Source organism: Geotrypetes seraphini, chromosome 12 (genome assembly GCF_902459505.1).
Source record: "Geotrypetes seraphini chromosome 12, aGeoSer1.1, whole genome shotgun sequence".
NCBI lineage: Eukaryota > Metazoa > Chordata > Amphibia > Gymnophiona > Dermophiidae > Geotrypetes > Geotrypetes seraphini.
The window spans coordinates 96,661,865-96,806,043 of NC_047095.1; the positions used below are offsets into that span (position 1 = coordinate 96,661,865).

At 44.8% G+C, this 144,179-nt stretch overlaps 1 protein-coding gene across 3 annotated transcripts; it reads left to right on the top strand.

Annotated features, from left to right (window-relative positions):
• Positions 1–26,439: 26,439 nt before the first annotated feature.
• LOC117346335 (zinc finger protein OZF-like) lies at positions 26,440–109,410 on the top strand. 3 transcript variants are annotated; one of them, XM_033915732.1, is made up of 3 exons: positions 26,440–26,744; positions 102,417–102,518; positions 107,537–109,410. In XM_033915732.1, the coding sequence occupies exons 2-3, from the start codon at positions 102,461–102,463 to the stop codon at positions 108,976–108,978; spliced, it is 1,500 nt and encodes a 499-aa protein (XP_033771623.1). In that variant the 5' UTR covers positions 26,440–26,744; positions 102,417–102,460; the 3' UTR covers positions 108,979–109,410. The 3 variants fall into 3 exon arrangements, with proteins under 3 accessions (XP_033771623.1, XP_033771622.1, XP_033771625.1); XM_033915731.1 differs by lacking the exon at positions 26,440–26,744 and adding an exon at positions 92,503–92,774; XM_033915734.1 differs by lacking the exon at positions 26,440–26,744 and adding an exon at positions 92,862–92,931.
• Positions 109,411–144,179: the final 34,769 nt, after the last annotated feature.

Genomic DNA, 144,179 nt, shown 5'->3' on the forward strand with positions numbered 1-144,179 from the left:
AGGTATGTGGAGGGGGGAAGGGGTATGGGATTGCTGCTCTCAGGGCAGTGCCCTCGCCCAGAGCTTCAGCCCTCTCCTGGGCCTCAGCCTCATCCGCCTCCCGGGCCTGCTCCATCTCCTGGGCCTGCTCCATCTCCCGGGCCTCCCCCTCTGCCACCGGAGCCTCCCCCTCCTCAGCCTCCATGGCCACCTCATGGCCGGCTCCTGGACTCTCAGGGGGTGTTGGTGCAGCTGCTGCTTCATCTAGACAGGAAGGAAACAGAATACCATCAGGTAGGTGAAGTAAACTTTTGAACATGGCATTCTTTTACTGCTTTCTTTCCTTGAAATATTAATAAAACTTTAATACATGCACCTCCTAAATGGAACTTTATATACATTTGGGAGACAGGCAATACCCAGTGACGTCTGCAAGCCCTGCTGCTAGCTCTACTTGTGCCGAAGCAGTGCCTATTTGTGAGGAATGAGACATAATCTTAAAGTCTTGACAACAATGAGTTCTACTAGATTTCTACTATTACACCTTGCCCACATTTGGCCATGAAAAAAAGAGGGGTTAAGAGAGAAGGTGGGAAATTGCGGTCCTCGACATCTCCTTGTAGACAAGGTTTTCAGGATATGCACGAGAGATTTGCATACCAAGAAGGCAGTGCAGGCAAATCTCTCTCATGCATATTGTTTATGATGAGGCCAAATCTTTGGACACTAGTGTTATAGCCCGTTACATTAACGGGTGCTAGAATATGTGTGTCTGTGTTTATTTCTTTCTCTCCTTAGCCGCTTTCTGTATTTCTGTCTTTATTTTTCCTCGGCTGTCCACCCATTCTCCCTTCCTTGTGTCCACCACCACCCCTTCACTGCTCCCCTTATCCAGCAGCAGTCCTTCTCCCTTTTTTTATCTCCCTCTGTTCAGCAGCAACTCTTTCCTGTCCCCCTGTCCAGTAGAGGCCACCCTTCCTTTTTCTTGCCCCCGTCTCTTCCCCTGTCCAGCAGCACCCCTTATCTCGCGTCTGCCCTCCAGCCGCCTCAAGCCGACATCCGGGAGACAGTGAGGAGATCCACGTGAATGCGTGCAGTTAAATTCAGAGCTTCGGTGTGGCCTGCTCCCTGCTCGCTTTGCTGTATTGTACTTTTTAGTTGAAAGACGAGGCGGTGGCTCCTCTCATGATCCCCACCTGCGTTGGAAGTCCGACGCAGACGGGGATCATGAGAGGAGCCGCCGCCGCGTCCTTCAACTAAAAAGTACAATATGGCAAGGCGAGCAGGGAGCAGGCCAGACTGAACAACAAACGGTAAACAGAACCCTAAGCGCGTATGCGCACTCCTACCTGCGGGGCCCTACAGCTTATGGAAAACGGGATTATGCGGTGGAAGTGCGCATGCGCGGCTTAGGGTTTTATTATATTAGATGATTTCATGAAAAGTTTATGTCTACTGTGCTCACTGAATGGTTTCCAATATTATTACTCACCAGCTTGAGCGGCAAGTTCATGCCGCACCCCCTGGAGAAAGGCCTGCTCCTCCCGTCTCAGGAGCTGGCCACGTTTGCGGAGGCCCTCCATCTGCATAATGGAGAAGGAGAGGAGGGGGAGAGAAGATGAGTCATATCGCAGTGTGACCTGTCTTATTTATGTCTTGACCTCTATAACACAGAAAAATGGGTGACAAGATTTGCTGGCCTTCAGTGATAATAGGATAGGGAGCACACATGGATGTTAGCAGGCCACAATGCTGCGGCCTGGGCTATAGGAAGCAACATGAATAAATTTAGGTTTGTACATCATTATGGCAATAGTTTAAATAAATGCATTCAGGCTTCTTCTCTTATCCTGGTGTGCCAATAAAATGGGTTGGCTAGGATGAGAAGCAGCAGCATGGTTATGAACTTACAAGCTCAAAGTGCTGAGAGTGTGCTGGGATATATTGCTGTATACGTATGGCAAAGATAAATTACAGGTACATATATGTAATCAGGCAGGCACACTTGAATATTTCAATAAGTTTGTACTATAAATGAGCTGTTTGGAATCACTTACATGTGGCACAAAGATTAAAAGGTGCACTTTATGAATGACCATGATTAAGAACTGGAGGTTGTAAGTTCACATCCCACTCTGCCACCTTGGGGGGCGGGGTAAAAAGAAAGCAATATTCTGTACAGATTTATGTAAAGAAAATATTTTTACTTTATTCTTTGATCACTTGAATCTGAATACTTACATTCCTGGGAAAGGATGCCAGTCTGTTGTACCTCCTGGTCAGCCGCTCCCAGGAGGCACGATACTGGAGGAAAGTCCTCCTTCTGCCCTCCACCTTAAAATAGTGGTGTTCTTTCCTCAGGAACAGGCTGGCTAGGAGTTTTGAGTCTTCTGAGCCAAAATTTGGACTCCTCCAGGCTGCCATTTTTGTAAAATGAATTGCATTGTAAAAATCTGTGATTCTGTGACATCACAACGCTGAAACAGCATGACGTCACTCGATGCCGCTTAGGCGTGCTTATAGATCTGCAATGACGCTGATCGCAAAACGCAAATGACGCCGTTTTTCCTTTGCGGAACAGAGTGAAAATTATAATGGCACACAGATTCTAATGAAAGTTACCGTGTGAGAATTTCCATGCCACTCACTCGTCTTTCAGATTACACATTACTTATTTTAATATGACTTACAAGATACAGAGCAATCCCATCTAATTTTCATCTCAAACAACACATTAGTAATACAACACAAAATTGAAAAGTTCAGTTTCAAATGCAGGTTCCAGTATTGCCTGGTTTTATATGAACCCTAACCCTCTCAGCACGTCTAATTAATTTGTGAAATATGAATATGTGAAAGGTTTTACAACACCCAAATTTCTTCCAATCAGATTTGAATGTTTTGGCGGGAAGTTCTAATGACGCTTAAGATGTCAGACGCTAATTAGATGTGCTCAGTATATAGAGGGCTGTAAAACAGCATATTTTTGTCTCCTTTAGACTCCTGTGCGTTTGTGCTTCTGATGCTTGATTTGTGATATTGTGACTTTGTGCTGTGATCTCACTGTTTCTCCTTTCCCCCATCTTCTCCCTTTTGTTTTGTACTTGTCAGTTGGTGTCTTTGGTCTGGTGTTAGTTTGAGAGATGGCTGACTACTTTGAGTTTGTCATACGTGTGGTTGCCCACGATAGATTGTTGCGCAGAGGAAGGGGTCCGGCCCCAGCCCTGGGGCGTAGCCAGCTTAGAGGCAGAGGAAGGGGTCGGCCCTGGGGCGTGGCCAGGTTAGAGGCAGAGGCTCAGGCTGACGCCGACGACGGGCCCCCAGGGTATATAGGTCCAGGGCCAACTTCCTTGATATGACAGATGAGCGGTGTATTGGTCTCTTTAGATTTAATTGGGAGACCATAGTTCATCTGTGTGCCCAACTGCAGGAGGATTTGGAGCGCACCACTCTTAGGGGACATTCCCTTCCAGTTTATGTACGAGTAACTACAGCCCTGGGCTTTTTGGCTACAGGAACCTTCCAAAGGCCCCTGGGAGCTGGGGCTGGCATCAGTCAACCGTCTGTATCCAGGATCATCAAATAAGTTTTTGGACGTCTTTTTAAGGCATATAGCTATGTATATCCAGTTTCCCATGAGTGAGGCAGAGCGGCTATGCACAATGAGGGGTTTTGCTCAATTGGCACGTTTCCCCTCTGTCCTGGGAGCTATAGACTGCACACACGTAGTACTCAGACCACCTGCTGAGACTGAAAGGCAATTTAGGAACCGGAGTGCATATCATTTCATGAATATGCAGGTGGTCTGTAGTGCTACCATGGAGGTGACGGATGTGTGTGCCAGCTTCCCAGGGTCCTGCCACGACGCTTATATCCTGGCCCACTCCGGCCTAGGTGGCAGGTTCCAGAGGGGAGAAATCCACAGTGGATGGCTGGTTGGTGAGTTAACGTACTACTGCAGATAAAGCTTTGCTACATTAACCGCCTTTCTCTCATTTTACCACAGGGTCATGGCTAACTTTGGAGGATGATGCAGAACAATGGACAACAGATATGTGCCCCTTTTCTAATATTGTTTCTCCTTGCAGGTGATCGGGCCTATCCCCTGAGGACGTGGTTGATGACCCCAATTGTGCATCCCCAACTGCCGGAGGAGGAGCAATATAACCTGGGGCCCTGAACACCACAAGGACCATCGTGGAATGTACGTTTGGGTTGCTCAAGTCTCGCTTTAGATGTCTACACCGCTCAGGAGGGCAAGGTTGCTAGACCTCCTGAGACAGTGACGATGACGAGGACATCCAACCTAGACGCAGGCCTCTACCTGAGCAAGAGGAGCATAGGAGAGGGCAGGTGGTCAGGGACAACCTAATAAGAGCTCATTTCTTGGGATAATGGTGAGTATATTTGTGAACCCCAAAGCTTCTCTCTGTCTCTGTCTCATGTGACTGAATGTGATCATGCCTCTTTCTATAGGCAGCAGTTAAAGCTCAGATGTCCCTGACCACCAAAGCAAGAAGTTATTGGTAGCAGCTCAAGTATTAAAGGTGGAATAATAGGTGAGAATCGACTATAGCTATCTTTGTTTTTGGCCCTATTCACTATGTTGCTCCTGTATATCATTCCATTAGCAGGCTTTATGATGAATTGCCCACATGGCAAATAGCTAACAGCTTTCATACTCTTGTTGCAGGTTGAATGTCCAAGACTTTCATCGTCACCATACAAGGGCATCGTAATGTGCTTCTTGATGGCCTGGTAAGAGCTAGCAGTTTAGGACCTCTTGATTTTTTGTTGTTTTACCAACAACAAATCATAAATCAACACATGCTGGTGTTAGGTTAGCATATGTGTTTTAGTTTAGTTTTAGGTATAAATGACATCTATAGTGGAAGCTCAGAGAAAGCCGATTGGATGACCTATACTGCTAAAATGTTAAACTATGGCTATCAGAAGCCTATATGCTGCTCAGCTTTCCACTTCTTGTAGGAGTTAATGATGGTATTGGTCTCCAAGTTTCTGTGTAGCGTGTAGCATAAGACTATAGCACCCCCCCCCCTTTTCCATGCTGGTACTTCAAGTTCAATTGAAGCTATAGGGTAACTGTAGGTGTTGTGACAGTTTCCCCTCTTTGCAGGTGTTTGGGTCCAGCTGACCTCCTCCTGTGGCTAGCATCTCATCGTGAAGCTGTTCCTGTGATACGGGCGGATCCTGTGACCTATTCCTGATACTTGTGCATAGGTAGGTACGAAACATTTGTGCTCACTTCCACTAACCTTCAACATTCCAAACAGCTCTCATATGGACTCTGTAACAAGGAGGATGGCTTTTATTTCCCTTGCTTCAATGGCAGAAACCTCTTGCCTTTATTCTCTGACCTCCTTACTTTCCTTTCTTCCAGTGCACCGAAGAACATCCTACATCTCTGAATCTATCTTCCTTTTCCTACAACCTGCCTTACCCTACCATGAGGAAACCTTAATATTTCACAGACACTGACATTTTACCCTTTCCTCCTATAGGCTGGCAGTTGATTTGGACCTAGGAGTGGCTTACTCTGTATACCGGTGTAGCTGCGATCCATCTCAGTGAATTGCAGTTGCATGATGTTACACTTGCACACTGCTTTTCTGGACTTTGCAAGGATTGTACATTTGAGTGTCAATGAAATGAATGATATTCTACAATAAAAATCTTAAACCATTTATGGATGTTGTGATTACTTACCAAAGGAATGCCAGGGCCCAGTCAGATACATTGAGTAGTGCACAGGCATTATTGTTTCCTTAGGTACCGCTGTAAATGGATCACTCTTATCACATTGATCTTTGTCTGAGGGCTAGGTTGGAAAGGTAAGAAGTGGGGTAGCAAACAGGTGTGTATGTGGGGGAAACTAGGGGTTGTCATGTCTCCCATTTGCTCACCAGTCCAATGACATGGCCTCAGAGCCTGCAAATAGCATAATTAAGAAGATGGCATTACTAGGGAGGACAGACAAGGTGGTATTGTTTCATCTTGTGGTTTGTAGGGAAATATATTCCTTCTTACACACCTGGGATTCACTACTCTTCCGTTCCACACATAGCCTTCCGCTTACATTGCATATCATCTCACCTCATCTAGCTACAGTTGCATAACATTACCCTCACCTGCTGTATTGTTAGATTATACATCTGAGAAAACCACACAGGAAACATATAAACCTGTATAAATCTATCATGTCACAATCAGCTCAAAGAAAGCATTTCTGGCTCACCAGGTTAATGCGCCTGGTGCAACATCTCAAGCTCACCGGTTCAACTCCCACCCTCACCATACCTCTTTTTCACAGCTTCCTATTAGCTCTCAAAGGAGTATGTATATACTTTGTTGTTTTTCATTAGCATTGTGCATCAGATACATTCATTTGCTCTCAGCTACAAGCCATTGTGGTAGGAATGGATTTCCCGCTTTGCAATATCCGCACAGGGCAACAGATAGAAGAGTTTACTAAAACATCAGAGGGCATGGACAGGTATTGAAGGAAGGTGTACATGCTTTGGAGATGTATCCTAGAGACATTCCGGTTGGTATATTCAGCTTGGCTGGTTGTGGTGTTACGCTGCAGGAGTGTGTGTTGGAGTGGGGGAGGGGGGTTTAAGAACATAAGAAGTTGCCTCCACTGGGTCAGACAAGAGGTCCATCGCGCCCAGCAGTCCGCTCCCGCGGCGGCCCATCAGGTCCATGACCTGTAAGGTGACCGGCGTCTAAGCCCTTTTAATCCCCTTGTCCTTCTCTGTAAGCCCTTTCATAACTTATCTCTACCTCTATCTGTATCCCTCAACCCCCGTGTCCTTCAGGAATTTATCCAATCCTTCCTTGAAGCCCGGTAGGGTACTCTGTGCTATTACAGCCTCTGGAAGCGCATTCCAGGTGTCCACCACCCTTTGAGTGAAAAAGAATTCTAAACCTGTCCCCTTTCAATTTCTCTGAGTGACCCTTGTTCTTGTGGTTCCCAATAGGCTGAAGAATCTGTCCCTTTCTACCTTCTCTATACCTTTCATGATCTTGAAAGTCTCTATCATGTCTCCTCTGAGTCTCCGCTTTTCCAGGGAGAAGAGCCCCAGCCTTTCCAACCTGTCTGCGTAAAAGGTTCTCCATCCCTTTTACCATTTTCGTCGCTCTCCTCTGAACCCTCTCAAGCATTGCCATGTCCTTCTTAAAGTATGGTGACCAAAATTGGATACAGTACTCCAGATGCAGGCACACCTAGCCCAGACCTCTGCCGCCGCCTCCTCACCCTCCAGGCCTCTTCATGGCCGGCTCCTGGACTCTCAGCTGCTTCATCTGGACAGGTAGGAGACCACCATCAGGTAGGTGAAGTACAGTTTTGTCTTGACCAGTGGAGTACCAAGGGGGGCAGGGGGGTGGTCCAGGCCGGGTGCAGTCTTAGGGGGGGGGTGCACAGCCAGACAGGTCTGGAAAATTCCTGGCCTGCGACGTCACTCAGCGGCATCGCCGCCTCCCCCCCCCAGCCCGTGACAGCACTCAAAGTTTGGCCTCCTTCTCCCGGCATCAGCATAACTTCAGATCGGCAAAAGCTTCCCCTGACTCAGCTTCCTGTGTCCGCCCAGGCAGTTCAGTCAGAGGGAAGCTTTTGACTGAGCATCTGTTGCTGATCTGAAGTTCTGCTGATGCTGGGAGAAGGAGGCCGAACTTGAGTGCTGTCGCAGGGCAGGGGGGGTGCCGATGTCGCTGAGTGATGTCGCGGGGGGAGGCCTTGCTGATCTTGTTGCCACAATCGGAAAGGTGAGAAAGGGAGAAAGATGGGCCTGTGGTGGATGGAGAGATTGAGAGAAGGGGCAGATGATGGAAGGAGGGGATAAATGAAAGGAGGACACATGATGGGGGAAAAGGATTGAGTTAGGGAAATACTGGAGGGGTTGAGGAAAAGAGGTGGCGAGCTGTAGTAAAAAAGGAAATTGATGAGAGGGTAGTATGAACGTAATCTAGATGGTTGAATTTAACCTTTGTCTATGTATTTCTGTTTTATCCCCCCTTTTACAAAACTGTGGAGCGTTCTTTAGCACCAGCCGTGGTGGTAGCAGCTCTGATGCACAGAATTCTATGAGCGTCGGAGCTGTTACCACCATGGCTAAAATCCATACTAGGCGACATATTCCATACTAGGCGAAGGTATTTTCTGTTAGGATTGATCTGTACTAGTGTGGCTTGTTTAGTTTTATAATAGGTGTATTGATGTTGTAGTGCTCACGGCATATGTAAGATGCTGCCTTTTCCTAGGTACTCATGTGTGACGTGTGGCTGTTTACTAAATATCATGTTTTTTGTACAGATTTGGGGGGACGCCAAAATATGATGGGCCCCGGGTGGAGAGGGGGAGAGAGAGGATGAGTGACATATCGCTGTGTGACCTAACAGTCTTATTTATGTCTTGACCTCTATATGACAGAAAAATTGGTGACAAGATTTGCTGGCCTTCAGTGATAATAGGATAGGGAGCACATAAGGATGTTGGCAGGCCACAATGCTGCGGCTTTGGCTATAGGAAGCAACATGAATAAATATACCATTATGCCAATAGTTTAAATAAATGTATTCAGATTTCTTCTCTTATCCTGGTGTGGCAATTAAATGGTTTGAGCAGGATAAGAAGAAGCAGCACGGTTATGAACTTACAAGCTCAGGGTGCTGAGGGTGTGCTGCGATACAGATTGCTGTATACATATGCCAAAGAGAAACTACAGGTACATATATGTAATGAGGCATGCACTTTAATATTTAACAGTTTAGTTTTTTCAAAGTGGATTTTAATAAGTATCTATTATATAGGGGCTGTTCGGTATCACTTGCATGTGGCGCGAAGAGTAAAAACAGCACCTTGTGAATGAACATGATGAAGAAATGGAGGTTGTAAGTTCAAATCCATCTGCCATCTTTGAGGGGGCATTTGTCTGTTTTGATTAGATTGTAAGCTCTATTGAGCAGGGATTGTCTCTTAATATATAGCGCTGCATATATCTGGCAGCGCTATAGAAATGATTAGTGGTAGTATATATTGGGATTTGCCTGACAAAGCTTAGAATAAATCTTAGAGATTTGTTGGCATAGAATTTTCTCTTCATGGCCCTCCTAGGTGGAGACATTGCAATTGCTAATCTTTTGGAGAAATCTGTTACCCTATGAAAGGGGTTACACACTACACAGTACAGTTGATTGTTTGCAGCTGACAGATGTTTTAGTTCTCAGAAAGAAATCTTTCCCTGGCCTTCTGTACCAAGGTTATGTAGTTTAGAAAAAGAAGACAGACTCCAGCTGAAGTTGAAAGATCTTAGAGACTTCTTACATTGGCTCCTATTGGATATGGGATGGAATCAAAAGCCAGTTTCTAGGGGAGCTACAGGCACTTGGCCAGTTGCCCTTCTCTTGCGATTGTGGGATCCTCCCACAGGAAGGAATATCTGCATCGTCTGCTCCCTTCAACAATGGGAGCGTGCAGAGCCATTGAGCTACAGGCACTTGGCTGGTTGCCCTTCTCCTTTGATTGCGGGGGAAGGACTATCTGCAGCGAATGTTACGCCGATCTTCAAAATAGGTTTGAGGGGAGATCCGGGAAACTACAGACTGGTGAGTCTGACCTCAGTACCGGGAAAGATGGTAGAGGCGCTGATAAAGGACCACATCAATGATTACTTTGATGGACACGGTCTGATGAGGACCAGCCAGCATGGTTTCAGCAAAGGCAGATCTTGTTTGACAAACTTGCTGCACTTCTTTAAGGGAGTAAACAGGTAGATAGACAAGGGCAACCAAGTCGACATTCTGGATTTTCAGAAGGCATTCGATAACATTCCGCATGAATGACTACTTCGGAAAATTGCAAGCCATGGAATCGAGGATGAAATACTCACGTGGATTAAAAACTGGCTGGAGCATAGGAAATAGAGAGTGGAAGTAAATGGACAATACCCAAACTGGAAGAGTGTCACCAGTGGGATGCTGCAGGACCCATAATCTTCAACATCCTTATAAACGATCTGGACATTGGTACAACGAGTGAGGTGATTAAATTTGCGGACGATACGAAGTTATTCAGAGTAGTGAAGATACAGGGGGATTGCGAAGATCTGCAACGTGACATAATCAAGCTGGAGAAATGGGCATCGACATGGCAAATGAGGTTCAACATGGATAAATGTAAAGTGATGCATGTCGGTAACAAAAATCTCATGCACGAATACAGGATGTCTGGGGCGGTACTTGGAGAGACCTCCAAGGAAAGAGACTTGGGAGTTCTGATCGACAAGTCGATGAAGCCATCTGCGCAATGCACAGTGGCGGTGAAAAGGGCGAACAGAATGCTAGGAATGATAAAGAAGGAGATCGCAAACAGATCGGAGAAGGTTATCATGCCGCTGTTACTGGGCCATGGTGCGCCCTCACCTGGAGTACTGCGTGCATGCCCTCACCTGGAGGGCATGCACTGCCCTCACCTGGAGTACTGGTCGCCGTACATGAAGAAGTACTACTCGAAAGGGTCCAGAGAAGAGTGACTAAAATGGTTAAGGGGATGGAGGAGATGCCGTACAGTGAGAGATTGGAGAAACTGGGCCTCTTCTCCCTCGAAACGTTCAAAATACTGAAGGGATTAGACTTATTAGATAAAGGCAGATTGTTCACCCTCTCCAAGGTAAGGAGAACGAGAGGGCACTATCTAAAGTTGAAAGGGGATATATTCTGTACAAATGTAAATAAGTTCTTCTTCACCCAGAGAGTGGTAGAAAACTGGATCGCCCTTCCGGAGTCTGTTATAGGGGAAAACAACCTCCAGGGATTCAAGACAAAGTTGGAGAAGTTCCTGATAAACTGGAACGTACGCAGGTGAGGCTGGACTCATTTAGAGCACTTGTCTTTGACTTAGGGGCCGCCGCGTGAGTGGACTGCTGGGCACGATAGACCACTGATCTGACCCAGCAGCGGCAATTCTTATGCTCTTATGCCCGAAGGAGCACCTTCGGAGCACGTTTAGAGAGCTTGGATCTTTGAACAGAATTCTGTTTAAGATTTTTAATGAGGAAAAGGAAAGGAGGCATTCAGAAGCAGATTGTGGACTTCCAGCGGAAGCATGAGGCAGTAGGATATAAGGAATTGCTGCTCCGTTAACACCCACCGCGATTAAGCACTTTATTTGCCTTTTCGCCCAGTAACCTACCTGAGTTTCGGTGGCTGCCCTGCAGCCTAGCGCACCAACCTTTGAATCTTGGTTTGGCGGTTTATGGCAGCATGGAGATCTCACAAAGAGCGTGAGACGCTCCAACCGGTGGCAATGAGAAAAATGGCAGAGAGCGTGTCACCGGTGTCACCCGGATCTTCTAGCCCCGCGTGGGTAGCTGAGGTGTCTACAGAAGTCCAAGCAGGATTGGAAGGCACCTTGGGGGGGCGGGGGGGAAATCGTAACAGTTTCTTGACAAACTAGATACGTTGGACCATCGCTTTGTGAATCTCTCTTCCGAACTGAAGGACATGCAGGTGCAATTGACCCATTCCATGGCTTTGGCAAACCTTCTGGCGAAACTGGATGAGTTTGAAACAGGTCACGGATAAATAACCTCCATTTTGTGGGCCTGCCCGAGTATGTGGCGGAGAGAGATTTGGGCGAGTTTTTGGAACGCTGGCTACAGGACTCCAACTTCCGGCAGCAATGGGCCCCACTGTCATCGAGCAAGCACATTGTCTGGGTCAAAAGTGGGAGGCCACTGGCAAGCCTCTAGTGGTCATCTGTAGGCTGTTAAACTACAAACATAATGCCAAGATTCTTCATGTGCTGCTTCAGGGGAAGTTGCACCATGACAACCACTCCATTTTGTGTTTTCAGGACTACTCCACAGAACTCTCCCAGGCTCGTCGGCGATTATCTCCCTGGTGCACCTCTCTTATCCAGCGGTGTATCCCATTCTCGCTTCAGTATCCAGCACAGTTGCGGTTGACGCATCAGGGTCAGTCTCATAACTTCACTTCCCTGGAGTCTGCACAGCTTTTTGTGGTAGATAACATGGCTGAGGGTGCGGCTTGAGGGTGCTGCGTGGGTACTCTGGCCTTGGACTAATTTTGTTTTGATGTTATCCCCTGACCCTAGGTTTTTGTTGCTTGGCCCTCACTCCAGCAGATTGCAGAGTGTGTTCTGGCTCTTCGGGCCATGGGGATTTGCTCTGGTGGGACCTGTTGGATGATAGGCTGACCTGTGGTTATTGGTTGACTTTTGCCTGCTTATGTGGGGTTTGGGTGGTGAGTGTGAATGGGGAATGTTTGTTTGGGTGTTGTAGATTTGGGGGGGGGTTTGCGTGTCTGTGTGCTTGTTGGGGGGGGGCCTTTCCTGTGGACTTCGCATCATTGATTTTGGGACATTGGGCTGCCTCTGGGTTTTCCAGCCCTCTTTCTGGGTCCACAGGGATGGTGGGATTTTAGTTCTTTTGAATTCTTCCCCCCCCCCACTTTGTTGTTGAGAGTTTCCTATGTGCTGCTTGGGTCCTGGTCCACAGGTGAAAAGGGCTTTTCTGGGGGCTTTTGCCTTGTGGGCATTTGGGGGGTTGATGGCTGCTGAAGGGGGGATAGAGGGGGGTATAACTGTTATAGGCGGAGAAGGGTTTTTCTGGAACTTTGTTGGGGGTTTGGGTTTCTTGTGGAGTTGGGGCTTGCATTGAATTTCTCTGCCTTTCCATCTTTGTCGCCGCCTTTCTCTTCTTTTTTGAATCTGTGGGCGATGCTGCGGAGTAATTGACCGCAATTACTCCGCAGCATGGGGCTTCTTGGAAGTAGCAAACATCTATGTGTGCGGTGGGATTGGGTAGGGATATTGGTGGAGGTGGGGTATGGGGGCAGGTGGGCGTGCGCTCAGGGTTCTTTGGCCTAGGAGGCACTTTCTGAGGCACCCTTTGGGACTGTTATTGTAGGTTTACTGTGTGTACCATCATCTTCCAAGGTCTAAGACCTAGGAGTGTTAACTATATTTCCTGGAATGTGGGTATCCCACCCACATTCCCCCATCACTCCCCCATTAAACGGTCTAACATCCTTCGCTTGTTGAATTGGTTACATACGTCCATAGCTTTCTTACAGGAAGATGAGGTTAACCTCGGCAGAGCATGCTAAGTTGTGTACCTGGTGGGTGGGTAGCTATTTGGTGGCACTGGCTCTCAACAAGGGGGGGTCCTCATTTTGATACAGAAGGGGTTTGGTTGGAGATGCATAAGATTATTCCCAATGGTTGCTTTATTATAGCGTCTGTTTCCCTCAACAATAAGCCCCTGTTCTTATGTAATGTCTGTGTGCCCAACAATCCCTCTCTCCAATTTTTTAGGTCTCTTCATAATCAGTTATTACAATTTAGGGATTTACCTCTTATTCTGGGTGGTGACTTTAATGAGGTTCGAGACCCTTTGATGGACCGTTCTGTGTCGCATGGGAGGGAGTCTGCTCGTACCTGTACTGGAGTGCAGTTACCCTTGTCTTCTTTGGAGCTCCTTGATAGTTGGTGCGTGTTACATCCAGTGGAGAATGACTATTCTCATTTGTCTTAGGCTCATGGGACCCTTTCTTGGATCGACTTGGTGTTGATTTCTCGATCTTTGCTTCCTGTGGTGACAGGGGTACGGAGGGGTCCCATAGAGATATCAGACCATGCTTAGGTTAAGTTGTTGGGAATGGGGGCCTGCGTGGTCTGGTAGTGGTTCATGAAGTTTTCCTTGCTAGCTCAACACGGATAGGAAGTTTCATGATTTCTTGTATCGCAAATGGAGGAATTTTCACAATACTAACTGGGAACATAGGGAGGATCCCATTTTGTTTTGGGAGACTGCTAAGGCGGTTCTCTAGGGGAGCAGTGTTGGTTTTTGTGGCTCATCAGAAAAAGGTGCACACTTGGGCGATTTTTCTTTTGGAGTGTCGAGTGTCTGATCTGCGTATACAGTATAGTTGCCAAGCGTCCCTCTCGCTTGGGCTCAATTGTTGGAAGCTCAATCTGAGTTGAATGCGCTGCTTCATTAGGGGGAACTGAAATTGAGGGCTTATTTTAAATTTCAGCTGTATTGCTTTGCAAACATGAGCAGTCGCCTTTTGGCGCGCTTGGCATAAGCGCATCAGGGATATTCGAATATTGCAACACTGCGGGATCCTGGGGGAACTCTTCATCATATGAATGCCTCTATTCTTCGGGTGTTCTGGGATTCTTTTACGGCTTTATATGCTTCTCTGGGGGCCAAAGATTTTGTCGGAGATGTCTATTTGGACAGCTTGGACCTTCCTAGGCTCTCAGGGGAGGATTTGGCTGCTCTGCAGCGCCCGATTTCAGCAGATGAAGTAGAATGGGCAATTTGCAGTAATCCCTTGGGAAAAGAGCCGGGACCTGATGGGTATCATGAGGAATTCTATAAATTATTAGTGAATGAGATCTCCTCATTGTTGGAGGAAGTCTTTAACTTAGGAGAGGCTAAAGGGTTTCTCCCTCGGCACTTGAATCTGTCTACTATTGTTCTGCTTCCGAAACTGGGGAGGGACTTGACATTGCCTGGGTCTTATTGACCCATTTCTCTGTTAAATTATGAGACCAAGCTTTTCGCAAAAATTATGGATAATCGTTTGGCTTGTGTGTTGCCCTCTCTGGTTTCAGAGCAGCAGGTAGGCTTTGTTCGGGCACGTCCGGTCTCCAAGAATATTTGTCGTATTTTGATGGCCTTGGAAAAAGGGCAGGCAGACGGTACCCCCTCCATGTTGATAAGTTTTGATGCTGAAAAAGCTTTTGATCACGTGCGGGTACCTGTTTGTGGTATTGCATGCCTATGGGATGGGGGCCTTTCTTTTTGAGTGCTCTTTCTGCCTTATATTGTGATCTGGGGGCGTGGCTTTTGGTGAACGGGGACCTTGCGGAGCCCTTTGTGATTCAGAGGGGTACCAAACAGGGCTGCCCCCTCTCGCAGCTATTGTTTGTGCTGTCTTTGGACTCCTTGATGATGGAGATACAAGCTAATGTGGATATTGGAGGGATGATAATGGGCGCTGCACACTTTAAGATAGCTGCTTTGCTGATGACCTCTTGGTCTATCTCACTAACCCCCAATACTCTTTGCCATTTTTATTGGAAAGTATCAGAGAATATGGGGACTTCTCAGGGTTCCTGCTGAATTTAGGTAAATCTGAGGCTTTGGTCTCTTCAGCTTCCCTAAGGGCTGCTTGGGGGCCGGATTCCTGGATATCTGCTTGTCAGTGGATGTTTGCCAGCTTTATCGCTTGAATGTGGGTAGTCTGCTTTCGGATACCCGATCTGTCTTGGCCCGTTGGCATGGTCTGTCATTGTCATTGATGGGGGCGGATCTGTCTCTTTCGTATGGTTTTATTCCCCCGCTGGCTATAAGCTCTTCAAATGCTCCCTCTCTGTTTACTTAAAAAGGATGTTCGACTCCTCTATGCTCTGTTATCGAGATTTTGTTGGGGTGGGTGCAGGCAAAAATTGCACTGGGGATATCTTTTAGGGCAGGGGTGTCCAACCTTTTGGCTTCCCTGGGCCAAATTGGCCGAAAAAATTTTTTCTGGGGCCGCACAAACACTAACACTAGCTGATGAGCAAAAAAAAAAGGTTGAGCAGGTCCCAAATTTGCCATCACTAATATAGAAGATGTACGTATCTAATAAACTTTCATTAAAGGGACACTGTGGAGAGGAACCCGAAAAAGCAGTAATACCCTGATTGAGTGATCCCTCCACGTGTACCGCTGACAGTGGGAGCAGCCACAGGCTTCCATATCCCCACTCTGATGAGCAGGGATGCGCGCTCCTGGTTCTCCCATTCACTTCTATTATAGCTACAATGAGCCTCTTCAGAGGTGAGCCTCATAAGAGCGGGGCTGCTGAATCAGCTGTCAGGAGCGCATGTGGAGGATCGTTTAATCAGGGTTAATATTACTGCTTTTTTGGGCCTCCCACTTTGAGCTTAGGCTTCCTCAAAATGAACATCTTCCCTGTTGTAGCTAATAGGGATCCCCAAGCCTTACCAACTGACGGCCACCTCTTCCCCTCCAACTTCCCAAGTTCTGCAGCTGGCAGCAGTATTGCAGAGCTGCTGCCTTCCCTCCTCCCTGCCCCTCCTTTGGCTTTCATGCATGCATGAAAGCATGGGCAGCTTGAGGATATTGCCATTGGCTGCAAAGCTTGGAGATTTTGAGTTGCCAGACTGGAGGAAGATCTCTTCTGTTGGCAGGGCTTGGGAATCCCCACTAGCTCAAGTATTTATAAATTGCACTCAGGCAGGGAAAAACTTTGGTGCCCATCCACTAATTTTGGGCTCGTCCCTCCCCTAAATCAGCTGTTTTAGGGGAGGGACTAAGCCACTGATGCACATATCCCAAAGCTAACATATTCCAGTTAATAAATTCAAAATAAAACCATTTTTTCTACCTTGTTGACTGGATGTTTTGTTATTCCATCATCTTGGTCCCAGTTTTTTTTTCTGTTTTTTCTCTATCTTCAACTAATTCTCTTTCCAGTGTCTGCTGTCCATTTTTTTCTCCTCTTCTCTCGTTCCATTTCCTTCTTAGGCCTGTCTCCAATGTATTGATTTTTCCTTTTCAGCTTTCTTACCTTTTTCTTTTCTTTTTTGCCTCCATCTTCTCTCAGTTCCTAACTCTCCAATTTCTCATCTCACTCCTTTTCCAGCCTCCTATTTCCTGCTGTCTACTCTCCATTACCACATTTCTACCACTGTACTCACTGCTCTCTCACTCATCTTGTCATCTCCCTTTTGACCTCATCCACATGGCTCACCACTTTAAGAATCCCCCTCCATCTCTCCTCTGGTCAGGCTATAATTCCCTGTCCTTTTCTTTCCATCTCCTAGCATCTTCTTATCCCAACTCTCTTCCCTCCTGCCGTCCTATGGGTCCATCTCTGCTCCTTTATCCCCATGGTCCAACATTTTGCTCCCTCTCTTTTCTGTTTTTCTTCTTTCCTAAACTAAACTAAACTAAATCTTGGGTTTATATACCGCGCCATCTCCACATTTGTGGAGCTCGGTACGGTTTACAGGAATTATAAAGAGAAAGGAATTCCAAGGAAGGGTTAGGTGAAGATCGGAGAAGGAAGAGTGTTAGCGGGCTAGGATGTCGGAAGGAGGGAGAGTTAGGTTTTTGAGAAAAGCCAGGTTTTCAGACGCTTGCGGAAGGGTTGGAGAGCACTCAGGTTCCGGAGAGGGGAAGCAAGGCCGTTCCAGAGCTCGATGAATCTGAAGAGGAGGGAAGTCCCCAGTTTTCCAGGGTGGGAAATGTCTTTTAGTGAGGGGAAGGATAATTTTGATTTTTGGATAGGTCTGGTGGTATTAAGATTTGAGGAATTCCAAGAAAGAGGAATTAATGGAGGGAGGATGCCGTGGAGGATCTTGAAAGTTAGGCAGATGCATTTGAAGTGAACTCTGGGAATCATCGGGAGCCAATGGAGCTTGGAAAGGAGCGGTGAGACGTGGTCGAATTTACTTTTTCCTCCTCCCCTTGATGCTGAACAATGAATTGGAGGGGAAAAAAAGAGAGATGCTGCATCTCTCTGCCTTCCATCCACAGGCCTAATATTTCTCCCTCCCTCCCTTCTATCCCCAAATCCAACTTCTCTCCCTTTCTCTTTCCAACTGCCCCCATCCCATTTCTCCCCCTGCCTGCCTGCCTTCCCCAGGTCCACCATTTCTCCCTTTCTCTTCCCAACAGTTCTCCCTTCAAGTATCTCTTTCCCTCTTCCTCCACACCACCCCAGATCCAACTTTTCTCCCTTCAGACTATTACCTACCATCTCTCTGGCCTGATTCTGGCCATCGTCTCTCTGTCATCTGTTTCTGGCCCTATAAGCTCTTTCCCCACATCCAATCTAGCACTTCTTTTAATACTCTCACCCTCTGTACTTAAAAAAAAGATGAGGCTTCCTTGGTCTAGTATGTTTTTCCCCTTCTCTCCCCAAATGCACCATCTCTTTCCCTCTCTCAGACACCCAATTCTCCCTTTCTATTATCTCCCTCACCTTTGCATCTCTTTCCTTCACTCCCTCCATTCTTCCATCTTATGGCTCATGCTCCCCTTCATCTTTCCCTTCATTCTGTCTCCTTCACTACTGCCCCCAGTCCTCTCTGCCTTCTCCTGAAGAGCTACTCCTGCTGGTGTCTGTAACTCCCAGTTCCTCAGCCCGTTGATGTTTTTGGTTTTTTTAATCATTCTTTATTTAAACACAGATAGGAAACAAGAAAAACACAAGGATCCCAATCTCCTGAAAAGTAACAACTAAAAAACAAAGTCCCACCAAGCACAAGAACTGTGTTGAACATTTTTTAAAAGAACAAAACAGAACCCCCCCCTTCCCCACCCCTACCCCCCGAGAGACAGCTCAATGACCCCCCTCCCCGGTACCTTCCCCAACTCCCTATATCCAAGCCACAGCTCAACCACCCAGGAATCCAATCACCACCCCCCTCCCCCCATCACCCCTCAGTTCTAGCACAATTCATTCCCTCCACTGCGAGAAATCGACCCCACACCTCCTCATATTGCTGCCAGCACCGAGTTAGTAAAGCAGAGTCTATAACGCTCACAGACCCAGCCCAATTTCTCTCTCATCATTGGCAGGGTAGGCACCGTTGAGCTCTTCCAATGAAGGGCTATCACCATCCAGGCAGCCGTGAAGGCCAAACGGGCCAACCTGTCCTGTGTGTCCTCCATCCCCCCAGGCTTCCATGCGCCTTCTGCGGCTGATCTGGAAGCATTCCCTCCGACGTTGTGACGTCAGAGGGAACACTTCTGGGTCAGCTGCAAGAGGCACATAGGATCCGCTGCCCGTGATTTTCAGTGAAGGATGCAGGAAGATGGAGGAGGGCACCGGCAAGACAGAAAACACCGCATCACCGAGGCACCTGGCAAGACGGTAAACACGTTCAAGCATTGTTGGGGGTGCTGCCTGGGTGGGGTGGGGTGGAGGACACACAGGACAGGTTGGCACCTTCGAGCGTGAGCGGGGCCGCACAAAATACTTCTTGGGGCCACATGCGGCCTGTGGGCCGCGGGTTGGACACCCCTGTTTTAGGGCTTTGGGGGACGGGGGTCTTGGGGAGCCTGTTATACTTTTGTACAATCAGGCTTGTCTCTTGGGACACGTGAGGGATTGGGTGCTGGACTCTGTTTATTTCACCAATGTTTCCTTGGAGCGGGATTATTTTTTCCTATGAGTCTAATTTCCCTTTTACATGCTAGGGTGGTGGATTTGCCTTGGTCCTTTCGATACAGTATATTGCTTCATCCCCTCTGGTGGGTATGGCACACGGTTCTGCCGTTGTGGCACCAGGATCCCACAGTTAGTGTCCTCTTGGCCCTGGTGGGAAATCGGTCCTTTTCACCTGGAATGGGGCCCTCAATAGGTGGAGGACTGGTGGGGTGAACCAGTTGCAGCATGTTCTGAGCGAAGATGGCACGCTTCTTTCTGCGAATGCTTTGTTACAATGATGGGTGCCACGCCCTTGGGGCTTTCCTTTGCCTGGTGTCAGCTGGGTCATTACGTGGGGTCCCTTCCTCTAGGCTCTTTGTTGGTGACTTTTGGGGATCAGTTCTTCTCTTTTTTGGAGGCGGGGGAGCCCTCGGTGTCTTATTTTTATAAGCAGTTAACTGCTTTGCAGGCACTTCATGATTTTTATTCTATTTTACTGTCATGGCAGAGGGATCTGGGACGTGTGTTCTCATCCACTTTGTTTCTTCGTGCCCTTAAGGGGGTTCCTGGGTTGGTGTACAATGCAGAGCTTCGGGAATGTCACTATTGCACCATGTTAAGAGTCTACGCCTCCCAAAACTAAGGGCTCCTTAGTGCGTGCCCTGTACGCTAAACGCTAATGCCTCCATAGAGCTTGCATAAGTATTTTTTATTTAGCACGTGCTAATCTTAAGCGTGCGCACCTTAGTAAAAGGAGCCATAAGCTTATTACAGTTATGCCAAAAATGCTCTGTTGTGGGGAATTCTTATTTTCATGGGCTTTGGTCCTGTCCTAGCATTCATGACTTCTGGAGTGCTCTAGCCACCTTTTTGGGGAGACTATTGCAGGCGCCACTTTCGGTGGCTGCCTTTCCTATATTATTTTCTCAGCTTTCTGCATGGTCTATGTTTGGTTCTTCTGAGCGGAAGTTCCTGGGTAAATGTTTTATATTGGGAAAGAAATGTATCTTAACCCACTGGATCTTGGGGGAGGCACCCATGGTTTGGTATTGGCGCAACAAATTACATGAATTGATGGGTTCGGAAAAACTCTGCTTTTGTGCAGATTTGGTCTCCCTATTTGCAGGTTTTGCCTCCGAGAGCTCGGAGCCACATTTTAAACAAACTCCCACTGAGCGCACATCCACCTGGGGTGGGTTAGAGAGGGGTTTGGGAGGGGGAAGGGGGTTTCTGTGGTGGGGTGGTTTCTGGGCTTGGGTATAAGTGCCTTATGGTTTCCTTTTTCTTATCTGGGGACGAGTTCCTGTTTGTTTGGGATGGTTGGGGGTGGGCTGGGTGAAAACTTGTTGGCTTCTGGTTTGATCATTTTCTCCTCTGTTGTTTTATGATCTGTACTGATTTGTTATTTTGATTTGGTTGTTTGATGTGTTTGTCATCAATAAAAATTGTTTCAAACTAAGAAGCAGATTGTTTTATTGCAGTCTAAAGGTCCTATGGACAAACGTCTAATTCTAGTATTACCATCGATAGAAGCTGGTCATTTATCACTCCTTGAGTTTTCCCTATCAACAGTGGGGCCGACAGGAGGGTGGGTCAATTCAAGTTGGTGGTAGAATGCGAGTTTCTAAAATCAGGACATAACTGATATATCTCAGGACTCAGACACTACTTAAATAAAATCTTTAAATCCTGTCTCTTAAATACCAATCTATAGGTAACTCAATATTAGAGGGAAGTGATATAACTTTAAAGGCCATTATGCAACGACTACTTCGGAAAATTGCAAGCCATGGAATCAAGGGTGAAATACTCACGTGGATTAAAAACTGGCTGGAGCATAGGAAACAGAGAGTGGGGGTAAATGAACAATACTCGGACTGGAAGAGCGTCACCAGTGGGGTGCCGCAGGGCTCAGTGCTTGGACACATGCTCTTTAACATCTTTATAAATGATCTGGACATAGGTACGACGAGCGAGGTGATTAAATTTGCGGATGATACGAAGTTATTCAGAGTAGTAAAGACGCAGGGGGATTGCGAAGATCTGCAACGTGACATAATCAAGTTCGAGGAATGGGCATCGACATGGCAGATAGGTTCAACGTGGATATGTGTAAAGTGATGCATGTCAGTAACAAAAATCTCATGCATGAATACAGGATGTCTGGGGCGGTACTTGGAGAGACCTCCCAGGAAAGGGACTTGGGAGTTCTGATCGACAAGTGTGACAAACCCAGGTCTATTTCGGGTCTTACCCACAATAAACCCGGATCCGTTCCTGGTTTTGTCCTAGTGAACAGGAATGTGCACAAGCCACCTAGGTGCAGGAGAGCGGATCAGGTGACTGACCAATTAATTAATCAAGCTGACTCTAGCTCTGACGGGGAAATGGAAATAACAGAAACAGGGCAGGATAAGTGTGAAAGTTTCACTCTAGGCAAACCTCATCCTGACACTGTTAAATCCCTCAGGAAATTTGAACAGCCAGTTAAAACCAGGGCTAGAAAGTATCCCGTTTGTGAAAGCAGGAAGCAAGTCAGTGGGTGGAAAACCCTTCCCCCACAGTCTCAGAAGGGGAGTGGTTTTCCACCAGATATAATGAGCCTGCTGAGAACAGAGAGGGGGAAGCAGCCAAGGGAAGCCAGATTCACGAGGCACCCGGGAGAGGAATACCCAGGAGGGTATGAAGCTGGGGAGAGCCAGACTCTCTCAGACTGGCCCATGCTAGAAGCAGAGGATGCAGCTCATATCAGGGAGCCTTGGGAGCAGCCAGAGGAGGAAGCAATGGACACCTAGGCAAGCCAGGCATGCACTGAAACTCAGCCATTGCCTATGGAAATATAGTGAGTTTAAACCTGGATGTTTTCTCATGCTGTTCATTCCTCTGTGCTGCTAGGGGATCCGAAAGTTTAGAAACTTCAGTTTTAAAACTCTCCCTGAAAGCTTAAATACTGAAGTTGTCTTTAAAGCCTTTTCATAGATAACGGGGTTTGTGTGTTTGTATTTCCTGGCTGATTGCCAAGCTGAGCCAGCACGTTGTTTTCTCTCAGCTGTGGTTAATCCCCAAGTGCACTATTGCAGTGCTATTGAAGGCTTGTGATATATCAATGATTTTTGGAATATACAAATGAACTGTTTGGATAAAAGAATATTGATTTAAAAAGACTGTTGCTCTGGTGAAGAGAACTGAGACCCATAAGCTTGCAAGCCCAGAAGCAGGGACTGTTGTTAATTACAGTGTTATTCGAGTTTTGTTTTTGGAACCTTTATGAGTTTGATGTCATGTGCTGTGAATGCATACTGCACTGCAAGGCTGATGCCTGAATGTTTTTGAATTCTGTTACCATCACTGAAATAAAGCTATTTTTGGTTTTTCACATTCTGACTGAAACCTATATTTCTTGCATGCCTGCCTAAAAGTAAGACCTGGAGGATCCCTTAGTAGCAAGGGACACGTGGGACTGGAGTTTTGGTCATTTTCCCGGGGCTGGCAACACCAGCAAGAACCCGGGGTGTGACACAAGTTGATGAAGCCGTCCACACAATGTGTGGCGGCAGCAAAAAGAGCAAACAGAATGCTAGGAATTATAAAGCGCCCTCACCTGGAGTACTGCGTCCAGCACTGGTCGCCGTACATGAAGAAGGACACGGTACTACTCGAAAGAGTCCAGAGAAGAGCGACTAAGATGGTTAAGGGGCTGGAAAAGCTGCCGTACAGCGAAAGATTAGAGAAACTGGGCCTCTTCTCCCTCGAACAGAGGAGATTGAGAGGGGACATGATTGAAACATTCAAGGTATAGACTTCATAGATAAGGACAGGTTGTTCACCCTCTCCAAGATAGGGAGTACGAGAGGGCGCTATCTAAAGTTGAAAGGGGATAGATTCCGTACAAACGTAAGGAAGTTCTTCTTCACCCAGAGAGTGGTAAAAAGCTGGAATGCTCTTCCAGAGGCTGTTATAGTGGAAAACACACTTCAAGGATTCAAGACAAAGTTAGACAAGTTTCTGCTGAACAAGTACGTGCGCTGGTAGGGCTAGTCTCAGTTAGGGTGCTGGTCTTAGACCAGAGGGCCACCGCATGAGCGGACTGCTGGGTATGATGGACCACTGGTCTGACTCAGCAATGGCAATTCTTATGTTCAAGCAATTGTTAAAATGGATGGAAATTTGTAACCTACAGAGCTTTATAAAATTTTCTGAGAATGCATCTGAAAAGCATAATGAGAAGGAGAATAAGTTGAGATTGTTGGAGAAACAAATTGGTAAAATGGATGCCCAGGTTAAGCTAAGTCAGGCTGTGCAAACATCTGCAATTAAAGATAGCCTATTTAGCCATTCTAAACTTGAAATTTTAGAAAATTTCACAAGAGCGCTTAATTTGAGGTTACTGAATTTTCCTGTAATGCATTTTTTGTCACCAAAAGAGTTCCTAAAAATGTATCTTAAGGAGGTTTTGCAGAATGTTATAGAAGACAGGGGATGTTACCAATGCTTATTATGTTCCAGTTTGTGTTAGCGATGTAAGTCCTGAAGGAGAAATTGATAATAATGTATTTCCTTTCCAGATAGTTTGGGTCTTATGAAATTTCTTGAAAATACACAAGAACTTATATCTAAAAGATCAACAATGTTAATTACATTATCTTCTTTGGAGAAAAAAAAATTATTATGAAAGCTTACTTTCTAAAAAAAAATCTGTATTATTTTATGGTCATACTATTTTAATCTTCACTGATGTATCCAGGCAGACACAAATTCGACGAAAAGCCTTCCTAATGCTAAGTCTTGCCAATGGGAGGCACTTTCTTTCTTAAATTTCCTTCAAAATGCCTGGTTACATGGGAAAACAATTCTTATGTTTTTTTGGAACCAAGTCAGCTAGAATTGTTTCTTTTGAATAATCCTGAGAAAAAAATCAGTTTAAACCACTTCTTAAGGTAAAATGGGCTTAATAAGTTTTTCCAGCTAATGTAGCTTAAATATTTTTCTTTATCTTGTTTCTGTACCTCTCCTCTCCCCAAATGTGGGCTAGAACAGGGATGCCCACACTTTTTGGGCTTGCGAGCTACTTTTAAAATGACCAAGTCAAAATGATCTACCAACAATAAAAATACTAAACATATACCCCCTCTTTTACTATGGTGCGCTAGCCGATTTAGCGCGCGCTAAGTGCTAATGCGCCCATTATATTCTATGGACGCATTAGCATTTAGCACGTGCCAAACTGGCTAGCGCGCCTTAGTAAAAGACCCCCCATATTTATTTATTATATATACTGTGTGCACCTCTTCTGTACTCCAGACCTTGTTTCATTCCCCAACCATCTCTCTCTGTCCCTCCAGGAGTCCAACTTTTCTTTCTCTCTCCTTCACCCCTATTGGTAACATGTCTCCCTTTCTCTCCCTCCTCTGTTATGATTGTGTATCTCTCTGTCCTTCCTCAGGGTCTTTTCCCCTCTGTCTGCACCTCCCTCTCTTCTGCCTCCCCTTTGTTTCAGGTTTCTCCTTCTCTCTATCTTCCTTCTGCTCTAACATCAGTGGAGGGACTGCTGCAGAGAGAACGTGCTACAGAGGCCAATGGCAGCCTGTTACGTTTGCTCTGCAGGCTGCTGTAATGAACTTTCAACTGTGATAGGGAAGAACGGAGGATGCTGAGGGGTAAGCATGTCATCTGAGCGCAGAGCGCTCAGCGATCTACCGGCATTGCCTTTGTGATTGACCGCTAGATCACAATCGATGTTTTGGGCACCCCTGGGCTAGAAGGATTTGAATATGTCTTTTTCTCTTTATTGTGACAATTTACTTTTATGCTAATTTCTTGTTTCTAAATATTGTAATGTATTTAAGAAATTAATAAAAATAATTTTTTTAAAAAGAAGCCAGTTTCTAAATTTCAGATGATCATGGGACTCGATACCTGGGATTTATCCAGGGTTGAAAAAATAACAGCACCCATTCTAAAACATGTCTGTGAGAGATGACAGAGAAGGGGTATTTACCTCGTGAGATGAGGATGTCATGAATCTCTCTTTAAATAACCTTCTTGAAAGGCTTTTTCTGCCATTCTCCCAGAATGTCCCACTCCATTTCCAAGAAATAAGCAGCAACATTCTTGAATGTGATTGATGCCCAGAAAGCAGACAAGGATACAGTCAGTCACAGTTTCCTTATCTTGTTACTGTTGTAGACTTTGTTATATGACTTCTGTCAGTAAGATTTGATCTCTGATACATTATAATATGAAGACAGTTCTATTCCTTTAAAATCTCCAGAACTTTGAACAGATTTCCTGCTCCTTAGACAAAACACTGGAAATCTCTCATGTTGCAACGTCAGAGGGAAGGCTTCCAGATGAGGCACGAGACGTGCAAGGTGCAATTAGTACTATTAGGGGGGTGGGGTCTGGGGTGGAGATTGGGTAGAGATGGGCGGGGTCCGGCCCATGACTTAGCCCAGTGTTCTTCAACCGCCAGTCCACGGACCGATGCAGGTCCACAGAATAATTATTTTATTTCTGTCGGTCCATATGTGTAAAAAGGTTGAAAAACTGCTCTAGACCATCTATTAAAGAGACCATGTATGGGTAAAATAACAGGCAGCTTTTCTTCCCTCTTCATATCTCATACACCCCTAGGGCTAAACCCCAATATACTGTAAGAAATTTATCTCCAACAGGTTAGTCTTCTCTCCATGACAGATGATAAAAAAGGGAAGGCTGGAAGATACAAGGCAATAAACATAAATCAAACAAAGAAAATAAGACAATGCCTTTTTATTAGACTAAATACGTTTCTTGAAATCCCCTCTTCTTAAAGATGAGCAGATTGGGCTGATTGATTCCTGAGAGTCTCAGATTAAGCTCCTCCTCTCCCCCTCTGCAGAAAGGGTCTGGCAGGGATTTCCTGTTGCAGGACACAGAAAATTTCAGCGTCTTTTCTAAATCTTTTCTGGTTTTGCAGCTCTGAAGTAGAGAAAGCAACCGAGCATGCTCAAAGCTCTTCAATCGTCCCCCTTGCTGAGTTTATATTAGAATAGCCCATCTTATTAAGGCGAGCTGTAGAGAAAGCAGCCGAGCATGCTCAAAGCTCTTCAATCGTCCCCCTTGCTGAGTTTATATTAGAATAGCCCATCTCATTAAGGCGAGCTGTAGAAATAGCAGATAACAGCAAGTAGCAGATCTTTCTTATACACAGTACCAGTAGTATGGCACCTGCTGTGCTGTCTCTAGAAAACCACCTTAAGAAGGCGTGATGACCTCACAGGAGGGATGAAGGGAAGAGCTCTGGGCATGCGCTGTTTTCTCTGCCTCTAATGGCGGCAAGGCTGCAAAGAACAGAAAAAATTTAGAACAGGAAACAGAGAAATTTGTGTCCTGCAACTGGAAAGCCCTGGAGGCCCAGTTCCCTTTCTGCAGAGGGGGACTTTACCTGAGAAACCTCAGGATCAGCCCTGTCTTACTCTTTTTTCCACGAAGAGGGCAATCTCCAGCCTGAATCCTTCCCAGCAACTGCAAAATTCAGAGGGAAATTGAGGAAAATGTCTGATAAGGTAAGAAATTATTGTTTCTCCTCTTGTACACAGGCTGCCAACACTAAAAGGAAAACGTTTCCCTCTGCAGCTCTCCTAACCTTCCTTTTTTTTCCTCTTTCAAGGGCGTAGTAGCTTGGTGGATATTGGTTTTGGAGGTAGATTGACATATTCTGTCCTTGGGGGGGATCTGGCTCCAGTGATTTATGAGGAATGGACAGTTGCTTATTTTATTTTGCCTGTATGGCCTTATTAATAAACGGTAGGTTCAGGATCAGGGCCTATCACTGATAACACTAATGCACATAAAAGTACTGTGGGATTTCATAACCAGTAGTCACTATACTGCAATTCACTTATAGCAGGTTAAAGTCTCCCAATAACACCCTCTTCCCTTTCATTTCCACTATTCCTCCTAGAGAGTTGGGTGGAAACAGAAATCAAACCTGTCTCTGTTTGTCCCCATAAACTTCAGAAATAGTTATTTAATTATGCTACTGAATTAAAGGCTCTGTTAGAGACCCATTTACAAATAAGCAAAGACACTTTATTAATTTGGAAATATTAATTGGGATGAATACATACTTTGTAAATGGGCCTCTGCCAGAGCCTCTAATATAAATATAAATAATCCAGTTGACGAAGACCCTCAGGCTATGTCAGCTGAAGACTTCTGCTGAAGGTGGTCAAAAATCCTTTTTACCAAGCTTAGCAGGCAGCAGCAACATCCCTAAGCCACAGATGCTGGCACCTCAGTGGCTGAAGGATGCTGCCAGTGACTGATATGCTTGGTAGAAGGGAGTTCTGGCCACCTTTGGAGGAGTTCCTCAGCTAGCAGTGTTTGGGGGTTCCCTCCAGCTACAGAAAGGGTCAGTAAGTACTTTAACACTGAAGAAATAAAACCAGAAATGCATTTCTTTTTCTGTTGAACACAATACAAAGACATCTGCTATATACATTTCCTAAAGCTAACATATTCCTTTTTTTATCTTTGTTGCCTGTCTTCTGCAAATTCTTCTTTAAGGGGTTGCTGTCTATTGGTTCCTCATACCATGGTCCAGCATTTCTCTCTTCTCCCCCTCCCCATTGTACAGCATCCTCCTCCCTTCTATCCTGGATCATTCTTCCTCTCTCCTCCACCCTCATGTGCAACATCTCTCTCTCTCTCACTGTGCACCATCTCTCTTTCTCTCATTCCCTCCCTTGCTGCAAAGGGAGTGGGGAAAAAGAGAGAGATCCAGGGTACATCTCTCCCATCCCCTCTATTACCAAATCCAATATTTCTCCCTCTCATCCCCAGACCATGTGCAGCATCTTTTGCCCCTGCCCACCAGCCCCATGGCCAACATTTCTCCTTCTATCACCCCTCTCCAGCACCATGTCATATCTCTCCCTCCATTTTCCCTACCAACATGTCCAACATTCCTCCTCTTGCATCCCTTTCAATCTGTCCCACTGTTCCCTCTCTACCACCATATCCAACATTTCTCTCTCTCTCATCTTTTTCTTCCCCATGCACCTCTCTCTCACTCTCCCTCCCTACTATGTCCAACAATTCTCTCCCTCCCTATGCCCAACAATTATCCTCCTCTTCTTTCCCCATGTGCACCATCTCTTTCCCTCTCACACACACCCATGCCCAACAATTCTCCCTTTCTATTCCCTCCTCCACCTAGGCATCTTTTTCCCTGCCTACATCCTATGTCCCAAGTTTGTGCCCCCTTCCTCCCTCCCTTCTGTGTCCCAAGTTTGTGCCCCCCTCCTTCCTTCTAGCCTTTGTCCCAAGTTCGTGCCTCTCCTATGTCCTAATGCACTTCCTCCTTTGTCCCAAATTCGTGCCTCTCCTATGTCCTAATGCACTTCCTCCTTTGTCCCAAGTTCATGCCCCCTGTCTCCTTTTCTTGTTGCAATGTATGTGTGCTTGTTCGCTAGCTCCTTCCCTTCTGTGCCTCAAGTTCGTGCCTCCCTTCCGCAGGTGTATACCAGAGCTGTCCAGGTAGGCCTCCTTCTTCCTGCCTTCCAGCTGCACTTGCTTCTTCACAAAGCCGCGGGCAGTGGTTGCTGCATGTGACTAACCTGGAAGCCTTCCCTTTGATATTAGCTCTGACATTGGAAGGAAGGCTTCCAGTCAGTTGTAGGCAGCACACAGGAAATGCTGCTTGTGGCTTTGTAAAGAAGCAAGTGGGGCTGGAAGGCCTTGGAAGCCCATCAAGATGTATCTCCATCCCCACAGACCCAGGGGGGAACCCCGTGAGATCCCTGTGGATTCCATGGAATTCCCCTTCAGCCCTATGCCTGTGCAGCTCTCTACTCTTCCATCTGACTCATAGGCACACAAAATGGTCCACAGCATTTCCTCCTTTCTGCATGGCCTCTTTCAGTCCCTTTGATATTTACTACCAGAGGGTCTACATCTACCTCTACTTCAGAAAGCAGGTGAAAGCCTGGCTCTCTTCTTCCAAGCCTTTAATACGTAGGGTTACTACCGTATTTTCACGCATATAACGTGCGCGTTATACGCGTTTTTACCTACCGCACATACCCCTCGCGCGTTATACGCGTGAGCGCGGTATACAAAAATTTTTTTTTCATAGTTCCCACCCCGCCCGACGCCCGATTCACCCCCCCCAGCAGGACCGCTCGCACCCCCACCCCGAACGACCGCTCGCACGCGCTCCCACCCGCACCCGCATCCACGATCGGAGCAAGAGGGAGCCCAAGCCCTCTTGCCCGGCCGACTCCCCAACTCCCCGACAATATCGGGCCAGGAGGGAGCCCAAACCCTCCTGGCCACGGCGACCCCCTACCCCCACCCCGCACTACATTACGGGCAGGAGGGATCCCAGGCCCTCCTGCCCTCGACGCAAACCCCCCTCCCTCCAACGACCGCCCCCCCCAAGAACCTCCGACCGCCCCCCCCAGCCGACCTGCGACCCCCCTGGCCGACCCCCACAACACCCCCACCCCCCTTCCCCGTACCTTTGGTAGTTGGCCGGACAGACAGGAGCCAAACCCGCCTGTCCGGCAGGCAGCCAACGACGGAATGAGGCCGGATTGGCCCATCCGTCCCAAAGCTCCGCCTACTGGTGGGGCCTAAGGCGCGTGGGCCAATCAGAATAGGCCCTGGAGCCTTAGGTCCCACCTGGGGGCGCGGCCTGAGGCACATGGGCCCAACCCGACCATGTGCCTCAGGCCGCGCCCCCAGGTGGGACCTAAGGCTCCAGGGCCTATTCTGATTGGCCCACGCGCCTTAGGCCCCACCAGTAGGCGGAGCTTTGGGACGGATGGGCCAATCCGGCCTCATTCCGTCGTTGGTTGCCTGCCGGACAGGCGGGTTTGGCTCCCGTCTGTCCGGCCAACTACCAAAGGTACGGGGAAGGGGGGTGGGGGTGTCGTGGGGGTCGGCCAGGGGGTCGCGGGTCGGCTGGGGGGGCGGTCGGAGGTTCTTGGGGGGGGGCGGTCGTTGGAGGGAGGTGGGTTTGCGTCGAGGGCAGGAGGGCCTGGGATCCCTCCTGCCCGTAATGTAGTGCGGGGTGGGGGTAGGGGGTCGCCGTGGCCAGGAGGGTTTGGGCTCCCTTCTGGCCCGATATTGTCGGGGAGTCGGCGGTCCTTCGGGGTGGGGGTGCGAGTGGTCCTGCCGGGGGGGGATGTATCGGACGTCGGGGGGGGGGGGGCACGGAAAGTCAGGGCGGGCGAAAGGAGAGTCGGGACAGCGCACGGAGAGGCGGGGCAGTGCACGGAAAGTCAGGGCGGGTGAACGGAGAGTCGGGACAGCTTACGGAGAGTCGGGGCAGTGCACGGAAAGTCAGGGCGGGTGAACGGAGAGTCGGGACAGCGCACGGAGAGTCGGGGCAGTGCACGGAAAGTCAGGGAGGGTGAACGGAGAGTCGGGACAGCGCACGGAGAGTCGGGGAGGGCGAAAGGAGAGTCGGGGTGGCCAGAGGAGAGTCGGGGCGGGCGAAAGGACAGTCGGGCTGCATGCGCGGTATACCCGTGAGCGCGGTATACAAAAGTTTTTGTACATAAAATCGTGGTTTCTGCGCGCTATACCCATGTGCGCGTTTTACACGGGTGCGCGTTATCTGCGTGGAAATACGGTAACTATACACTTATTCTGCACCTGGATTAGCTTACTACACACACTGTAACTCAGATCAGTTTCAAAGAACTTGCTTTGAGTTTAGCCACCCATGTGTTTATCCCAATGGACTCTGTACCACCCATCTTGTACTATCTATATATCTGTATCTGCTCCTACTTGCTGCCCACGGCTGAGCTAGAAATCTTCCCTCTGACGGGGAAATGAACATAAGAACATAAGCAGTGCCTCTGCTGGGTCAGACCAGAGGTCCATCGTGCCCAGCAGTCCGCTCACGCGACAGCCCAACAGTTCCAGGACCTGTGTAGTAATCCTCTATCTATACCCCTCTATCCCCTTTTCCTTCAGAAAATTATCCAATCCCTTCTTGAACCCCAATACCATACTCTGTTCTATCACGCCCTCTGAATTGTTGGGCATAGGGAGGGAGAGAGAATTACTGGACATGATGGTGGGAGAGGAGTGAGGTATAGATGCATGGTGAAGAGGGAAATAAGAGGGAGAAATGTTGGATGTGGTGATAGAGAAGGAACAGTGGGATGCCTTGAAAGGGATGCAAGAGGGGCTTCAAGAAGGTGGGAAGAATACTAGGATCACACTTTGGGAGGGGGAAAAGAAAGTTTTCCACTACACTATGCTCAGAGGGAAGGTTTCAGGGTCAGTCAGCGTGTAGGAAACGTTGCCTGCCGTTTTGTGAAGAGAAGCAAGATCTGAGTGACATACAAATTCAACTTAAAAACAGTTTTAAAAACAGAACTCATTCTGCCTGTACTAATGAGTTCCTTGTAATGCATTTGCATAGGATTCTCAGTGGCTGCTACTACAATCAGTAAAAGCCCCCAATAACCCTTTTGTGCTTCAGAAGCTGTAAATCACTATATATAATGCAGTTTACACTAATATGATTGATTTGTATGAGTTTGCACGCAACACAACTCATTAATCTTTTTGTTAATTTACTTTTAAAGTTAATGAGAACTAACACAGACTCTATAAGATCAAAATACCAGTTAAGGAAGATTATAAAATAAAGTTATTAAAGGGAATGTCCCAGTGTTATCCTCAATAATAAGAAATAGTCAACACCCCAGTACAAGAAGAGGTAATGAACAATCGAGACTGAATGGAGCCATAAGGAAAATTTTCAGAAGACAGACTTTAATGAGGATAAAGAATGGTAATTAGAAAAAGGTGAGGGAAGTTAAAGGAAGCAGGATCTATTTCAAACAAGGTATAAGATTGAGGCAGTGTTCTCCCCAGAATTTCTTTCCAGCCGGGTGGCATGAAAAAGTAACCGGGTGGGGCGGGATGGGGAAATTTGGTGGTGGGGAAAATTAACCCCCTCTTTTACTAAGGTGCGCTAACATTTTTAGCACGCGCAAACTCCCGCGCTACGCGGGAAAACTAATGCCAGCTCAATGCTGTCATTAGCGTCTAGCGCGCATGGTAATTCTGCATGCGCTAAGCACACGCTAAAAGCATTTTCGCAACTTAGTAAAAGGAGCCCTAAATGTGTACTATTTTTATTAGTTAATTATTATTTTCCAATGCTCAATATGACTTCCTTTTTTAAGGTTTGACACTTGTACCAGAATATTTTTAATAAATTTAAGAAGCATCCAATGCTAGAAGGGAATAATTAGATATTTGCCCTCTTTCAAATGGTATAGAGCAATGTTCTTCAACCTTTTTACACCTATGGACCGGCGGAAATAAAATAATTATTTCGTGGACCGGCAAACTACTAAGACTGAAATTTTTTAAAAAAACCATCGCCGCCCCGTCCCCGCAAGCTCGGTCCCACAAACCATCTGATCCCATCCGCACAAGCCTCAAATAGTTATGATTTTATATTGAACATATTTTATTAAAGTATAAAAAGAAACAATATTCTATACAATTGTCATTTTATAAATACAAATAATACAGAGCAAAGATCAACAAAACCCGTCTCCCCTCCCCTTCACATATATCCCCTCTACTATCAAGAAAACTGAATAAGCCAAATTATTACAGAATGCTACACAAATATCATGTAACAGAATACCACAGTCACACATGACAGGAATGGTGTTAGGGGAGTAGAACTAGGGCAACTGCCCCCTGGTCAGAGAGAGCCCTAAGCCAGCTGGAAGTTAAAGAAGCATTGCCTGGGCTTTGCACTCCCCAGTTATATCTAGCAAGATACATATTTCAAATCTGATATATTTGAATCACAAGATAGAAATAAAATTATTTTTTTCTACCTTTTGTCGTCTCTGGTTGCTGCTTTCATTGCCTTTTCACTCTCTTCCATCCAGTGTCTGCCCTCTGTCTCTTCAGTCCAGCATCTGCCCCTTCCATTCACTGTCTGTCTTTCCCTGCCATCTCTACTCCTGCCCCCCCCCCAATTTGGTCTGGCATCCATCATCTTCCTTCTGTTTCCCTCATGGTCTGGCATCTCTATCCTTCCCTCCCCCCTGTAGTTTTTAGCATCTCTCTCTTCTCATTTCCTCCACTCAGATCTGATATCATTCTCTGCTCTCTCTTCCCTTTTCTTCTCTGGTCTTCCTTCTCTATTTTCTGCCTCCATCTAAATTAAATTCTTTCTTACTATTTAGTCCTGTTTCCCTCTCTTCACTGTGTCTACCCACAGCTTGTCACCCCTTTCCCTCACCCCTCCATTATCTTACTATTTTCTTCCCCCTTTATTTATCTCCTCCTTCCATCCAGTATGTGTTCTTTCCCCACTTCCATTCAGCATCTGCTCTCCCCTCTCAACTGACATCCATCTGCCTTCTCTCTCTCCCTTCTTCTCACTTCCATCATCTGTCTCCTTCTCTCTCTCATCTCCTCCATTCCATCATCTGCCCCTTCTCTCTCTTCCCCCCCCCAACTTCCATTATCCTTCCCCTCACCTTTGCAGGTCACTTTCTTTCCCCTGAGGGTGGCTCATGTCAGAGGGGAAGCTTTGGCCGAGCAGAACCGCTTGCAAGGAACAGTGGAACTTACTTGATGTCATGCTGGGGCCCGTTGCCGTTTGAAGGAAAAAAAAAAAAAAAAAGGTGACCTGCAAAGGTGAGATGAAGGGAGACCTCCAGGACAACTGCTCTTTGCCCTCCTTCAGCGGCCCAAGAGTCTTTAGGCAAGCGGCAGCTCTGTGTGCTTTTAACTTCGGCACAGAGCTGCCCCTAAGCAGTAGTTTAGCGTGGTTTCATGAGGCAGCCTCGGGGCCTTTGATAGCCGGCCCGCTTCGATGATGCGATGTGGGCCGGCCTAGCAAAGGCCCCGAGGCTGCCTCATGAAACCGCGCTAAACTGCTGCTTAGGGGCAGCTCTGTGCCGAAGTTAAAAACACACAGAGCTGCCGCTGCTGGTCTGGAGGTGCGGAGACAAGGCAGGAGGCATACGCGGTGGAAGGCAGGAGTCCCGGCACAGCGACGGCAACAGGAAGTTGCAAGTCAGCTGATGCCGGCACCTTTCCTTGTGCGGACCGGCAAGATTTTTTTGGGAACCGGCGGTTGAAGAACTGTGGGATAGAGGTTTAAAAAAGGGAAAGGCGTTAATGAAGTCATTAGGTTCAATCTAGCCATTTATTTCTGCATGAATTTAAACAACTAAAAAAAAGATAAATATAGCTCATCCAGTCATACAAGAATGGCTCACACTTTTTGGGCTTTTAAAATGACCAAGTCAAAATGATTTACCAACAATAAAATTTTTTAAAACACAAAGCACACTGTACGCAGAGAAAATGTTAATTATCATTTATATTCCATGGGTTTTCAAAGAGGTCAAGGCAGATGACTTTATGCAATGTCACCTCAGGAACAACTATACAAAAATAGACAAATATACCCCCTCCCTTTTTACTAAATCACAATAGCGTTTTTTATCGCAGGGAGATGCGCTGAATGCCCTGCGCTGCTCTCGATGCTCATAGGCTCCCTGCGCTAAAAAACGCTATTGCTGTTTAGTAAAAGGGGGTCATAGTGCAAAATATAGACAACAGATATAAATTCTCAAAACGGACACATTTTGATCACTAAATTGAAAATAGTCATTTTCCCTACCTTTTTGTCTGATGATTTCATGAGTCTCTGGTTGCAATTCCTTCTTCTGACTGTAAATCCAATATTTCTTTCTTTCTGCCACTTCCCTTTTCTTTCTGTCTCTCTTTCTTTCTCTCTCCCGCTGACTGCCTGTTTCGCTATCACCCTGCCCCCTCTTTATTTTTGCCTTTCTTTCTCTCTCTCTCTCCCCCTGCCCGTTTTTCTTTCTCTCTCCCCCCTGCCCCCCCAAGCCATTGCGCCAATTTCTCTACTTCCCCGATTCTTTCCCTACCCCCTAAGCCACCACGCCGATTTCTCCCTGCTGCTTCCCAGAGCTAGGCCAGGCACGTACAAGCGCTGGACTCACAAGACTTCACCTCTGACGTCAATTATAATGTCAGAGAGGAAGTTCCAGGCCAGCCAGGCAGCGATTGGCTGGCCCAGAACTACCTCTCTGACGTCAGAATTGACATCGGAGTTGATGTCTTATGAGTCTGGCACTTGTACGCGCCTGGCCTGTCTCGGGGAGGCAGGAAGAAAAAGATTGCAAAGTAAACGCAATCGACTCACATTGCCTTTGCGATCTACTGGTCGATCGCGATCGACCATTTGGGCATCCGTGCTGTTATGGTATCTTGTCCTGACCTGAGGAAAGGGGTTTAATCCCAAAAAAACTGCCTTATTTCAATTTCCTATTTATAAACTTTAATTAATACAGTTACAATACTACTTGATTCTACGTAAAGCAACAACAAAAATTTTTTTCTACCTTTTGTCGTTTCTGCTTTAAACATCTCTTCGCTCTCTTCTTTCTATTCAGTGTTTGTCCTCGCTTCCTTCCATGCAACATCTGTCCTCTCTTTGCCCCTTCCACCCAGCCTCTGCCCTCTCTCTACCCCTTCCATCTCTGCCCTCTCTCTACCCCTTCCATCTACTGTCTACCCTCTCTCTGCCCACTGTTCACCCTCTCTGCCCTTTCCATCCAGTGTCCGCCCTTTCTCTGTTCCATATGGCATCTTCCCTCTTTCTATGTCCCTTCAATAAACTCTATATCCTGTGTCCTTTCTCTCCTTTGTACATGATTCATTTCAGCTTCACCCCCTCCCCTATGCTCTGGCATCTCTCTCTTCTCCTTTCCTTCCTTATTTCCCACTCCACCCCATGGTCTGGCATCTCTATCTCCGTCCCTTCTCTCCCCCATGCCCTGGCATCTCCCTCCTCCCCCTCCCATATGCGCTGACATCTCTTCCCCCCTCCATAGTCTGGTAGCTCCTTTCCTTTCCTTCCCTCCCATAGTCTTAGTGTCTTTTGCCTCTCCTCTCCTTTCCCTGGTCTTCCTTCTCCCCTCTCTCTCCCCAGTTGGGTGCTGCTGCATCAGCACTTCTCATCCCCCCTCCCCAATTGGGTGCAGCAGCAGCTTTTCTCCTCCCCCTCCCCTCAAAAAAATTGGGTGCAGCAGCAACATTTCTCTTCCCCCTCCCCTCCCCTATTCAGTGCAGCAGCAGCATTTAACTTCCCATCCCTCCCAACTCACAAACCCATCGGTAGAGTCGCTAGGCAAGTTGTAAGCTTCCTTCCATCGCTGACCTATCTTTCATAGGTCAGCGACGGAGGGAAGCTTACAACTTGCTGCTTTTACTTGCTTCGGGCCTTTCCCATTGCCAGGTCCTGCCTAATTTCTGTTTCCGCAAAGGCAGGACCCGGCAGTGAGGAAGGCCCGAAGCAAGTAAAAGCAGTAAGTTGTAAGCTTCCCTCCGGGGCTCTATCGAGTGCATGCCGGCTTCCCTTCTCTTCAAAACCGGAAGTTGCATCCCCTGGGGGGTGGGGGTGGGGGGGAAGAGAAGGTAAGCTGGCACGCACATGTTAGAGACCCGGAGGGAAGCTTACAACTTACTGCTTTTACTTGCTTCGGGCCTTCCTCGCTGCCGGGTCCTGCCTTTGCGGAAACAGAAAGTAGGCAGGACCTGGCAACAAGGAAGGCCCGAAGCAAGTAAAAACATGCTGGCAAAAAAAAAAAAAAAAGGCAGGCGTCAAAACAAAATTTTCGGTGAAGAATCAGCCCAGGAAGGAGCATCGGCAGTAGCAGAAGGATTCGCCGGGCGGTCATTTAAATTAGCCAGGCGGTGTGCCCGGCTAAAAGGCCCTGGGGAGAACACTGTTCAGGAATGACTAAACATGACTGAGAATGCAAAAAATTACAGAAAAAATGCTCTCTTGTCTTTTTCTGAACTCACTAGCCATTTCCCAACATACAAGGTAAAGCAGATTATCCCAGGACAAGCAGGCAGCATATTCTCACACATGGGTGACGTCACCGACGGAGCCCCGCAGCGGACAGCCTCGAAAGCAAACTTGCTTGAAGATCTTGAGCTTTCGAGTGCTGCACCACGCATGCGCGCGTGCCTTCCCGCCCGAACTAGGGGGCGCATCTCCTGTGAGGATCCTCAGTTATTCGTTTTCCGCGGAGCTGAGAAGACTTGTTCTTCTGGCTCTGCAGCATTTGCCTTCTCTTCACTGCGGCTACAGTTTTTTCTTTGGTCACTGTGCTCCGGATTCGTTCCTTTTTCTTTTTCGATTACAAAAAATTAAAAAAAAAAAACCAAAAAACTTTTTCTTTATTTTTGTTTCGTCCGGTTGAGAGCTTAGGCCTAGGCCCTCTACTTTTCCAATACGGACTTTATTTTTTCTACGTCCCGGCCTGTAACCGGGTTTAAACGTTGCTACCAGTGCGGCAGGACGATTTCTATCACCGACCCTCATAGTCGGTGTATGGTTTGTTTGGGTGACAGTCATCGTCCGGAGGATTGTGATCGCTGTCTAACCCTTCAGCCTCATGCTTTTCGCCGCTGCTGTGACAGGTTTCTTCAACTGTTTCACATGGAGCCTGAAAAGCCTCGGCCCCGACTATCTCGACACCTTCGGGACCAAAGACCTCGTCATCGGGGACAACCTCAGGTGCGAAGCTCTCGCCCTCGACACCTACTTCGGCCTTGGCCTCGAAGACCTCAGGGTCCTCGGCCTCGAAGGCCTCTTTAATTTCGTCCTCGAAGCCTGCATCTGGGGGTAAGTCTCCTGTTTCCTTTTCAGGTACCATGTCCAAGAAGCCACCAGAGTCTCTCTCCACGCTCCCCGGGGCTCCGGGTGCCACTCTATCCTCGAGACCTTCTGCAAAACGTGCCTCCAAGTCTCAGGAATACTCTAAATCGAGGTCGCCCTCCTTGGAGCGCACGGGAGCACTGTGCCACAGAATCCTTTGGTCTCGGTGCCGATGTTTGAGGATATGCTCAAATCCATCTTGACTACGCAAATTTCTTCCATTGTGGCTCAGTTGGTCCCCTCTTCGACCTTGCCTCGGGTAGACCAGCCTGAGCAGCAACCTGAGACCCTGATACACCATCCATGGGTCAGGTCTCGTAAAAGAGTTTCTTCCTCTGATTCCTCGCCGGATCTTACCTCGAGATCCTCTTTGCCTCTTCTGAAGCATCGAGCGAAGCCGTCGAGACATCTCACTTCAAAGAGCTTGAGGCCTTCGGAGGTTTCTTCGAGGCACCTTCCTCGTTCTGAGTCGAAGCTTACCTCTTCTGTGTCTTCGAGGTCGAGGACCCCTCCCTCGAAGTCTTTACTTCGGGATGTTTCTTCTCCAGTTTCGAGGCATTCTACCCCTCGGACTCCGAGAACATCTCCATCAAGGAGTCTGAAAAGGAAACATTCCTTTACTCCACCACAAACTGGTAGTGGGGCTTCTTCAGTGACAGTGCGGGTAGAGTCGGAGCCGGTGTCACAATATTCACGTGAGGCTTCGCCCTCTTATTCTGTAGCCCCTCGTTCCAGGTCTGCCTCCCCTGAGGAAGCTTCTTCTTCAAAATCGTCTTCCTTTGCAAATTTGTCTATGATATGGGTCAAGCTCTTCATTTAGATTTACACTCAGATTCAAAATATACCCCAGAATACTTGGCAGACATGGAGCTTCCACATCCTCCTAAGGAGACTTTGCGACTTCCCATGTCACCGGTGCTTAAGCAGACTTTCATCCGTAATATGGAAACACCATACTCAGTCACGTTATCGTACTGTTCCCTGTAAGGGTTTTGAAAAGTCACAACTTTCCCATCAATCTTTAGTGGTGGAATCCTCCCTTAAGAAGGCTCATCCATCTAAGGTGTCTGCAACTGTCCCTCCTGGTCGTGAAGGACGTACTATGGACAAATTTGGTCGGAGACTGCATCAAAATTCTATGATGGCGAACAGGATATTAAATTACAACTATGTCTTTACATCCTACTTCAATGGGGGACCCCTCAGATAGACCTATTTGCGTCGCCCAGCAACTTCAAACTCCCTCTGTTCTGTTCCCGAATCTTCTCGCCTCACCGTCTCGAGGCAGATGCTTTTCTTCTGGACTGGAGGAATCGGTTCATAGACAATGGCGCGAAAGACAAAGGCGCGCCCGGACAATTAAGCGCAGCGTGGAGGCGCGCGCCGCTCTAAATTACTGTTTTTAGGGCTCCGACGGGGGGGGGGGGCGTTACTTTACTTAATAGACATCGCGCCGGCGTTACGGGGGGTTTGGGGGAAAAAGTGAAGTTTTCAGCAAAATGTGGGGGTTACAACCCCCCAAACCCCCCACAATGCCCCCACAACGCAGCGCAATGTCTATTAAGTAAAGTGGGGGGAGTTCCCCCCCACGCCCCCCCCGTCGGAGCCCTAAAAACAGTAATTTAGAGCGGCGCGCGCCTCCGCACTGCGCTCAATTGTCTGGGCGCGCCTTTGTCCCGGCGCGCTTTTGAACTGACACCGGAGGAATCTGTTTCTTTATGCCTTCTATCCATTTCCTCTGATTCTCAAGGCTCTTGTCAAGCTGAAATCGGAACATGCCACCATGATCCTGATAGCTCCTCGGTGGCCCAGACAACCCTGGTACTCCCTTCTTCTGCAACTCAGCATCAGGGAGCCTCTACTTCTACCAGTTTTTCCTTCACTACTCACGCAGAGTCAGGGGTCTTTACTTCATCCCAATCTGCAGTCTCTTCACTTGACAGCTTGGTACCTTTCTACATAACAGACTCTTCTCAATTTTCCCAGTCTGTTCAAGATGTTTTCCTAGCTTCCAGAAAGCCATCAACTCGTCAATGTTACGGCCATAAATGGACTAGATTTTCTGCTTGGTGTTCCAGTCGTCAGCTTCATCCGATGTCTTCCTCCTTAGCTTCAGTTCTGGACTATTTACTTCACTTGTCCCAATCGGGCCTCCAATCTACTTCTTTTCGAGTCCATCTTAGTGCTATTGCTGCTTTTCATCAGCCTCTGGATGGGAAACCGCTCTCTGCGCATCCCATGGTTTCTCGCTTTATGAAAGGGCTTTTTAATCTTCATCCACCTCTTAAACCGCCTCCTGTGGTTTGGGATCTTAATGTGGTTCTAGCTCAACTAATGAAACCTCCATTTGTACCTATTGACACGGCTCATCTCAAGTACCTCACTTGGAAAGCTGTATTTTTGATTGCCCTCACTTCGGCTTGACGAGTTAGTGAGTTACAAACATTGGTTGCGGATCCCCCCTTCACGGTTTTTCACCATGATAAGGTGGTCCTTTGTACACATCCTAAATTCTTACCTAAGGTGGTTTCAGAATTTCATATCAACCAATCTATTGTTCTGCCAGTATTTTTTCCAAAGCCTCATTCTCATCAGGGAGAGGTGGCACTTCATACTTTGGATTGCAAACGTGCCTTGGCTTTTTACCTCCAACGCACTCAACCTCACAGAACTTCTCCTCAACTCTTTATCTCTTTTGATACGAATAGGTTGGGATGTCCTATCTCGAACCGTACCATCTCCAACTGGATGGCTGCTTGCATCTCTTTTTGCTATGCTCAGGCTGGTCTTCCTCTGCAGGGTCAAGTAACAGGCCACAAAGTTCGAGCTATGGCGGCGTCTGTAGCTTTCCTCAGATCAACTCCTATTGAGGAAATCTGCAAGGCTGCCACTTGGTCCTCGGTTCATACTTTCACCTCTCATTACTGTCTGGATACTTTATCCAGGAGGGATAGCCTTTTTGGCCAATCCGTTTTGCAAAATCTTTTTTCTTAAATTGCCAACTTTCCCTCCATCCCTGTTTATTAGCTTGGAGGTCACCCATGTGTGAGAATATGCTGCCTGCTTGTCCTGGGATAAAGCACAGTTACTTACCGTAACAGTTGTTATCCAGGCACAGCAGGCAGATATTCTCACAACCCTCCCACCTCCTCTGGTTGGCTTCTTGGCTTGGAATCTGAACTGAGGATCCTCACAGGAGACGCGTCCCCTAGTTCGGGCGGGAAGGCATGCGCGCATGCGCGGTGCAGCACTCGAAAGCTCGAGATCTTCAAGCAAGTTTGCTTTCGAGGCTGTCCGCTGCGGGGCTCCTTCGGTGACGTCACCCATGTGTGAGAATATCTGCCTGCTGTCCCTGGATAACAACTGTTACGGTAAGTAACTGTGCTTACTGTCAGGATGACAACAGCGGCAATTAATTGCAGAACAGAAGAATAGAAATAACACCTGAGGACAAGTAGGTCATAATATTCTTATAATTGGGCGAAACCCCCTGAAAGAGCCCTAGTGCAGACGCTGCCCCTGTATTCCTAGTTCATTAAGAAGCCTTTGGTAGGTCTGCACCACGCGTTCATGAGTGCCAAGTTACTTGGGATCTACAGTTTGTTTATGATTTCCAGATGTCAAGATTTACCCTGACATGTTATATTTTTAGAGGATGGTCTGGGTGTCCAGACGGCTTTTCAAAACCCAACACTGTTTATATAGTAACAGTAACCACAACAGAACTGCTTGTAGCTCTTGAGAGAAGGAGTTGCCACTTCAGTATTGAAATGATCAATGTTGCTAAAATAGATTTCTGATGACAATCAGTACTTCAATTCCTCTCTCTTTTTGCCTCTGTACTGATGGTAGAACAGGAGTATCCAACCTTTTGGCTTCCCAGGGCCACACTGGATGAAAATTTTTTTTCTGGGGCCGCACAAATACTAACACTAGCTGAGGAACAAAAAAAAATGTTTGAGCAGGTCCCAAATTTGTAATCACTAATATAGAAGATGGACGTATCTTATAATAAACCTTCATTAAAGGGACACTGTGGAGAGGAACCCAAAAAAGCAGTAATACTTACCCTGACTGAGTAATACTCTATGTGCACCACTGACAGTGGGAGCAGCCACAGGCTTCCGCATCCCCACTCTGATGGTTCTCCCATTCACTTCTATTCAGCTACAGGTGAGCCTCTTCAGAGCGGGGATGCTGAATCACCTGTCAGCGGCACACGTGAAGGATCATTCAGTCAGGGTAAATATTACTGTTTTTTGGGGCCTCCCACTTTCAACTTAGGCTACCTCAAAATGAACATAGCTTCAACTAATAGCCAATCTGTCGATCAAATCGGGAAAGATTCCGGAAGACTGGAAGGTGGCTAATGTTACGCCGATCGTCAAGAAAGGTTTGAGGGGAGATCCGGGAAACTACAGACCTGTGAGTCTGACCTTGGTACTGGGAAAGATGGTAGAGTCGCTGATAAAGGACAGCATCATTGATCACCTTGATGGACACGGGCTGATGAGGACCAGTCAGCATGGTTTTAGCAAAGGCAGATTGTGTTTTACGAACTTGCTGCACTTCTTTGAGGGAGTAAACATAGACAAGAGCAATCCAGTCGACATTGTATATCTGGATTTTCAGAAGGCATTCAACAAGGTTCCACATGAACGACTACTTCGGAAAATTGCGAGCCATGGAATCGAGGGTGAAATACATGGATTAAAAACTGTCTGGAGCATAGGAAACAGAGTGGGGGTAAATGGACAACACTTGGACTGGAAGAGCGTCACCAGTGGGGTGCCGCAGGGCTCGGTGTTTGGACCCGTGCTCTTTAACATCTTTATAAACGATCTGGACATAGGTATGATGAGCGAAGTGATTAAATCTGCGGACGATACGAAGTTATTTAGAGTGGTGAAGACGCAGGGGGATTGCGAAGATCTGCAACGTGACATAATCAGGCTCAAGGAATGGGCATCGACATGGCAGATGAGGTTCAAGTGTAAAGTGATGCTACTAAGATGGTTAAGGGGTTGGAGGAGCTGCCGTACAGCGAAAGATTAGAGAAACTGGGCCACTTCTCCCTCGAACAGAGGAGATTGAGAAGGGACATGATCAAAAGGTACTGAAGGGGATAGACTAAGTAGATAAGGACAGGTTGTTCACCCTCTCCAAGGTAGAGAGAACGAGAGGGCACTCTCTAAAGTTGAAAGGGGATAGATTCCGTGCAAACGTAAGGAAGTTCTTCTTCACCCAGAGAGTGATAGAACGCTCTTCCGGAGGCTGTTATAGGGGAAAACACCCTCCAGGGATTCAAGACAAAGTTAGACAACTTCCTGCTGAACAAGAATGGGTGCTGGTAGGACTAGTCTTGGTTAGGGTGCTGGTCTTTGACCAAAGGGCTGCCGCATGAGTGGACTGCTGGGCATGATAAGAACATAAGCAATGCCTCCACTGGGTCAGACCTGAGGTCCATCGCGCCCAGCAGTCCGCTCACGCGGCGGCCCAAGCAGGTCCAGGACCTGTGCAGTAATCCTCTATCTATACCCCTCTATCCCCTATTCCAGTAGGAAATTGTCCAATCCTTTCTTAAACCCCAGTACCGTACTCTGCCCTATTACGTCCTCTGGAAGCGCATTCCAGGTGTCCACCACATGTTGGGTAAAACAAAACTTCCTAGCATTCGTTTTGAATCTGTCCCCTATCAGCTTTTCCGAGTGCCCTCTTGTTCTTTTATTTTTCGAAAGTTTGAAGAATCTGTCCCTCTCTACTCTCTCTATGCCCTTCATGATCTCTATCATATCCCCTCTAAGTCTCCTCTTCTCCAGGGAAAAGAGACCCAGTTTCTCCAGTCTCTCAGCGTATGTCAGGTTTTCCATACCTTTTATCAGACGTGTCGCTCTCCTCTGAACCCTCTCGAGTAACGCCATATCCTTCTTAAGGTACGGCGACCAATATTGTATGCAGTACTCCAAATGCGGGTGCACCATCGCCCGATACAACGGCAGGATAACTTCTTTTGTTCTGGCTGTAATACCCTTCTTGATTACACCTAGCATTCTATTCGCTCTCTTAGCGGCTGCTGCGCACTGTGCCGTCGGCTTCATTATCATATCCACCATTACCCCCAAGTCCCTTTCCTGGGTACTCTTATTCAATAATATCCCTCCCATCGTATAGTTGCACCTCGGATTTCTGCTTCCCACATGTAATACTTTACATTTCTCAACGTTGAACTTCATCTGCCATCTCGTCGCCCATTCTCCTAGTTTGTTCAAGTCCCTTTGCAATTCTTCACAGTCCTCTTTAGTCCGAGCTCCATTAAATAGTTTGGTGTCGTCTGCAAATTTTATTATCTCACACTTCGTCCCTGTTTCTAGATCATTAATGAAGATATTAAATAGCAGTGGCCCGAGAACCGAGCCCTGTGGGACACCACTTGTGATCCTCCTCCAGTCCGAGTAGTGGCCCTTCACTCCTACCCTCTGTTTTCTACCCTCCAACCAGTTTCTGATCCATCTATGTACATCTCCTTCCACCCCATGGTTCTTCAGTTTCCGGAGTAGACGTTCATGGGGCACCTTGTCAAAGGCTTTTTGGAAATCTAGATATACAATGTCTATGGGGTCTCCTTTGTCCATCCTTTTGTTAATCCCTTCGAAGAAGTGCAATAAGTTCGTTAGGCACGATCTCCCCTTGCAGAAACCATGTTGGCTGGTTATCAGAAGTTCGTTTCTTTCAAAATGTTCATTGATATTTTCTTTTATCAGTGCTTCTGCCATTTTCGCCGGAACCGAAGTCAGGCTCACCGGCCTGTAATTTCCCGGGTCACCTCTTGATCCCTTTTTAAAGACAGGTGTAACGTTGGCTATCTTCCAATCCTCCGGGATCACTCCTGTTTTCAGGGATAAGTTGCAAATTTGCTGCAGTAGTTCCGCTATCTCCTCCTTTAATTCTTTCAGAACCCTTGGATGTATGCCGTCTGGACCCGGGGATTTGTCAGCTTTTAGTTTTTCTATCTGCCTGCGCACATCCTCAAGGCTCACTTCCACGGATGTTAATTTTTCTGCTTGACTTCCATTGAAGAATTGCTCAGGTTCCGGTATGTTGGAGGTGTCCTAGTTTGTAAATACAGATGAGAAGAACATGTTAAGCCTTTCTGCCACTACCTTCTCCTCCTTCACCACTCCCTTCCTGTCTCCGCCGTCCAGCGGCCCCACCTCCTCTCTAGCCGGCTGCTTCCCTTTAACATATCTAAAGAACGGTTTGAAATTTCTTGCTTCCCTTGCTAGCCTCTCTTCATATTCCCTTTTGGCTTTTCGAACCACACGGTGACATTTTTTTGATACTTCCTGTGCTCTTTCCAGTTCCCCTCAGTTTTGTCCTTTTTCCATTTCTTGAATGAATTTTTCTTATTGCCTATCACTTCCTTTACTATTTTGGTTATCCATGCTGGATCTTTTGTTCGATCCTCTTTGCACCACTTTCTGAATCTAGGGATATACAGATTTTGCGCCTCGCTCACCATGTCCTTGAAGAAAGACCAGGCATGATTTACCGTTTGCCACTGCTCTGACCAGTAGCGGTAATTCGTATGTTCTTAACATCTCCCCTGCTGTAGCTAGTAGAGATCCCCAAGCCTCACCAACTGATGGCCACCTCCTCACTCTCTAACATCCCAAGCTCTGCAGCTGACAGCATTTTTGCAGGGCATGCATGCATGAAGCAGTGGCTTGAGGATATTGCCATTGGCTGCAAAGCTTGGAGATTTTGGGTTGCCAGACTGGAGGAAGATGTCTTGAGTTGGCAGGGATTGGGAATCCCCACTAGCCGAAGTATTTATAAATTGCACTTAGGCAGGGAGAAACTTTGGTGCCCATCTACTAATTTTGGGCTCCAGTCCCTCCCCCAAATTAGCTGTATATGACTACACCAATGAATACAAAAATAATTGTTATGCACAAATAGTTAATAAATTCAAAATACCTGGTCTGGATATTTTGTTTTTCCATCATCTTGGTCCCAGTTTCTCTTTCTGATTTTTGTCTTATCTTCAACTCTTTCCAGTGTCTGCTGTCCATTTTTTTCTCCTCTTATCTCTTGTTCAATTCCCTCTAAAATTATATAATAAAAGTAATGCAATTGTTTAAAACATTCAAGAACAATTTAAAAATTATTAAAAAATTAAAACATACTGTGATAATAAGAATAGAAACATAAGACCTCATTTAAATATATCAAAATTAATATTCTTCTTTGTCAAATAAATAGGTCTTTTATGATTTCCTGAATGTAAAGTAAGAATTAGATTGAACAATCATCGGACTTAGCCAGGAGTTCATTTTCCCAGCTTGATACTCCAAAGTCCTGTCTAAAAAGGTCTTAGAACGACAGGCCTTTGGAGTAGGGAAGATGAACTTTCCAGAATTTCTAGTTCCTTTTGTTGAGTAAGAAAGTTTCAGATAGGGGGACAAATATGAGGGAGATAATCCAAAAAGTACCTTATAACAAATGCATCCAAACTTAAAAAGCACTCTGGCCCCAAAAGGCAACCAATGCAACTTGGTATAAAAAGGACTAACATGATCATACTTTTTAAGATTAAAAATCAGGCAAACTGCAGCATTTTGCACCAAGGAAGGAGTTTCGGGATGGTGGGACTCCCTGCTCAATGTCCGCTGACTGGTAGCCAAAAAATCTCATTGACGATTGAGGAAAATCTTGAGGCATACATCCTTTCCATGCAGGCAGACTGCTACTGTTGACAGGCACTAGAAATCACAGTGAGTACTCCCATTATTCCTTATGGGGAAACTCAAATGGGGAGGGGGTCTGAAAATTTCATTTTTAAGGGCTTCTGAGGTTAGGATTAGGTTCCTCCCTCCTCCAAAACCCTAAAATTGCTATTTTTTTATTTTGCTTCAACAGCCCATTTTTGGTGTGAATTTCCTGATGGCTGCCATCTGGAATTTTAGTTATCTTTTTTAAAAGCATTTTTTTCTGTCTCAGAATCACTCATTTTTCCTAGAGTTCTCCTCTCATTGATGCCCCAGGCCATTCTAACCCTGGATCTTGCATTTGATGCACAGATTTGATGGTTGAGGAGTGGCCATGTCTCATGGAACATGAGAGGAAGGGGTGGGAGCTTCTGGCTTGGTCCCTATGGCTCGGTCCAAGACCTTGGAACCCCTGAAATCCTGGAAGATCTGGTCTTAGGGGAAGAGATCCTGCTCAGAAGATCTACACAGTGATGGGTCTAAACAGTGATGGGGCAAAACACAAGCACGTGATGGCGGATGAATCTCTTATTCCCCAGTCTGAGGTTGTATAAGGAGCCTTGGGTCCTCTAATGCAAGGCTTTTCTGATTTTGTCAGCCTTTTGTGGAAAGCCTACTTAACAGAACCAGGGAGCACTGCACTGCTGGCTCCTTATCAGGTGCAGGTGTGCCGGTTCCTCGTCAGGGAGATCCTTTTCTCCCAAGCAGGTGTCTCCACCTCATACCACTTAGGCTCCTAGTATCAGTGACTCTTCAGAGCAGGACTGGGATGATTAGAAGTCCCTTTTCATGCCTTTATTGTCACACTGATCTTTGACCTAAGGGCCACTGCGTGAGCGGACTGCTGGGCACGATGTCTGACTCAGTAGCGGCAATTCTTATGTTCATATGGCTCTTTTGTGTCTGTGGATGATTTGGGATCCCTGACGGGGTCCGTTAGCCAGGGAGTGTTTCCCATGTCATTTCTGACACCCTCTCTACGTTGAAGCTTGATGCCCAGCTGCCCTCCTTGCAGTATTGTTATGTGTGGCACTAATGCACAGACACCTTTTAATTTTTTTTCCTGCTCATCCAGACATTGCCTCCTTGGTCACTGACCAATGGGAGTCATCTGAAGTCTCTTTATCCTATGGCTTTGGACTTCTAGCAGCTGTTTGTACAGCTGAAGGTGAACTCCACAGTGGCTTTGGACTTCTAGCAGCTGTTTGTACAGCTGAAGGTGAACTCCACAGTGGTGCAAGTGACCAAGCGCACCTCCTTCCTAGTAAGGACTGTAAGATGGATGTGGTCCTTAAAAGACATGGATGTGGTCCTTAAAAGTGCTTCAAACTATCAAAGCTGCAGCAGCTGCCTCCTTTGTGGCACCGAGCCTGTAACTCCAGATTATTTACTAGTTCCTTGGAGCTTGGGGATTCTATTCCCCCATGTTTAAGGAGGGAGTGGATTATATGGCTGATGCTCTTTATAGAGTCAACAGAGTCCTGAGTAAGGTCTATGCTTAATCCATTTTTGCCCACTGGATGCTCTGGATCAGACAATGAGTGGGTGACTTCAAAGCCATTTTCAGTAAGTTGCCCTTCAAGGAGCAGATGCTATTTGGCAAAGGACTGGATGATCTCATGGCTAGCGTGGCGGATTGCTGTCCCAAATCCCTTCCGGATTTCAATGATTTTAGATATTTTTATTAAATTTAGTTTATTTAAATTAAAGTATGTGTTTTTAATGATGGAACATGTGTTTATTTACATATACATTTGTTTTAGTAATATTTATTGTATTGTTTCATTGTTTTATCATATATTTGTGTCTCCATGGTCTTTGAAGGCCATTTGGCTATTAGATATCATATATAATAAAATGCTAGAGCGCGCATGCGCTCTCGAAAATTTGTGCGGTGTGGTGCCGTGAGGTGTGCTTCTGTGGCAACATTCTAACCTCACGGCGCATGCGGGGGCTGAAGGCGCGCAACTGTGCTCTCTCCCTGTCCACCGCCCACCCTCACTCACCGCTGCCTCTCACTCGCTGCCTGCCCGCGTCCTCGCCGTGTCACCTCACTCGCCGCTGCCGCTGATCCTCTTCAGACCAGCCTGCGATCATGGCCGGCTTTAAAGAACCTCGCAGGCCGCTCTCCAACCTCAGTAGCACGCTCCCTCTGACACACGGGATTGCGTCAGAGGGAACGTGCTACCGAGTTGGAGAGCAGCCTGCGAGGTTTGCTAAAGCCGGCCACCACGATTGCAGGCTGCTTTGAAGAGAAGCAGGCCAGAAGACGCCGGGATGGAGGGGAGGGTAAGAAGGGGATCAATACCGGGAGCCAGGGGGAGAGGGAAAGGGGCTGCTTTGGGGGGAGGGGTGTGCTGGGGGGGAGACAGAAGGGGCCATGGATAGGGAGAGGGAAAGGGGGCTGCTTTGGGGGGGAGGTGTGCTGGGGACAGCTTTGCTCTGGGAGGAGACAGAAGAGGCCATGGAGAGATAGGGAGAGGGAAAAGGGGCTACTTTTTGGGGGAGAGGTGTGCTGGGGGGAGACAGAAGGGGCCATGGAGAGATAGGGAGAGGTGTGCTGATGACAGACAGCTTTGCTCCGGGGGGGGGGGGGGGGAGACAGAAGGATACAGACAGCGGCCAAGGAGAGAGAGATAAAGAAACACAGACAGACACATCTATTCTAGCACCCGTTAATGTAACGGGCTTAAAGACTAGTATATATATATTCATTCTTTGATTTTTGATGATTAAGTTATTTATGTTTTTACATGTTCATATATGTATTTATAGACTCCTGAGGCAGGCCTGAGGGCCGAAACATGTACATGTTGAGTCATTGAGTTATGAGTCATTGAGTCGTTGAACGTGTTATTTTGATGTTTGAACAATAAAGACCTTCATATCATCAAACGGATTGGAGGACTGTACATCTCTCTTATTTGAACAATTCCACTCCAAAGCTACTTTCAGCAAGTTGCCCTTCAAGGAGCAGATGCTATTTGGCAAAGGACTGGATGACCTCATGGCCAGTGTGGCGGATTACTGTCCCAAATCCCTTCCGGACCCCTGTTGGGGTAAGCAGAGGCATTTTTCAAGCCAATATTCCTCAGATCCAGACAGAGATTGGGCAGTTTCAGGCACCAGCAATCCATGGGATCCCATGAAGGCTCAGCCTCCTAAATCAATAAAGAAGGCAGGTCAACAGCTGCCACTCCTCATAGCGGTGGGCTACTGTTGGCTTTTTAGAAGGATTGGGAACAGATTTTGTCCAACCGTTGGGTTCTAGACATTATTCAGGAGGGGAACAAGATCGAGTTTTCTCAGCCACCTCCAGATCTGTTCCTAGACTCTCCAGCCGGAGAAGGAGGCAAGAGTCCGTACGACAGTGCAACAACTCTTAGACATTCATGCCATTGAACCAGCTCCCGAAGAAAAATCGGGCTCAGGCAGATACTCTTTATACTTCACAGTACCCAAGAAAGGCACAGAAGATTGCAGGCCCATTCTAGATTTGAAGTCTGTAAATGAGGCCCTGAAGGTCCTCTACTTTCGCATGGAGATGGTTTGATAGCAGTGGTGGCTCTGGGAGAATTCACAAGCCCATCTTTACGGATCAGAGGAAAGAGAGTTACATTACATTACATTAGTGACTTTTATTCCACCATTACCTTGCGGTTCAAGGCGGATTACATAAGAGATTTCTGGACATTTCCAGAAGAGTTACAGAGTTGAACGGGTTACTTTGGGGGACTAAAGAGCTTCCTGTGGTGTTAGTTTGTTTTGATGGATTTCTTGAATAGCAGCGTTTTTATTTCTTTTCTGAAAGTTTTGTAATCTGGAGTCGGGGTCAGTAGATTGGATAGTTGGCGGACTAGTTTCGCTGCCTGCGTGGCCAGTAGGCTATCATACATTTTTTGCATTTGACGCCTCTGATTGGGGGGTGTACGAATGGTGTCTGGGTTCTCCTTTGCCTGGTTGTGGTAGTTCTGATAAGCTGTTGTTTATATAAGCTGGGCTGTCTCCATTCATGGTTTTAAATAGTAGACAGTAAAATTTAAATAGTATTCTTGCTTGTATTGGAGCCAGTGTGAGTCGAGGTATGCAGTGGTGATATGGTCGTATTTCTTCAGAGAATAGATCAGTCTCAAGGCTGTGTTTTGTACTGTTTGTAGTTGTTTTATCATGACTGCAGGGCAGGGGAGATAGAGGATGTTGCAGTAGTCTAGAAATCCTAGGACTAGGGATTGGACCATGAGCTGGAATTGTTTTCTGTCGAAGAATTTTTGGATTTGCCTTAAGTTTCGCATGACCGTGAATTATTTCTGTATTGTTTTGTTGATTTGTGGTTGCATGGTACAGCCTCTGTCTATCATCACTCCCAGAAGTCTTAGGGTGGGTTGAATGGGGTTTGTGATTGAGTTTATTACTAAGTTTGTTATGGTTGTGATTTTGTTTTTTTCCAGGAGTATAAATTTTGTTTTGTCTAGATTCAGGTTTAGTTTGTGTTCTTTCATCCATGTAGCCACTGTTTCTAGTGTTCTATGTAGTGTGTCTGTCTTGGACGGTGTTGGTTGATCAAAAGGAAGGAGGATGGTGATGTCGTCTGCATAGCTAAATGAAGTTAAGCCTAGTTTGTCTAGGCAGGTGCAAAGGGATGCAATGTAGAGATTGAAGAGTGTTGGGGATAAAGGCGACCCTTGGAATACACCGCAGGGGTACGGAGGGCAATGGTTGAGGTCGCAGGCTGCATGGCTGTATTTTTTGTAGAGTCTGTTTAGATCAGTCAATTGAATTGTGGTGAAGTTGGACCAGGTTCTGTCTGCTGCAGCTGATTCTTTTTCTGTGGGGGGCATTGAGATCTCATCAAGGTGGATTGGGGTTCCTGCGAAGGTTGTCCTGGCTGTTGTAATTTTGTTTCTAAAGTATTCAGCTAGAAGGGTGGCTGGAGGGGGTGGAGTGTCATTATTGGCTAGGTAGGGTTTAGTGTCTTTTAGTAATTGGAATACAGTGTTCTCCCCAGAAATTTTTTTCTTTCTGCGTGGCATGAAAAAGTAGCCAGGTGGGGCGGGATGGGGAAATTTGGTGGGGAAAATTAACCCCCTCTTTTACTAAGGTGCACTAGCATTTTTAGCACGCGTAGACCCCCGCGCTACGCGGGAAAACTAATGCCAGCTCAATGCTGGTGTTAGCGTCTAGCACGCTGAGCAAGGGACATCAACGCCTCTTTGAAAGCTCATGGCTTGAAAAATAATAAACATGCAAAAATGACACCAGCGCATGGTTTTAAAAATTATAATTAAAATTTATTGAGTTATTGTTTCTATTTTTCCATTATGAGATCAAAAGAATCAAGCATAATTGCTTAACAGTTGCGCTAATGGGAGATCGTTATAGTTGCCAAACGCTGGCCTTCTCATAACGAGCTCGCTTTAATATCTTATTTCACTCTATTATATTCTTTTGGCTTATTGTGACATCATCAGGTTGACAACCAATAAAATAACATGGGTGGTCTTAAAAGTTAGACAAAGAAAAATTCCTCCATGTTTCAGTTACAGTTTTAGAAAATTACTTTTGATTTCTGAATTAACATTATAACATTAAAACATATTCAAGAGAATCTACAATTATTAACAGGGTGCTGAAAAGTTCTCAGCTTGTTTGTCAGCTAAGTTTTATCCACACACAGTGCTGAAAAGTTGTCAAACTCTCCCTAAATTGACAGGTTCAAATTACATAGCCTTAGCCTGGAGGAGGAGGAGGGGATGGTCCCCCTCTCCTCCTAAGCTGACAGTCTCACACACAAAGAGCAGGAGTCTCTGACTTAATTACTTCCAGATGTTGCTGTAGGATTTCTTTAGGTTGCAAAGATATATATATGTTTTTTCAAAACTCATTCTTTGTTCAAATACACAGACATACAATTCACTCCAATCATATTTGTTTCATTCATACTTGCTTGGCCAAGCTTCCATTCAATAAATCATAATTTTCATTCAAAACTATATCTAATTCAGTTTGGGACATGCTATCTTTCTTTACCAGTCTAAAGCAAACACATGTGGTATTAATTAACACCACGATGCTGAGAACAAAGACCTGGACACACAAAATGGATTCCAAAACTGAGAAGGTATGGATAAAGACAGAGAACCCAAAATGGATTCCTCTGATTTCCCCCATGATTTAGCTCAACAGCAAAGTACATAAAAGAACACCATTCTTTCCCTTATATTAATCCTTAGTGTGTTTTTTTTTCTGGCCTTATCTATATTTATTTTTAAATTTATATTCACCCTTTTTTCGTACGTTTCCACTGGGCGTGTCCCTAACTGACACATATGTTTGTATCTAACTAGAATTACCCAGAATCATACGAAAAACAGGCGCTTTTGTAGAAAAACTCTACAAAAATACTGCACATATCATGTTCTGACATCCATTCCATTACCGTCCCATAAACATCACCCCCTGCTGGCCACGAGCCACTACTCTTCAGCGCGTGGCAATTCTGCATGCGCTAAGCGCACACTAAAACCGCTATCGCAGCTTAGTAAAAGGAGCCCTAAATGTGTACTATTTTTATTAATTAATTATTATTATTTTCCAATGCTCAATATGACTTCCTTTTTTAAGATTTGACACTTGTGCCAGAATATTTTTACTAAATTGAAGAAGTATCCAATTCTAGAAGGGAATAATTAGATATTTGCCCTCTTTCAAATGGTATAGAGGTTTAAAAAAGGAAAATGCGTTAATGTCATCAGGTTCAATCTAGCCATTTATTTCTGCATGAATTTAAACTACTAAAAAAAATATAAATATAGCTCATCCAGTCATACAAGAAATGGCTCTACAGCAGGGGTGCTCACACTTTTTAGTAGTCAAATGGTAGTCAAAATTTTATTGTTGGTAGTCAAAATGATCTACCAACAATAAAAAAAACAAACAAAAAAAAACCACAAAGCAAACTGTACGCAGAGAAAATGTTAGAACATAAGATTTGCCACTGCTGGGTCAGACCAGTGGTCCATCGTGCCCAGCAGTCCGCTCACGCGGCGGTCCTTAGGCCAAAGACCAGTGCCCTATTTGAGTCTGGCTTTATCTGCATATGTTCTGTTCCAGCAGGAACTTATCCATCCTTTTCTTGAATGCCTGAAGGGTGCTTTCCTCTATAACAGCCTCTGGAAGAGCGTTCCAGATTTCCACCAATCTCTGGGTGAAAAACTTCCTTACATTTGTACAGAATCTATTCCCCCTTTAACTTTAGCGAGAGCCCTCGCGTTCTCTTCATCTTGGAGAGGATGAACAATCTCTCTTTCTCTACTTAGTGAATTTCCTTCAATATCTTGAATGTTTCGATCATGTCCCCTTTCAGTCTTCTCATTTCAAGGGAGAAGAGGCCCAGTTTCTCTAGCCTCTCATTGTACAGAAACTCCTCCAGCCCCTCTTGTCGCTCCTCTCTGGACCTTTCGAGTAGTACTATGTTCTTTTTCATGTACGGCGACCAGTGTTGAATGCAGTATTCCAGGTGGGGTAATACCATGGCCTGGTACAACGGCCATTCTCAGGTCTGTTTTTGATCCCCTTCTTAATCATTCCTAGCATTCTGTTTGTCCTCTTCGCTGCCGCCGCACATTGCACAGACAGTTTCATTGACCTGTTTACAAGTACTCCCAAGTCTCTTTCCCGGGGACTCTCTCCGAGTATAGCACCGAACATCTTTTATTTGCGCATATGATTTCAGTTACCAACATGAATCACCCTGCACTTATCCACGTTGAACCTCATTTGCCATTTTGTGGCCCATTCTTCAAGTGTGTTTATGTCTCGTTGTAGGTCTTTGCAATCCTTCTGTGTCCTCACTACTCTGAATAACTTTGTATCGTCCGCAAATTTAATCACCACTTGTGAGGTTGAAGGAATCTGCTTAGCCTGTCTGCCAGAGTATTTTTTTGCTTGCTAGATACACAGCCTTAAGAAAAATGTTTTATCCCAGGACAAGCAGGCAGCATATTCTCTACATGTGGGTGACGTCATCCACAGAGCCCCGTCGTGGACAGCCTTTCAAGCAAACTTGGTTGAAGATCTCAAAGCTTGCTAGTGCTGCACCGCGCATGCGTGTGCCTTCCCGCCTGAACTATTTGATCATCTGCTGATTTTAGTTTTTGTTTGTACTGGGGCTAGCTCATCTAGGATAGCTGTACTTAGTGTGCACCATTGTGAGATGAAATTTTGGGGGTTACTTTCTTGGATTGTTGCGTCTGTTTTATTCCAGAATATGGAGGTTTCGATATATTTACATGATTCATAGGTTGAGCTTAGGGATTTTGGCTTTATTTTGCTTTGGTGTATGGTCTGACCAGAGGGATCGGGACCAATTTCCATTTGGTGTGTGAATCTCTGGTAGAAGGCTGCTATGTCGAGTTGGTGGCCTTTCTCATGTGTGGTTTGTGGGTCTAAGATCTTGTAGGTTAAGGCTTCAAGGTAAGATAGTAGGTTTTCTACTTGTTTAGAGGATTGGTCTTCGAGATGGAGGTTTATATCTCCTAGGTTTAAGTTGTATACTGCCGTTAGTGAGTTTCGGTATATAAAATCTTCAAATTCTGTCTTGCTGAGTTCCAGTTCCCTGGTGTTATATAGCAGAGCATGCAGGATAAGGATCCTTTTAGTGTGGTGCCTGATAGTTGGCAAGCTAGTAGGTCCATGTATGGGGTGAATGTTTTGTCTAGTATGCTTAGGTTTAGGGAGTTTTTAACTAAGATGGCCAGACTTCCTCTTCTTTTTTTTGTCTCTGCAGACCACCTTTATCTTGTATCCCTGCGGGCAACTTCCATTATCCTGGGATCAGAGTCTGAGGTAAGCCAGGTTTCGGTGAGGAAGAGGCAGTCTAGATTCTCAGTTTCTATCCATTCTCTTATCCGTTCTATCTTTTGGGCCTAGAGTTCTGATTTTTATGTAGGCACATGATAATGTGGTGTATTCTATTTGAGCATTGTTTGTCATATTTGGGTGGATGAGAGTGATCTTGGTTGTGGGTGTGGATTGGTCCTGGGTGGGTTTGTTGGTCTTCTCCCCCATGTTGGTTTAATGATGTGTTGCATGCAGGTCTGGCAGTTTGTTATGTTTCTGTCTACAATGATTCTCCTGGCTGGGTGGTGAGCTCTATTTGCAGTTAAAAGGACTGGTATTGGAGAGATATTGTTTGCTGCTGCCTTCCAGCTTGTTAGGAGAAAGGAGATCAGTAAGATAGTTTGTAATTGTTTTTGTGGTATTGTTTTCATTGTGAAAGATAGGAGGTAAGGGGTTGGTGGGGTTGCAGATGACTTTCTGGGGGTTAGGATGTGGCTTTCTCTTTTGGTGGTTGTTAGTAGGCAGATGATTGGATTTTAGTGTGATTGTGTGTATGAATGGAGCAGGAGAGGATCCGGGTGATCTGGAGTGGGCTTGGTCAGGCCCGATCTGCGTCGCTGTAGAGCAAGTCAGACTAAGGAAGGAGGGAAAAAATGGAAGATTTCTTCCTCCTTCCTTTGCCTGCTGAAGCGCTGGAATGGTGTTCGCCGGCTCGTAGATAGGGCCAGCGGTGTATCTAGCATGTGTGACACCCAGGGCCATCATTTTTTGACACCCCTATCTGTATGAAAAACATGATTTTTAGTAAGAATCCACACGTCACACATGAGTACCTAGGAAAAGGCAGCATCTTACATAGTGCAGTGAGCAGTACATCAATACACCCATTGTAAAACTAAACAAGCCAGACTAGTACAGATCAATCCTGCAGTCAATCCTAACAAAAAAAACATGTCTTTCAAACAGACAGAACACAGAAAACACCTTCGCCTAGTATGGAATATGTAATCACAAACTAACCCCTCCCCCTTTTACAAAACTGTAGTGTAGATTTTAGCCACGGTGGTAACAGCTCTGATGCTCATAGAATTCTGAGCATCAGAGCTGCTGCTATCACCACGGCTGGCGCTAAAAAACGCTCTACAGTTTTGTAAAAGGGGGGATAAAATAGAAATACATAGACAAAGGTTAAACTGAACCAGCAAGAAGCTGGACTCTGCATGCAATGCAACACCACAGAAACAGTAACACGTCTCCTAAAGCAATAAATAAATATAATTTTTTTTTCTACCTTTGTCTTCTGTGGTTTCTTCTTTCCTCATCTTCTTGTTAACTATCTTCCTTCCATCCATTGTCTGCAGTGTCTCTAGCCCTTTATGGCATCTTCTCTCCTTCTATGCCCCTTCCAGAAACTGTATGCCTCCCCCTTCCATCTCTCCTTTCACCCCCATTGGTCTGGCATATCTCTCCTCTCCTTCCCTTTCCCACATCTCTCCTCTGCAATCCCTTTCCCTTTTTCCCCTCATTTTCCTTTTCAATTTATTTTCTGCATCTGTCTAGATTACGTTCTTATTACCCTCTCATCAATTTCCTTTTTTACTGTCTACCTACAGCTTGCCACCTCTTTCCCTCATCCCCTCCAGTATTTCCCTAACTCAATCATTTTCTCCCATCATGTGCCCTCCTTCCATTTATCCCCTCCTTCCATCATGTGCCCTCTTTCTTTACCCCTTCCATCTAGTACCTTCTCTCTCTGTCCACTTCCATTCAGCGTCTGCTCCCCTCTTTCTCTCCTCCCATTTCCTTCCTGCATTTGCTCCCTTATCTCTCCCATCCACACTTCCATCCAGCATAGGCTCCCCCTCTAACTTCCCCACTACCATCCAATGTCTGCCCTTTCTCTTTCCATCCACCCCTCTTCAATCAGCATCTGCCCCCTTTCTTTCCCTCCAATCCAATTCCAACCAGTATCCTTCCCCCTTATGTCTCTCTCCCCTTTCCCTGTACATCAAGTTCCATCAGCACAACCCTTCCATACCACCCTGCCCCCTTTCTCCCCTTCACCACTCTTCCATTCCAGCAGCTCTGCTCCTTTCCCGTTCACTATATATATTTTTAAACCTCGAACACTAGTAAGTTAGCCTCTATACTGCTCCTCCATAATCACATCATCACTTTCATGGCCTCTCCACATGACCATCACCTTCATCCTCCCCTGTACCCTCAACTTGGTTACCTACAGCTGGCAAAAGTCAGTCAGCAATTCTTCCAACTTGCTCCCTTCTCCTCCTTCTCTGCACACGGAGCTGATATTCTGATGAGGCTTTGCATCGTTCCAAATGAAAAGCCAAACTGGCAAAGGAGGAGTGAGCGAGCGGTTAAACGCGCTGCTTGCCAACACTTCCCATGGTGTGAGAAAGATAGACTCCTTTGGGCGGAAGTGGCTCTGGCCCACTCCAATTCCTCTTCTTCCCACAAGTTTCTGTACTGGGAAATGCTGAATTCGCATGTCTAACAGGGCAAATCTCCCATGACAAAAATTTCCCCTAAACATTCAGCCTCCAGGTATGTGCCTGTCCTGATTCCGACAACCAAGACGTCACTTTGGAACGTGGGTATGTTCATGTGTGTATAGGCACTTTGAGGGAAATTTTATAAGGAGGTGAATACTGGTTCAGTCATTTACCATATGGATCTGGCTGCTTATGCCAACCCACTCTGACATATTTGCTCTGGAGCGGAGTTGGCAGCTGCACGCTGGAAGGTCCCGCGATGATTCGTCTGCCGGCTCTGCTCCGAAAGAAGTAAATTACATCGAAGGGGGTGGACCCGGCAGACGCAGGGAGTTGTTATCAAGCCCTTGTTTATCATATATTTCAATTTTCGGAAAAATATGGGTACTTAACCTCTATCTTTGTTAGTCTTAAAAGGGGCGGAGCCAACGGCGCTCAGCCGTTTGGCTCTGTAGAAGGCAGAGAGGAGGCAGAGAAGCGAGAGGAGAAGAACAGGGGAGCAAAACCAGGAAACTAACACAACCGGAGAAGAAAAGCAGGAGCAGAGGAGGCAGGATCGACTGGGGCAGCGGCGAGAGTTAGCTCCGCCCACCCCCGACGTCATCCGAGTAGCTTCCCCTTAAAAGGGGCGGAGCCAACGGCGCTCAGCCGTTCGGCGCGCGGCGAAGGCGAGCGGTAAAGGCGCTCGCCTTAGCGAAAGCGCCTTTGCGAAGGGCCTTGCAAGGGACGAGTATCTACTATCAAGAACACCGAGGAGGACTGAACGGTAAGGAAGCGACAAACACAGAAGGTAAGGAAGAGACAGACGCCAAGGGAACAAACCCACACATACAATCAAGGTGAGGTAGAGCGGAGACAGCACACACAAAAGAGACAGCAAGGCAAGCAACATAAGGAAGCAGCAGGCAAGGGACACAAGCACACACAAGGGAAGCAAGAAATGGAAGCCCAAGGAAGTCAGAAGGTGAGCTTTCCGGTCTTCTGTATCGGCTGCAATATGTATGACTACCTCCCTTCGGGGATCCAGGCATACATTTGCAATCGGTGCATGGAGATGGATAGCTTGAAATGTCAGGTAAGACTATTGGAAGGAACAGTGATGGAACTCGAAGACAGAATCCGAGCACAGGAGAAGATTCTAGTGGAGTACAGCCCAAACGACGAGGTCAAGGAACTAGAAATGTTCATAGAGGAAGCTCATCAGCACCACGTAGAGATCCCAGGGCTGGAAAACTGTACTCAGGAAACCGATGTCAGGAGAGAAGACACCCATGCAAACACAGAAGAAACCGAAGACGAGGTAGGAGACAACCGCACACCAGGAGGAATAGTGAGAGCACAGGAAGACATCGCCCCACCCAAAGAACAGGAAACAATTTCAAGAGTATCATTGGAGGAAGAAGACTGGCCCTACTCAAAGGACGTGGACCTACGCCCCCCAAGGAACTCCCGAATAAAGAAGATGGGGATCATCGTAGGCGACTCCATTATACGACATGTGGACAGCCACACCGCAGGAGGAAGAGAGGACAGAGTCGTCACCTGTCTGCCTGGAGCAAGAGTGAAGGATGTGACCAACAGGATCTCCAGGATCATAGATGGCGCAGGAGGAGAGGACACCGCTGTACTTATCCACGTGGGAACAAATGATGTGAGCGGGCGGAAGTATGACAGGGAAGAGCTGAAGGGCCAGCTCCGCTCACTCGGAAGACAACTGAAGATCAGGGAGGTGAAGGTGGCCTTCTCCGAGATCCTCCCAGTACCAAGAGCGGATGGAAAGAGACAAGGGGAATTGCAAGTAATCAACGCCTGGATGAGACGATGGTGCGAAGAAGAAGGCTTCGACTTCGTGCGCAACTGGACGGCGTTCTGGGGAAAAAGCAAGTACTACAGAAGGGATGGACTACACCTCAACAAGGAAGGAGCAAGAGTTTGGCAGGCAACATGAAGAAAGCAATCGAGAAGGCTTTAAACTGAAAGATAGGGGAAAGCCGACAGTCGACCACCGGTCGATGGCACGGATAGCAGGATGCCCCGACGAAGAAGCAAAGGACAACTACTCCTACACAAGAGAAGACGACCTCACAGCCAATAAGGGAGAAAAAGCAGGAAGGGACAACTCAGACACAGGAGGGGACGACCACACAGCAAACAAGGGTGACAACACAGGAGCAGTAAAGGATACCGTAATTGAAACTACAGGGACGGCCAAGAGTAGAAGGTCCAAAAAGGTAACACGAAGGGAACTTAGATGTATGTATACGAATGCTAGAAGTCTAGGTAACAAAATGGGGGAACTAGAGACAATAGCAAGACATGACATATTGGATATCATTGGCATAACAGAAACATGGTGGAATGAAGAAAACAAATGGGACACAGTACTACAGGGATACAAACTGTATAGAAGAGATCGAGTAGGGCAGAAAGGTGGAGGTATTGCTCTATATGTTAAGGAGGGAATAGATTCTGTTGAAATGGTTACAACAGAAATGAAAGAGAAGCTTGAGTCACTCTGGATCAAAATTCCTGGTCAATATGGCGCAGATACGAAAATTGGCCTTTACTATCGTCCACCAGGACAGGTGGAGGAAACTGACTCAGAAATGATGGAGGAAATCAAACAAGAATGCAAGACAGGCAATATAATTATATTGGGAGACTTCAATTTCCCAGGGATAGACTGGAAACTAGCAACCTCCAACTGCGGCAAGGAGGCCAAGTTCCTGGAGGTGCTAGGGGATTGCTTCCTGGAACAAATGGTAAAAGAGCCGACAAGAGGCAACGCCACCTTGGACTTGGTCCTAAATGGCCTCACGGGACCGATAACAGAAGTGGAAGTTATGGTTCCACTGGGAACGAGTGATCACAATGTAATCAACTTTAAACTTGACATCGGGAAAGGGAAACATGCCAAAACCTTAACCACCACCTTGAACTTTAAAAAGGGTAAATACGATAGCATGAGAGCCATGGTAGAAAAACGACTCGAGAAGATGGTGGACAAACTTGAAACGGTTGATCAGGCATGGACCCTACTGAAAAATACTATCACAGAAGCACAAGATCTCTACATTCCGAGGATTTCCAAAGATCGGAGAACAAAGAGCAAAAGAGAACCGGCATGGCTTACCATACAGGTGAAGGAAGCCATAAAAGAAAAGAAGGACTCTTTCAAAAAATGGAAATGCATAAAGACAACCGAAGCCTGGAACAAACATAAAGATGATCAGAAGAAATGTCACAAGGCAGTGAGGGATGCAAAACAGGAATATGAGGAAAAAATAGCCCAGGAGGCCAAAAACTTCAAGCCCTTCTTTAGATACGTGAAAGGGAAAATACCTGCAAAAGAGGCAGTGGGACCCCTGGACGACCAGGGAAGAAAAGGGTACATCAAGGAAGATAAACAAATCGCAGACAAACTAAATTCCTTCTTTGCGTCCGTTTTTACGAAGGAGGACACCTCAACAATACCTGAAGCGGAGAAAGTGTTTGCAGGAGAAATAGAAGACAGCCTCACCACAGTTGAAGTGGACTTAGACCAGATATACTATCAGATCGACAAACTTAAAAGTGACAAATCCCCTGGACCGGATGAGATTCATCCGAGAGTCTTAAAGGAACTGAAGGTTGAAATCGGAGAGTTATTGCAAAAACTTGCAAACCTGACAATCAGAACTGGACAGATACCGGACGACTGGAGGATAACGAACGTCACCCCAATTTTCAAAAAAGGATCGAGAGGGGAACCGGGCAACTATAGACCTGTGAGTCTTACGTCTGTCCCTGGCAAGATGGTTGAAGCACTGATCAAGGATAGCATAGTCCGGCACTTGGACGCACACGACTTGATGAAACCCAGTCAACATGGATTCAGGAAAGGGAAATCATGTTTGACGAATTTACTCCAATTTTTTGAGACCGTAAACGAGCAAATTGATAGTGGGAAGCCGGTGGACATAATATACTTGGACTTCCAGAAAGCGTTCGACAAAGTTCCACACGAAAGACTTCTCAGGAAACTACAAAGCCATGGCATAGAGGGGGATATACAAAGATGGATAGCCAAATGGCTGGAAAACCGAAAGCAGAGAGTGGGCATAAATGGGAAGTTCTCCGACTGGGAGAAAGTGACTAGTGGTGTACCCCAGGGCTCGGTACTTGGGCCGATCCTTTTTAATATTTATATCAATGACCTGGAGGAAGGAACATCCAGTGAGATCATCAAGTTTGCAGACGATACAAAACTATGCCGGGCAATCAGATCGCAGGAGGATAGAGAGAAACTCCAGAGCGACTTGTGTCGGTTAGAAACATGGGCGGAGAAATGGCAGATGAAGTTCAATGTGGAGAAATGCAAGGTAATGCATTTAGGCAATAAGAATAAGGAATACGAATATACAATGTCAGGTGCAACTCTGGGGAAGAGTGAACAAGAAAAGGACCTGGGTGTACTGATAGATAGGACCCTGAAGCCGTCGGCACAATGCGCGGCAGCGGCAAAGAAGGCAAATAGAATGTTGGGCATGATAAAGAAAGGAATCTTGAGTAGATCGGAGAAAGTTATAATGCCGCTTTATAGGGCAATGGTCAGACCACACTTGGAATACTGCGTCCAACATTGGTCTCCCTACCTAAAGAAGGATATAAAACTGCTGGAGAGGGTGCAGAGACGAGCAACAAAACTGGTGAAGGGTATGGAGAAACTGGAATACGAGGACAGACTTATAACACTAGGATTGTTCTCCCTTGAGAAAAGGAGACTGCGTGGGGATATGATCGAGACCTTCAAAATACTGAAAGGAATCGACAAAATAGAGCAGAGAAGATTATTTACATTGTCCAATTTGACACGGACTAGAGGACATGTAATGAAGCTAAGGGGGGACAGGTTCAGGACTAATGTCAGGAAGTTCTGCTTCACTCAGAGAGTGGTTGACACCTGGAATGCCCTCCCAGAGGAGATTATGGCGGAATCGACCGTCCTAGGCTTCAAGAGCAAACTAGATGCATATCTCCTTAAGAGAGGCATATAAGGATATGGTGGACTATAAATTACGCCAGGTGTACACCTGGCAGGGCCTCCGCGTGTGCGGATCGCCGGACTTGATGGACCGAAGGTCTGATCCGGAGAAGGCAGTTCTTATGTTCTTATGTAAACTCCCCAGTTTAATTTTAAAATATATTTAAAAGTGATTAATCCCTAATCATACATTCAGGCAATATACAATTTTAAAATACTTTATAATTCATGCAGGAGAACAAAAATTCATATTCAGAACTAGTTAGAAACACTGGTTTAAAAATACAAAGGCAGAGATTTTTTTTTTCCTATGCATGCCTAACACAAACCCCACATGCATGCCGAATCTGTCCTTGCACTCACACAAAAACAATCTCTCTTTTAAGCATGGTATCAATTTTTTGGAATCAATCTTTTTCTTTTCACAAAATTATTCTTACACTGCTAATTACATTCCATAACACACTTTCCTGAACACGTTTCACAAAACTTTCTTCCACATGCCGGTACGTTCTACTTCCTGATTTAAACAGCCAGAAACACATACTGTTCTGCACAATTAACAATTCAGTGTTAAACCATCTAACTATTCAAACTTTTTTCCCTTTCATTCACTTACTACAAAAATCCACCACACTTACTATCCATCTCTGGTGCCTTGCTCATTTAATAAATATTAAACCACCAATCTCACCTTCATAATCTTTTATTTGTCTGAAAAACACTTCTCATTCTTTCTAGACCTACATTCTATTTCCTTTCCTATAAACTTTTACAAAACTCAACCAAATATTTGCTGTCCCCTCTTATAACTTTTAAAAATAAAGGACAAGGGAAATGTACTCATTCCAAGCATAACTTGCAATAAGCTTGCAGCCAATTCTAACCAATTTCCCAACCCCTATTCTCTCCATGCTTAACTTAAAGCAATATATTCAGCATCGGAAATACATTTAAACCACATACATAAAATTCTCATGCCTTACTAAAACTACCTGTTCTCAAGAAAACCTTTTTTTTTTTTTTAAATCATGTTTATTATGGAGTCAACAAGAGAAACATGGTACAGTGTAAATACATGCCAACACCTCCAGCCAGAAAAAAGAAAACATCAGGTATCAACTAGAAAAGAGAATACATCATGAAACCACAAAGCTGTCCAAAAGAGAAAAACAGAAACAGCCTCTCTCCCATATCGGCTCGCCATATTTTCAGTGGGAGAATATAGCATGCCCCCCCCCCTATACGGCAACAGGAGGGAAAACAAGCACACCATACGGCACAACAATTATACACACTCCAATCACTCAGCACATGCACACCCGCCCCGCCCCCCCTACTCTGGGAGACCAGAGGCAACCCCAGGAACATCTTCCATAAGGCCAAGTAGGCCAGCACCTCAGGATTAGCTGAGAGAGCGTGGTAGCAAAGTTCAAAGCGGGCCAGTTCGATCATCTGGGTTGTCCAGTATGATAAAGGAACAGAGTCCTCCTGAGTCCAAAAATGTAAGATAGCTCTTTTGACCGTCAGTAAGGTCAAGTAAATAAAGCGCCTCTGAGGCACAGTGAAACCCTGCTCTACCACAAAGCCTGATCCCCGAGAAGCAAAGTGCTATAGCCCACTCAATGTTGCACTGTAAAACCAATCAAAGCTGTGCAAAAGAGGAGTTCCATATGGACGGTTCAGGACATTCTAAGAAGGAGTGCAGAAGAGTCCCGGGGGGCCCCCTACATTTGTTGCACAGAGTCCCCCCCACAGACCCATACGGGCACCCTGGGCTCTAGTGATGTGTGCCCTATGAAGAATTTTGAATTGGGTCTCCTGCCAAGCCGCGGATTTCACAAAAGTATGTAAAGTGTGAAACAACTCCTGAAAGGACTCTGGGCTGTAATGTGTGGCAAGAGCCAAATTTCACCCAGCTTGCAAAGCGTCCAAGGGCCCGCTAGAAACCGAGAACCGTACTACCTGATACCAGGTCAAAAGGGATCCCTAGGAAGCAGGAACATCCAAAGGTCCACTGGTCCATTCCTCCCCAAACTGCTGGCGAAGACTCTGATAATAATGCCTGGCTTGTAAATAGGCAAAGAAGTGTTGGTTGGGAATGGCCCACCGGTCCCTAAGGTGGGTGAACGAAATAAAAGCCCCCGTGGTCTCTTCTACCAGGTGAGAAAGGCGAGTGGCTCAAACCCGGTGTGAAACTAGGATTACCCTGAAGTTGCAGGAAGGGAGAAGCCCTAGGGGAACGAGCCTGCGTCCGGCGCCACCACCGCCATGCCAAGCAGAAAGGACGCAGGAACCATAACTTTGAAGGTAGGGCTCCCCCTGTACCTCTGTGCGTATGCAAGAGGTTCAAAAAAGTAAAGGGGGCACACCAACCCACCATCCACCCGGGAGGGGAAAATCTAGCAACCCCCGTCACCCCCTCATGAACAAAGCGCATTAAAGCTGCCACATTATAAGCTCGGACATCCGGAAGACCCAGGCCTCCCTCATAGAAACATAGAAGATGATGGCAGAAAAGGGCTACAGCCCATCAAGTCTGCCCACTCTGCTTACCCACCCCCTGTCTATGCCCTAATGACCCAATTTCCTTATCTTGACCCTCGTAGGGATCCCACATGGGTATCCCATTTATTCTTAAAGTCTGGCACGCTGTCTGCCTCGATCACCTGCACTGGAAGCTTGTTCCAATGATCAACCACTCTCTGTGAAGAAATACTTTCTGGTGTCGCCATGAAATTTTCCGCCCCTGAGTTTGAGCGGGTGCCCTCTTGTGGCCGAGGGTCCCTTGAGAAAGAAAATATCATCTTCCACTTTGACACGTCCCATGAGGTACTTAAATGTTTCTCCCTATGTTCCTCGAGAGTATAGAGCTGCAATTTGTTCAGTCTCTCTTCGTATGAGAAACCCTTGAGCCCCGAGATCATCCTGGTGGCCGTCCGCTGAACCGATTCAATTCTGTGCACATCTTTACTGTAATGTGGCCTCCAGAATTGCACACAGTACTCCAGATGGGGTCTCACCATGGCCCTGTACAACGGCATTATGACTTTAGGCTTTCGGCTGACGAAACTTCTATTGATACAACCCAATATCTGCCTTGCCTTAGATGAAGCCTTCTCCACTTGATTGGCAGTTTTCATGTCTGCACTGATGATTACTCCTAAATCTCGTTCCGCTGAAGTCCTAGTTAAAGTTTCTCCGTTCAAGAAGTACGTCCTGCATGGATTTCCGCTTCCGAGGTGCATGACCTTACATTTCTAGCTACCAGGTTGAGGACCAACTTTCCAATGTAAGCAGGTCCTGCGTCATATAATTCTGTAAACTGCATTCACTTACTATATTACATAGTTTGGCGTCATCGTTGGATAGTGTTATTTTACCTTGAAGCCCTTGAGTCAGATCCCCTATGAATCCCCTCCCGCTTAGAAAGAGACAACTTGGCATAAGCAATGCGCACCGCCCGGCGTCGCCACAAAAAGGCAGAGAAAAGTGAACGAAGTTTCCGAACGTCATGTTGGAGCACCCAGAAGGGAACCGTTTGTAAGGGATATAAGAGCTTAGGTAGAAGGACCATTTTGATCAATGCCGCCCTTCCCAAGGACAACGGGAGATCATGCCAAGCAGAACAAAGAGCCTGAATTTTGTCAATAGCAGTCAAAACATTGCGCTGATACATAACCCCAGGATCCACATGCAAGTAAAGGCCAAGGTATCGCATCGGCTTACTCACTGGAGGAATCTGCAACCCAGCATGCCAGGGTTCCCAACCTAGTCCCGTCAAAGGCAATAATTCAGATTTCTCGCAATTCACCCGAAGACCCGATATAGTACCAAACTCAGCCACAAAACGCAATGCCACCGGCAAGTGAAGGGGCACCTGATCTAGAAAGAGTAAGATATCGTCCGCAAACAGAGCAATTTGACATTCTGCACTCCCAATAGAGATACCGCATAGCACAGGATTAGATCGAATCTTAATGGCAAGTGGTTCAATAGCTAAGACAAATAACAAGGGGGAGAGGGGCAGGGCTGTGGAGTCGGTAGATAAATGTTCCGACTCCGACTCCTCAGTTTTTTGTACTTCATACTCCGACTCCAGGTACCCGAAATTTCCTCCGACTCCACAGCACTGGTTAATTTTCAGATCGTTAAAATGGAATGTCAAGTTGAGAGAAATGAGCATTTTCGACACCACCTTCTTTTTGCTTTTAATCAAGGTTCTAAGGCCGCAGAAGCTGCTCGCAACATTTGTGCTGTGTATATAGTGGGTGCTATAGCTGAAAGAATCGCTCGTGATTGGTATGCCAAGTTCAAAAATGGAGTCGGTAGATAAATACTCCGACTCCTCAGTTTTTTGTACTTCTGACTCCGACTCCGACTCCAGGTTCCCGAAATTTCCTCCGACTCCGACTCCACAGCCCTGGAGAGGGGACACACCTGGCACTTTCCCCGACATAATGGAAAGGAAGACGAAAGACCACCATTGATAATAAGTCTGGCCCGCGGTAAAGCATAAAGGCCCCGTATCCAAGTAAGAAAGTTCCCCTCCAAGCCAAACTTCCCCAATACCCAAAAAAGGTAGTGCCAAGAAATACTATCAAAAGCTTTCTCCATATCAAGCCCAACTATTGCCAAAGTGCCCCCTCTGCCCTGATGTTCGTGAAGAGCCATTATCACCTTGAGAAGATTCATAGAAGCATAGCGTTGAGGAACAAAGTCCACCTGATCACCGTCAATGAGCTGGGTTAAAAACAGAATCAACCGTACAGCCAAGATAGAAGCCAGCAACTTAACATCTTGATTGAGTAACGAGATTGGGCGATAGGAGCCCACCTACATGGGATCATTCCCCGGCTTCGGGAGCATTGTGATGTGAACAAGATTATTTCTAATACCCGAATCGGACATGGAGAGGAAATTAAAATAATTCCCCAAAGGCTGCGCAAAAAGATCAGGCAAAAGTTTATAATATTCAGGGCCAAACCCATCCGGTTCCGGAGACTTCACGAGCTTCAGCTTTTTGATCCCCTGACGAATTTCCTCCAGAGAAATCGGATCAATCAGCTGATCCACCTGCGCTTCTGAGAGGCGTGGTACAGAAATATCCCGAAAAAAGTGTCCGCCTCTGTAAAATCCCGTCGCGCATAGAGAGCACTATAAAACTCCACAAATTGATCCCGTATTTGGGCCTCCTGGGTGAAGCACTCACCCCTAGCATTCTTCACCAATTTAATGAGTTGTTTTTTCTGATAAGGCCTTACCAAATTAGCAAGAAGTTTGCCCGCCTTACCCCCCCCCCCCCCCACACCTATAGAGATGAAATTTCTGATAGAAAATATCCTGGCAAGCATGGAAATCCAAGATCTCATCAATCTGAAGCCGGAGAGTTTTAATTTGCTGACTATCCTCCCTAGCAAGACCCACCCTATGACGCCGATGCAAGGCTGCCAGCTGCTCGGAGAGAGCCAAGAGTTTTTTCCCCTGCTGTTTCCTTTTAGTGGTTACATACAGTATGATGTAGCCTCGCAACACTGCTTTAGAAGCGTCCCAGAATATAGCAGGGTCTACATCAGGAATATTATTGTGTAAGGCATACTCCAGGCAGCGGGCCTGTAAATACACCTGGAAGTTCTTGTCAGAATAGAAAGCAGTGGAAACTGCCAAGTCTTATCTCCCCCCTGATCTGTAACTCTCACAACCAGCAGCACCGCCGAATGATCCGAAAGGGGTGTTTCCTCAATAGTAACTTTGTCGACCCGCGGAAAGATCGTGGAGGATACCAAAACATAGTCCAGTCTTGAATACACAGAATGAGGGTGAGAATAAAATGTGTATTCCCGGTCAAAGGGGTGTAAAATCTGCCACGCATCTACCCACTGCCAAATAGTCACACAAAAAGTTAACCCCCTGACGAGTAGAATCCCGGGGCGGCAGCTTGCAGGAGATTAGTCGATAGTAGGGTAGCTGTAATGTTAAAGTCCCCCTCTACAATCAAGTGATACGTGGGGTATTGCGCTACGATGCTCATCAGCCTAGAGTAGAACCTGTGACTATACACATTTGGGGCATATAGGTTACAAAAAAGGTATTGGGATCCCCAAAGCTCTCCCAAAATGATAATAAAACGACCTTCCTTGTCCCGAATGGTCTTATGGATGTGAAGCGGGATCTGTTTATGTATTAAAATGGCCACTCCACGCTGTCGACATTATAAGAGGAATAGCTGACATCTCCAACCCATTCTCTGCACAGCTTCTCATGTTCAGCATTAGTCAGGTGAGTTTCCTGTAGGAAAGCTATGTCAACCTGACGTTCCCTGAGCCAAGTGAGGATTTTCTTGCGCTTAATTGGAGAGTGAATACCATCCACATTGAGAGTAAGTGCAGTTAAATTAACCATAGCTGCTAAGCAAAAACAGCCACCACTGTGCCCAAAAGATGAATAAAAAGAAACAAACCAGAGACCAGTCCCCCCAGCCAGGCCCATCTCCAGGAAACAGTAGTACTCCGACAGTCCCCCTGGTCCCCCGTCCACTAGCACCCTCCCCCATCCTGCTGTTGAACAAACCCCTCCACACTCATCTACAACCACACCACAAACATACTCCCAAGCCAACCCCCCCTCCCTCCTATCCCGGAAAGTCCTCCCCTAACCTTCCAATTCCCCATTCCCAAGAAGGAATACAAACACTCAGCCCCCCAGCCTCTCTCCCAGCCCGGGCTGGAAAACGGAAAATCATGGAATCCCACTAGACCCTAGTACCCTCTCCACTCATCACCAAGTCAAAGCAAAAACTACTTGGTCTTAAAGAGAAAGGGATCCCATCCCCAAAGAAGCCCAGAATAACCGGTAGCCTCTCCTCAAACCCCAACTAATCCCCTTACCCCCAGCTCCCCATGCCATCCATTTGTCCACACACACCTGCCTGGGCCCTACCACCCCAACCCGAAAATCTCACTCCCCCCCCCCCCCGACTATCCTAAGGAAACCCCCTTATACTAGGAACCAAACCCACCCTTACAAACTCAATAGGGGGAGGTGACACACTGAGCCCGGGCAAATGCAGAAGCCCATTGAGAAAACATCCAATGTTGCTATAAAACAGGGCAGATGTCCAACAGAACAAGAAAGGGCAACGGCACACAGAATTGACCATAACAAGCAGTCCCCACAAGGACCTGAGGAGACATCCACCGCTAGAAGGGAGAGCTCGCCCGCGGATCGCCCCAACCCACACACACACACCTTCATCCCCCCTCAGAGAACTAAGGCTACTATAGCAAAAAAGTGTAGAAAGATGGGAGAGGGGAAGGAGATAACGGAAAACAGATCCGGAGTGCCGGGCCAGAAAAGTCCCCGGTGCTGCCGCAGCTGAAAGTAAGAGCATGTTCCACACGCTGCATATCCGTACGCAAAGAGAAGGATACCTCCAGAACGAGGGAGATAAGAAAATGAGCAGAGGGCAGAATGAAGATGGCCCATGTACATGGCATGGCGCCAGGAGGCTAGAGAGAGGAAGCAAAAGAGAAAGGGAGAGAGCGAGGAAGCATCGGAAAGAAAACAGCAGCCAAAGAAGAAAAAGCTAAGAATGGGTAACTAGCCAATCTGGGTGCCACCAAAATACAGGCCAGATCCGGAGTCCCACTCCCTGAGAGGTCTCCCGATCGGACCCGGGATGCGGCGATCGGCATGCACCCCACTCGGCTCTGTCGACAGAATGACACGGTGCCCCCCCCCATAGGTAATCAAGCAGAAAACCCTCTCTCTAGGTAGGACTGCAGAGCTGCAGAGAGAAAAGAAGAAAAAGAAAGCAGACTATAAAAGACAAAAGCCAAACAGGCCCCCCAGATGTACAATGCCATATATCAGCAAGCTAAGGTTCGGGGGAGAAGGGGAATTAAAGAAGGAACGAAAGAAAAATAAAAGTCTCTAGTCCAGGTCCCAGCAAGCAGAGTACTCATCAGGCACTAGAGTGTCTCAGTTCCAGTCACTCTCGGGTCCGAGGTGGGGGCGGTTGTCCCAGTCACTGCAGGCGGAAGGCAGTCAGCCAGGCAGGCCCCCCAGAAAGGTGCGTATCTCCGTCGGGGTGGAAAAGTAGAGTGCCTGGTTGTTGTGGTGCACTTGGAGCTTAGCAGGGTACTGCAGAGCAAAGCGGAGCTGGCGCTGGTGGAGTTGAACACAATACGGTGCCATCGCTCGTCTCTGCTCTGCTACTCGCTGTGAATAATCCTGGAACAAGAGGATTTTATGTCCCTCATAAGAGACAGAGCTCTTCAATCTGTAGCTGGCCAGGAGCTGTTGCTTATCGGCAAAGTTAAGCAGACGAGCAATCACCGGGCGAGTTGAAGGTCTCCCTCCTGGCGGGTCCCCAGCTTGTGTGCCTGCTCAACCAGCAATGGAAGGCCACCAGCGTCCATACCCAGCTCCGTAGGCAGCCATGTGGAGATCAAACAAGGCAGTTCCCCGGGGGTGAGAGACTCCGGCAAGCCGATAAGCCTAATGTTATTCTGACGGCTCCGGTTCTCCAGATCTTCAGCTCGCTCCTCCAGCCTACGGCATTTCTCCTCAAGCAACTGGACCCCTGCCTCCTAAGCCACGGTGCGATCTTCTTGCGTGGACACCCGGTCTTCCATGTGCTGAAGATGGGTAGCCTGCCTCTCCACCGTGTCCTTCATACCATCCACTGTAGATTGCAGCCTGGTAAGTTTATCATCCAAAAAGGCCGTTAGGTGTCTTTTCAGCTCCTCGAAGGCATCAGCAGGTAATGTAATCGTCGGGCTGAGTTGTACTTGTGCGGGTGAGGGTGCCACCGCCATCTTGGCAGGAGTAGATGGGCCTCGAAGGATGTTAGCAGCCTTCGAGATTCGAGTCGGCATAACGGGTCTCCCCAGCAGAAAACCGGCAGAGCTGACAGCCTGCAACTCTACCTAGTCGCCCAAAGCAGTTTCAGGGCTCCAGAGTTAGATTAGGTAAGATAATGCAGATAATACAGCTCCAGGGTCGGGAGAGAAGGCAAGAGATGTCTATTCAGGCTGAATGCATCACCTGACCCCCTCAAGAAAACCTTTTAATATGCAAATAGACTTGCTCCGAGACTTTTCAAAGAATAATTTTTTGTTCTAATATAGCATACATTCCCTCAGCCATGTAAACCTCTGTTTATCCTACATACTGCCAATAAAATTTAATCAGAGAGACTATGTTGTATACTAAGCCCCTCTGAGTCCTTATATTCTCACATAGATGGGTTAAACACTGGTTGGCAGGCAGAAAGCAGAGAGTTGCAGTGAAGGGCCACTACCAATGTTCCCTCTAAGGATTGATGAGGTGTGTGCAACATATTCCACAAATTTATGAACAGGCGCGGAGGATGCATTTTTAAACAAATGTAGTTTATCCTTGTACTCCTTATGTATTTTTAATCATCCATGGATATGTTTGTATGTTTATTGTTAAAATGGTTTTATTTATTTCCCCAAATTTATTTTTGTTATACGCATTGAAAATATTTGATATTGCGTTTAAATCAAAATCTCAATAAACTTGAAACGAGTGCCCATGAGATTGTGGGAGGGTTAAATACTCAAAACTTAGAAGAATAACAATTTACTTAAAGTTTTTGCTTCGCCAGCTTTCTGGTATCTTTACATACAGTGCCATACCTAGCATATGTAACACCCGGGGCCCATCATTTTTTGGCACCTCCCCCCATCTGTACGATAAACATGATTTTTAGTAACAAGCCACACGTCACACATGAGTACCTAGGAAAAGGCAGCATCTTACATATTGCAGTGAGCAGTACATCAATACACCCATTGTAAAACTAAACAAGCCAGACCAACACCGATCAATCCTACACCTTTAATCCTAACAGAAAACCATGTCTTTCGAACACACAGAACACAGAAAACACCTTCGCCTAGTATGGAATATGTCATCACAAACTAACCCCTCCCCCTTTTACAAAACTATAGTGTGGATTTTAGCCACGGTGGTAACAGCTCTGACGCTCATAGAATTCTAAGCATCAGAGCTGCTACCACCACGGCTGGCGCTAAAAAACGCTCCACAGTTTTGTAAAAGGGGGGATAAAATAGAAATACAGAGCTTCAACACTCTAGCTCAGGGCGCCCAAACTTTTTGGGCTTGCGAGCTACTTTAAAATGACCAAGTCAAAATGATCTACCAACAATAAAATAAAAAAAACACAAAGCACACTATACGCTGAGAAAATGTTACAACCACACAAAAATAGACAAATATACCCCCCTTCCTTTTTATTAAACCACAATAGCAGTTTTTAGCGCAGGGAACTGCGCTAAATGCCCAGCGCTGCTCTCGACGCTCATAGGCTCCCTGCGCTAAAAAACACTATTGTGGTTTAGTAAAAGGGAGCCATAGTGCAAAATATAGACAGCATATATAAATTCAGACACATTTTGATCACTAAATTTAAAATAAAATCATTTTTCCTACCTTGTCTGGTGATTTCATGAGTCTCTGGTTGCACTTTCATCTTCTGACTGTGCATCCAATCGTTCTTCCCTTCTTTCAGCCTGTTTGCTTCCTCTCCTCCAGACCTCATTCCCTCCCCCAACTTTTTCTTCCTCTCTCATACAAGAGAGAGGGAAGAATCAGAGCATGAATGGCCACAACCACTGACGCACAAGCTTTGCTTTGAAGAATGCTGGTGTAGAAGGACTGAGGTTGAAATAAACCTTAAGTTTATATACCGCGGACGGGAACGGTGATGAATTTTGTCACCGTGTCATTCTCTACCCTGAAACAAAGAAGAAAAGCCATGTGGCTCCATTCCCCCTTCCTCCTCCTCTTCCTGCTAGAGAACAAGGGGGAGGCCTTCAAAAAGCCCGCCTTCCAGCTCACGTGATAGGCACTGTGGAAGGCATTGAGGGAGAAGGAGGAGGGGGTGAATCCCTCACTAAAGGCTCGCCCGCCCTTTCAGACAAAGGGAGCTGAAAGGCGGGAAACATTTTTCCAAACAAGTTAGCTCTCACTCAGATTAGAACAGGCAGCCATTACTTTTTCTGTTTCACAGAGAAGAAAAGTACAAATTAGTTCAGAGAGACAGCATGGAAGCACAGGTTTGGATGTCCTGGTTCAGCCCTTGCCCACAGAGCAGCTTCTCTATGTTTCCACTGTGGGCTACTATCGGGGGCTGGTGATTCTGGTGGCTCCAATTTGGCTCCAAAGGCCTTGGTATACAAATCTGGTGCATCTGCAGAGAAGCAGGTGCCTGAAACTGCCAGTTCATCTGGGGCACCTCAGTCAAAGCCTGGTCCCCATGAAGAATCTAGAATGCTTTAGTCGTGCAGCATGGCTCTTGAGTGCATGGCCCTGATTAGGAAGGGATCTTTCTCCCACTGCCATCGGTCTCGGTGGAGCCCGAGGCCTCGACTTCTTCGAGTCCTTCTCGAGGCCCTGCGCTGGCTGACCAGCTGTCTTTCTCCTCTTTCCTTCGGCAGATGGCTGTTGATCTGGACGTTAACCTGGACTTGGGTTCCAAGTTCTCCAAGGAGTATCTGGAGATGATGCATCTCCCTCAACCTCCTGCTGAGTCTCTCAGGCTTCCTCTGCATAAGCTCCTCGACCCAGACCTTCATGAGATGTTTTGAGACACCTTACTCCATTGCGGCTGTTCCCGGGAAGTTGGATGCTAGGTACCGCACTGTGCACCATATGGGCTTCGTGGTACCCAGATGTCTCATCAGTCACTCTTGGTTGAGTCCTCCTTGAAGCGGTCTCACCCCTCCCAGGTCTATGCCACCGTTCCACCTGGCTGGGAGGGCAAGACCATGGACAGATTTGATAGGCGCATCTACAAGAACTCGATGATGGCATCTCGAGTCCTCAATTATAGTTTTCATTTTGCCACCTACTTTGGGTGTTTTCTCTCATTCCTGCAGAAGTTTTTGCCCTATGTGGACTCTCAGGCTCGCTTCGAATACCAGGAGGTCCTGGCCTCGTTGTCCCAACTTCGCCTGCAGATGATGCAGTCGTCTTACTCGCTGTGAGGGATGCTGCTTGTTCGGTGGCCAAGCGACGCCTGGCGTGGCTGCGGACCATTGATAGGAACCCTAATCTCCAGGACCGGCTTGCCAACGTCCCGTGTGCGGGATCCGACCTCTTTGACGAGTCCATCGGGGCGGCGACCGAAAAGCTGTGGGACCATGTGAACTCATTCCAGTCCATTCTCCGTCCTAAGCCCAAGCCTGCTTCTGCTCGTCCCTCACGTCCGCCTTTGATCTATCAGCGGCGTTCTCCACTGAAACAGGCGCCTACCATCCGTCAGCCTGTTAAGAGGCAGCACCAGCAGAAGCCTCAGCAGAAGCCTCAGCCTTCTACCATTCCCCAGGCTCCTCAGCCGTTTTGACTGTCTCGTGGAGAGCATAACTTCCTCCATTCTGCCCTTCCCTCCTTTTCCCATAGGGGGTCATCTCCATCATTTTACCATCGATGGACGACTGTTCCCACCGACCTCTGGGTCCTTTCCATTGTAAGGGAGGGATACTCTCTTCAGTTCCATCAAGTTTCTCCGGAACATCCTCCAAGAGAGTATCCTTCCAACTTAACCCAGGCCGCCCTTCTTCTTCAAGAAGCTCATGCTTTGCTCCGGCTCCGAGCCGTCGAGCCGGTCCCTTTGGACCAACAGAACTGGGTTAACTCCAGGTCCTTCCTTGTTCCGAAGAAGATGGGCGATCTGCGTCCTATTTTGGACCTCACAACAAGTTTCTGGTCAAAGAGAAGTTTCGCATGTTAACCCTAGCTTCTCTCTATTCCCTCCTCGAGCAGAACAACTGGTTATGCTCTCTGGATCTCAAGGAGGCCTACACTCATATTCCCATTCAGCCGGCCTCCCGTCAATACCTCAGATTTGAGGTGGGACATCTTCATCTTAAATACCGATTGCTCCCTTTTGGCTTGGCCTCGTCGCCCAGAGTCTTCACCAAGTGCCTGGTTGTAGTGGTCGCAGCACTCAGTACCATGGTGTTCAGGAGTTTCCCTACCTCGATGACTGGCTCATCAAGGCTTCCACGTCTCAGGGAGTCGTCCAGGCAACCCAGAGGACGATCGGGTTCCTGCAGAGTCTGGGGTTCGAGATCAACTTTCCAAAATCCCATCTGCAACCTTCCCAGATTCTTCCCTTCATCGGAGCTGTTCTGGATACGACTCAACTCGGGGCGTTCTTGCCTCCGCAACGCCTGGATGCTCTGCTTCGTCTTTGTCACTCCGTGTCCTCTCGCCCGTCCATCTCGGCGAGACACATAATGGTTCTTCTGGGCCACATGGCCTCGGCAGTTCACGTGACTCCTTTTGCCAGACTTCACCTCAGAATCCCTCAGTGGACCCTGGCATCTCGATGGTCACAGGTGTCCGACCCTCTGACTCGACACATCCTGCTCTGCGACAGTTTCTGCACTGGTGGATGCTCTCTTCCAATCTCTCCAGAGGTTTGCTGTTTCACAAGCCTCCCCATCAGAAAGTTCTCACGACCAACTCCTCGACCTATGCTTGTGGGGCTCATCTGAATGGTCTGCGCACTCAAGGCTATTGGACCAGTGTGGACCGTCTGTGTCACATCAATCTCCTGGAACTCAGGGCGATTTTCAATGCTTTCAATGCTTTTCAGCATCTTCTTCACGACATGGTGGTTCTCATTCGCACGGACAACCAAGTCGCCATGTATTCCATCAACAAGCAGGGGGGCACGGGATCGGCTTCCCTCTGTCAGGAAGCTCTGAATGTTTGGGAATGGGCGATTCGCCACAACTCCTTCCTCAATGCTGTCTACATTCAGGGGGCGGACAATGCCTTGGCGGACAACTTGAGTCGTCTTCTGCAGCCTCACAAATGGACTCTCCATTCCACGCCCCTGTATCATATCTTCTCTCTGTGGGGAACGCCTCAGATAAACCTCTTCACAGCCCACAACTTCAAACTGCCTCAATTCTGCTCCAGGATCTACACTTCTCATCGACTCGAGGCAGATGCTTTTCTTCTGGACTGGAGGAATCTCTTTCTGTATGCGTTTCCTCCGTTCCCTCTCATTCAATAGACTCTAGTCAAGCTCAAGTCGGACCATGCCACCATGATTCTGATTGCTCCTCGGTGGTCTAGACAACCTTGGTTCTCCCTTCTACTTCAACTCAGCAGCAGGGAGCCCTTTCTTCTCCCAGTATTTCCCTCTCTGCTTACATAGCATCAGGGATCTCTACTTCATCCCAACCTGCAGTCTCTATACCTGACAGCTTGGTTCCTCTCAACGTAACTCCCCTTCAGTTTTCACAACTTGTGCGGGATGTTTTAGAAGCTTCACGGAAGCCTGCTACTAGACAATGCTATTCCCAAAAATGGCCTAGATTTTCTACTTGGTGTTTTTCTCAGCATAAGGAGCTTCAACATGCCTCCTTATCCTCTGTTTTGGACTATCTTTTGCACTTATCTCATTCTGGCCTCAAGTCTACATCGATCCGAGTCCATTTGAGTGCAATTGCTGCTTTCCATCAGCCTCTTCAAGGGAAACCTCTCTCTGCTCATCCTGTGGTTTCCAGATTCATGAAAGGACTTTTCCATGCAAGTCCTCCTCTCCAACCACCTCCGGTGGTTTGGGAACTCACTGTTGTTCTTTCTCAGCTTATGAAACCTCCATTTGAGCCTCTTAACAAGGTTCATCTCACGTATCTCACTTGGAAAGTGGTGTTTCTCATTGGCCTCACTTCTGCTCGTCGAGTTAGTGAGCTTCAAGCATTGGTTGCGGATCCACCTTTCACAGTGTTCCATCATGACAAGGTGGTGCTTCTAACTCATCCTAAATTCCTTCCTAAAGTGGTCTCGGAATTTCATCTCAATCAATCCATTGTTCTTCCGGTGTTTTTTCCAAAGCCTCATTCTCATCCTGGAGAATCGGCTCTTTACACTCTGGACTGTAAACATGCTTTGGCTTTCTACCTGGAACACACCAAGCCACACAGAACTGCTCCTCAACTTTTCGTCTCCTTTGATCCGAACAAGCTGGGACTTACCATCTCCAACTGCATGGCGGCTTGTATCTCTTTCTGCTATGCCCAGGCTGGATTACCCCTTCACAGTAAAGTCACAGCCCATATGGTCAGAGCAATGGCAGCCTCTGTTGCTTTCCTCAGATCGACACCGATTGAGGAGATTTGTAAAGCTGCTACTTGATCCTCAGTTCATATCTTCACTTCTCATTTTTGTCTGGATACTTTCTCCAGACGGGATGGACAGTTTGGCCAAACTGTATTACAGATTTATTCTCCTAAGTTGCCAACTCTCCCTCCATTCCATTGTGGTTAGCTTGGAGGTCACCCACTAGTGAGAATACTTGCTTGCTTGTCCTGGGATAAAGCAATGTTACTTACCGTAACAGTTGTTATCAAGGGACAGCAGGCAGCTATTCTTACGTCCCACCCACCTCCCCTGGGTTGGCTTCTCTGCTAGCTATCTGAACTGAGGAGACGCGCCCGGTGCATCGGGCGGGAAGGCACTCGCGCATGCGCGGTGCGGGTGACTGGAAATTTCTAAAGTTTCTACAAGCAAGTATGCTTGTGAGACATCCGCATCGGGGCTCCGTTGGATGACGTCACCCACTAGTGAGAATAGCTGCCTGCTGTCCCTGGATAACAACTGTTAAGGTAAGTAACATTCCTATTCATACCCTTCTACAAATTCGCAGTTTGAGGCTTGTGCAGTTAAGGCAGAGCTTACAGAAATAGGATAGCGACAAAACTCGTGGGGGATGGGGAAATTGAGTTTCTACAGGGACGGGGATGTGGAAATTGAGTTTGTGGGAACGGGGAAAAATTTGTCCCTGTGTTAATCTCTAGTGATACCCTTCATAACCTTCTACTGATTTGCAATTAGTGGGAATCAACAGCTATACAGAAACCAGATTATTGAGGTAAGAACCTAATCTTTTCAGTAATACTCGTCTTTCTCCAGGATGGTCTAGAAAAGGGACTAGTGGGCTATCCTGTTTTGGACCCAGGATCAAAAAGAGCCAGATTTTGGAAGTGTGCGTTATAGCTCCGCCGTCCAGTGTGACTGTCTTTTTCTGAAGTGGAATCTTAATCTGGTTCACCAGGCGCTAGTGAGTCTATCCTATGAGCCTTTGGACCTTACAATCAAGATGCTGTTTTTGGTGGCGATCGCCTCCACCCAAAGAGTGTCTGCACTTCATGCTTTGTCCTGCAGAGATCCTTTTCTTAGGATCACAGATTCAAACATGCCCTTGAGCACAGTCCCATCTTTTTTGCCAAAAGTGATTTCCAGCTTCCATATCAAGCAGGAAGTATGCTTGCCTACTCTCACAACCTCTGGTGTAAAAAACCATGATCGGATGTTAAAATCATTTGATATATGGAGATTCTTACTGTGGTATCTAGAAGTCATGAATTAATTTTGATTGTCAGATCATCTGTTTGTGCTGGCTGGAGGCTACAGACCTTTATGTGAAGAAAATAAATAAAACCAAGAGAAAAAGGAAGCTGATATGGTTCTCCAACCTAGTGGCTGAGAAAATAAAGGCGAAAGAGTTGGCGTTCGTGAAATATAAAAAAACCCAAGAAGAGGAGAGCAGAAAGGACTACAGGCGGAAGAACAAATGGCTAAAAATGTAAAAAAGGGAGACAAAAATTTTTTCAGATATATTAGTGAAAGGAGGAAGATGAAAAATGGAATTGCTAAGCTAAAAGATGCTGGGAACAAATATGTGGAGAGTAATGAGGAGAAAGCAAATGTGCTAAACAAATACTTCTGTTCTGTGTTCACAGAAGAAAATCCTGGAGAAGGACCGAGATTGTCTGGCAAAGTTACACGAGAAAATGGAATAGATTCTGCGCCGTTCACAGAGGAGGGTATTTATGAGCAACTTGAAAAACTGAAGGTGGACAAAGCGATGGGACCAGACGGGATCCATCCCAGGATAGTAAGGTTGCTCAGAGAGGTTCTGGCGAGTTCTATTAAAGACTTGTTCAACAAATCTCTGGAGACGGGAGTGATTCCTGGGGATTGGAGGAGAGTGGATGTGGTCCCTATTCATAAAAGTGGTCACAGGGAAGAAGCAGGAAACTACATATGGAGAGCCTCACTTCAGTTTAAGTGTTGCTGAAAGAAAGGATAGTGTACTTCCTTGAATCTAATGGGTTACAGGATCCGAGGCAACATGGCTTTACAAAAGGTAAATCGTGCCAAACAAACCTGATTGAATTTTTTGATTCGGTGACCAGAGAGCTGGATCGAGGACATATGCTAGATGTAATTTACTTGGATTTCAGCAAAGCCTTTTATACAGTTCCTCATAGGAGGCTGTTGAACAAACTTGAAGGGCTGAAGTTAGGACCCAAAGTGATGAACTGGATCAGAAACTGGCTGTCGGACAGACGCCAGAGGGTGGTGGTTAATGGAAGTCGCTCGAAGGAAGGAAAGGTGAATAGTGGAGTCCCTCAGGGTTCGGTGCTGGGGCCAATCCTGTTCAATATGTTTGTGAGTGACATTGCTGAAGGGTTAGAAGGAAAAATGTGCCTTTTTGCAGATGATACCAAGATTTGTAACAGAGTAGACACCGAAGAGGGAGTGGAAAATATGAAAAAGGATCTGCAAAAGTTAGAGGAATGGTCTAATGCCTGGCAACTAAAATTAAATGCAAAGAAATGCAGAGTAATGCATTTGGGGATTAATAATCGGAAGGAACCGTATATGCTAGGAGGAGAGAAGCTGATATGCACGGACGGGGAGAGGGACCTTGGGGTGATAGTGTCCGAAGATCTAAAGGCGAAAAAAACAGTGTGACAAGGCAGTGGCTGCTGCCAGAAGGATGCTGGGCTGTATAAAGAGAGGCGTAGTCAGTAGAAGGAAGAAGGTGTTGATGACCCTGTACAGGTCATTGGTAAGGCCCCACCTGGAGTATTGTGTTCAGTTTTGGAGACCGTATCTGGCGAAGGACGTAAGAAGACTTGAGGCGGTCCAGAGGAGGGCGACGAAAATGATAGGAGGCTTGCGCCAGAAGACATATGAGGAGAGACTGGAAGCCCTGAATATGTATACCCTAGAGGAAAGGAGAGACAGGGGAGATATGATTCAAACGTTCAAATACTTGAAAGGTATTAACGTAGAACAAAATCTTTTCCAGAGAAAGTAAAATGGTAAAACCAGAGGACATAATTTGAGGTTGAGGGGTGGTAGAATCAGGGGCAATGTTAGGAAATTCTACTTTACGGAGAGGGTAGTGGATGCCTGGAATGCGCTCCCGAGAGAGGTGGTGGAGAGTAAAACTGTGACTGAGTTCAAAGAAGCGTGGGATGAACAAAGAGGATTTAGAATCAGAAAATAATATTAAATATTGAACTAAGGCCAGTACTGGGCAGACTTGCACGGTCTGTGTCTGTGAATGGCTGTTTGGTGGAGGATGGGCTTGCGAGGGCTTCAATGGCTGGTAGGGTGTAGATGGGCTGAAATAAGTCTTAACAGAGATTTCGGCAGTTGGAACCCAAGCACAGTACCGGGTAAAGCTTTGGATTCTTGCCCAGAAATAGCTAAGAAGAAAAAATTAAAAAATTTTAATTGAATCAGGTTGGGCAGACTGGATGGACCATTCGGGTCTTTATCTGCCGTCATCTACTATGTTAATAGGTATGTTACTATGGAGCAGCATGTAAAGAAAGGTCTGCTGGCATCGAAGGTGGATCCCTACGGCCATTTCTTCTACCTGTCAGGGACCGGTGAGGAAGGAGGAAGAAGGCAGGCAGGCAGACAGCTTTGGGGTAGTGGCGAGAGGAAGCTCCACCCACCCCCAACGTGTCAGAGGCAGCGTCAGCGCCCGGGCTCCCCCTTAAAGGAGACGAGCCGGGGCGCAACTCACTGCCTCGGACCACGAGAGCCGTGTGCAGGGGAAGAGCAGGAGAGGCACAGAGGAGCAGGAGAAGGGCGGTAGGAGAGCCCGAAGGAGGAAGAAGGCAGGCAGGCAGGCAGACAGGTTCGGGGTAACGGCGAGAGGAAGCTCCGCCCACCCCCACCGCGTCAGAGGCAGTATCAGCGCCCTGGCTCCCCCTTAAAGGAGACAAGCCGGGGCGCGACTCACTGCCTCGTACCGCGAGAGCTGCGTGCAGGAGAAGAGCAGTAGAGGCACAGAGGAGCAGGAGAAGGGCGGTAGGAGAGCCCGAAGGAGGAAGAAGGCAGGCAGGCAGACAGCTTCGGGGTAGCGGCGAGAGGAAGCTCCGTCCACCCCCACCGCGTCAGAGGCAGCGTCAGCGCCCGGGCTTCCCCTTAAAAGGGGGCGAGCCAACGGCGCACAGCCGTTTGGTGCGTGGCGAAGGCGTGCGACAAAGGCGCTCACCTTAGCAAGAGCGCCTTTGCGAAGAGCCTTAAGAAGAGCCTAGCCGTCAACACAAGGACATGTAGGAGACAGCAAGGTAAGATAACACAACTGCACAAGCAAACAAACTAGAGGGCAAACCAACTAACACACAACTAGCGCCAGTAAGCACACAGAAGAGACACAAAGCCAGCAAGACAGTAACGGCCAACAGAGACACATAGTCAGCAACAGACAGCACCCAGCAGAAACACACACAGCAAGACCAACAGAGACAAGTTCAGGAATGGCAGGGAAGACTAGAAGCACCAAGACTGCAATCAAGATCACCGCTCAAGCTGCAGAAGAGATCCAGATGAAGACCACAGTCTCCGTGCAGACCGAAGAGAACACCAGATGCATGACGGAGGTCTCTGTGCAGACCAAAGCTGACCCCCAGCTGAAGACTTCAGTCTCCGTGCAGACTGAGGACACCCAGCATTAACCCATTGGAGACATCCTACAAGAACTGACGAGTCTGAGGGAAGAAGTACGACGGCTAAGAAGGTGAGGCATTCATCGATGAAGTCCTCCAAGAACTGTTCCAGAACTCCGAGCAAGTATACGAAGACGGGTCCATCTTCGAGGCACCTGAATCGCCCAAACTTGCAGTATTGGAAGCAATGACTGGGATCCAAGAAGAGACTCGAGACGGTGACACCTGGCAACTAGTCACCTCTGCAAGCAAGCAAAGAAGGTGGTTCTCCTCTTTGTTATCTTCATGCAGGCACAACAACCCCACACCGACACCACAAATCACCCTGAGCAACAGATTTCAACTCCTACAAGAAGGACCCCACAGCGGAACTCAGGAGGATATTCAGGAGTGTATTCTTGAAACCCAGCAGACGGCCCCAACTCAAGAAGCAACAAATCAGCACCCCCTCAAGAAGCGCAGAGTGGTTGTTATTGGGGACTCTCTGCTGCTGGGAACCAGGTCTACAATCAAGAGAGGTTTGTTGTCTACCAGGATCCGGGATGTGGCTGCATGCGTAGGAAAAATAATCAAGCCCGAAGCTCCTCATCCACGTTGGAACAAATGACACAGCCAGGAACTCATCGGAGAAGATACCAGAAGACTTTAGAGCCTTAGGTACAAAGCTAAAGCAAATGGAAGCTCAGGTGGTTTTCTCCTCCATCCTACCAGTGAGAAACAAGGGAAGAGCTATAGAAGAAAGAATCCAGAAGACAAACGAATGGCTACGGGGATGGTGCAAAGAGATGAACTTTGGCTTCCTGAATCACGGAGAGACACTTCTGGGACTGCAGGGACCAGATGGGCTACACCTAACCAGAAGAGGGAAGAACGTCCTGGGACGACGCCTGGCTCACTTGCTCCGGAAGGCTTTAAACTAGGTGAGCCGGGGGAGGGGACCAACTCTCATACTAGTAGGATAAGTAACTCCATCTTGGAGCCTGAGGTAAGTAATCGCGTAAATACCAAAGGGGACAGAGGCAATTTCAAGGGTTACAAGGGCAAGATCAAGGAGGACAAAACATTTCGCATCAGTACAGAGGTAGACAGTGCGAGAGGGGAGATTCCACCTTGGAATCTGAGGTAAGTATTTGCATCATCAAAGAAGGAGACAGAGGGAGAGACAGAGATTCCACCCTAGAGCCTGGGGTAAAAATTAGCGTGACTAATAAAGGGGGCAGAGGAAATACTAAGAGTGATAAAGGCAAGATTGAAGGGGACAAATTATCTCGGGCAGAAAACGTTGCATGCGAGCAGAAAGTATGGACAGCCATGTATGCTAATGCTCGTAGCTTGGGCAATAAAATTCTGGAACTGGAAACAGAAATGATAAATGCCGACCTTGATGTTGTGGCAATATCAGAAACGTGGCTCTCGGAGTCCCACGGATGGGATATGGTCATACCAGGATATAACTTACTCCGACATGACAGAGAGGGCAAATCAGGGGAAGGAGTAGCTCTATACATTAGAGAAGACATCAAAGTTACTAACATCACAGACATCAAGTATAAGGGAGAATCCCTCTGGGTGAACCTTGCCAGGGGCAATAACAAATGCCTGTATCTTGGGGTTGTGTACAGACCACCAAGACAAAAGGACGATGCGGACCAAGAACTAATTGAAGACATTGAGACCATCACACTGCGTGGAGACACAGTGCTGTTGGGAGACTTCAATATGCCTGATGTGGACTGGAACAAACTAACAGCTACAACAAGTGATAGTAAGAGTCTACTAGCCTCCATTCAAGGAGCACATCTCAAACAGATGGTACTGGAACCCACCAGGGATCAGGCGATCCTGGACCTGCTCCTCGCCAACGGGGACAGTGTCACAGAGGTGTCAGTAGGAGAAGCTTTGGCATCCAGTGACCACAACATGGTGTGGTTCCATCTGAAGACGGGAATCACTAGGCCAAATACAACAACCAAGGTCCTAAATTTTAAAGGGGCTAACTTTCAGTGCATGGGGGACTATGTCTACAGTGTTCCCTCTAAGCGGGCGGGTGTTGTGAGCAAACTTTTTTCACTGTGAGCTAAAAATATCGGGCGCCAGCAAGTTATGAGCCAAATAAATATGTTGTCAAGGCATCAGGCCAGCTTAAGTTCCAGGCCAGTTATGGAACTGAATTTAAGATTTGTAGGTTCATGGGGACATACTCTAGTCCGTATAGTGTAACAGGAAAATTTACAAAGGGAAACTCTCTAAGGCATAAAGAACACATGGGATTTGCTTATGAAACTGATATGTATTCTCAGCCACATAAACTTCAGCCCTGTCTCTTTTCGGCCAGGTGATATTAACTATTCTATTTCAAGCATGAGTAGGTTTCATTGCAGATGGAAGGGCTATTTTACTAATCATTTAACCTGTCTTAACTGTTTAGATACAAGGATCCAATGCTGGTAGAGCTATCCTCCCTATTTAACCCGATTAGTATCTGGCCCCAAACTGTTGTCAAGTACCAGCCAGACTCCACTGAAGAACACAGTATACATAGGCAGCGGAACGCTTTTTTGTTTGGGAGGCCCAAAAGCTGCACCTTAGACCCCTACCCCAGACCTGTCCAAGCTCCTCCCTTGACCTCACCCCCATAATAATAGCACTAATTGTATACACCATTTCTTCCATTCATTTTTCATAGACATACAATATAATCTTATTAATAATACACAATGGTAATCACAAAATTAAACTACACAAAGTGCACTCTTTTTTTTCTCCCCACCACTGCACAGCATTTCTTCCTCTCTACTCCACCCCCCATGTGCAATGTCTTCCTCTCTCTCTCTCATTCCTTCCCTTGCTGCAAAGGGAGTGGGGAAAGCTTGTCACCCCTTTCCCTCACCCCTCCATTATCTTACTATTTTCTTCCCCCTTTATTTATCTCCTTCCATCCAGTATGTGTTCTTTCCCCACTTCCATTCAGCATCTGCTCTCCCCTCTCAACTGACATCCATCTGCCTTCTGCTCTCTCTCCCTTCTTCTCACTTCCATCATCTGTCCCCTTCTCTCTCTCATCTCCTCCATTCCATCATCTGCTCCTTCTCTCTCCCCCCCTCCAACTTCCATTATCTGCCCCCTTCCCCTTACCTTTGCGGGTCACTTTCTTTCCCCTGAGGTGGCTCATGTCAGAGGGGAAGCTTTGGCCGAGCAGAACCGCTTGCAAGGAACAGTGGAACTTACTTGATTGATGTCGATGCTGGGGCCCGTTGCCGTTTGAAGAAGAAAAAAAAAAAGGTGGAAAAAAGGGACCTGCAAAGGCGAGAGGAAGGGAAACCTTCAGGACAGCTGCTCTTTGCCCTCCTTCAGTGGGCCAAGAATCCAGACCAGCAGCGGCAGCTCTGTATATTTTTAACTTCGGCACAGAGCTGCCCCTAATCAATAGTTTAGCGCGGTTTCATGAAGCAGCTTCGGGGCCTTTGCTAGGCCGGCCCACATCGCATCATCGAAGCGGGCCGGCATAGCAAAGGCCCCGAAGCTGCCTCATGAAACCGCGCTAAACTATTGATTAGGGGCAGCTCTGTGCCGAAGTTAAAAATATACAGAGCTGCCGCTGCTGGTCTGGAGGTGCGGAGACAAGGCAGGAGGCAAACGCGGTGGAAGGCAGGAGTCCCGGCGAAGGCAGGAGTCCAGGCACCGCGACTGCAACAGGAAGTTGCAAGTCAGCTGACGCCGGCCTTTCGTTGCGGCGGGGACCGAATCCTTCGCGGACCGGCAAGATTTTTTTGCGGACCGGCGGTTGAAGAACTGTGCTCTACACTGTGTGCGCTGTGACGATAAACTTGTGCGCTGCGAGGTAATATTTTGTGCGCAAGCGCAGGCCAGCGCAGCTTAGCGGGAACACTGATGTCTACACAGCACTGCAAAACCTGAGCACGACAGACAGTGTGGAGGTGCTATGGTCAGCTCTGAAATCAACCCTGCAAGAAGCAACCAACATATACATAAAAACTGTGAGCAAACGGCACAGGAAAAACAGACTGAAGTGGTTCTCAGCAGAGATCTCAGAACTAGTAAAGCAAAAGAAAAAAGCATTCGTAACCTACAAACATTCGCAACGGCCGGAAGCTAAAGAAACCTATCTGGCAAAATTTAGAAATGTTAAAACGGCAGTCAGGGAGGCCAAACTCCGAATGGAAGAAAATTTGGCAAGACATGTTAAAAAGGGGGATAAATCCTTTTTTAAGTACGTTAGTGACAGGAAGAAGAACTCAAGCGGTATTGTGCGCCTAAGGAAATCTGACGGCAACTTCATTGACGCAGACAAAGCAGAACTACTCAATAACTACTTCTGCTCAGTCTTCACCTGCAAAGCGCCAGGATCCGGACCTCAGCCACAGACAAAATGGTGCTCAGAGGACCCATTTCGGGACTTTGCAATTACCGCGGGCAATGTCTACCACGAACTATCAAAGCTAAAGGTGAACAAAGCCATGGGCCTGGATAATCTACACCCCAGAGTACTTCGGGAATTGAGAGATATTCTGGCAGAACTGTTGGCTGAGCTTTTTAATCTTTCCCTAACAAAGGGAAAAGTTCCCTTGGATTGGAAAACTGCAAATGTTATCCCACTCCACAAAAAGGTCAGAGGCCGAAAATTACAGGCCAGTGAGTCTCACATCAATTGTATGTAAACTTATGGAAACGTTGATCAAAAACAGATTGGACATGATTCTGGTTGATGAAGGACTAAGGGATCCCCACCAGCATGGCTTTACGAAGGGAAAGTCTTGTCAATCCAATCTGATAAACTTCTTTGACTGGGTAACAAAGAAACTGGATAAGGGAGAGTCCCTGGACATCGTGTATTTAGACTTCAGTAAGGCTTTTGATAGTGTCCCACACCGTAGGTTACTGAACAAAATGAACGCGATGGGCCTAGGAGAAACACTGATTGCATGGTGGAAGACTGGCTTAGTGGTAGACTCCAAAGGGTAATGGTAAACGGTATTCCCTCAAAAACGTCAGACGTGACCAGTGGAGTACCACAGGGCTCGGTCTTGGGCCCAATACTATTCAATATCTTTGTAAGTGATCTGCCTCAGAGACTTCGAGGTAAAATTACATTATTCGCCGATGACGCTAAACCATGCAACAGTATAGGCAGCGCAGCAGAACCTGATAGCGCAATAATGCCCAGCGCTATGGAGCAGGACCTACTTTTACTAGAACAATGGTCCAGTACTTGGCAACTGAATTTTAATGCCATAAAATGCAAGGTTATGCACCTTGGTAGCAGACATCCATGCAGAACATACACCCTTAATGAAAACCTAACCAGAACTGCAGCAGAACGGGACTTAGGAGTAATCATCCGGGAAGATATGAAAGCTGCGAATCAGGTGGAGAAAGCAACAGCAAAAGCTAGACAAATGCTGGGCTGCATCAGAAGGAGCTTTATCAGTCGTAAACCTGAAGTGCTACTGCCTTTGTACAGATCAATGGTGAGACCTCACCTGGAGTACTGTATTCAGTTTTGGAGGCCACATTATCAAAAGAATGTGAAGAGAATGGAGTCAATTCAGCGAATGGCCACTAGGATGGTCTCAGGACTAAAGAATCTCCCATAAGAAGAACGTTTGAGCAAGCTGCACTTATATTCTCTCGAAGAGCGCAGGGAAAGGGGGGACATGATAGAAACATTCAAATACGTCACGGGCCGTATTGATGTGGAGGAAGAAATATTTTGTCTTACGGGTCCCATGGCTACAAGAGGGCATCTGCTAAAATTCAGGGGGGGAAGATTTCATGGGGACACCAGGAAGTATTTCTTCACCGAAAGGGTAATTGATCGATGGAATGGTCTTCCACGTCAGGTAGTCGAGGCCAGAACCACACTCGACTTCAAAGGACGATGGGACAGACAGGTGGGGTCGCTCCAGAGGAATGCTTAAAAGATGGAGGGAGGGAGGAGGGAGAGTTCTTGAGTGGGCAGACTTGTTGGGCCGTCGGCCCTTTTCTGCCGTCAGACTCTATGTTTCTATGTTTAAACATATGCGGATTGTGAAACATTGTAGGCAGACCTGAGGAAATTGGAAGGCTGGTCAAATAAAATTTTAATGTAGACAAATGCAAAGTGATGCTTAACCCAAATCACAGTTGCCGGATTCTAGGGTCCACCTTGGGGGGTTAGCACCTAAGAAAGGGATCTGGGTGTCATTGTAAACAATACTTTGAAACCTTCCGCCCAAAAAAGCAACCAAGATGCTAGGAATTATTAAAAAAGGGATGGTTAACAAGATTAAAGATATTATAATGCCTCTGTAACGCTTTATGGTGCGACCTCACCTGGAATATTGTGTTCAATTCTGGTCTCCTTATCTCAAGAAAGATATAGTGGCACTAGAAAATATTCAAAGAAGAGCGACCAAGATGATAAAGGGGATAGAACTCTTCTCATATGAGGAAAGACTAACAAGGTTAGGGCTCTTCAGTTTGGAAAAGAGACGGCTGAGGGGAGATATGATTGAAGTCTACAAAATCCCGAGTGTAGTAGGATGGGTACAAGTGGGTCAATTTTTCACTCTGTCAAAAATTACGACGACTAGGGGACACTTGATGAAACTGCAGGGAAATACTTTTAAAACCAATAGGAGGAAATATTTTTTCACTCAGAGAATAGTTAAGCTCTGGAATGCGTTGCCAGAGGTTGTAGTAAAAGCAGATAGCGTAGTTGGTTTTAAGAAAGGTTTGGACAAATTCCTTGAGGAAAAGTCCATAGTCTGTTGTTAAGACATGGGGGAAGCATCTGCTTGCCCTGTATCGGTAGCATGGAATGTTGCTACTGTTTAAGTTTTAGCCAGGTGCTAGTGACCTGGATTGGCCTCCATGAGAACAGGTTGTTGGGCTTGATGGACCATTGGTCTAACCCAGTAAGGCTATTCTTATGTTCTTAAGAGGGAAGCATCCGCCTATATCTGTGAAGGCGCATTCCATGAAAAGCATTAATTCCTCATGGGTGGAATTTTCTGTGGTTTCCCCAAAAGAATCTGTTGAGCCATCACTTTTTATTCTCTGCATACATTCCGAAAGTTTTACAGAGTAGATGAGGCAGCCAAACAGGACTATGCATTTGGTTCTTTGATTCTGGCGGCAGGCTCATCTGTTCCACCCTAAGTTTGAGGGACTGCTCTGTTACATCCCAAATGTTCAGGAATAGAGTGTCCGTACTGGAAGGAAAGATTAGGTTCTTACCTCGGTAATCTTCATTCTAGTAGACATACACTATTTCTTAAGCCCGTTCCTGTCGGCTGTGAATTCACCTGCTTCCGTAAGACCTGAAAATTCAGACATCTTGTTTCTTTGGTCCTATCTTGGCAAGAATAGAGGCGGCAACTACCGCATTGCAGTATCTTAGGGGGTAGGCACAGGCGGAAGAACAAATGGCTAAAAATGTAAAAAAGGGAGATAAAAATTTTTTCAGATATATTAGTGAAAGGAGGAAGATAAAAAATGGAATTGCTAGGCTAAAAGATGCTGGGAACAAATATGTGGAGAGTGATGAGGAGAAAGCAAATGTGCTAAACAAATACTTCTGTTCTGTGTTCACAGAAGAAAATCCTGGAGAAGGACCGAGATTGTCTGGCAAAGTTACACGAGAAAATGGAGTAGATTCTGCGCCGTTCACGGAGGAGGGTGTTTATGAGCAACTTGAAAAACTGAAGGTGGACAAAGCGATGGGACCAGACGGGATCCATCCCAGGATACTAAGGGAGCTCAGAGAGGTTCTGGCGAGTCCTATTAAAGACTTGTTCAACAAATCTCTGGAGACTGGAGTGATTCCTGGGGATTGGAGGAGAGCGGATGTGGTCCCTATTCATAAAAGTGGTCACAGGGATGATGCAGGAAACTACAGGCCGGTGAGCCTCACTTCAGTTGTTGGAAAAATAATGGAAGTGTTGCTGAAAGAAAGGATAGTGTATTTCCTTGAATCTAATGGGTTACAGAATCCGAGGCAACATGGCTTTACAAAAGGTAAATCGTGCCAAACGAACCTGATTGAATTTTTTGATTGGGTAACCAGAGAGCTGGATCGAGGACATATGCTAGATGTAATTTACTTGGATTTCAGCAAAGCCTTTGATACAGTTCCTCATAGGAGGCTGTTGAACAAACTTGAAGGGCTGAAGTTAGGACCCAAAGTGGTGAACTGGGTCAGAAACTGGCTGTCGGACAGACGCCAGAGGGTGGTGGTTAATGGAAGTCGCTCGAAGGAAGGAAAGGTGACTAGTGGAGTCCCTCAGGGTTCGGTGCTGGGGCCAATCCTGTTCAATATGTATGTAAGTGACATTGCTGAAGGGTTAGAAGGAAAAGTGTGCTTTTTTGCAGATGATACCAAGATTTGTAACAGAGTAGACACCAAAGAGGGAGTGGAAAATGTGAAAAAGGATCTGCAAAAGTTAGAGGAATGGTCTAATGCCTGGCAACTAAAATTCAATGCAAAGAAATGCAGAGTAATGCATTTGGGGATTAATAATAGGAAGGAACTGTATATGCTGGGAGGAGAGAAGCTGATATCACGGACGGGGAGAGGGACCTTGGGGTGATAGTGTCCGAAGATCTAAAGGCGAAAAAACAGTGTGACAAGGCAGTGGCTGCTGCCAGAAGGATTCTGGGCTGTATAAAGAGAGGCGTAGTCAGTAGAAGGAAGAAGGTGTTGATGCCCCTGTACAGGTCATTGGTGAGACCCCACTTGGAGTATTGTGTTAAGTTTTGGAGACCGTATCTGGCGAAAGACGTAAGAAGACTTGAGGCGGCCAGAGGAGGGCGACGAAAATGATAGGAGGCTTGCGCCAGAAGACGTATGAGGAGAGACTGGAAGCCCTGAATATGTATACCCTAGAGGAAAGGAGAGACAGGGGAGATATGATTCAGACGTTCAAATACTTAAAGGGTATTAACGTAGAACAAAATCTTTTCCAGAGAAAGGAAAATGGTAAAACCAGAGGACATAATTTGAGGTTGAGGGGTGGTAGATTCAGGGGCAATGTTAGGAAATTCTACTTTACGGAGAGGGTAGTGGATGCCTGGAATGCGCTCCCGAGAGAGGTGGTGGAGAGTAAAACTGTGACTGAGTTCAAAGAAGCGTGGGATGAACACAGAAGATTTAGAATCAGAAAATAATATTAAATATTGAACTAAGGCCAGTTACTGGGCAGACTTGCACGGTCTGTGTCTGTGTATGGCTGCTTGGTAGAGGATGGGCAGGGGAGGGCTTCAATGGCTGGGAGGGTGTAGATGGGCTGGAGTAAGTCTTAACAGAGATTTCGGCAGGTGGAACCCAAGCATAGTACTGGGTAAAGCTTTGGATTCTTGCCCAGAAATAGCTAAGAAGAAAAAAAAAAAAAAAAAATTTTAAATTGAATCAGGTTGGGCAGACTGGATGGACCATTCGGGTCTTTATCTGCCGTCATCTACTATGTTACTATGTTACTATGTATCTGTACAAATCTCCCACACACTTGTGCAATTTATGCTCAAGTTGGTGTCTTCTTTGTTTTTCACCTTATTATACATTGCAAATGGTTTAATCTGGTTATCTATTATATGTTTGATGTGAGTAGAACAGATATGTTTCTTGGGAAGAGTCCATGTACCCCTTCTTGTGTTTCCTCTTCAGGACTGACTGTCTTTACGGAGGCCAATCCAATTCACAAGTACCTGCAAAAAACCAAAATAGTAGCAGCAGAGCAGTTGAAAGATAGCCCAGAGGGATGGGAGGAGCAAATGAAGCTCTCTACAAGAGTTCTCATGAGAAGAGGTTGACTACCCAAGTGTTCAGGAATATCTACTAGAAATAAGATTACTGAGGTAAGAACCTAATCTTTCCATCTTTTTCATATAACAGGCTCCCACAATGTCAAGCCTGACATTTTAATCCGATTTGAGAAAAGAGGAAATCTGACCTCCACAGGCACATGTGAGGAACTGTGGGAAACAGATGATGTAGCTTAAAGCTAGAAATGGGGTAATGTAAACATTTTCTACAAGAAAGACACCTCCTTTGGCTCAGGCGCTGTTAGAATGAGGTGTAATTATCACTACCCCTGCTTCTAACCTTTGTTACAAGGATAATGTGTTATTTCTACTTTTCTTATTAGATCCGCCTTTTTGGCTTTTATTCCTTCTCTTTCCCTTTTTCTCCCCCAGCATTTTTCTGTCTCTCTGTTCCTTCCTTTTGTTATCTATCAACACTTAATGTCTTTCATCTTTTATTCATTTAAAAAATTTGTCAGCCGCCTATTCCTAAGAGGCATTATAAAAGTAACATATGTAAAATAAAACAAACACGACTTATACACAAATGAACATAAGAATTGCCACTGCTGGGTGAGACTAGTGGTCCATCGCGCCCAACAGTCTGCTCACGCTGCGGCCCCCAGGTCAAAGACCAGTGCCCTAACCGAGACCAGCCTCACCTGCGTACATTCCGGTTCAGCAGAAACTTGTCTAGCCTTGTCTTGAACCCCTGGAGGGTGTTTTCCCCTATAACAGACTCCAGAAGAGCATTCCCATTCTCCACCACTCTCTGGGTGAAGAAGAACTTCCTTACATTTGTACAGAATCTATCCCCTTTTAACTTTAAGAGAGTGCCCTCTCGTTCTCCCCACCTTGGAGATGGTGAACAACCTGTCCTTATCTACTGAGTCTGTTCCTTTCATTATCATTTCATAAATCCTCACAAAAACATCTTAAAACCAACATTAAACAACATATCATTTATTGAAATGTTTCTAAAAATAGAGTAGTTTTAAGTATTTTTTTTAACATCTGAATATCAGATAGAGCCCTCAGTGGTCCAGTTAATTTGTTCCACAGCATTACTCCCATGATGGAAATAACAGAAGTTCTTCTGCTCTCATAATGCATTTTTGTGAAGTCCATCAATGACAAACTTATAGCACCCACAGAATGCAAAGTTCTGAGCGGTCGATAGAGTGCCATGATTTGTGACAGATACCAAGGAATCCCATGGTAAATGATCTTGAACACCAATGTTAAAGTTTTGAAAATAATGCATGATCGCACAGGTAACCGGTGCAGTTTCTTCAACCACGGTGTGGTTTATCAGTTTTTATAATCTTCCTTATATCTCACTTTCTCTGACCTCTCTCAGTGCTGCCCCCAAATGCTAAACCTTCCTCTTATCCAATAGCTTGCAATTTTTATTCTTTGTGAGCAATGCGGTGCTTCCAGTTAGAGAGACAAGCAGAATGGTCTTATTGGAAGAGGCTGCAGGAAAGATGGCCCCTAATAGGATCAGGATGAATAATTAGGGGGGGGGGGCGTGTCTAAGCCACAGACAAGATGGATGCTTGAATCTCTCTCTCCTCCCTCTCTACTTAGATTATTGACTGCCTGACATCTTTTCTCATTTTTTTTGGGACTTCTCATCTACTTTTTTCAAAAGTTAAACATGTCAGCTTCTAAACCATGTAAAATGGATACTTCTCCTAGCTCCACTGCTAGTTTGAAAAGGACCAAACAGGATCCTCTGACACCGGAGAAAATGGCTCCTGAGAAAAAGTCTGCCACCTCAAATGATGTTATGCTGGAAGAAATCAGAGCCCTTAGGGAATTGACCACAAAACATTTTGAAACTACAAAAGAGTTAAAAGATGATCTTGCTGAGATCAACTCCTCTCTGACACAATTTCAACTGAGAATTGAAAAGCTTGAATCCCGTGCAGACTCTGCTGCCTTGGAGTCAGCTCAATTTCAAGATCTCACTGACAAGCGTATAAAAAAGCTTGAACAAGACCTCGAGGATATTACTAACCGAAGCAGACGCAATAATTTAAGAATCATTGGCTTAAAGGAACATATTGAAGGGTCTGATATGACTGAATTCCTTAAGAAATGGCTACCTAAGGTATTAAATATGGACCCTGACTGCGAGCTGGACATCGAGCGCTCTCACCGTGTTCCCTCTCATATGCGCCTCAATCAGTCTTCCCCACGCCCGGTGGTAGCCAAATTCCTTCGCTTTCCACAGGCTCTACAAATCCTCACTGCGGCCAAGAATCACCCTGGACTGAACATCGACGGACGGAAGATACTAATTGTGCCTGATCTTGCAAAAACCACTGCTAGAAAAAGAAAATAATTCCTTGCATTAAGACCACGACTGAAATCCCTCAACGCACGCTATGGTCTCCAGTATCCGGCACGGATGGTTGTTACCTTAAATAATTCCACTAAAGTCTTTGATTCACCTGAACTCCTGCAAGCCTACCTGGATCAGACTCAGTCAAAAAACTCCTGAAAGTGCCTGCTTTCTCCTCTCTCACTGGATCCATGTTTTCTGCAAGTGTCAGTGTTTCTTGCCACTGCAGACACCTCGATGTCTCCTGACTCTGATTTGAAGCTGTTTACTGTTCTTCTGCTTAATGGTTAACTCTGTTTGAAGCAGACATTTGGTTTCGGTTTCCACATATTGAACTACTGCGAGATCTGTTTAACTTGCTGAGAACTCTTTCCCCTTATTTTGCTTTACTCCCTGTCCTCGTGTTTTCATTACACAAAATGGCTCCTGCCCTGCCTGAGGACTTCCAGCACAAGTACTGTTAATTACTAAAAAGCTTTTTTTTTCATTATCCAACTGATTTATTTCTCCATAATTGTCTTCTCACTTTGTACTTTTTAATATTATGTCTTCTTTCTTTAAATGATTTTTTGCATTGATTTGTTTCTGCATTTTCCCTACCTTCGGGGCTTTTTACTGCTGTTATACTCTCTGGTATTGCTTACTGTTTCCACTTATAATGCACAATACTCCTGCCTTTCTTTATCTCCAACTTGAAGGCTATTACCCTGTTTTGAATTACTGCATTGACTAACCTCACACTTTTTGATTTCCTAATTGCTAATGTTCGTATTGCTGCTCTATCCTGACTGTTAGATTCTCTCCCCAGTCTACTGTGAGATTACAATGGTGCTATAAGTAAACCCAACTCTTTCCTTTAATTTCTCTATCTTTCAGGTTACTGCATTTCCCTTCATTGTTTTAATTTATAAGTTGTTCATCCCCATTTATAATCTCACTCTTTAATATTGGATTTTAAGTCTCCTTTTGTATTCTATGGTTTACTAATACAACTGTGAATTAATGTACTGCATTCTTTATTTTCCCTATCTTGTTACTATATGTGCACATATATATCCTCAATACCTTTGGATAATTCCCTAGCATCCTTATGTTCCTAATGAATTTGTTACATCTCATTAACTACGGTCCAAAATTGCATGAATTCTGTATATCCTGCTCTCTCTCTAATGTGTTTAATAGTATTCAATTAGTCCTTTGAATCTCCCATATGTCCTCTTTATTGTCAGTTATTTCTCATACTTGTTTTCACATTGTCTTATACTTGCTGTATGCAGCTTATACATTATTAATGCTTCTTATTTATCATTTTCTCCTTCATAATATGCTAATTGATGAATTTTGTAGCATTTTTCATACTTTTAAGCTGTAATGTACTGTTCCTCAACTGAAATACGTTTCTTCCTGCATCCCTCTATTGCTTGCTATTATATACTGAATAGATTTCCCTCTCAGTTTGCAATGTTAATTGTACTATAATTTTGTGTAATCACAGATTGGTTAAATGAATTCATACCTTTTATTTGATGTCTAATCATCTTGTTGCTTAACTTTCTGTGATCTTTATTTATTTGCATCTCAATGAATTTTCCTCCTTAGTCCCCTATGGCTTATATTTTTGTATAACTTATCAACTACTGTCTTTCTGTATTAATTACACTTCTGTTCTCCTACTCTCAGAAATCACACTGTAGTTGCTTGTGTTATTAGTCTGTGCAGTTTTTCTTTTAAGCCCCTTTACTGGCTTCCTGTCACCACACTACTGAATACAACCTGCATTTGTTGATTACTTACTCAGTTATATACTTTCTGTAATTATCTTTTATTGAACTCATCCTACAAAATGAATTGCTAATACTTCCTATATATTATCTTTCCTTTTTCATAACATACTGACTCATGGATTTAAAAACCGGTTTCATATTTCAACAAAAAAAAAAAAAAAAGGGGGGGATTGCTATGTACTGTTTTTTTTCTCTCCATTCCTTTATGTTGTTTATTGGTCTATAATATGTGAATCTTAATATATGATATTCCTTGCTACAAAATATGATTATATACCTTTTCATTATTGTTTGAACATTTCGCTGCTTAATTATATGTGACTTTTTTACATTGCACATTTCTTTGAATTTATCTCTTACTTCTCATGCTGTAGGTTCTCTGCAACTCTTAAACATTCCTGTCCTTATATACTAGCTCATACTTTTCTTTGTTGATCTCCTGGTACTTTATTTACTTGATGATATTATTAATCCACGCTTCTTCCTTAACATCTTCTTGTCTGATTATTTTCATTATCACGCTCTGTCCACCTCGCACTTCTTCAATACTTATAATAGATTGCTTTCACAATCATTTCAAACTTAAGACTTCTCAACACTAATTTTCTACTGGAACTATGTTATCACTAGTTCCCACCACTCCCAATCTTCTTTCTATGTCTTCCCTTTTCTCCTCTGTCTGGCTTTCTTGAATACTTAGTTATACCTATTGGAGGATGTTTCTGTTTTTGAGCGTCTCTTGTTCTGTTGCTTCCCCCTGATATCTCAATTATTCTCGCCTGGCTGAGCTCTTGCTCACTATGCCTACTTCTGACATAGTCCCCTGGAGGCCTACCTTTTCTTCTCTCTCTTTCTCTCCTCCTTCTAATTGTCATGATTGTATAGGCTTAAACATATCCTATTTGCATTATGTCTACCTCTAATGCCTTAGCCACACTCAATTATGTATCCTGGAATGTAAACGGTTTGCGACACCCAATCAAACGGAAAAAAATTTTCACTCATCTTAAAAAATTTAAACCTTCAATTGTTTTTTTACAAGAGACCCATATTTCCAATACTTCCCACTTTTTGAACCCCAAAGATGGACTAAACTACATTGCTGAATCTCCAGCAACTGGCAGAAAACATGGTGTTGTAATCTTATCTCATAAAAATGTCTCTCTCCAACTCCTAGAATCTAAACATGATTTAGAGGGTAGATGGTTAATAGTTAAAGCACAAATTTATTCGCAAGAAGTACTTCTTGTTAACGTATATGCTCCAAACATTGACTCTCCTGAGTTCTTTACACAACTTTTTCAGTCTGTTTCAGACTTCGACCCTCTTCCTATTATTATTGCTGGTGACTTTAACCTACCTCTGGATATATGGTTAGATAGACACTCTCCTTCCTCTATCACCCCAACTAAAGCTGCCTCTGCTCTACATTCCCTTATTAAACATTATAATCTTACCGAACCATGGAGATTACAACACCCAGACGACAGGGACTATACATACTTCTCCGCGCCTCATTGTAGTTATTCGAGAATCGATTACTTTCTTATCTCTTCCTCGCTGATCCCATGTCTAACTGCCTCTAAGATTAATACTATAGTTGTCTCAGATCATGCCCCGATATCTATCAAACTGCAATGGTCCTCCATTAATACGACCAAATCTCCTATTTGGAAGTTGTCTAATTCCCTGCTAATGAATGACGCTACTAAACAAAGATTAACTAAATTTATAGAGGAATTCTTTTTATTCAACATGACTGAATCAATGGATGCACTAATTATATGGGAGGCTTTTAAAGTCTCTCTTAGAGGTGAGTTAATTTCTATTCAAGCATATGAAACAAAACAACAAAAGCAGGAACTTCTTAACATTGAATCTCAAATTATAATTCAAGAACGACTCTTCTTTGCTTCTAATGATAAAACTCTTCTACCCGAAATATACAAATTGAAATATGCATACAATAAGTTAGTTAGCCTTGCTGCACAGCAAGATATCTTTTTTACTTCTACCAAATATTACGTAGAAATGAATAAAAGCAGTAAAATGCTGGCTAATTACCTTAAGAGAAAAAGAGTTAAAGTACAGATCCCGACGATAAAAACCTCTACTGGACAACTTCTTTCTTCTCATTCTTCTATTTCGGCGGCTTTTCATTCTTTCTACTCTCAACTCTATTCCTCAGATACCCCTGATCAATCGGATATTATTAATCAATTTTTGACTTCTTTGAACTCTACTAAACTTACCGTATCGGATTGTGAATCTCTACAAAGATCATTTGACGTTTCTGAAATAGTGCTATCTATAAAACATCTCTCTTCTGGGAAATCACCTGGCCTAGATGGGCTTACGGTAGAGTTCTACAAAACCTTCCAACAAAAACTATCCCCTATACTCACGTCTCTATTTAATTCTCTTAATCCCCAGAGGATCTCCAACAGTCACTTTTTAGATGCTGTTATCACAGTTATCCCTAAACCCAACAAAGACCCCTAGCAAATCCCCAATTATAGACCTATATCGCTTTTAAATGTTGACTACAAAATCTTTGCTACAATCCTCTCTTCTAGGCTGCAACATCATATTAGTAAAATTATTTCCCCACATCAGGTTGGTTTTATGCCAGGCAGACTCATTACTGATAATTCTCGCCTGTTTTTTCATTTAAATTCCATCGCTAACTCTTCTCATGAACCTTGTATAGCTCTTTCTTTAGATGCTGAAAAAGCATTTGATAGAGTAGAGTGGTCTCACTTATTTCAAACAATGCAATGGTTTGGTTTTCCTCCTAAATTCTTAGAATATGTTAAAATCCTTTATTCTAATCCTAGAGCCTCTGTTATTACAAACAACATACTGTCGCCTTTTTTTACCCTACAGCGAGGTACTCGTCAAGGATGTCCCCTCTCTCCATATCTTTTCAATTTGGCCCTCGAACCCCTTCTTTTAGCCATTAACTCTCATAAAGATATCTCCGGTATCCTGCTTAATAAAACAGAATATAAACTTTCAGCATATGCTGATGATGTCTTACTATATCTCACCCAACCAGACAAATCCCTACCTGCTCTCTTTAATCTAATTCAGGTCTTCTCTTCATTTTCTGGTTACAAAATCAATAAGCAGAAGACGGAAGTACTACCTCTTAACAAGTATTCACGTCCTGAATTGATCCAATCATTTGACCTTCTTTGGTCTCCATCACATATAAAATATTTGGGAATTAACCTCTATACATCCCTTCCTGCTACTATTAAACATAATAGTGATAATCTCATAGCTATTCTTAAATCATTAATACAATCTTGGCATCCCCTTCACCTTTCCTGGTGGGGTAGGATAGAGACAATCAAGATGGTAGTAGCACCTAAAGTTAACTTCGTACTCAGCATGATCCCCCACATATTCTCGCCTCACTTTTACAAACTGATTGATAAACACATAAATACCTTTATATGGAATAACAAACCGCCTAAAATAGCTCTTAAAAAACTTAAAGCTCCAAAGACCAAAGCAGGGGTTTTTCTTCCAGATTTTCTAACTTATCATAAGGCATTTATAGTACAACAGACCACCCACTGGTTTTCCACCTCGAATGCTTACGTCCCCCTATGGCTCCAACTTGAACGTGCTCTCTACCCGGCATATCTGACGTTGGCCCCGCTATTAACTTCTGATGCTTTACTTTCATCTGTAAACCCCATCATATCCCAATCTGTTACCTGTCTCCTTGAATTCGATGAGCTATTAGAAATACCCGTCAGAACTTCAGCATATATCTCCATTTGGTATAACTCGTCTTTTCTAATAAATAAAAAACCAATAATCTGGCCTCAATGGTCCAGACTTGGGATACAATACTTGATAGACATCTGTACCCCCTCTCTACAACTTTTGACCTTCTCGGAGTTGCAAGCCAAATTCGCCCTTCCGGCCTCATCGTTCTATCAATGGCTTCAACTCACCTCCATGATAAAAAAATCTAAAGTCTTACAGCTGAAAATCTTAAGAACTCCTACTATACTTACGCTGTTTCCCAAACTCCTAGTAATAGGCCATGTTGCTTCACATCTCTATAAAATACTTCTGAACTCCCGAACTGACGTTCATATCCCCGTACAAAACTCTTGGGAATTAGATTTAAATTGCCATTTACAAGATAAACAATGGGAAGTTTTTTGGTCTAAAACTATCCGAACTATTCCATCTGCTAACTCTATGCAATCCATGTTCTTTCTACATCACAAAGCCACTTGGACGCCTCAAAAACTACACGTCTCAGGTCTGCTGCCTGCTAACAAATGCTGGAACTGTAAATTGCATCCAGGTACTTTACTGCATATGCTTGTGGAATGCCCCTGCTTACAAAACTTCTGGACGGATGTCTGGTCAATTATTCAAAAAATTTTTAATTTTACTTTCAATTTTTCTCCTACAGTGGTCATATTGAAATCTGAGACTCCTTTGCTCGACTTAACTGCACCACATTATGCCTTATTTAACACGCTTCTCATTGTTGCTCTGCGACTCATATTATCTAACTGGAAATCGTTTGATTCCTTAAACGTGCACTTTTGGTACCAATCTGTCCTACTACAACACAAGCGTGAAATGCTGATCTCTGCTGCTATTCCCCTGAACGCTAAAGTCCATATTAAATGGGCTAAGTTCACCGAATACCTGAATTCTCTCTAATGCCTTACCGCTCATAAGTTAATGCCTAACGTCTTTTATATCTTATATCTCTCTTTCCAACTTCTTCCTCTCTCTCTTTCTGGCCTCTGGGGGACTCTCTCTTCTCTTTCTCACCCCTTGTTGCTTTCTTACTTACCTTTCGCCCTCCGTCATCACCCTTCTTTTTCTTTCTTTTCCCTCTTCTCTCCTGACTTTTTTTTCTTTCCTTGAATATCTTCCCGCTACTTATCACAACACCATAGAATATTTTTACCTCTGATTATATGTATCTAACGATTTTCTGTTGTGCTTGAATAATTGTTTTTACTCATTTATTGTTCCACGATTATGGTATTGATATTGATTGTTTGTTTCTCTCCTTTTTTTGTATTTTGATAAAATTTTCAATAAATTTTCAAGAGAAAAAAAAAAAAAAAAAAAAGGATGAATAATTAGGATAGAAGGAAGCAACATGGCATCAGCAGGATGGATACGGAATAGAAGAAGGGGGGAGAAGATCAGAGTGACTTCTCCCCATCATTGGAAGCAAATGTGGAGACAGATAGGTCTCCAAAGGAAGTAACAGAAGGGGGAACCACAGATAACCATATTGGGAGAAAGGAAGATTGAGTAACCCAGCCACTAACAGTAGCAAGGGGAAGGGAGACTGGAAGACCCATGTTGGTAGCACCCAGGTTGAATATATTGAATGTCATGGTTCATTTTCCTTAACTCCATCAACCAGGAATTTTCAGAATTCATAAAATTCCCATCATATCAGTTTTTGACAAGCAATGCCAATTCTAGAGGCTGTGGCATCCTGAACCAACTTGTGCAAAACCAAAGGGACAACCTGAATTTATTTTCCCATTCTTCTTACAGGCAGTTAAGGTTGCCCTGATGACACCACAGTAGAGATCTTGAAAATGGAAGAGGTTCATGTCAGTAACCAGCTGGAGGGTAGAGAAAAGGATACCAATAGTGGTGAGCCAAGAATTCCTTTTTAATAAAATCCTTGCTATGTGCTGTAGAGTATTTTTAAATTTTCACATAGACAATGAATATTACTAATGATTTACAGTTTCATTTTTATCTCATAGTAATTACAATTCATTTTTCTTAAGTTACCAGGTGTGAGGTTCAAGGCCCATGGCCTGAGTAAATCCCAGGTCTCCAGCTGGGTGTTCACAGTTTTGGTTAGTGAATGTGATCTGAGTGAAGGGAATTGGCTTTTGATCTACTGGTTGATTGCAATCGATCTTTTAGGCACCCCTGTTGTAGACAACATGATGAAACCTTCCGCCCAATGTGTGGTGGCGGCCAAAAAAGCAAACAGGATGCTAGGAGTTATTAAAAAAGGGATGGTTAACAAGACTAAGAATGTTATAACGCCTCTGTATCATTCCATGGTGCGACCTCACCTGGAGTATTGCATTCAATTCTGGTTTCCTTATCTCGAGAAAGATATAGCGGCACTAGAAAATGTTCAAAGAAGAATAACCAAGATGATAAAGGGGATGGAACGCCTCTCGTATGAGGAAAAGCTAAAAAGGTTAGGACTCTTAACAGCTTGGAAAAGAACGGCTGAGGGAGATATGATTGAAATCTACAAAATCCTGAGTTGAGTAGGATGGGTACAAGTGAATCGATTTTTCACTCTGGCAAAAATTACAAAGACTAGGGGATACTTGATGAAGTTGCAGGGAAATACTTTTAAAAACAATAGGAGGAAATATTTTTGTACTCAGTTAAGCTCTGGAATGCATTGCCAGAGGCTGTAGTAAGAGCAGATAGCGTAGCTGGTTTTAAGAAGGGTTTGGACGATTTCCTGGAAGTAAAGTCTGTTATTGAAAAAGACATGGGGGAAGCCACTGCTTTCCCTGAATTGGTAGCATGGAATATTGCTACTCTTTGGTTTTTGGCCAGCTATTAGTGACCTGGATTGGCCACTGTGAGAATGGGCTACTAGGTTTGATGGATTTTTAGTCTGACCCAGTAAGGCTATTCTTATGTTCTTATGATTCTCTGCGGGAGTTAAACTTGGACTTCCAGCAGGCCCCCTCCTGCTCTATAATGAGTCCAGTCGTCTTCATTTCCCTAGAATCCTGATATCAATATATTGGTCATGGAGCATTGGGATTCTCCTGAAGGGTCACTTAAAGTAGTCAAGACCATGGCTTGGCTGTATCTGATGGCACAGAATTCACCAGCTGTTCGCTCAGCCTTAGTAGCGCAGGTTACCAAACACACATCCCTACTAAGTGAAGAAGGCATAGTATTAAAGGATATGCAGGATCGATGAATGGATGTGATTCTCAAACAGTTCAAGGCTTTAGCCTTAGGAATAAAAGCAGCCACTGCAGCTTCCTTTGTGTCATACCAGGGTGCGGGGTCTGGAGCTGGTGGGTGATGAGCCTTCGCCCCAACTCCTATTGGCAGGAGTGGATTTTGACATCAAATTAATAAGCAAAGTTTCTGCTTATTCAATCTCAGTCTGCAGAATGGTCTGGATCAGGCAATGCTATTCTCACCAAAGCTTCCTTTCAAGGGACAGATGTTGTTCAGAATGAGAATGGACAATCTCATTACCAGATTGACAGATCATCAACCAAAATCACTGCCTGACAGCAGACCGAGAACCTCTAGAGCAGGGGTGTCCAATGTCGGTCCTCGAGGGCCACAATCTAGTCGGGTTTTCAGGATTTCCCCAATGAATATGCATGAGATCTATTTGCATGCACTGCTTTCATTGTATGCTAATAGATCTCATACATATTCATTGGGGAAATCCTGAAAACCCGACTGGATTGCGGCCCTCGAGGACCGACATTGGACACCCCTGCTCTAGAGGTTCAGAGTGTTCTAATGTTCGTGGATTCAAGCATTTTTGGCAGTACTCAGGAAGATCCACCTCTCAGAGATCCTTCCAAGGATCTTGCATCAACTTCCAAAAAGGCACAATGAAGCCAGGTCTGGAGCAGTTCCCCTGAAAATAGGGAGACGGTTCTCGGGCTATGTGCAGGCCTGAGCACAGATCTCATCAGATAGTTGGGTATTGGAAATCATTCACAGCAGTTACAAGTTGGAATTCACCCAGCCCTTAACAGACTGGTGTGGACTCTCTGACGACCATAAAAAGTAAGCAGGGTTGAAGCCACAGTTCAGGCCATAGAGTCTGTGCTGCAAAGAAAGGCTCAGACGATTGGAGACCCATTCTGGACCTTACATCAATGCAGCACTCGGAGTTCCCGTGCTTTCACATGGAGTCAGTTCAGTCAGTTATAACGATGGTCATGCCTGGAGAGATTCTAGCCTCTCTGGATTTTTCAGAGGCCTAGTTGCACATTCCTAAATTTACAGACCACAGCCTTCCAAACCTTTGTTTGTCGCTGGGGTCTCCAGAAGTTCAATCTCATGGCAACAGCACAAAACAAGAAGGCAGACAAATTCTTCAGTCGAAAGTCCGAGCCCGGAAACGTGGTCTGGAAGCTCTGGTCCAGCTATGGCCACAGAGAAAGCTGCTGTTTGTGTTCCCTCCGTGGCCCATAATAGGAAGGATCCTCCACAGGATTAGAAGCCATTGGGGAAAGGTCATTCTCGTGACTCCAGGTTGGTCACGCAGACCATGGTATGCAGATCTAGTTTGCCTTCAGACATGTACCAGCCTCAGGGTGTGAGAGCAGCTGGACCTCCTTTCTCAGGGACTGTTGACTAGAAGATACCGATCGCTTTGCTCTTATGGCTTGGCTCTTGAGTGCAAGGTGTTAGCGTGCAAGGGATACTCAGAGATAGTCATTGCTACTCTGCTTGGATCTAAAAAGCCAACCATGGTCTCTGCCTATGCTAAGATGTGGCAAACCTTCCAGCCTTGGTGTATCAAGGAAAAGGAAGAACCTTTCTCTGCTTCAGGCTCTGTGGTGTTAGCCTTTCTCCAGGCTGGCCTTGACAAGGGACTGACAGTGGCATCCCTTAGAGTCTAAGTAGCAGTTCTATCTTGTTTTAGGACTCGAGACTGAAGAACTACGGTGGCATCTCATCCAAACATAGCCAGATTCCTAAAGTGATCACTGTGTATCAGGCCCCCGGTAAAACCCCTATTCCCTTCTTGGGATCTTAACATGGTTTTGCAGGGTCTCAGCCAGGCTCCATACGAGATGCTGAAGGAAGTGGCTTTGATGGATCTGACTGTTTTTCTAGTGGCTATTAACCTCAGCAAGAAGGGTCTTGGAGTTACAGATCCTTTCTTGTCGCGAGTCATTCCTCAGATTTACGGAAGCTGCAGTCTCTTTGCGCACCATTCCATCTTTATTTTGCCAAAGGTTGTTTTGGCGTTCTGTGTCAATTGGGAAGTCAGAATGCCGGCGTTCCAGTCCACAGATACTAAAAAAAAAGGTCTGGATTCTGGAGAAGTTGGAGGTTAGAATGATCCTCCAATATCTTCAGGTCACCAATGAATTCTGGCTATCTGCCTATCTTTTTGTGCTTACATATCCAGCTAGACACTGTGTACAAGCTTCCAAGGCCTTGATTTCCAGATGGATTCTTAGGGCCATGTCATCAGCATATATTGTTTGTGGTAAACAGTCCCCTGTTTCTGTAAAGACGCATTCGACTAGATGCGTAGCTTCTTCATGGGCAGAAGCTCGAGGGGTGTGGTCCCCCTCCCCCCAAAGAGATTTGTAGGACAGCAACTTGGGCCACTCTGTACATTTTCCAAGTTTTACAGAGTGGATGTGGTGGCAAGGGAGGACTCTGCCTTTGGTCCTCCAATGTTGTGGGCTGGTGCAGTGGTCCGCTCTAGATTTCTGGGACTGCTTTTGTACGTCCAATCTGTGCAGAATGACACACCTATTGCACTAGAAAGAGATTATGTTCTTACCTTGCTAATATATTTTCTAGTCGATAGGGTGAGCCTCCAAAATGACACACCTGTCATTTATTTTCTGCACCTGTCTACTGTCTCAATTGGAAAGTTTGTATCCAAACCTGACAGTTGGTTTGCAGAATAGTAATAACTAGAACACTTCGGGACATTATTTGAGTGCCATAAATGTTTGTATGACATGATTGTTTCGCTGTTTTGATTGGTCAGTGTTTAACATGTTTGTTATAATTTCAAAGCAGAACAGAGTTATCCTTCAGGGAGTTTCCCCATACCCCTCCTTCACATGTGTTTCTATAGGGGGCTTTCACCTGCTTTGGAACAAACTGAAAGGGGCAGCAGAGCTCTCTGGTGAAGTAGGAAGGATTAAAAAACTGGAGTGGATTCCTTCTGCACGGCTCGTGAGCACTGGGATATTACTCCCTTATCCAGAATGACACACCTATCTATTAGCAAGGTAAGAATGTAATCAGTCTTTATACTGATTGTCATAATTTTGATGTCAAAAATTGGTTGTTTTAATTTAACTATTGAATATTTTGTTCTTGATGCTGGAAATTATGAATATTTTATTACTGATATGCTATGTATTTTGTTGTATTACTTTTTTTTAAAGTGTAAACCGTTTTAACACATTGTTGTATTTGGCAATGTATCTAAACAAATGAAATCAATAAGATGAAATTAACAAGCATAGTCTGCTCCTCTAGCAAATACAATATGGAAGGTAGAGTACCATGCGGGCAATCAGATGATAAAATTTCTTATTCAGAGAACACAATACAAAAGATATAGTAAGATACATGCAATAAGCAAGCCAACATTAGCAAAGTGTGGTAAGGGAGATGTAGTAACATGCTTGCAATGAGATAATCAGAATTAGCAAGCATACTGTTTATCTAATCAGAATACAGAGACTAGAAGAGGATGAAATGTCCAGAACCAGTGAATGAGATCAGAATAGTCTGTCTTTCTGTTGCTGTGCTATTGCCCACATGTACATATCTGTGCAACATCATTTTTGTTATGTGACCTATGGAGACTTAGCAAAGCAAATCTCTCTTAAAAATTACCAATAACCGTATAATTTGTGTACATAACTCTCATTTTTATCCAACAGATAATGGATTTAGGAAGAGAATGAGAGAGGGAGATGGGCAGCAGATGGAGGAAAGGAAACATAAAGACACATCCAGAGACAGCACAGATCTTTTAGCTGATTGTGTGGGAGGTATGAATAAAGTTACACTGCCCAGAATGAAAGAAAAACTTCAGAATAGAGACAGACCCAATGCATGTACTGAGCAAGACAGAAATTTCAATCATTTCTCTAATCTTGCAAAAGATCAGACCCTCAATCGGAGCCTGTTTCAGAACACTGCAAGTGAGGAAAGATTATATGAGAATTCAAACATGACAGGAGAAAAAAATATTCCCAGACACAAGTCATTCCAATGTAGTGAATGTGAAAAATGTTTTACATATAAATTACAACTTATAATTCATCAGAAAGTTCACAAAGAGCAAAAACCATCAAAATGTTCTGTACGTAATACAAGCTTGAGTAAGATATTTCATCTGAAAAGTTGTGAATTAGCCAATACTAGAAAGAAACAAGTGCATGAAATGAACCTCCAGGAAGCAAAGCTATTTAAATATCCAGTATGTGATAAAAGTTTCCATCAAAAAATTAACCTAAAAATTCTTGATAGTATCCATGCTGGAGAGAAACCATATAAATGTTCTCAATGTGATAAAAGCTTCATTCAGAAAAATAACCTTAGAATTCATGAAATAATCCATACTGGAGAAAAAACATATAATTGTTCTGAATGTGATAAAAGCTTCAATCAGATAAGTACTTTTAGAACTCATGAGAAAATCCACAGTGAAGAGAAACAATATACATGTTCTAAATATGGTGACATTTACACTCAACATAACCTCCAAATACATGAAAGGATCCATACTGGAGAAAAGTCATATAAATGTTCTCAGTGTGATAAAAGCTTCAACGTAAAATATAACCTCAGAACGCATGAAAGAATCCACACTGGAGAAAGACCATATAAATGTTCTCAGTGCGATAAAAGCTTCAATGAAAAAAATAATCTCAGAACGCATGAAAGAATCCATACTGGAGAAAGACCTTATAAATGTTCTCAATGTGATAAATGCTTCAATGAAAAAAATAATCTTAGAACGCATGAAAGAATCCACACTGGAGAAAGACCATATAAATGCTCTCAATGTGATAAATGTTTCAATTATATAAGCAGCCTTAGAGTTCATGAAAGAATCCACACTGGAGAAAGACCATATAAATGTTCTGAATGCGATAAATGCTTCAATCATACAAGCCACCTTAGAATCCATGAAAGAATCCACACTGGAGAAAAACCATATACATGTTCTCATTGTGCTAAAAGCTTCAATGAAAAAAGTAAACTCAGGATCCATGAAAGAATCCACACTGGAGAAAAACCATATAGATGTTCTCAATGTGATAAAAGCTTCAATGAAAAAAGTAAACTCAGGATCCATGAAAGAATCCACACTTAAGATTATTCTCAATGTGGTAAAAGCTTCAATCAAACAAGTTAAGTCCAAAATTGCTGTTTAAAATTGGACTTAAGAGAAATTACAAGGCACCTACTGGTGCCCAAAAAAATGGTGCCAGAATCACACCTCTGGATGTGCCTACCGGTGCTTAATTCCACTGTAGGTGTGGCTAACGCTGGAAGTAGTGTTAGGTGCCTCCTGAGGTGTGATTCACGTCAAAATTAGTCACAAGAAATATAGGCTTTGAAAACCCTGGTCTATATTTCTGGTACCTACCTTTTTTGCCTGAAGCACGATTCTCTAAATGGTACCATTGCACGATTGACACACAATTGGTGGCCGCTTTAAAGGTCGCCACCAATAACGGTGTTCATTTATAGAATCCAGCAACACTATTTTTGTCTTAGAGCTCTCAGACACCTGCGCTGTCAAATCATGAACGATTGTTCCAACAGCTAATGCAGGTCAGGGGTATCTTTCATTGAGCTCATAGTGTTTTAAATAAATTAGTGCAAAGCATTCAAATAAAGTGCTAATGTGCTTATAAAAATTTGTGACATCTTTTTTGTTGTAAAAAGATCGATTGTGTTATGCGCAACGGGACCCGTTTCGCCATGTTGATGGCTTCCTCAGGGGTCACACGGTAGGCTATAACATTGGGCAGCTCTGCTCGCATTTGCTGAGACAAAATGGTGCCATTTTGTCTCAGCAAATGCGAGCAGAGCTGCCCAATCTTATAGCCTACTGTGTGACCCCTGAGGAAGCCATCAACATGGCGAAACGGGTCCTGTTGGGAATATAACACAATCGATCTTTTTACAACAAAAAAAGATAAGTGTCACAAATTTTTATAAGCACATTAGCACTTTATTTGAATGCTTTGCACTAATATATTTAAAACACTACGAGCTCGATGAAAGATACCCCTGACCTGCATTAGTTGTTGGAACAATCGTTCATGATTTGACAGCGCAGGTGTCTGAGAGCTCTAAGACAAAAATAGTGTTGTTGGAGTCACGGATATTGGAAGCAAAGTTCTCTTTTTGAAAGTTGCTATATAGAAGGTGGACTTGTAGCCATTAGAATTTGTTTGAGTGGATTCACATTTATAGAATCCAGGCCATAGTCTCAGAATTCTTAAGAGAATCCACACTAGAGAAAATCCATATAAATGTTCTGAATGCAATAAAATCTTCAATAAAATTTTTTTAAAAATGAACCACATAAATCTTGAAAGAAGCCACATGATGGCAAAATCCATCTAAGTATTCTGAATGCAACACAAACGTCAATAGAAAAAAGTCTTCTTAGACTTAAAGGTTCCATAGCGTTACCATACTGGGCTAGACTGAAGGTCCATCGAGCCCAATCTCATCTTTCCAACAGTGGCTAACTCAGCTCACAAGTTCCTGGCCTGATTCCAAAGAGTAAAAAATATTTTATGCTGCTTATCCAAAGAATAAGCAGTAGATTTTCCCAAGTCCATCTTAGCAGGGTAGATAAGCCATTATTAAGCTAATTACTTTCACTACATTCTCTAGCATTGAATTTCAGGGTTTATTACATGTTGAGTGGAGAAATATTTTTTTCTGGTTTGTTTAAAATCTACTATATTAGTATCTTCATTGTATGCCCCCAAGTGCTCATTTTTGTAAAGAGTAAACAAGCAATTCAATCCACTCAGTATTTTATAGATTTCTATCATATTTCCCCTGAGCCATCTCTTCTCCAAGCTGAAGAGCCCTAGCCACTTTAGCCTTTCCTTATAAGAAAGTTGTTCCTTTTATAATTTTTGTCACCCTTCTCTGTACCTTTTCTAATTCCGGTATATCTTGCTTTAGAAGTAGTGACCAGAATTGCACAAAGTATTTGAGGTGTGGCCACATCATGGATCAATGCAAGGCATTATATTTTTATCTTTGTTTACATTACATTACATTAGGGACTTTTATTCCGCCTATACCTTGCAGTTCAAGGCGGATTACAAAAGAGCTAACTGGACATTTCCAGTGAAGTTACAACAGTTTTGGGGTTTTTTGGGGTTTTTTTGGTTACAAGGGAGGAGAGGTACTTGGATTAATTCCGGAAGAACTTGCAAATTGGATATTAAATTGGCTGTACGTTACTGTGTGATATAACAAATAGATTACAGTTAGAGTACAAATAAGATTACGTTACATTTCAGGGATCTGAATACTTGGTTGGTGTTTTGGGGAGGAAGAGATTATTTAAGTGGAGGTTTTGGGGGAGAATTTATCTAGGAGGAGGGGGAAGGGTTAGGTTAAGATATCTGGATAAATTTTTTGAAAAGTAGGGTTTTGATTTCTTTTCGAAAAGTTTTGAAGTTGCCCGTTGCCGTCAACAGGTTGGAGATGGAGTGGTTAAGTTTTGCTGCTTGCGTCGCTTTCTATTCCTTTCATGATAATTCCTAACATTCTATTTACTTTCTTAGCCACCACCGCACATTGAGCTGATGGTTTCAATGTATCATCAACGATGACACCTAGACTTCTAATTTTGGACCCCTGCATCTCTTACCAGGTGGCATTATGGGGCAAAGACTTGGAAAAACTAATTATAAATGCAAATAACTATGGTGAATTTAGGAAATACCTAAAGACATACCTGTTCTTGAAATACGTAGGTAGTGAATCTGCACAATCTCTCCCATCATAATCTCCCACCTCAATCCCCCCCATCACAACCGTTCCCTTAAACTGCTAGCACTATTCATCAACTATGTAAGTTCTACTCTGTAGCATCTTTCTAATCACTGTAAACCGCATAGAACTTCACAGTCCTGCGGTATATAAACTGTTATTATTATTATTATTATTCATCATTTAGCTGTTATGAACTGGCTCCAGCACTATTACCTCCTGCACCAAATCATGTTTGTTATTCCTATTTACAACTTGCTGAGCAATTAACACAGAGTAAAGCAATATCAGTCCTTTGACTGAAGTTTCTATCACAATCACAAAAGTAACCTCAGAAAGAATCCACACTGGGGAATAACCATATAAATGTGCTGAATGTGGTAAAAGCTTCAATCAAAAAAGTACTCATCGTTCATGAAAGGGAGGATCCTATATCTATATATCGCCTAAAGTTATGTGTTGAAATTTGGCACATGCAACTTAATTTATTAAAGAGCCCTTAATGAGCAATAATTTGTCCTTAGCACCTGGTTTCAGCAGGCTGTCTAGTGCCCAGTTATTAGGCACAAGTTTCACACTAATTGCTATTCTATATAAAGTGCACCCTTTTGAAAATTTTATCAGTGCTCAAGTTTGAGCACCATTAATAGAATTCCCCCTCCCACCCCCCCAAGAAAAAAGTTAAAGTATGAAAGTAAGCATGCAAAACTCAGTTGCTTTGTTGTTAAGTTTGTTTTAATGGGATCCAGAGGAGTTTTATATGATGAGCTTTCCGTGGATTGCTATTTTAGAGTTTCAGAGACACACTTAGCACTTGTGTTTATTGGATCCAATGCTGAAGGGTCATTTAGATGTGATGACTAAAACCAGACAAAAATTAAGGCAGAAAAACAATATGGCCTATCTAGTTTCCTATTCAAATTGTCTAAAATCCCTTTCTCTCTCTTAGCTTGGGACAAGTAATAAGATCTTTCTTGAATTCAGATACAGTTTCAGTGTTGTATAGTAACTAAGTAAATCTAATATTATTGTACTTAAGTAATAATTTCACCAATTGTCACTACCTTTACCTAGTTACATTTGATGCTTGCAATTAAAAATAAAAAGTGAAAGCAGAAGCAAGATGTAAATGATGATTCTCAGTAATTCAAATCAAACAGTAAAACCATGAACAGGATTTTGGCAAATCTCATTAGACAAACAATGGATCATGCCACCTTAAATTTTGCTATTCAGTGAATACAACCTATAAGAACAGTGGAGTTGCCTGTATATGTTGAACTGGTTATTGGTCTCTAGCTAAACAGAACAGTGATGAGTTGGATCACTTTAAAGTGGAGATAAAGCTGGAACTGGTAGCAATTCTTGGTGAGCAGACATATGTCTCTACCACAACAGACTGCTGATCATCCCAAGGGAAATTTTACTGTCTACTGGATTGGTAGCCTTTAGAGAGGAAGTCTGCTTGTCTGGCCCCAAGACTGAAGAGTTCTCATGCATTTGATGTTCTTGCATCAGTTCATAAAGATATTCAGAGTTTGGCATACAAATGAAAAAATATTAGAACAACGATTCCAACTTTGTGAAAGCCTTCTCTGTAAGTGGCCAGTATGATGATGATAACAAAGATGAAGATGCAAGTGATATTAAACCACACTGCTTCTAAAGTAGATGATAGCGACAATGATGATGACAAAGTATTTTTCATTATATGGAAGTGTTTCAGATAGAGAGACTCTCTTAATCAATATCTGTAGACCCAGTCAAAAGGACATTAGTAATGTTGCAGCTTGGCCTGATTTGAAGGAACTGTTTACTCAATCAGAGCAATCCACTTTCTGCCAGTACAGTTGTTGAACACCTTTTTAGCTGTGATAAGTTTAATAATGATTCACAAGCACACTTACATGAGAGACAATCATTTTCAAAATGTAGTTGTACTAAAAGCAAAGTGGATTGAATTGTAGAGCAATAAAATTGTTAGGATAAAAACATTAGCAATTGTTGCATTCATTGTAGATATGATCCTTTTACTAAAAGTATCATATTAGGCAAGAACATTTTTTAAGCACTTTGACCAACACTGAATAGGGGAAAGGAGTAATCTCCTGCACTTAACAAGTTACATGTGTGCATTCTAGATCTGACTGACCTCTATTTACATGGGATTATCATCTCCATAAGTTTATACTTGCTGAGGTTGGTATATACGTCACTAGGAGTGGTGCATCTTTTAAGTAATCACAAGTCAATGCTTTCAGTCCAGGGCCCAATGCTTTGGAATGACCTTCCTTTAGCTCTGCGCCATTTAAGAAAAAGGTTGAAGACTGCTGTATGAGTGTTTTTTTTATCCCAGCTCTAAGAATGTTTGATTCTTTTGTTTTATATTTTGTACATACTGCTGTTTTGTGTTTGTTTTTAGAATATTTTGTATGTTATTTTGTTCCTCACCTAGATTTGTAGATAGGCGAGTTATAAATAATTTTAAATAAATAAATAAATAAATAGATAGACTGTTTGGTGATGGTTTTAATTTATAATTGTCCCAGACTGTTGGAAATTCTAAATGAATAAGTGATAACTTTGATTGAGCTGAATTGTTGACAGATTCTAAAGGAAATTTGATTTAGACTGTATGGCTATGAGGGTGGTTTGAAAAGTGTGGTAAGTCCATTAAGTCACAGGTCTTCAACTGCCGGTCCGTAGACCGATGCCGGTCTGCAGAAAATTCCTGCCGGTCCGCGCAGGACCGGCGAAATCAACTTCTTCAATTTCCTGCCGGTCCGCGCAGGACCGGCAAGATCGAGGAGCTGTCCTTCGCTCTGGGCCGGAGAGATAATAGGGAGCCTCACACTGTGCTTTCTCCCCTCCCAGCGGCTCTCCTTACAAGCGCAGCGATTCAGGAAGGAAGCCTTGGAACTTTTGCTGAGTCGGGCCGCCTCTGATGATGCAACTTCCGCTTTCCTCAGAGGCGGTGCGACCCAACAAAGGAACCGAGGCTGCCTTACTGAATCACAGCGCTGGCAAGTAAGGAGAGTTGCTGGGAGGGTAGAAAGCTGCTGGGCATGGTGAGAAAAAAAAATGGACAGCTGCTACTGGACTTGGATAGGGAGAAGGAGAGATGCTGCTGGGAGGGGGGGAGGGAAAGGAGTCTGGGAAGCTGCTGGGTAAGGGGAAAAAGGGACAGCTGCTCCTGGACCTGGATAGGGAGAAGGAGAGATGCTGCTGGGAGGGGAGGAGGGAAAGGAGTCTGGGAAGCTGCTGGGCATGGTGAAAAAAAAAAGGGACAGTTGTTACTGGACCTGGATAGGGAGAAGGAGAGATGCTGCTGGGAGGGGAGGAGGGAAAGGAGTCTGGAAAGCTGCTGGGTAAGGGGGAAAAAAGGGACAGCTGCTACTGGATCTGGATAGGGAGAAGGAGAGATGCTGCTGGGAGGGGAGGAGGGAAAGGAAAGGGAAGAGAGTTACTGCTGGACAGGGGGAGGAGGGAAGGGAGAAGAAAAAAGGAAGGAAACAGCTTGCAGGGAGATTAGAGGAGGGGAAGGGGAGAGACAGGAATGAGATGGGAAAGGAGGTCAGCAGAGAAATTGAGAGGGACAAAGATGCTAGATCTGGTGTAGGAGAGATAAAAATGAAGAGAGCAGTGAAGCTGGAGTGAATCGTGTAAAAAGGAGAGAGGGGCATAGGCTGGATGGAAAGGGGAGAGGGGCGTAGAAAGAAGACAAATACCATATGGAAGGGGGAGAGGGGCAGATGCTGGATTGAAGAGACAGAGAGGGCAGACGCTGGAAGGAAGAGAGTGAAAAGAAGATGAAAGCAGAAACCAGAGACAACAAAAGGTAGAAAATAATTTTATTTCTATTTTGTGATTAGAATATATCAGATTTGAAATATATATATGCTAGAGACATAACTGGGGACTGCAGTATTCTGTTAGCATGATATTTCTATGAACTTGATTTGTTCAGTTTTCTTGATAGTAGAGGGGATATATGTGAAGGGGAGGGGAGACAGGGGTTTTGTTGGTCCGTGCTCTGTATATTTGTATTTATAAAATCACAATTGTTCAGAATATTGTTTCTTTTTATACTTTAATAAAATACATTCAATATAAAATCATAATTGCGGCTTGTGCAGATGGGATCAGATGGTTTGCGGGGACCGAGCTCGCGGAGATGGAGCGTAAACGGGGTTTTTAAATTTTAGTGCTAGTAGTTTGCCGGTCCACAAAATAATTCTTTTATTTCTGCCGGTCCACGGATGTAAAAAGGTTGAAGAACACTGCATTAAGTCATTGATGCTGTCAATGAATAGTTTGCAGAGTTTTTTTCCTATGATTCAAAAAAGCTGGAATCTCACTGGACTAATTGTATAGCCCTCGATGGAGACTACATTGGTAAACTTGGGTGTGTGTTTGGTTTTGTTTTTTTACCAAACCTTTCAAACCACCCTTGCATTTGGACATTCTGTAGGATTTTTTTAAACTATTAGTTTTAGATAGTTTTTACATATGTTCTTTTGCAAATGTGTGTTTTATGTCATTTTTTGTCAGCCATGAAGAGCTAGCATAAAGGGGTAACATATATTATCAAAAACAGTTGCTTTTCTGTCTCTTTGGATTAGACCCAAGCATAGACCAGTCTTAAAACATAACAATTACAGTGCACCTGCCTTAAAGCCAGGAGTGGGCTAGCTCACATCTTAGTTCCCCTTTCAACCTCAACTCCATTTGTTCAATGATCCTTTGGTTCTTTCCTCATAAAAGAAAAGTATTTCAACATAATATAGTTAATGACATCTTAGAGCAGGGGTGTCAAAGTCCCTCCTCGAGGGCCGCAATCCAGTCGGGTTTGCAGGATTTCCCCAATGAATATGCATGAGATCTATTTGCATGCACTGAAAGCAGTGATTTTTCCATACTGTACACAAAACAGGTTTTCCTGAGTATGTGATTAGGTAAGCATGTTTGTGGCTGCTTTTCCTCATCTGCAAGACCTCTCCCATCTCTAAGGATCTATTAAATAAATCTTGAAGTCCTGCCAGCATTTCTCTAAATAATAATAATAACAGTTTATATACCGCAGGACCGTGAAGTTCTATGCAGTTTACAATGATTAGAAATGTTACAGATTAGAAATGTTACAGATTAAATGGAATAAACAGAGTACAGACTTAGTTATTGATAACACTGCACAACAATTTTTTGGTTAAGTCTTGATTCCTGAAAAGTTTTTGGTGATTATGACAGGTACCAACTTGGTATGCTCAAATATGGTTTTGGTTTTACTGCATCACGTAAGAACTATGAGAAATAGACATTTTTATGTTTACTGACAATAAAATATATAGTCAAGTTTACGTTTCGCACAAGCGACTAAATGAAACAGAATTAAAAGTGTTTTGCTCCCGAGTTTCTTTTATATTCAGTGTCTGGTGCATCACGTTGTAGCATCCAACAATAGTCGGCAAGCATTGACGGATTCCAATTGCCCTGGTATCGTTTCTCCATCGTAGCTATGTCTTGATGAAACCTTTCACCGTGCTCGTCACTCACAGCACCGAGATTTGCGGGGAAGAAGTCCAAGTGTGAATGGAGGAAATGAATCTTGAGTGACATATTGCACTTCATTCTCTTGTATGCTTTGAGAAGTTTGTCTACCAGCTGAATGTAGTTTGGGGCTCTGTAATTGCCCAGAAAATTGTCAACAACGTCTTTCAAGGCTTTCCAGCCAATTTTTTCCGGCCCAACTAACAGATCTTCAAATCGCTTGTCACTCATAACATGTCTGATCTGGGGGCCAACAAAAATACCCTCTTTGATCTTGGCATCAGTTATTCTTGGGAACATCTGTCTTAAATAACGAAAACCTTCCCCTTCCTTGTTCATTGCTTTCACAAAATTCTTCATGAGTCCCAGTTTAATGTGAAGAGGAGGCAAAAATATCTTTGTCGGGTCAACAAGCGATTCATGTGCTACATTTTTCTGTCCTGGAACTAACTTTTTACGGAGTGGCCAGTTCTTTCTAGAATAGTGCGACTCTCTGTCTCGGCTGTCCCATTCGCAGATGAAACAGCAGTACTTTGTATAGCCAAGCTGCAGTCCTAGTAACAGAGCAACGACTTTGAGGTCTCCACAGATATTCCAGTTATACCTGGTATACTGGACATACTTTAGTAACATTTCCATATTCTCATATGTTTCTTTCATATGTGCTGCATAGCCAACAGGTACTGAAGGATAAACGTTGCCATTGTGCAACAGAACAGCTTTCAGGCTTAACATTGACGAATCAATGAAAAGACGCCACTCTTCCGGGTTGTGATCACAACCAAAGACCGAGAACAATCCTTCAATGTCACAACAGAAACAGAGACTGTCGACTTGTGCAAAAAATTTGGTTATATCATGATGCCGGTCTCGAAACACAGAAATTTTCGTACCTGGTGATAGCAAACACCATTCCTGCAGTCTCGAACCTAGCAGCTCAGCTTTTGCTTTTGACAGACCCAAATCTCTGACCAAATCGTTCAATTCGGACTGTGTTATCAGATGTGGATCGCCTGATGAGGATGGTTCAAAATCCGGGTCAATGTCACTGTTAGAACCCTGCACTGCAGTTTCTTCATCTGGTTCGTCTAAGGTCCAATCCTCTGGTGGTTTCGGAACTGGAAGACTGTCATCATGTGGCATGGGTCTCATTGCTGAAGGCAGATTAGGATATTCAATTGACTTCTTGTTTTTGGCAGAGAAACCAGACACATTAGTCAAACAGAAATAACAGTCCGTCACATGGTCTTTCTGTTCTCGCCATATCATCGGAACAGCAAATGGCATCGTCTTTCGAGTACCTCTGAGCCAGGCTCTCAGACTAACAGCACATGTCGCACAGCAAATGTGAGGCGCCCATTGCTTGTCTTGATCACCTATTTTGCAGCCAAAATACAGATGATAGGCTTTCTTTACAAGGGCAGTCATCGAACGTCTCTGAGGCGTAAGTGTATATTCCCCACAGATATAGCAGAATGTGTCGCGGCTGTTACGACACCGACGAGACATATTGCCCGACACCAAAACGTCTATAGCATCAAGCTTACTTACTGTTATATTGCTACAGCTACTATACTACTATACTTTACTATACTGATACTATATACACACACGGACTATCTATATTAACCAAATGAGCAGGATCGGTGTATGGAAGCCACCATTATAGCATGGTGAGACAGCGCAAGCTCGTTCAGACCTGCCCAGACATGCCCAGGATGTCATCTTCCATAAAACAGCTTCCAACCTGGCTAGATTTTATGCATGGACATACCCAGGCGGCACAAACCGTTGTTGATAAGACACTTATGGGAGAAAAAATTGTTTGCATCCAAATATAAGAAAAAATCACGACAAAATTGAAGATTTCTCTGAAATGGTACGTGATGGGTAATTTTTGATGTAATATTCATGATCAGCACCCAAAATTCTATAAGAAACACCCAGCAGTGTTCAGGAAGCAAAAACTTTGTTGTGCAGTGTAATTCTAGTGATTATTTGTTGAGAACTGAGATTGTATAGGTTGGTTTCATAAGTATTTCAGGAACAGATGTGTTTTTAGGCATTTCCTGAATTCCCCATAGGTAGTGGGCACAAGCAATTGTTCAAGGTCTTTACTCCATAATGCTGCTTGATGTGCGAGAAGATGTTGGTGATGACTCTTAAATTTACAACCTCTGACCGGTGGAGAGACAAAGTTTGGATGTGAGCTTCGTTTATGTCGGTTGGTTGTGAAAGAGAAAAGGTCTGTTATGTATTTAGGGGCTAGGTCGTAAAGTACCTTGAAGCAGAAACAACCGAACTTGAATTTCACGTGTGCCTCCACCAGCAGCCAGTGTAAAAGTCGATAGGAAGGTGTCACGTGATCAAAACTTTTTCTGTCCGCAGAGTAGTCTGATTGCTGCATTTTGAACTAGTTGCAAACGCCGCGTATACTTCTGGGGGAGTGCCAAGTAGGCGATGTTACAATAATCTAGTTGACTAAATATAAGGGATTGTACCAGAATTCAGAATGATGAGCCATCGAAGTACGCTTTGATGGACCGAAGCTTCCAAAGGGTGTGAAAGAGTTTTCTGATCAAAGATGCATCCCATCTAGCCCCAGGGGGATCTTAATTTTGGGTTCAGTGCATTCATCAGTTCATGAGAAAATTGATGATAAGGAGGGGAGGTATTTGTTGTTGAAAATTTGTCTGCCAAGAATTAGCTGCTTTATTACAAAGATATGTAGAAGATAGACTTCTCTTAGGAGGAAAATATTTAATTCTTGACCTCCTGTTAGATAATACAGTTTCTAATGTGTATTATGCACAGGGGAGCCATAGTAGCATCGTAAATGATGGCAGATAAACCATTGTGGTCCATCCAGTCTGCCCAACAGTCGCACTCATTCTCAAGACAATGTTGAAACAACAAACCAATAATTATTCATTTTACTTACTAAGTTCCAGTATAAAATGTCTTCCCCGCCCCTGAGATTGGTAAGACCTATACTGGGATGATGTGAATGTGATATAAAATATGCATAATTGCTCCTGATCCTTCATGCAGCATAGGATGGAGTCCGTAGAAATCTGTCCAGCATCGGCTACACTGCCCAACTGCTGGAGTGGTTGTCAAAGCTAACTTCTGATATTTAGAGGCTCGCTCTGAGGAGTGACACTATACAGTGATACCTTGGAATCCGAACTTAATCAGTTCTAGAACCCTGTTTGAGTTCCAAGCCAATTTTTCCCATTTAAAATAATCTGTTCCTGGGTCCCACGAACTCAAATTTTAACAGTAAATACACTGGATTTTTTTTTTTTTTTCAGTCAAGGTTTGTTTATTTATGTTTTTGTAAAAAATACAGAACAAAGAAAGGTATAGACATATGTATCGAACAATACTAAGCATGCTTGACATAAAACCAGCAGTTTTCTAGGTTGCTCAATATAATAAGCAAAGTGAAATAGTTAACAAAAACAAACATCAGAACATGTCAAGTAAAACAAAATGGAATGTCCTACCCATTCGAGTGCAAGCATGAGAACAGAGGAGGAGGGGAAGGGAAGAGGAGGGATGGGAAGTGAGGAAGTAAATGTGAATGGAATATATACTAGAGGTAAATATTAAAAGTAGATATGGTCTTCAGGTAAGAGAAGTGGTATGTAAATAAGACTTCAATAAGGACCATTTCACTTGAAATTGGGAATATTTGTTGGAGGACTTGGCTAAATAAGCTTCGGTTCTATAGGTAAGGTATACCAAGTTCCACCATTGAGAGCAGGAAGCTTGAGATAGGTCCTTCCAATATGTAAGTAGAACTTTCAAGGCCAAGGATAGTAATAAGTCAAATAAAAAGGCATCTGAGTCAGAAATAAGGTTAGACACAGAAAAGGATTTCAACAGTAACATTTGATATGTCAAGGGGATATTTATGTGAAAGACGGAGCATACAGTATCCCAAATAGTGGACCAATAAGAGGAGATAACAGAGCAGGAGAAAAAGAGGTGTTTTAGAGAGCCTACCTCAGAGTGACAAGTCCAGCATAGGTTGGAATAGGTGGGGTTGATCCTATGTGACTTGATAAGAGTCCATGTCGCACGATGAAGCAGAAAGATCATATGTTGAAGATTTGAGGCTGAGCGAAACGTGTGAAAAGTGGAGAAGTAAATGAGACCAAGCTTCTTCAGGTATGGTGATTCCTAGATCATTCTCCCAGGATGTGTGCAAGTGAGTTTGGGGGTCAGGGAAGAAAGATTTGAGTAGTTTATAAAAGTGTGAAGCAGTATGACCTAGGGCTAGGAACTAATGTGAGAGAATAAATAGAGAAGGAGCAGAGGCGTGTAGAACCGGGAATAGACCTGACTTTTTGAGAGAGGAACGAAGTTGAAGCCATCTGTAGAAATGCGAGTCGGTGACGGTGAAGGAACTCATCAATTCATGGAACGTGAGTAAGGTCCCATTGGGATGGCATAAGGATCCAATGTCCCAAATACCCTTATGAAACCAAGATGGCCAAGATATAGGCTTCTTATCTATTAAGATGAGCCTGTTATGCCATATAGGACAGAGTGAGGATTGTATCCACGGGATATCAAGCCGCTTGTCAAGATTGGTGAGGGTTTTATGGGTCGTGGATATAATGGGGTTATTAAGAAGGCCGGGTGCATTTTTAGTGCCTATCAACCTTAAGAGAGGGAGGGGGCTCATAAAAGAGGATTCTAGTCTCAACCAATTGGGTACGTCTGAAGAAAGAGGGGAAGAGAGCCACTCCGCACCCTGTCTCAGTATGAATGCCCTATGATAGCAGTAAAGATCTGGGAAGTTAACTCCGCCCTGTTGGTTGGAAGCTTTCAGTTTCTTGAGGTAGATCCTATGTGGTTTGTCATTCCACAAGAAGTGAGACATTTTCGATTCCAAATGTTTATATAAAGACTGTGGAAATAATAAAGGGAACATGTTGAAAATGTAAGTCAGTTTTGGAACCACCATCATTTTTTAAAGTATCCAACCGGCCCCACCATGAAAGATGTAAGGGTGACCATTTAGAGAGGGTAGATGTTAACTGTAGTAGGAGTTTGGAGGAGATCAGTTGTGTAGATGATCGAAGATCTCTATCAAATGGCAAACCAAGGTATTTGATCCCAGAAGAGACCCATGTGAAGGGTTGAAATGAGATAGTGAAAGGAGTACTCGTGTCATTAAGAGACATAATTTCCATTTTGTCCCAGTTAATTTTGTATCCCGAGATTAAAGAGAAGGAGGAAATCAGATTGATTAGAGAGGTTAAGGAAGATTCCGGATCAGAGAGGTATAATAAAACGTCATCTGTGTAAGCAGAGATTTTGAATTCAATGTTTGCTATAGATATTCCTTTTATATCTAGAGATTGTCTTATAGCCGCAAGGAGGGGTTCTAAAGCTAAATTAAACAGTAAAGGGGATATTGGACATCCTTGCCTAGTACCTCTACATAGTACAGGGGTGTCCAATGTCGGTCCTCAAGGGCCGCAATCCAGTCGGGTTTTCAGGATTTTCCCAATGAATATGCATTGAAAGCAGTGCATGCAAATAGATCTCATGCATATTCATTGGGGAAATCCTGAAAACCCGACTGGATTGCGGCCCTCGAGGACCGACATTGGACACCCCTGACATAGTACAAAGGGAGAGGAAGAAGAATCATTCACAATTATTCTAGCAGTAGGGTTATTATATAGAAGGGAGTTCATATGAATAAACATAGGTGGTAAACCAAATGCAGAGAGAACAGCAAATAAGTATTTCCATTCCACCCTGTCGAACGCCTTCTCGGCATCAAGAGATACGAGAATATTAGGTGCAGGGTTCGACGAGGCGGAATGGAGCACATGACATAACAATCTGGTATTATCTGCCCCATAGCGGCCCTTCATAAAGCCAACTTGATCCCTGTGAATTAAAGTGGGCATAACTTTCTCTAGACCAAAGTATTAGAAATACTAATACTTTGGTAAAAATTTTATAGTCCAAGTTGAGTAAAGAGATGGGATGATAGTTCTTAACGAGCTTGGGGTCTCTGTCCGGTTTGGGTAAAACGATGATGTTTGCTTCCAGGAATCGATGGAGGTTAGATGAGTTGGACACCAGGCCTTGAAAATAGGACAGTAGATGCGGAGTCAAGAAAGAAGAGAGCGACTTGAAGAATTCGGAAGTCAATCCATCAGGGCCTGGAGCCTTAGCAGAAGGCATGGAAAAAATGGCACGTAGAACTTCTTCTGAAGAGATGGGCTGTTGTAGAGATTGCTGCTGAGGTGGTGACAAAGTTGGTAGAGAGAGGGAATGAAGAAAATCCGCAGTGGAATTATCAGCAGATGAAGACTCAGAGGTATATAGTTCATTGTAGAAAGCGCAGAATTCCTCAAGAATATCCTCGGTGGAGGTGCGTATAAGTCCATTGGAGGATTTGATATGGGAAATCCTATGCTTGGCTCGCCGTCCTTTGAGATAAGTAGCTAGGAGGCGCCCCGATTTATTGGAGGAGGAGTAGTAAGTAGTAGACTGTCTGAAAATGGATGCTGAGGCCATGGAGCTGAAGATTTCATTGTACTGGAGCTTTAACGATTGTAGCTTTTTGTACAGGGAAGGATCATATCGATGATAAAGCTGTGTCTCATATGTATGAATGTCCGACTCCAATTGGGTCAAAATAGATTTGCGCTGTTTGAGTTGATAGGCTGAGTAACTAATGACTTCCCCCCTGAGCCAGGCTTTGTAGGATTCCCAAATAAGAGAAAAGTCTGATATTGAAGAAATGTTCGTGTCAAAAAAAGCCAGTGATTCAGTTTTGATGTGAGAGATGAAGGCCTCATCGTGTAATAGTAGGTTGTTGAAGCGCCAATGGCGCGAAGAGGGAGAAATAGACCATTGAATAGTGCAGGAAACAGCCGCATGGTCCGAAATGGTGATATCATGTATCTTTGCTGAAGAAACTAGACTCATCAGGTCTTTAGAGCCTAATATATAATCAATCCTTGAGTGAGATTTGTGCGGTGCGGAGTAGAAAGTGTAGTCTCTAGAAGTGGGATGAAGAATTCTCCAAAAATCAGTCCATCCATATGAATCCATCAGATGACGAAGTGCAGCGCGAACTCCCAGTTTAGCTGGACGGCAGGTAGAGGATCTGTCGATGAAGGGGTCTATGGGGAAATTGAAATCCCCTGCAAAGATAGTATGAGACGATAGAGAAGTTGTGCTTATCGTGTGAAATGATTGAAAAAATGAGGAGTCATCAGCGTTGGGGGCATATATATTGAAGAGATGTAAAGGTTGACCAGCAATGGAGCCCTCAATATAAGACCATCTACCAGCAGGATCAAATTTATGTGAGGATAGTTGGAAGTTGATAGATCTTTTCATAAGAGTGACGACTCCATTTTTCTTCCCCTGCGCTGGTGCAGCAAAGCAGTGCTGGACCCAACCACCAGATAATTTCTATGCCTCTTCAGAAGAGAGGTGGGTTTCTTGGAGCATGCAAATATCAGCATTAAGGTGTTTAAGGTAGTGTAAGATTTTCTTCCTCTTGATCGGGTTGTTTATCCCTTTAACATTTAGAGATATAATGTTGAGTTTAGCCATGCAGAGTAAAAAACCTGGGTGCAGTCCAGGAGAGGCTGAGAGCAGTCAGAGGCAATGAATACAGAGATTGAAATAGACATCCATACCAAAGGGCCATAGGAAGGAGAGAGTATGGGAAGGAACCAGTGAACTCATGATTGCAATGAGCAAGATTAATATAACAAACAAAGCACAAGAGATGGGGTCGCATGCTGTTAAGAGGAGCTCAGTGAACTGCTCCATCGCTTGCCCCACAGTAAACCATGAAGTGGATAAAGTTCAGCCCTTATGAATCCCGGACGCAAGGAGAGGGCATATCTTGGAAATCAAGTCATAGCTCCCACTGAGTCGTCGAGGTATTTTTGGAGGTCTGACGGAGAATCAAAATTTCTGGTAGTATTGTGGTAGGTTACACGCATCCTGGCGGGGTAGTATAGTCCAAACTGTGCACCAATGCTTTTAAGCTGGGGACGCATGGACAAAAAGGCCTTCCTCTTTTGAGCAGTAGCTTTAGAGACATCAGGGATGAATAGAATCCTTTTACCATCCACTGTAAGGCCCTGGGTGGATTTTGCAGTTTGTAATATTTGAAGGGCTTGCGGGTATCTTAATAGCTTGAAAACTATGGGCCGTGGAGGTTTAGACGGCGACGGAGGGCCTGAGGGGACTCTGTGCGCCCTTTCAATTTCCAGCGGGGGTAAGAATTGAAGATTCAGAATGTTAGGGATAAATGAATGCAGGTATAGCAGCATATCTTTCCCTTCAGTGGATTCAGGCAGGCCTATAAGGCGCACGTTACTTCGGCGCATGCGATTGGATAAATCTCCAGGTCAGTTTGGAAGACAGAGTTTTTGAAGATCACGATTAATGTCCCTATATTGGGAATCATGGGCCGCCAGGCGTTCTTCTGCGAGTTCTATGCGTGCATTATGTTGTTTTAGTTGCACAACGATAGAACTCATTTCATTTTTGATGTCTGCAGTTGCAGCCAGGGTCTCCTGCATTAATTCATGCAGGACTTGTAAGTTGTGCGCGATCGAGCTTCCGGAGTCGGCAGAGTCCGAGGTCGGGGCCTTAGCGGGTGAGGGCGGCTCATGCTTAGATCTTTTAGTCGCTGGATGCGGCGCGGCTGAGTGAGCAGCGGGGATGGGATCGAGCTTACCCAATTTACTAGCTATTCCCCAAGGTGCAGGTAAAGATGTGCGGTTCGAACGGGCACTTTAAAGGGCTGAAAAATGATATTTCAAGCGGGGCTGTGACGGAGACGAGACACTAAGCGGCCATCTTATTTGCAGGCACGTGACGCCCCCTGCAATACACTGGATTTTAAGGTAAAATTTTAACAAATAGTAATACAGTACAGTATTTTCCTCACTACACTACACAAAGGTGAAAATCACACGAGATGCTTTCACTACAGCTTCCAACAATGAACTGAATGGCATATGGGTGGGCTGAGCGCTGGGGAAACGTACACACACGATCAACGTGCAGATTCCAAAGTAGTGTTTGGATTCTTGGGGCAAAATTTGCTTGAATTTTTTGTTCGGATCCCAAGGTAATGCTGTACTTACTATTCTCAGCTGTGTAACTCACACTCCCAAATTGACATGAGTCACCAGGTGGGAGGCTGTTATAGAAGTGGTGTGCAAAAGACCTGTATCACATGGTGACATTCGAGTATTTGGTCATTTTAGACTCAGTTAACATAATTTAAACTACTAACTGAACAATTTTTGTCTGAAAAGTATAATTCCATGTAATTTCCTGAAATATCTGGTAATTCCTGTAATAACTGTGACTATTCAGTTACAGCAGATTGATCAGAATGATTTTGATAACAGGCATAAGAGTTTGTGAAAATTGAATTGAAATTCACCATTTGCAGCAAATCAGAAGTGATATTTTTATAGCCAGTCGGCATTAAGATTCACTACATTGCAGAAGTATAAATTTCTGGGATTTTTGTAATTGGTATCATTCATACTAGCAACCCCCAAAGACAAAATCAAAGACACCACAATCCAAGTAAAAGGATCCACATTCCCCCTCGAACAAACCTTAAAAGTACTGGGTGTAACACTGGACAAACATCTATCCCTCGAGAAACACACTGATATCACAGTCAGGAAAAGTATCTCGATACTTTGGAAACTCCGCATTATAAAAAAATAATTTGACGACTCTTCATTCCGCCTCTTAGTACAGTCCTCCATCCTCAGCATACTGGACTACTGCAACATCATCTACTTGAGCTCCACAAAGAAAACCATCAGGAGACTAAGGATGATCCAGAACACCGCTGTCCGCCTCATATTTGACCTGAAAAAATGGGACCATATCACCCCTTTCTACCACAAACTCCACTGGCTCCCACTAGAATCATATTCAAATTCGCCTGTTTTTGCTACAAAACAATATTTGGTTTATCCCCAAGCTACATCACCCCTCACTTCACCCTTAACCACAACTATAAGAACTCCCGAAAAATTCAACTCTTAGCCTTCCCCTCCCTAAAACTATGCCACTCAAAAAAATTCCTTGACAAAACCTACGCCTTCCAAGCCGCCAAACTAAACCCTTGGCTAGCCCAAATGGTCCTCAAGGCCTACAACTACCTCGACTTTAGAAAATTACTCAAAACTCACCTATTCCGAGACCAAGACCCTTAATGCCCTTTTTCAATCCTCCCCCCGTTCTGATCTACTCCCCTCCCCCATCTCCCTCCTCTCCCCCCTACTTCTCTCCTTGCTGTTCGCAACTCTATGATCAATTTGATATGTAACCACTTGTAACTACTCTCGCCTTGCTGTTTGCAACTCTATGATCAATTTGATATGTAACCACTTGTAATCTCTGTCTAACTAATGTGAACTGCCTAGAACTCTTCGGGGTATGGCGGTATACAAAAATAAAGTTATTATTATTATTATTATTATACTGATTGACCAAGGACATCGATAGCCATGATATCCAAATTTCACTTCTTATCAGAGGAAAACTATTTTGAATCATGGTTCTTGGTGAAGAGGGGTATTTAATCAGGCCGATTGCACAGAGGGTGGAATGCAATCGAAGTACAGTGATCAGGGTGCTTCAGAAGGAGACAGAAGAAACACAGGATAGACAGCATTCGTCGGCCAAGAAACACAAGTTACAGACAAGATCAAATTTTTGAGATGCACATCTCTTGCCAATAGGAAGCTGACGTCACCTCAGTTGCTGAGAGAGTGGCAGGACAAGTGCTCAGCCATGGTTAGAACAAGCACAGTGAGGCTGGAATTTGGTTTGATAGGGTATAAAGCTAGGAAAAAACACTACTGACTGCAGCAAAGAAAGTGAACAATGGACTGGGTTGTGCAATACGGCAAGTGGATAAAGGAAATGTGGGAGAAAGTGTTATTTAGTGATGATGGGTGATTAGTGCAGAACGTATGAATGGAGATATCCAGGAGGAGCATTCAAGCCTGAATGCCTTAACCTGTCAGTTAATCATCCTATAAAGGTCATAGTATTGGGATTTATGGGTGCAATTGGTGTTTGTTGGGTTCACAGTGTGGAGGGCTTGGTGAATGCAGTGAAGTACATTGAAATCCTGCAGAAATGCATGTTGCCTTCAGCAGAGAACTTATTTCCTGGTGATTACTTCTTTCAAGATGATAATGCACCATGTCATTAAACAAATGATTGGCCTGCTCAGTCACCAGATCTCAATCCAACTGAGAAACTGTGGCACAAGCTGTCTGGAAATATAAAAAAAAAAAAAAAAAAACAGCCAGCAAAGAAGCAAGAGCTGATTGCATCATTGATTGAAGCTTGGAATAGGATTATCACTCACGAGCATCTGGTGAAGCTGGTCCACTCTATGCTGAAAGGAGTCTGCTTGTATGCAAGAGCAAAGGCTGGCTGATCAAATAGAATCTGTTATTACAATTTTATCATTGTCAATGTTTAACAAAATTTCTCTGGACTGAAAATGTATTTACATTTATTTAAAGGCACACCTTTATCAAATATATATGTATAGTAACAACGTATGATAGAATGGAAAATGAAATAATAAATACATAAATGGTTACATAGCTTAAAACGCATCAACCAAATCAAGTGATGCAGGATTTTTGAACACCAATGTACAATACATACTTGTACAGTAGCAGATCATTCTTCCTTGGAACTAATATATGGACCTGGGGAAATTAAATCTAGACCTCTCTGGAGATTTGATGATACATTATTATTAGACCCTCCTACTGTAGAACAGTTAGGTAAAGAAATCATAGAATGTTTGACCTTTAATGATACTCCTGAGATGAGTTCCTCATCAGTTTGGGAGGGACTCAAAACACTTATTTGAGGGAAAGTCATTGCCCTTCAGGCTTTATTTATAAAAGTAAGATGGCACAGGTTTATGAACTGTGCTGAGAGCTGCAGTTACTGGAACAGAGCTTGAAAAATAGCCAAATCTTACTGTAGATACTGATAAAATTCAAGTTGCTCAATTATGCAGCTCTTTGAGAGATCTGGAATTGACCTCTATTGAATCTTTCCAAAGAGTCCAGGACTATTTTGATTTCAATAATAAAACTAATCAATATTGGCAAAATTTTGGGGGGGAAGAAGCAGAGATTCAAAATAACAGCCCTTATTAAGACTAAGGGGGAAGAGCAGTATGTAACAACTAAGGCTCCAGTGCACTAAAGTCAGCGATTGCCGCTAAACCTGTTACCCACCCGATTCGCTAAATGGCCCACCATGTATTTTGCAATCCAATCTGACCCAACCCATGCAAATGAGTAAAACCCCATGCAAAAAAGCCAAGCGACTGATTCACTAACATTTGCTTGGCTATTTTGCATCGGGTTTTATTATCCTAAAACCCGACTGCTGTAGACCTGTTGGTCTGCCTGTTTTTTTAATTCATTTTTTTTCCTATGCCCCATTTTTTTAAAAAAAACTCAACGCGCCCCCCTCCGCAACCCACAAATGGTAGGAGGGATGCCCACTACCTCCTGCCACCCGACGCTCTCCACCACGCTGAAAATTTGGCATGAGGGATGCCTGGTCCCTCCTAGCCACTAGACAGCAGTGGATGCCCCCTCCCCCTGCCTTTACATTGGGAGCAAAGGGGTGCTCGGTCCCTCCTGCTCCTCCAACCTGTGACTCAATATGGGCCTTAGGCCCCATTACCTGGTGCATCATGTGTTGCACGGGGAGGGACCTAAGGCCCTGATTGGCTCGGGCATCTCGGACTCCTCCCTTGAGAGAGGCCTGAGGCACCTGAGCCAATCAGGGACTTAGGCCCCACCCTGTGCATCACATGATGCACCAGGGGCAGGGCCTAAAGCTTATATTGCATTGCAGGAGGCCAGAGGAGCAGGAGGGGACTGAGCACCCCTCCTGCTCCCAATGTAAAGGTAGGGGGAGGGGGCATCCCTCCTGCCATTTATTTTGTGGGGGAAGAAGGAAGGAGAAGGCCCCAATGGCATTTATCAGTGCGGGAGGGTGTGGAAGGAACGGGCCATTGGCGCCGATGGCAGGAGGGCATGGGCATTCCTCCTGCCATTTTTTTTAGTTTAGGCAGGGGGAAGAGACAGCGCTTTATCAGGTGGGGGAAGCTTTTTTTAATTTTAAAAAAAAAATTGGCTAGATATTTTGCTTGTATTACACACACAAAATGTCTGGCCCATTAAGAAAAAAGCCGACAGAAGCCCTGACAGCAGGGACAGGAGGCTGCTTCTAGAAACAGAAACATGACAGTAGATAAAGGCCAAATGGCCCATCTAGTCTGCCCATCCGCAGTAACCATTATCTCTTTCTCTCAGAGATCCCATATACCTATCCCAGGCCCTCTTGAATTCAGACACAGTCTCTGTTTCCACCACCTCTGCCAGGAGACTGTTCCACGCATCTACCACCCTTTCTGTAAAAAAGAATTTCCTCAGATTACGCCGGAGCCTATAACCTCTTAACTTCATCCTATGCCCTCTCATTGCAGAGTTTCCTTTTAAATGAAAGACTCAATTCATGCATATGAGTAGTATGGGTGCACCTCATGTCAAAATGATTGACAGCTGTCAAAATAAGGATCGACCAAATAGCGTTCACTTCTGGGTTAAGGCCCGCCCATTCTCTGCCCACACCACGCCCACTCTGCCCAAACCCCACCTACTCTCCGCCCACATTTACCCAAACCTGCCCACTCCACATCCACTTTTCTCATAGCCCTGCCCACACCACACCCCTTCTGCCCATGTCCCGCCCACTCTGCCCAAGCCCCATCCCTCCCATAGGAATGAATGGTGGTGGCCCCGCCCATGCCCTGCCCCCATGCCACATCACCGGAAATGCACTTTCTGATGACGTCACCAGAAATGGGGGCATGTTTGACCCAGAAACAGTAACATAGTAGATGACGGCAGATAAAGACCCGAATGGTCCATCCATTCTGCCCAACCTGATTCAATTTAAAATTTTTTATTTTTTTTTATTTTTTCTTCTTAGCTATTTCTGGGCAAGAATCCAAAGCTTTACCCGGTACTGTGCTTGGGTTCCAACTGCCAAAATCTCTGTTAAGATTTACTCCAGCCCATCTACACCCTCCTAGCCATTGAAGCCCTCCCCTGCCCATCCTCCACCAAATGGCCATACACAGACACAGACCATGCAAGTCTGCCCAGTAACTGGCCTAGTTCAATATTTAATATTATTTTCTGATTCTAAATCTTCTGTGTTCATCCCACGCTTCTTTGAACTCAGTCACAGTTTTACTCTCCACCACCTCTCTCGGGAGCGCATTCCAGGCATCCACTACCCTCTCCGTAAAGTAGAATTTCCTAACATTGCCCCTGAATCTACCACCCCTCAACCTCAAATTATGTCCTCTGGTTTTACCATTTTCCTTTCTCTGGAAAAGATTTTGTTCTACGTTAATACCCTTTAAGTATTTGAACGTCTGAATCATATCTCCCCTGTCTCTCCTTTCCTCTAGGGTATACATATTCAGGGCTTCCAGTCTCTCCTCATGCGTCTTCTGGCGCAAGCCTCCTATCATTTTCGTCGCCCTCCTCTGGACCGCCTCAAGTCTTCTTACGTCTTTCGCCAGATACGGTCTCCAAAACTGAACACAATACTCCAAGTGGGGCCTCACCAATGACCTGTACAGGGGCATCAACACCTTCCTCCTTCTACTGACTACGCCTCTCTTTATACAGCCCAGCATCCTTCTGGCAGCAGCCACTGCCTTGTCACACTGTTTTTTTGCATTTAGATCTTCGGACACTATAACCCCAAGGTCCCTCTCCCCGTCCGTGCATATCAGCTTCTCTCCTCCCAGCATATAGGATTCCTTCCTATTATTAATCCCCAAATGCATTACTCTGCATTTCTTTGCATTGAATTTTAGTTGCCAGGCTTTAGACCATTCCTCTAACTTTTGCAGATCCTTTTTCATATTTTCCACTCCCTCTTTGGTGTCTACTCTGTTACAAATCTTGGTATCATCTGCAAAAAGGCACACTTTTCCTTCTAACCCTTCAGCAATGTCACTCACAAACATATTGAACAGGATTGGCCCCAGCACCGAACCCTGAGGAACTCCACTAGTCACCTTTCCTTCCTTCGAGCGACTTCCATTAACCACCACCCTCTGGCGTCTGTCCGAGAGCCAGTTTCTGACCCAGTTCACCACTTTGGGTCCTAACTTCAGCCCTTCAAGTTTGTTCAACAGCCTCCTATGAGGAACTGTATCAAAGGCTTTGCTGAAATCCAAGTAAATTACATCTAGCATATGTCCTCGATCCAGCTCTCTGGTCACCCAATCAAAAAATTCAATCAGGTTCGTTTGGCACAATTTACCTTTTGTAAAGCCATGTTGCCTCGGATCCTGTAACCCATTAAATTCAAGGAAGTACACTATCCTTTCTTTCAGCAACACTTCCATTATTTTTCCAACAACTGAAGTGAGGCTCACCGGCCTGTAGTTTCCTGCTTCATCCCTGTGACCACTTTTATGAATAGGGACCACATCCACTCTCCTCCAATCCCCAGGAATCACTCCCGACTCCAGAGATTTATTGAACAAGTCTTTAATAGGACTCGCCAGAACCTCTCTGAGCTCCCTTTGTATCCTAGGATGGATCCCGTCTGGTCCCATCGCTTTGTCCACCTTCAGTGTTTCAAGTTGCTCATAAACACCCTCCTCCGTGAACGGCGCAGAATCTGATGTAGGCATCTGCTTTGGAACTGGAAGTGGGTTAGTGATTAACAGCTCTAGGGATCAGTTATTGTGGAGAAAGAGTTGTGCAGGTCAGCTACCTAGATATTTCAGGAACATATGTTTTTAGGTGTTTCCTAAATTCCCCATAAGTAGTAGGCATAAGAGCTGCTGCTGGACGGGGGGGGAGGTAATAGGAAGGGAGGCCTACTTCTGGACAGGGGTAGCAGGGAAGAGGTGCTGCTAGATGGGGGAGGTAAAACGAAGGGAGAAGGGCTACTGCTGGATAGGGGGAGCAGGGAAGGGGTGGTGGTGGACAGCCGAGGAAAGAGAGAAAAAGACAGACACACATCTGTTCTAGCACCCGTTAATGTAACAGGCTTAAAGACTAGTACTTAATAAATTGCTTACCAAATACTTTTCATAAATGTCATGCCCAGTTCTTTCTGGCTGAGTAATTATAAGATGTCATTTAAAAAACTGTTGAAGACACGTTAATTTTTTTTTAACTATTAGATTGAAATGAACAGTAGTCCCTTTTAGGGTTTTCTGATGTCTTCTATGATTGGAATGAGTCTCTGGCAGCCACCAGTTTTAATGGATATGATGTATTGTGTGTTTGTTAATATGGCATTACTTCAGCTAACAGTCTGTTATATCTGTGAATTATTTGATGTGTTTGGTTTTATTGTAATCCACTGAGGTTTAAGCAAAATATATATTTTTAAAATAAATAAATAAATAATCTGTTTAATAGTTCAGCCAGCCTCTTGATTTTCCCTTGAGAAAAAAATAGGGAAATCCTACTCACTAACACCTTTCTTGGCCATATGGAGGTACCAGGTTCCAAGCTTTTGATACCAATGAAGTCTGTCCGAGGATGACTCCTGCCAGATCAACCTTGGACACAGGGACCCTCAAGGGGGCATTACATCAATAAGTTTCCCTCCATTCCTACATAACAAGCTATTAAATATAGTGAAAGGTCTAATGCATATGACATCATTTTACCTTTCGCCTGTTGTAAAAGTTCTCATTTAATCTCAGAGCCACTTGTTACGAGATCTACAGAAGTCAGGAGCTCAATGATTCACTTTTGCATTTGAAAGAGATCATCACACATTTGCTTGCTATCATGCAGTCTTTTGAAAGAAGGCAAACAAAAGAAACATCAATACTCAACTTGAGATCTGGAGATGCCACAAAACAAAAGCAGTAGTGGAGTTGATGGGTTTGGGTGGACCAAGGCCACTGGAGGCATGGTTAACACCGGAAGTGGCTTCAGGCACCTCTGCAGAAGTAATTCTCATCAAAAGGCAGGCACTGGAAATGTAGGCCTTTAAAACCCTGGCCTACATTTCAAGAGCCTACTTTGACAATTCTGCAAACTGTGCCATAGCGTGAGACATGCAGTCAGCGGCATTCTTTTAAGGGACATCGATCATGGTGCTATTTGCAGAATCCAGCCCTCACTGTCTTATACATACTTTCTTATAATTCTCTCCTAAGATTGACCTCAGCTCTCTTGTCTTCAAACACCAACCACCACCAATCTCACCTGCACAAACCTGACTCAGGGAAATAGATAAAAGTTGGATCGACTGGTTCAGAACAATTCCACCTTAAATAGCAGATCTGGCTCCCAAGGAGCTGGCTTTTATCAAGGGTGTGCTAACATTTGGCATTATAGGGCCTGTGCTAATGCCCCCTTCCTTCTGTTGCTGCCACTTCCCACCTCTAGTACTATTCTCTCCCCCCCTCACGACTTTTATTAAGGATGTGCAAGCATTTTATATAGCAAGCTTGCATGTTTTGTTTTACTGGTCATTTATCCATACTACTGCACGCAAAAATGTCTGACCACAATAATGCACAACAGAAACATTATTTTTTAGTTCAATATTTTTATTGAGATTTATAATATAAGTAAAAGTTGAACAAAGTTTCAACATAGTTAACAATAATACAAAAGGCAAATAACATAGAATACCTATGGATAAACCTAAGTTTGGCTAATATCATTAAGGCAAATATATACAGACTAGTCTTTAAGCCCGTTACATTAACGGGTGCTAGAATAGATGTGTATGTATGTCTTTCTCTTTCTCCTTGGCCGCTTTCTGTTTGTCTTTCTTTCTGTCTCTTTACTCGGCTGTCCACCACCACCCCTTGCCTGCTCCCCCTGTCCAGCAGTAGCCCTTCTCCCTTCCTTTTACCTCCCCAAGTCCAGCAGCATCCCTTCCTGGTTCATAGTCAGATGCACGCAAGATATAAGCACGCGTATAAATGGGAGCAGACAAGTGAGCGTAAGATAAGTGAGTGCAAGATAACTGGGCCAAAACAAGCGCGTGGACAAATGTGTGCAGACAAGTGAGCTCAAGACATCTAAGTGCATGACAATTCAGCATGGAAGACAACTGTGCCCAGACAAGTGAGTGCAAGACAAGTGAGCACAAGACATCTGAAGAAAAGTTCAGTTTTCAGTAAAAATGGCAAGGCAGCGGGAACACTATGTTGGCGCGCATTTGACCTGCGCATTTTGTCCCATCACCAGACAGGTTCATAGTTTGACCCACGCGCTTTTGTCCCGTCACCAGACAATAGCGTGCAGGATGTTATATTGTAAGATAAATAGTGGGTGCAAGACATTGTGCTTTACATATTGTGTTTTGATGTCCCTAGTGCCTTCTTTCTTATGCCTGCAGTGTCTATTCCTCTGATCCAAGCTAACCTAATTCATCCCTCTCTCAGTTCATAGTCAAATGCTAATTTAACCAGGCCTCCTACTAGAGGTGTGTAACATTCATTAAGTTCTGATATTTACGTTATTCTAAGTTTACCTGTAATCATTTATTTGTGTTTATCTTGCAAGATAGTTTTGTTCTGTGGATTCACAAAATGTGTTAAAGCTAATGGCTAATTACATTAACATGATAATTTTTACATGACAGAATATATTTTTTAAGTGTTTATGAAGTTCATTTTCTCATTGTAGTTTTTGAGATTAAATAAATGACCATGGCAATTCAGGACTCAGTAGTTGTATAATAATGTATTTATTTCAGGTTAACTGTGTCATTTAATTACATTACATTACATTACATTAGTGATTTCTATTCCGCTTGTGCCTTGCGGTTCTAAGCGGATTACAAGTTAGAAGACTGGACATTTCCAGTATCATTGTAGTACATGTAATCAAGAATGCGTCAAGTTACAATTGTTATTCTGGACTTTTCCAGGAGAAATTGATAGCAGATAGTATATAGTGATAGGTTGTTTAGACAAATAGAGATAATATTGACCGGATTCTGTTGTTTAGACGAATAGAGATAAAACTGTCCGGATTCAAGGTGTTGCTGGTGGTGGTGGTAGGGTGGTCATGAGAGCATTTTCTAATACTTTTGTGAGGTTATGATGATGGGAAGTGTTTTTTGAAGAGATGAGTTTTGATTTCTTTTCGGAATACTTTAGTGTCTATTGATTTGGTCAGTAGATTGGTGATGGTAGTATCGATCTTTGCTGCCTGTGTCGCTAAAAGGCTGTCATATAGTTTCTTTCGTCGTGTTCCTTTGAGAGGGGGGTGAGTGAATAGGCTCTGAGTTCTCCTTAATCTGTGTGAGAGGTTACGGTGTATTCTGTTGTTTAGGTAGCTGGGTGCTGTTCCATGTATTACTTTGTATAGTAGACAGTAGAATTTGAACTGGGATCTTGCTTTTATTGGTAGCCAGTGTGAGTCTATGTATGCTTTGGTGATGTGGTCATATTTGCCTAGTGAGTAGATGATTCTGAGGGCTGTATTCTGAACTGTCTGTAATTGTTTTATCATGTAGTTTGGGCATGATAGGTATAGGCTGTTACAGTAATCTACAATACTTAGTACTAGGGATTGTACTAATATCTTGTATTGATCTTTGTTGAAAGTATAATACAGTGAACATATAGAATGGACAAAGCAGATCCTCCAGGGCAAAGTTAAATGCAATCTAAGTATTAATGAACGCAATTAAACATGACGTGAACAGTGAATAATAACATTGAAATGTTACCATATGAACACCACATAATAGTTTACAAATTAAATTATAGGTGCTGTTAAGCTTATCAGGGCAGGGAGATTCCTTCATAATTTTTGCATCAATGTAATTTGCTCAATGGCAGTTATGAAGTTTTATTTATTGTTAGAAATACAAGTTGAAAGCTAGGTAATGAAAGGAAAGATGATCACTTAAACTGGTAAGGGTGGTGACAGATTAATATGACTGTCAGTATATTCAGTAATGAAAAAGAGCATTCCAAACAGTTTGAATGGAAAAGACAATGACTTCTAATAAAATATAGGAATAGTTTGCCAATGAGGGATGAGGGCGAAAGCCCAATTTCACAGAAAGAGAAGTACTCTGTTTAACAGAGCACTTCTCGTTCATTGAGAAAGTATTGCTCCCCATCAAGGGCAAGCACAGGAACATCATACAAATGGACAGGGAGTGGAGGAAACTCCAGTGCCTGTTCAACACTAATGCTTTGACCCCTTGCTCAGTAAGTACCTATTACATTTATATTGTAAAAAAAATATAGGAATGGGGAAAACATACCACGCTCTACTGTGAGGTCTTTGAACCACTTCATTATGAGGGGAGTGCATTTGGGGAGAGGGATTTTATACCTCCTGAAAAAGATTATTCTCATGCTATTACTTCAGGAGACCTGTTTTATTAATGGTAGGTAGTTTATCATATTTTTATAAAATACAGCAATCACATTTTTAGGTTATGAAAGGAAAGATGATCATATAACAACTATCCTGTGATGTACATGAGTATCCCAGCCATCTCCTGGAACAGGTCTAGTATGATGCCCATACCCATATTCAATATAACACCACTGTCTGAATATCCTCTGCTGTTACAGAACTGGATGAGGCATGATGTATAAGAGATAGGAGAAGGACCGAGATTGTCTGGCAAAGTTACACGAGAAAATGGAGTAGATTCTGCGCCGTTCACGGAGGAGGGTGTTTATGAGCAACTTGAAAAACTGAAGGTGGACAAAGCGATGGGACCAGACGGGATCCATCCTAGGATACAAAGGGAGCTCAGAGAGGTTCTGGCGAGTCCTATTAAAGACTTGTTCAATAAATCTCTGGAGTCGGGAGTGATTCCTGGGGATTGGAGGAGAGTGGATGTGGTCCCTATTCATAAAAGTGGTCACAGGGATGAAGCAGGAAACTACAGGCCAGTGAGCCTCACTTCAGTTGTTGGAAAAATAATGGAAGTGTTGCTGAAAGAAAGGATAGTGTATTTCCTTGAATCTAATGGGTTACAGGATCCGAGGCAACATGGCTTTACAAAAGGTAAATCGTGCCAAACGAACCTGATTGAATTTTTTGATTGGGTGACCAGAGAGCTGGATCGAGGACATATGCTAGATGTAATTTACTTGGATTTCAGCAAAATACAGTTCCTCATAGGAGGCTGTTGAACAAACTTGAAGGGCTGAAGTTAGGACCCAAAGTGGTGAACTGGGTCAGAAACTGGCTGTCGGACAGACGCCAGAGGGTGGTGGTTAATGGAAGTCGCTCGAAGGAAGGAAAGGTGACTAGTGGAGTCCCTCAGGGTTCGGTGCTGGGGCCAATCCTGTTCAATATGTATGTAAGTGACATTGCTGAACGGTTAGAAGGAAAAGTGTGCCTTTTTGCAGATGATACCAAGATTTGTAACAGAGTAGACACCGAAGAGGGAGTGGAGATTATGAAAAAGGATCTGCAAAAGTTAGAGGAATGGTCTAATGCCTGGCACCTAAAATTCAATGCAAAGAAATGCAGAGTAATGCATTTGGGGATTAATAATAAGAAGGAACCGTATATGCTGGGAGGAGAGAAGCTGATATGCACGGACGGGGAGAGGGACCTTGGGGTGATAGTGTCCGAAGATCTAAAGGTGAAAAAACAAGGCAGTGGCTGCTGCCAGAAGGATTCTGGGCTGTATAAAGAGAGGCGTAGTCAGTAGAAGGAAGAAGGTTTTGATGCCCCTGTACAGGTCATTGGTGAGGCCCCACTTGGAGTATTGTGTTCAGTTTTGGAGACCGTATCTGGCGAAAGACGTAAGAAGACTTGAGGCGGTCCACAGGAGGGCGACAAAAATGATAGGAGGCTTGCGCCAGAAGACGTATAAAGGAGAGACTGGAAGCCCTGAATATGTATACCCTAGAGGAAAGGAGAGACAGGGGAGATATGATTCAGACGTTCAAATACTTAAAGGGTATTAACGTAGAACAAAATCTTTTCCAGAGAAAGGAAAATGGTAAAACCAGAGGACATAATTTGAGTTTGAGGGGTGGTAGATTCAGGGGCAATGTTAGGAAATTCTACTTTACGGAGAGGGTGGTGGATGCCTGGAATGCGCTCCCGAGAGAGGTGGTGGAGAGTAAAACTGTGACTGAGTTCAAAGTAGCGTGGGATGAACACAGAAGATTTAGAATCAGAAAATAATATTAAATATTGAACTAGGCCAGTTACTGGGCAGACTTGCACAGTCTGTGTCTGTGTATGGCCGTTTGGTGGAGGATGGGCAGGGGAGGGCTTCAATGGCTAGGAGGGTGTAGATGGGCTGGAGTAAGTCTTAACAGAGATTTCGGCAGTTGGAACCCAAGCTTTGGATTCTTGTCCAGAAATAGCTAAGAAGAAGAAAAAAAAAAAAATTTTAAATTGAATCAGGTTGGGCAGACTGGATGGACCATTCGGGTCTTTATCTGCCGTCATCTACTATGTTACTTTGTTACTATATGTTGAACATTATAGTAAACTCACAAAAGTCATACATACAGGAACACACCCCTCTCCTAACCTCACTGAACTGACTCCCGATCTGCCATTGTGCGTGGAGGACATAAAGTATGCATCACATGTTTCATATAACACCTCTATAGTGAAACACACTTTCACAAGAAAAAGAGAAAAGAGCAATGTCATATATGAATGTAGGCAGTACTGCTTTAGTTCGAAGGAGTATGTTCCAAATGAACTGGAGGAAAAGCCTCAGACAAATGCCCTCCCACCACCACAATGGTGGATAACGGTGGTTGGGTGGTAACCTCACTGGCAAAAACCTCCGTCGCACTCCCAGATTAGAAAAACTATAAGCAGGGCTGTCTATGCATGGTTGATAGAAGAAAAAACTTTCAACTTATCTCTGTTGATCGGTACACCAGGAGAGAGAGGTGCGGGACAGGCAAAGCTAGAGAGCCACTCACAGGAGGATTGGAGTCCAGATGAGATGGTGAGACGCAGGCGAGTACTGATGCTGAAGGAGAGATGGCTGCTCTAGGTATTAGTGAGTGGTGGCTTGAGTGCTGCTGCAACACAGGAGGCTTAAGGGGAAAGAAAGCACAGTTGTGAGGGCAAGGAAGCACCAGTCTGGGACCGGGGGAGAGAGAGAAAGGTGCAGGGACAGGCAAAGCAAGAGAGTCACTCACAGGATTGGAGTCCAGATGAGATGGTGGGATGCAGGTGAATCCTGAGGCTGGAGGCCAGATGGCTTTATGTGTGATAGGATGGGTAAGTGGGGAACGGATGTGGAGGGGGTAGGAGTGTGGAGGGGGTGGGTGAAGAGGGGAGGGAGTGGGGAAGGGAGGAGGGGTGGGTGTTTTTTCTTTTTTTGTATTTTTTCTAGGAGGGGTAAGGGCAGGAGGGGAGGGAGTGTGGAAGGGAGGGTGGGTGGGAAGGGAAGGGAAGAGGGTGCAGCTCCCTCGGTAACAGCAGGAGACATTCAAGGGATGGGAGGGGCACCACTAAGTTTGTGCATGAAGGTATGTAGTGCCCCTGTGATGGTTCGGACCACCTCCTGGGACACGTCCTGAATGCTTCCCACACCTGTATTCAGGATTCCCACCACCATCTGAATGTCCTCTGCTGTTATAGAACTGGGCGGAGGATCTGAGTTTGTGGCAGCATGAGCCACAATAGTGGTCGCTGCAACAGGGGTGGTTGGTGGTAAGGGATTGGTCCCAAAATCACGGGTGGAGCAGCGGAGGGGGATAGAACATGTGAGACACTGGGTGGGGCTTTGAATGGGGAGGGGGGTTGAAACAGGATAGGGTGGGAGAGGAGGTGGATGGCAATCGATCTCTGCTGCAATGACAAAGAGCATTATAAGCAGTTTGAAATTGAAAATACAATTACATAGTCAAAATATCTGAACACTTACCACTCTCCACAGAGAGGTCTCTGAAGCACTGCAGAATTGGGGATGAGGGAGGGCTAATCGATGAAGGAGTATTGGGAAAAATTTCTATGGTAAAATGGGGGTAGGCGTGGGAAGGAGGGTGACCAGGCATTGGGAATGAAGGGACAGGGCTGGGTTTGGGGCATTTTTGTAGGGAGATCTTGAATGGGGTGGGCGAGGGCATCGGTGGGTGGGACTGGGAAGGGAAGAGGGACGGGACTGGGCTTAGGTGGAAGGGGGTTGGGAAGAGGGACAGGGCTGGGTTGAGGTATAAGGGAGTTGAGAAGAGGGACGGGACTAGATGGAAGTGGAAGGGGGTTGAGAAGTGGGGCATCTTGGGAGAATGAAGGGGCACTCAGGGGTAGGGGCAGCAGCTTCCTCTTCCTGCTCCTCCTCACTGTCATCTGAAGAAATAAATAAATGCATGTAGTGTCTGAAATATATGTATGGAATCAAGAACTGTTAATGCTTAAAAAAATTATTAGTCCACACAGAGATATTATGACTACACACCTTACACCCCACCTTTATGTTACTGTAACATACCTGGAGTGTTATCCAGATTCATCCTGATGGACCGCACCCAGGCTGGGTGATGGAGCCTGAGCTCCCTCGCCTTTTTTTTTCAAATCCTCCACCTATTATATAATTGACAGAAATGAGTGAGGCATGATATATATGGGATATGTTGAACATTATATTAAAGTCACAGAAGTAAGACATACAGGGACACACCCTCTCCTAACCTCACTGAACTGCCTCCTGATCTGCCGTTGTGCGTGGAGGACATAAGGTGTGCATCACATGATTCACAGTAGTGTCGCATTACACATGCGTGTAAACTATTTTACAACGTATTTTCATAATAAAATAATTTTATTTGAGCTGTTTATGATATTTTGTGTGCAAGTGAAATGTTGGTGCGCAGTTTTCCTGCGGGTGGATGAATATGCAGTGCACGATTTCATGGAATGTTTCCACGCAAAAAACATACTGATTATAAATATATATAAACCGTGTATGTGTTTAATAGGTACTTACAGAGTGCGGTGTCAGGGCACTGGCATTGAACAGGTGCTGGAGTTTCCTCCACGCCCTGTCCATTTGCATGATGTTCCTGTGCCTGCCCCTTATGGGAAACAAAAGTTTCTCATTTAGAGAGAAGTACTCTGTTAAACGGCGTACTTCCCTCTCAGTGAAATTGGGCTTTCGCCCTTGGACTTCTTGGGAAGCCATATTCACTGTGCATATATGACATTTTTGTGCAGCTTATATACCACTCACATGACTGGGAGTGAATATCGTGAGATTTCCCCTTCCTGCGCTGCTATTGGTTATCTAAAACACATAAGAACATAAGCAGTGCCTCTGTCGGGTCAGACCACAGGTCCATCCTGCCCAGCAGTCCGCTCCCGCTGTGGCCCAAAAACAGGTCAAGACCTGTCTGAATTATCAGAAGGGGCTCCCCTGCCACCTTGGTTTCCCATTTAAGTCCTGCCTTCCTATCGAAGTCCTAGCCCTCCGGTCTACACATGCACGACCAGGTTGGTTTACTCATTTCCTGGTTAACTTCCTACACCCGAGTTACATCCCAGCTCCTCCCTCAGTATCCCATGATCCCTCTATCCCTCAGGAATCCATCCAATCCCTGCTTGAATCCCTGTACCGTACTCTGCCTGATCACTTCCTCCGGTAGCGCATTCCAAGTGTCCACGACCCTTTGGGTGAAAAAAAACTTCCTTGCATTTGTTTTGAACCTGTCTCCCTTCAGTTTCTCAGAATGCCCCCTCGTATTTGCTGTCCCCTTCAGTCTGAAAAATCTGTCCCTATCCACCCTCTCTATGCCCCTCATGATCTTGAAGGTCTCTATCATATCTCCCCTGAGTCTCCTTTTCTCCAGAGAGAAGAGCCCCAGCCTATCCAGCCTCTCGGCCTATGAGCAGTGTTCCAGCCCTTTTACCATTTTTGTTGCTCTCCTTTGGACTCTCTCAAGTACCGCCATGTCCTTCTTGAGGTGCGGCGACCAATACTGAACGCAGTATTCCAGATGTGGACGCACCATCGCTCGATACAATGGCATGATGACTTCCCGTGTTCTGGTTGCTATGCCCCTCTTTATGATGCCCAGCATCCTGTTGGCTTTTTTTGAGGCTGCTGCGCACTGTGCAGATGGCTTCAGTGATGCATCCACCAGCACACCCAAGTCTCTCTCGAGTCTGCTGTCTCCCAACAATACCCCCCTAATTTGTAGCTGAACAACGGGTTCTTTTTCCCTATATGCATGACCTTGCATTTGTCCACGTTGAATCGCATTTGCCATTTGTTTGCCCAGTCTTCCAGCTTGTCCAGGTTCCTTTGTAGGTCCTCACACTCCTCCCTGGTCCTAACTCTGCCGCACAATTTGGTATCGTCTGCGAATTTTATAACCTCACACTTTGCCTCCTTTTCCAGGTCATTGATGAATATGTTAAAGAGTAAAGGCCCCAGCACCGATCCCTGTGGCACACCGCTCGTGACTCCCCGCCAGTCCGAATATTGACCCTTTACTCCAACCCTCTGCAGTCTACCCGACAGCCAGTGCTTGATCCATCTGTGCACATCCCCTCCCACCCCGTGGTTCCACAGTTTCTTAAGTAGCCTTTCATGTGGCACCTTGTCGAACATTGTCAAACATTATTGATTTGAAAGGTCAAGCACAGATTATATTATGTTGAAAGCACGCATTCGAATAGTGAAATGCGCATGTTAATTGAGCATGTGTGAATTGTGAAGCATATATTGTTTTGTCTTACTTTAGCGAAACACAGAATTTGCGTCAGCGTGGCATGCATACGTCTTGACTATGAATCGCGTGATGACAGCATGCATCCATTGTGCATGGTGATGACGTCTGCCCTCATTTTAAAGTTATTGTTGTTTTGCGCACAATTGACGGATTTTCCAAGGTGCAATTGATGGGTTAAATGTCAAATGCGTGTA

Bases quoted from the DNA above. Each gene is read 5' to 3' on its own strand.
- LOC117346335 (XM_033915732.1), top strand. From the start codon at position 102,461: ATGGAAGAGGTTCATGTCAGTAACCAGCTGGAGGGTAGAGAAAAGGAT. The intron at 102,519-107,536 runs GTGAGCCAAGAA...TTTATCCAACAG, and splicing joins AGAAAAGGATACCAATAGTG to ATAATGGATTTAGGAAGAGA.